At 52.5% G+C, this 139,765-nt stretch overlaps 6 protein-coding genes across 17 annotated transcripts; 3 read left to right on the top strand and 3 right to left on the bottom strand.

The window, feature by feature from the left end:
* Positions 1–5,917: 5,917 nt before the first annotated feature.
* On the bottom strand, positions 5,918–54,403 carry PCGF3 (polycomb group ring finger 3). Of its 3 annotated transcripts, XM_043447737.1 has the most exons (11): positions 54,201–54,396; positions 38,933–39,076; positions 38,451–38,599; positions 34,443–34,560; positions 33,511–33,607; positions 32,845–32,900; positions 27,963–28,073; positions 27,093–27,181; positions 19,411–19,548; positions 10,187–10,267; positions 5,918–9,756 (listed from the first exon to the last, which is right to left on the bottom strand). In XM_043447737.1, the coding sequence occupies exons 4-11, from the start codon at positions 34,549–34,551 to the stop codon at positions 9,709–9,711; spliced, it is 729 nt and encodes a 242-aa protein (XP_043303672.1). In that variant the 5' UTR covers positions 34,552–34,560; positions 38,451–38,599; positions 38,933–39,076; positions 54,201–54,396; the 3' UTR covers positions 5,918–9,708. The 3 variants fall into 3 exon arrangements, with proteins under 3 accessions (XP_043303672.1, XP_043303674.1, XP_043303673.1); XM_043447739.1 differs by lacking the exons at positions 5,918–9,756; positions 10,187–10,267; positions 19,411–19,548 and adding exons at positions 26,800–26,852; positions 26,921–26,962 and having other exon boundaries at positions 27,002–27,181; positions 54,201–54,403; XM_043447738.1 differs by lacking the exons at positions 5,918–9,756; positions 10,187–10,267; positions 19,411–19,548 and adding an exon at positions 26,865–26,962 and having other exon boundaries at positions 27,002–27,181; positions 54,201–54,403.
* Positions 54,404–77,363: 22,960 nt separating this feature from the next.
* Positions 77,364–85,609, top strand: SLC49A3 (solute carrier family 49 member 3). 6 transcript variants are annotated; one of them, XM_043448000.1, is made up of 11 exons: positions 77,364–77,567; positions 80,240–80,398; positions 80,579–80,588; positions 80,727–80,792; positions 80,941–81,017; positions 82,091–82,228; positions 82,362–82,478; positions 83,064–83,216; positions 83,483–83,640; positions 83,812–83,921; positions 84,447–85,609. In XM_043448000.1, exons 1-11 carry the CDS (start codon positions 77,430–77,432, stop codon positions 84,731–84,733), a joined length of 1,413 nt encoding a protein of 470 aa, XP_043303935.1. In that variant the 5' UTR covers positions 77,364–77,429; the 3' UTR covers positions 84,734–85,609. The 6 variants fall into 6 exon arrangements, with proteins under 6 accessions (XP_043303935.1, XP_043303932.1, XP_043303934.1 ...); XM_043447997.1 differs by having other exon boundaries at positions 77,366–77,567; positions 80,579–80,792; XM_043447998.1 differs by having other exon boundaries at positions 77,369–77,567; positions 80,579–80,792; positions 84,407–85,609.
* On the bottom strand, positions 85,352–88,017 carry MYL5 (myosin light chain 5). The gene is given in 7 exon segments (XM_043447979.1): positions 85,352–85,455; positions 85,458–85,500; positions 85,830–85,874; positions 86,367–86,449; positions 86,861–86,965; positions 87,776–87,809; positions 87,883–88,017. Coding segments are annotated over 7 exon segments (522 nt in total). The 3' UTR covers positions 85,352–85,378.
* ATP5ME (ATP synthase membrane subunit e) lies at positions 87,801–89,602 on the top strand. Of its 4 annotated transcripts, none has more exons than XM_043448003.1 (4): positions 87,801–88,321; positions 88,532–88,586; positions 88,983–89,081; positions 89,524–89,602. In XM_043448003.1, the coding sequence occupies exons 1-4, from the start codon at positions 88,016–88,018 to the stop codon at positions 89,547–89,549; spliced, it is 486 nt and encodes a 161-aa protein (XP_043303938.1). In that variant the 5' UTR covers positions 87,801–88,015; the 3' UTR covers positions 89,550–89,602. The 4 variants fall into 4 exon arrangements, with proteins under 4 accessions (XP_043303938.1, XP_043303940.1, XP_043303939.1 ...); XM_043448005.1 differs by having other exon boundaries at positions 87,838–88,213; XM_043448004.1 differs by having other exon boundaries at positions 87,843–88,225.
* A 1,606-nt stretch (positions 89,603–91,208) lies between these two features.
* PDE6B (phosphodiesterase 6B) lies at positions 91,209–120,150 on the bottom strand. Its single transcript, XM_043447995.1, has 22 exons — positions 119,641–120,150; positions 117,390–117,542; positions 117,055–117,144; positions 103,062–103,202; positions 102,899–102,973; positions 101,986–102,050; positions 101,129–101,195; positions 100,911–100,958; positions 100,047–100,196; positions 99,805–99,948; positions 99,426–99,491; positions 98,831–98,977; positions 97,431–97,538; positions 97,085–97,194; positions 96,882–96,969; positions 96,395–96,495; positions 96,054–96,161; positions 95,489–95,552; positions 95,105–95,179; positions 93,712–93,795; positions 92,437–92,584; positions 91,209–91,669 (listed from the first exon to the last, which is right to left on the bottom strand). The coding sequence occupies exons 1-22, from the start codon at positions 120,106–120,108 to the stop codon at positions 91,608–91,610; spliced, it is 2,562 nt and encodes an 853-aa protein (XP_043303930.1). The 5' UTR covers positions 120,109–120,150; the 3' UTR covers positions 91,209–91,607.
* An 11,553-nt stretch (positions 120,151–131,703) lies between these two features.
* On the top strand, positions 131,704–132,766 carry LOC122428189 (beclin-1-like). 2 transcript variants are annotated; one of them, XM_043448015.1, is made up of 2 exons: positions 131,704–132,042; positions 132,271–132,766. In XM_043448015.1, exons 1-2 carry the CDS (start codon positions 131,789–131,791, stop codon positions 132,764–132,766), a joined length of 750 nt encoding a protein of 249 aa, XP_043303950.1. In that variant the 5' UTR covers positions 131,704–131,788. The 2 variants fall into 2 exon arrangements, with proteins under 2 accessions (XP_043303950.1, XP_043303949.1); XM_043448014.1 differs by having other exon boundaries at positions 131,706–132,766.
* The last annotated feature ends 6,999 nt before the right edge of the window (positions 132,767–139,765 follow it).

Genomic DNA, 139,765 nt, shown 5'->3' on the forward strand with positions numbered 1-139,765 from the left:
AGTTACATCGGCCAGCAGAGCAGCCGCCTATGCAGCCCGTGTGTCCCAGGACACTGTGCTGGGCACTCTGGCCACCTCCCAACTGCCTGCATCTGCTGCTCTGCAGCCCTTTTTCCGGGTGACTCTGCTTCTGTGCACAGCCAGAAATGCGAGAGCTGACATACCAGCACTGCAGCGGGGCTGGTGGGCTACCCCAGCTCCTTCCCACCTGGAACCAGACAGGCAACTGCTGAGACAAGTGTGTCCCCAGCGTCCCAGGCCCCCCACAGGAGTGACCTTGTCACTCTCTTGTGCCAATGTCCTGCAGTCAAAATCCACCAGCAACTCCCCGCCGTGGAGTTACTGTATCTCTGGTCACGGGGAGAGAAAACACACGATGGGAACATGACATGCCTCTCGGTGAGCAGGGACTTCTAGGATTTGGGAGCAGTGGGAGACTGGGGTGGAAGATTTGAGGAAGCGGGCTTTGCTCTGGGTTGGATGCTGTCAGGAATTGGGGGTCTTTCTGTGATGAGGCTTCTCAACGCATCTCACCTGGAGGGGAGAGGGCTAGCGGGAGTGAACACTGTGCTCGGTAAACACAGCCAGGATGCGGATGCTGGGTCATTGTGGTAAAGTTTCTATTTTGTCTGCAAATTCTGGATGAGATTATTACATTCTCTAGTTTCTGTCTTGATATATCAGAGAGGCTCTGTCTGGCGACGAGTCAACGTGTCCTGTGAAATTGCTTCTGTTTGAAGGGGAACCCCTGTGCTGGAGATTGGGCCAGTGCCTGGGGGCGGGGCCGGCTCCTGGGGCTCAAGTCATGGCAGGGCGGTGGGATGAGGGGTGGCAAGAGGAGGGCAGGGGAGGGTGGAGCCGGCTCCTGGGGAGGGGTCCTCGCGGGGGTGGGGGACAGTCGGACTCCCGAGGGGGGAGGGGGGTGGAAGGCAGTGGAGGCATCTCCTGGACTTAAGAGCTCTCTTCCTCTTTCTCACTGGCTGTCTTCTATCCCCCGAATTTCATCTCTACCTGGACCTAGAGGTTCCCACACCTCCAAAAGAGGACTTGGATCCCAGCCTTTGTCTCTGGGGTGCTTTCTGGGGGAACTGTCCACACCAAAAGTGGACTGAGAAAGACCCTCAGGATGGGGTTGGAAGGGACGGCTTCAGTTCAATACAGTTGAGTCGCTCAGTCATGTCCGACTCTGCGACCACATGGGCTGCAGCACACCAGGCCTCCCTGTTCATCATCAACTCCCAGAGTTTAATTCAAACTCATGTCCAATGAGTTGATGATGCCACCCAACCATCTCATCCTCTGTCATCCCCTTCTCCTCCTGACCTCAGTCTTTCCCAGCATCAGGGTCTTTTCCAGTGAGTCAGTTCTTTGCATCAAGTGGCCAAAGTATTGGAGCTTCAGCATCAGTCCTTCCAATGAATATTCAGGACTAATTTCCTCTGGACTGACTGGTTTGATCTCCTTGCAGTCCACCGGACTCTCAAGAGTCTTCTCCAGCACCACAGTTCAGAAGCATCAATTCTTGTGGCGCTTAGCTTTCTTTATGGTCTAACTCTCACATCCATACATGACTACTGGAAAAGCCATAGTTTTGACTAGACGGACCTTTGTGGGCAAAGTAATGTCTCTGCTTTTTAATATGCTGTCTAGGTTGGTCATAGCTTTTCTTCCAAGGGGCAAGTGTCTTTTAATTTCATGGCTGCAGTCACCATTTGCAGTGATTTTGGAGCTGAAAAAAATAAAATCTGTCACTGTTTCCATTGTTTCCCCATCTAATTGCCATGAAGTGATGGGATTGGATGCCATGATCTTAGTTTTTTGAATGTTTAGTTTTAAACCAGCTTTTTCACTCTCCTCTTTCGTTTTTAATCAAGAGGCTCTTTAGTTCCTCTTCGCTTTCTGCCATAAGGTGGTGTCATCCACATATTTGAGGTTACTGACATTTGTCCTGGCAATCTTGATTCCAGCTTGTGCTTCATCCAGCCCTGGCATTTTGCATGATGTACTCTGCATATAAGTTAAATAGGCAAGGTGGACAATATACAGCCTTGACGTACTCCATTCCCAATTTGAAACCAGTCTGCTGTTCCATGTCTGGTTCTAACTATTGCTTCCTGACCTGCATACAGATTTCCTAAGAGGCAGGTGAAGTGGTCAGATATTTCCATCTTTTGGAGAATTTTCCAGTTTGCTGTGATCCACACAGTCAAAGGCTTTGGCATAGTCAATGAAGCAGAAGTAGATGTTCTTCTGGAATTCTCTTGCTTTTTCTATGATCCAATGGATGTTGGCAATTTGATCTCTGGTTTCCTCTGCCATTTCTAAATTCAGCTTGAACATCTTAAAGTTCTTGGTTCACGTACTGTTGAAGCCTGGCTTGGAGAATTTTGAACATTACTTTGCTTGTGTGTGAGATGACTGCAATTGTGCAGTAGTTTGAACATTCATTGGCAGTATCTTTGGGATTGGAATGAAAACAGACGGCTCACTGCTTTCTTAAAGTGAAAATATAGCCCAGCAATCCTGCTTTGTAGAGAAATCTTACATCCACATGGAAATCTGTATGTGAAGTTTGCAATCATCAAACACTGAAAATACAAAAGCCTTTCACCAGGTTAACTGGAAGACAAACTGTGGTTCATCCATGTCACAGGAAATATAAAATATGTGGCCAACCTGGCAGTATGTGGAGTCAAGGAAACCAGTCTCTAAAGTGATGTGTATAATTCTACCTACACGACATTTTTGAGATGGCAGTTATAATGATGGAGGTCAGTGGCTGCCAGGATTTACGGGGGGTGGTGAAAAAAAGGATTGGCCCCAGAAGGTCTTTGGGGTGATGGAGCCATTCTGTGTCCTGACTGTAGTGGTGGTTGCATGAATCTGTATGTGTTAAAAATTGAAAAGCAGAACAGGAAGGTTACTGAAAATTTTTAACTTAAAAAATAAAATGGAAATTACGTAGTCCAGCCTAAAATGTCCAGTAAGCTTTAAGAGAAGGAAATTTCTTGACTTAATAACTGGTGTTTATCAACTCCCCATAACAATCATGCTTAAATGGCGATGTTACAAATATCCCCACTCGAGTCCGGTTGCACAGCAGGTCTCTTCCCACTGATGTTCTTCTGGGTGAGGAGCAGTGGGTCTGTACGGTTCTGATGCTGTCGCCGGGGTGGGCATCAAGGACATCTACCAGTCACAGTCAGAACCAGCAGATTGGGCACAAACACCAGTGTTTTCTCTACCCCACAATACCAGGTGCTCCCACCTCCCTGAGAAAATACATGAAATAAAACCAAACTAGAAATGTGTGAGAACTGCATGAAGAAAACGTGGAAGAGCTTCTGCGAGACCCTGAAGGGAGTCTAAGCCCATGAACGTGGCATGTTGTGGGTGAAGAGCCAACACTGACACAACAGAGGTGCTTTCCACGCTGGATGACACGCCCTGTTATTCCGGTAGACCCCGGGGCCCCCCCAACCTGAGTATCGCTAAGGAAGTCCCTGAAATGAACCCTTGCAGGGGCCAACCAGGGTGCTGGGGGAGCAGGTGGACCAGACCAGCCACAGCTCCATGGGGAGCATTCAGCCCAACTTGGCTGCAATCTTGGGAAGGGGCAGGCTCTGTGCCCCTCCAGCTGCCTGGGTGTGGGGTCAGAGACAGACATGGGGCAGGAGGAGGTGAAGCTGTAACACCTGAGCCTCACGACCACGTAGGAACAGGAAGAGAAAGAAGTGTGGGTCCTGGGGCCCCTGCCTCTCAGGAGCCCTGGCTGTCCCAGGACCACACCTCTCTGCAGAGCCCCAGGGTCCCAGGATGCCCCTGCCCAAGCCTTGGGGTCCTACGACAGCAGACGATAAACCGGAGACTCACCGGAAGTGCTTCCCAGAAGCTGGAGTAACAGTTTCTCTGTGCTGCCCAAGATGTTGGTAGGGAAGCCATTTCCCACCAACAATATATTCTTATTTGATGCATTCTCAGACTTAGCCTATTTGTTATAAAGACCAGATCTCTCTATGCTTCCAAAGATTTGTGACTAAAAATATTCCTAAAGAAGTAACTTTGTATCATAGTACCCAAAACACACACACACAAAACCCACAGGATTCAATGTAATGTTCAAATGACTAATATTTTCACATCCCAATAAAATCCAGAGACAGGGAGGCTGCAAGGAGAGTCCCACGGACACATCAGCCTGTTGGTGGTGGAGACAGACAGGCCTCAAGGCTGGGGAAGCATCTCTCTGGCCACCCGCCACAACACACCCAAAGCCCCGGTGTGCGTCCGCCTGGAAGGAGGTGGTGGTGCGCCCTGCAGTGCTCCGGGGAACTGACCGAGCGGGAGGGCCTGCCCCCGGGGCCTATCCTCAGCTGCCCCGCCGGGGGGTTTATCCGTAGGAACCAAGAGTCAGAGGAGACACTTAACCTGGCCGGGCAGCAGGCGTGGCGAAGGCTCCTGGTGTGCCGCGCTCCTTTCCCGGCCAGCGCTCCGCCTCGCTCAGGATCGTGGCCATGGCGGGAATGGTGCTGATGGTGAAATCGGGACTTGGCTTCTCACTGGAGAAGTGAACCTCCTGCCAGAGCTCCAGGCTGAGCCGATCGTCTGACCCCCCCTTGAAGCGCATCCTCCCGGCTAGGGGGCCTGGCCAGTCCGCCTTCTCGCTCTTTCCCGGACTCGCCTTCCCCAGGCACTTGTGGCAGCTGGCTGTCCACGTAGAGCCCGACAAGCGGGACCTAATCGTGTGCCTAGCACCTCGGTGAACGTTTACATGTGGCTTTAGCATCTTGACACTCATGAGATGGGGTAAATGACTTACCAAAAATAAGTAGAATAGGTACAATTAATTTCTTAAGGCTAAATTTATCTTTAAAGTTTACTGATCTGCATGTATTAACTCATATATATGGAAGCTAGAAACAATGGCACAGATGAGCCCACCTGTACTGCAGACAAGAGAACAAACATTGGTGGAGGAGGGGCGAGGGGGACAGACCCGGAGACTGACACATACACACCGTGAGGTGTAAAACAGCTGGAGTGGGAAGCCGGTGTCGCACAGGGAGCTCAGCCCTGCGTTCCTGATGATGTGGGGGGTGGGGGCGGGGAAGGGTCAGGACGGAGGGGATGAATGTATAGTTACAGCTGATTCGCCAGGCTGTAAAGCGATTCCCTCCAATATAAAGTTTACTAATCTGAAACTCAAGGAGTGTAACTTTGGTCAATATACTCTCCCTTTTTTCAATTCTAGTTTTCTCAGATTTTCAAGGTTGCTGTAAATTACTTAACCTTTGGCAATTAAGTTTTGGGCATAGTACTTTTTCCCTTGAACTGTCTGTGATGGCCGATTTCATGTGTCAATCTGATGGGGCCCCAGTGCCCAAGCTAACATTATTCTAGTGTGCCTGTGAGGGTGTCCCAGGTGAGAGGAGCCTGAGAATGGGCAGCCTGCACCCTCCCAGGGGGATGGGCATCACTCAGCCCCCTCGAGGGCCTCCTCACGAGAAACGTGTGTGCACGTGTCCTGTAGGGCCTGTGCTCTGGGGAGCCCAGCTAACATGAGAAGACAGTGCCAATCTGCTGGCGGTCTGCCGGTGACAGGAACCAGAGGTTTTCTTTAACACAGCTCCCCGGGCACACACAGCTCCAAGCCAAAGACAGTTCCCTCTCCAGGCAAACAGACAAGCGTGGGCTCCCAGAGTCCCCATCAAACCTCTGGCGCCAAACACCAGACCAGCTCCAAGGTCACAGCCACAAATGCCATGTCGGGCAGAGGGTCCAGGCTGGGTGGGTGGGCCTGGCGGGGTATGTGTGCGTCCTCATAGATACACAGGGCACTGGATCACCCTAACAGGGCACCTATCTTACACTTTTACAAACATCTTAGGTAACAAACATCCAGCTTCAGAGAACTAGGTAGGTTTTCCTTTTGCTTTTATTACAAGCATATAATATCAATTGGCAAAACACTGAATACAAGCTTCACTATCATAAAATCAAAACATTTAAGCAATATTCCAAAAAAGATTTTTAGATTAAAATTTAGCCACCAATAGTACAAAAAAATTACACACCAACACAAAGCATAAAAAATGTAAACTTCAAACCAAACAGTCAGAAACATGTGTCTGTGCGTCACCTCCACAACCCCCACAGCCCCCAAGCTCCACGTGGGACGCTAGGGCAGCAAGGGCTCTCGCCCCCGGACGCTACATCTTTCAGGAAAATTGGTTTTCTTGCACCTGACGAAGCTGTTGGAATAGACATTTACAAGAATGCTACACATGTGCTCAGGGACACGTAATATTTCAGGCCCCTCAGATGTGCCCTAGACGTGGAGACTCGTGAGCTGATAAGACGGCAGCTCCCCGGCAGGGGCAGCAGCTCAGCGATGACTCCGGTGTCGTCTGAATCGTTTCTTAACAACTTACCCCAACCTATTTAAACACCAAGGCAAGAAACACACTGGTTTATCACGTGAAGGTCACACGTGATGCGCTGGAGTGTAAATGATTTCCTGAGGGAATAGAGAAACTGAGCTTTTCGTGATTTATCTGCACTAAATGTATTTTCAGTGTTCTGAGAGCACATCAAATATTCACGTACAAAGAAGAAATCAGTTGGCTTGTTCCTAGAATATTCAATCCAATGACACATTTCAAAATCACTGTAAAATACATCCTGTGGGCTTTGAGGAAAAAGCAAATAAATTTCTAAAGACTTCTAATATGACGAGGGGGCGTAGAGGCCGCACGCCCTGCAGGGCTCTGGAGCCCGGGAAGTAGCACCGTCACAGCTGTGGTCAGTGCGGGGCGTGTCCTGGGCCGCCAGCATGCGGGGCCCAAGGCATGAGGCCAGTCTTGGCCACGCGGTCCCTGACTCTCACTGATGGCAGACACCCCCACGCAGGCCCCCACACACTCCTGACAAGAGCATTCTCATGAGGACCACGATGGAGAAGAAGAATCAGAGCTGAGCATACACGTGCGGAGGGCCCCCCTGCACCCCCTTCAAGTCAGCAGAACAGACGCTGCAGACAACTCAACGTAACTCTAGTGAACACACGCTGGAGCCTGCCGCACAGATGCACAAACCGCGCTTCATCCACGAGAAACAACACACACAAATTAAAACTACTCAAAGTAAAAAGAAGAAGCTTGCAAAACACCTCACAATTTTCATTTTATATGCCTGTAAATAAAGCTGGACCACTGAAAACAAACAATTGGATGGGAAAATATGATAAAAGGCTTAAAATAGAATAAATAATTTTATAAAGTTAAGTTTTCTTCTTTTTCACCCCCCAAATCTTAAATTCAATATTATATATTCTATCTGAATCTTCTATTTTTATGACGCCTGTGTCTAGTGAGACCCTGCCCTGCTGACAAGCTCGCTACTGCTTGCTGACTGACAGCGTTTGCTTTACCAGCATCAACAGTTGTGAAAACTACTTCACAGTAACTCCATCTGTTTAAAAAAAAAAAAAGGTGACAGGATCCAATCACTAGCTGATCCCGGCTTTCATGTTGGAAAAGATGGGTCTCCCTTTGATGTTAAGCAGATGTGCGAGGACAGGGCAGGCTTCCCTCCACTGAAAGGCCCCCAGTGCCGGCCCTTAAGGCTGCATCGGACCAGAGGTGGCAGGACCGGGCTCTCCTGCAGTGAAGACAGTCTGCACGGGGACATCTTAGAAAAATAGGTACTTCTGCTGCTGAGGTTTCATCAGGGCCACACGCTACACACGCAGGACCAGGGGTGGTCGGGGCCCAGGGGGACGGTGGCACCAGCTCGCCCGCCTCCACCTCTGTGTATTAAGTACATCAACTTAGCACCGTGGCAAATTCAAGTGATTGCAAAGACAGCCGCAAGGTTACAGATACACACTATGAGATCACACAGTCAGGCTCCTGTTAGTCTGACCCCGAATTAATGGTATTTGAATTTTGACGCTCATACTGTTTAATCCTTCCTTACCTTGACCACACAGAATACCTAAATTCTAATCTTATACTTCAACTGCATTGAGAACACATGGTTTTACAGAACGTTTCAGCAGAAATGTGTATTTGAGGTAGACAGGTAATATTTACTCATACACATCTACTCATTAAACCCTTGAATAGGAACTCTTAAAAAACCAATTTGGATGAAAAATGAGCTTAGGTAACTAATAATTCAAACAGTCCTGGGAGTAATGGGCTTAAATAAAGAGGTGAACTTTGACCAATTCCTAGGGAAAAACTTGGTTTTATGTTTCTGAAAGGCCTTATATTAAAATCACTTGGACTGAGTTAATTTGTTTTACTTATCACTAAGGAGCTGCTTCTGACATTTATGCATATGAAACAGGAAGTAAAAGAAAATAAACAAACTTGAATGTCAGTGAGCCTGACCACTACTTCCAAAGCAAGTTCAAGAAAAATGCTAGTCACCAAGGTGAAGTTCTTCACGGAAAACCCAGCTCTCAGGAGACCATCAAGACTACCTACCGAATGAGGCGGCCCCAGGACCCCAGGGCGCAGAGGTGGCGGCGGGGAAGAGCCCGAAGCTCAGGCAAAAGCCACCGGACGCGGACATGCACGGGGACAGACACACAGCCAGGACGAGCTCGCACCCAGGAAGGGCCCTCGCCTCACTCCTGCCTCCAGACATTCCAAACTACGATCTTGAAAGAACAAAGATGGATGTGCTGGCAAAGAGTTTATTCTCGAATTCCACAAAAATACGAACATTTGGGAGGAGAAAGGTTAACAGAGGGTGTGCTGCCTTTGCTGGGTTTTAGGTCCTAAGTAACTGAGGACAGCAGCTTCCAACGCACAGGACCCCGCTGGCCCCGCCGTCTGCTCCGGGAGAGGGGGGTGGGCAGGGCAGACGTGCCCGCCGCTGAAGGTGGACCCGGCGGGCCCTGGGGTCTGCACGCCTGGGGCTTCAGTGGAGACACACCCCCGGGCGCCAGTCCCACCCCCACAACCACCATCGATTCCTTCAGCAAAACGAAAAAGGGAAAGAATCAGCATGAAGTTAACCGGCGGCACTGAGCAACTTGTGCCCTGTTTAATAAAAGCGAGTTTTGAGAAGAACTGTTCTGAGAACCAGTGTTGACTGGCCCAGTCCGCTCTGCTGAGCCGCTGCGCTGGTGCTGGGGTGCGGCACCCTGCCCTGGGCTCTGGGTCCCCCGGGGGTCAGAGCCCCCCTGCCTTCACATTCCCTAACGTGGAAAATGAAACACCATGGTTAACTCACGATACTCATGGAAACCTCTTTTGGTTGCTTTTAAATTAAATTTTTATATATCTTCTAAGTCTTCAGGAAGCTAAAGGCAACATAAATATCGTCATTCACCATGAAAAGACATTTTTTTCAATAACTTAGGAAGGATTCAATAAACGTACAAGTATTTGGGGGCTATCGTGAAACCTAATTCATAAACTGAACGGAAGTGACTGAGATTTCCAAGACCTGGAAAGCAAGCAAAGGTCACATGTTGGAATGAAGGCCGCCGCCTCACTGTCCTCACGCTGGTCCCCGTGCGTCACATCTGCAACCCTGTGCCGAGCGTCTCATCACGTGCGATTCTCTCTCATACAAAAGTGATAAATACTCTCTGTTCGAGGTCCAGTCCACACGGCGCCCGGGGCAGCACCTGAGTGCCGTGGCCCCGCCTGGCACGTGCCCTCGGGCGCCTGGGTGCCGTCTCCGCTGTGCTCACAGCAGGTCCATCTTGGGTCTGTAGTGCAACAGGAGGGGTGCCTTCTGCAAGACAAGGGGTGGGGTGGGGGCCGGGACCCCCCCGGGGGTCAGCTGCGGAGGGAGCCCCCGCCTGCTCCTGCCCCCACCTGCCCCTGTCTGGTCCCCGCTCGCCCTCGGACCCCGGCCCCAGCCAGCGGTCGGCCAGCCTGTCTCCCCTGCTCTCAGGCAGACCCTGGGGGTCATGCCTGTCTGTTTCCTGCTCCAGAGAGGGACCATGGCTTGAAGGGTGCCTTCCGATTGCAGTGGCCCCTCCCTCCCCAGGATGTCAGTCACCTTGATCAAGAGGGATGAGACAAGTGGGGGCCTGGGGACCGCAATACCCATGGCCACTCTGGGGCTGATGACTTCAGAGCGACTGCACTGCTGACAGTCCCATGGTGGGCTGTTACTCCTAGGCTCTGAAATAAACCACACACAACCACAGCAGTCTCACCTTGAATCTCCACCTCGTGACGACGACAAATTTGAGTGTATGGTCCTTGCCAAGGATCTCCTCGTTGCATAAAATGTCCAGCTGCCAGGAGAACAAGACCTCAGTCAGCGGGGCCTAGGGCTTGGCGCTCAGAGCACGGGGCCTCTGGTCCAGGCAGTCACGCCCGTCAGCGGAGAGCCACCTGCCTTCCTTCTGGGGCAGCACCAGCGGGAAACAGCACTCAGAAGGCCCTTCCCTGCCCCACCCGAGGGTGGACAGCACTCAGGGCCTCTGTCTACACAGGACAAGGCAGCAGCCCTGTCGTGGGACGGCAGCCTCCAGGCAACTCTCACCAAAAAGCACCCTGTGCCCCAGCATCAGTCCATCTTGGCCAGGTTTGTCCCTCTCACCTCAGTGGAAAAAAGGTTACGGGCTCCACAGACAATTCTTCCCTTTTTTTAAAAAAGACTTTTTAGAGCAGTTTTAGGTTCACAGGAAAATTTAGCAGAAGATACAGAGTCCTCATGTATCTCTTGGCCCCACCCCACAGCCTCCCCCCTGCCATCAGCACCCCTGATGTAAACATGTTACACCTGATGAACCTCCATCAACACATCCTCACCTCCCATAGCCACAGCCTCCCCCAGGCTCAGGACCGATGCTGTGCCTTCTGGGAGCCTGGACAGACACACAGTGACTAGTGTCCTCCAGGACAGTGTCACTCAGAGCAGGCTCACGGCCCTGGGACTCCGCGGGGGGCCTGTCCCTCTCGCCCTCTGCCCCTGGCAACTGCGGCTCCTAGCGCCGTCTCCACGGGTTTTTCCAGATGTCACAGGCTCGGATCGCAGCGTGCAGGCTTTCTGGATTGGCTTCTTTCACTGTCATACGCACTGGAGGTTCCTCCACGTCTCTCATGCCCTGTCAGCTCTTTTCTCTTGGCTGAGTGATGTTCCACTGTCTGGATGGACCACAGTTTACTTATTCACTCACCTTCTGAAGGATGCCTTGGCTTCCAAGTTTTGGCAACTGTGACTAAGCTGCTATAAACATCTGTGTATAAGTTTTCTTGTGGACCTAAGTTTTCAACTCCTTTGGGTAAGTACCGAGGGGCTTGATTGCTGAATTGTACGTATGGTAAGAGCTGTTTTGTGAGAAACCACTGAACTGTCTTCCTAAGTGGCTGCACCGTTTTGCATTTCCACTGGCAGTGATAAGTTTCTGTTGCTCCATGTCCTGGCCAGCATGTGGTGGTGTTGGGGTCCTGGATTTTGGACATTCTGTAGGTGTGGAGTGGGATCTCATTGTTTTAATTTGCATTTACCTGATGACAAATGTTGTTGACCTAGATGGTCTTTTTATTATTATTTTTTTTGGCAGTGCCATGCAGCTTGCAGGATTATAGTTCCCTGACCAGGTATTGAACCCAGGCCACTGCAGTGAACGCACCGAGTCTTAACCACTGGGCCACCAGGAATTCCCAGATGGTCTTTTGAACTTCTCTCTCCAGGCAGGGGAGGAAGGGTCCTGACGTGTGCCTCCTGCGTCTGCCATGGAGACAGCACAACTGTGGGTCAGGACAGAGAATGCCAGGAGTGCGATCCTTGGAGTTCTGTCTGGGAGCCCGCAGGCTCAGGCCCTCTGGAGGCACCAGGGCTCCCTGGCCCGGGGCAGTGTCCTTCCCACCCTGCTTCCATCCTCAGGTGGCCCCAAGCTCCCTCTACTTTCTCCTCTGTACGCATCAATAGTTCGTTCTTATTTACCATTAAAATGACTGGGGTAAGATGCACGTAAAATTTACCAGCTTAGCCATTTTCAAGTGCGTAGCTCAGTGGTGTTAACCACCTCCATGATGTGCAGCTGCCACCGTGCCCACCCACGGACTCTGCGTGTGTGAACCTGTAACTCTGCCCGCTTAGTCAATAACCGCCCGTCCCCTCCCCAGCACCAGCAACTCCTATTCTACTTTCTGTCTTTATGATTCCGATGCCTCTGGGGACCTAGTATAAGTGGAATCGGACAGTATTTGTCCTTTTGTGATTGGCTTACTTCATTTAGCATAGTCTCCTCAAGATTCATCTATGTTGTAGCAGGTGTTAGAATTTCCTTCCTGTTTAAGGCAGAATATTCCATCGTATGGACGGACCACATTTTGCTTATCCATCACCCACTGATGGATGCTTCCACCTTCTGCCCACTGTCAATAACACTGCTACAAGCATGGGGGTACAAATATTTCCCCGGGATCCTGTTTTCAATTCTTTTGGGTATTACCCAGAAGTGGAATTGTTAGATCTCATGGTAGTTCTGTTTAATTTTTTGAGAAATCCTCATACTGTTTTCCAGAGTGGCTGTACCATTTTATATCCCATCAACAGTGCACAAGTGTTCCAATTTCTCCACATCCTCACCACCACTTGTTTCTTATTTTTTGCAGTAGTTATCCTACTGGATATGAGGTAGGTCTCATCACAGTTCTGGCTTGCATTTCCCCCGTGATTAGTGATGTTGATTATGTTTTCATGTGCTTATTGGCATATGTACATCTTTGGAGAAATGTCTACTCAAGTCCTGTGCTCATTTTGTAATTGAGTTTTTTTGTGCTCTATTTTAGAAATAGTCTATCTATTCTGGATAGTAATTCCTTGTCAGATATATGATTTATAAATACTTCCTTCCATTCCATACAATTTCTTTCTTTTTTTTTTTCAATTCAACGAGGTCCAAATTGTCTAATTTTTCTTTTGTTACCCATTCCTTGGGTATTCTATACAAGCAATCATTGCCAAATCCAATGCCAAGTTTTTGTCCTATGTTTTCTTTTAAGAGTTTTATTGTTTCAGGTTTTACATTTATGTCCCTGATACACTTTGAGTTGATTTTTGTATGCTGTGTTAGGTAAGGGTCAAACTTCATTCTTTTGTACGTGGCTATCCAGTTTCCTCAGCACCATTTGTTGAAACGACTGTCCTTTCCTCATTAGAGGGCCTTGGAACCTTGTCAGTTGACCACATATGTGAGGATTTATTCTATTCTCTATTCTGCTCCATTAGTCTGTCTCTCTCAATGCCAACACCACAATTTTGGTTAGTGTATCTCACTAGTACGTTGGGAAACTTTGAGTCCTCCAGTTTTGTTCCTTTTCAAGGTTGTTTTGGCTATTTGGGTTCTTTGAGAGTCCATAAAAAAATTAGGATGCATTTTTTTATTTCTGCAAGAAATATCTTTGGGATTTTGATAGGAATTGTTATTGAATCTGTAGTTCATTTGGGTAATACTGACATTTTAAACAATATTAAGTCTTCTAATCCATGAATGTGGTACACGTTTCCACTTGCTTCTCTCATTTTTCAGCACTTTCTATAGTTTTCACTGTACAAGTCGCTCACTTCCTTAGTTAACGTAATTCCTCAGTACTTCGTTTTTGGGAATTGCTTTTATTGGGCTACAGCCGCTTTACAGGGTGTGTGAGTCGCTACTGTACGTATATGCCCTCCTTCCCATTTGTGTCACCAGAGCAGTGAGTGGAGCCCTTGGAGCCACACAGGACATCCTCATTACCTTCTTACTTTACACGCAGCATCCACCGTGCACATGTCAACCTCGATCTCCCAACTAATGCCACTCCCCAGCTTTCCTCTCTTGATGTCCATGTTTGTTCTCCATGTCTGTGTCTCTATTTCTGCTTTGCACATAACATCAGCTACACCATTTTTTTACATTACACACATATGTGTTAATATATTTGTTTTCTCTGACACTTCACTTTGTATGACAGTCTTTAAGTCTATCCACATCTCTACAAATGACCTAATTTTATTTCTTTTTATGGCTGAGTATATTATTCTTTCTGATGCTATTATAAATGTATTTAGTTTTATAATTTGCTTTTCAGCTTGTTCATTGCTCATGTACAAAAATGTATCTGATTTCTCTGCTCACTTCACATTTTGCTACCTTGCGGTTAGTTCTGACAGGGTCTTTCTGCGAAATTTTTAGAGTTTTCTACATATTCTTCTTCCTCACTCTTCAGTTCAGTCGCTCAGCTGTGTATGACTCTTTGTGACCCCATGGACTGCAGCACGCCAGGCTTCCCTGTCCCAACTTCTGGAGCTTACTCAAACTCATGTCCATCGAGCCGGTGATGCCATCCAACCATCTCATCCTATGTGTCCCCTTCTCCTCCTGCCTTCAATCTTTCCCAGCATCAGAGTCTTTTCAAATGAGTCAGTTCTTCACATCAGGTGGCCAAAGTATTGGAGTTTCAGCTTCACCATTAGTCCTTCCAATGAATATTCAGGACTGATTTCCTTCTGGATGGACTGGTTGGATCTCCTTGCAGTCCAAGGGACTCTCAAGAGTCTTCTCCAACACCACAGTTCAAAAGCATCAATTCTTCATCACTAAGCTTTCTTTACAGTCCAACTCTCACATCCGTACATGACTACTGGAAAAATCACAGCTTTGACTAGACAGACCTTTGTGGGTGAAGTAATGTCTCTGCTTTTTAATATGCTGTCTAGGTTGGTCATAGCTTTTCTTCCAAGGAGCAAGCGTCTTTTAATTTCATGGCTGCAATCACCATCTGCAGTGATTTGGGAGCCCAAGAAACTAAAGTCTCTCACTGTGTCCACTTTTCTCCCCATCTATTTGCCATGAAGTGATGGGACCAGATGCCATGATCTTAGTTTTCTGAATGTTGAGTTTTAAGCCAACTTTTTCACTCTCGTCTTTCACCTTCATCAAGAGGCTCTTTAGAAAAAAAAAAAAAAGAGGCTCTTTAGTTCTTCTTCACTTTCTGCCATAAAGGTGGTGTCATCTTCGTATCTCAGGTTACTAACGTTTCTCCCAGCAATCCTGATTCCAGCTTGTGCTTCATTCAGCCCAGCGTTTGTCATGATGTACTCTGCATATAAGTTAAATAAGCAGGGTGACAATATACAGCCTTGATGTACTTCTTTCCCAATGTGGAACCAGTCCTTTGTTCCATGCCCGGTTCTAATTGTTGCTTCTTGACCTGCATGCAGATTTCTCAGGAGGCAGGTAAAGTGGTCTGGTATTCCCATCTCTTGAAGAATTTTCCACATTTTGTTGTGATCTACACAGTCAAAGGCTTTGGTATAGTCAACAAAGCAGATTTTTTTTTTTCTTCTGAAATTCTCTTGCTTTTTCGATGATCCAACAGACGTTGGCAATTTGAACTCTGTCTGGTTCCTCTGCCTTTTCTAAATCCAGCTTGACCATCTGGAAGTTCATGGATCATGTACTGTTGAAGCCTGGCTTGGACAATTTTGAGCATTACTTTGCTAGCCTGTGAGATGAGTACAATTGTGCGGTAGTTTGAGCATTCTTTGGCATTGCCTTTCTTTGGGATTGGAATGAAAACTGACCTTCTCCAGTCCTGTGCCCACTGCTGAGTTTTCCAGATTTGCTGGCATATTGAGTGCCGCGTTCACAGCAAATCTTTTAGGACTTGAAATAGTTCAACTGGAATTCCATCATCTCCACTAGCTTTGCTCATAGTGGTGCTTCCTAAGGCCCACTTGACTTTGCATTCCAGGATGTCTGGCTCTAGGTGAGTGATCACACCATCGTGGTTATCTGGGTCATGAAGATCTTTTTTGTATAGTTCTTTTGTGTATTCTTGCCACCTCCCTTTAGTATCTTCTGCTTATGTTAGGTCCATACCATTTCTGTCCTTTATTGTGCCTATCTTTGCATGATGTTCCCTTGGTATCTCTAATTTTCTTGAAGAGATCTCTAGTCTTTCCCATTCTATTGTTTTCCTCTATTTCTTTGCATTGATCACTGAGAAAGGCTTTCTTATCTCTCCTTGCTATTCTTGGGAACTCTGCATTCAGATGGGTATATCTTTTCTTTTCTTCTTTGCCTTTAGCCTCTCTTCTTTTCATAGCTATTTGTAAGGCCTCCTCAGACAGCCATTTTGCCTTTTGCATTCCTTTTTTGGGGATGATCTCAACCACTGACTCCTGTACAATTTCACAAACCTCCATCCATAGTTCTTCAGGCACTCTATCAAATCTAATCCCTTGAAACCCACTTAGGTATGGTGTATAAATCCTTTTAATATGTTGAATTCTGTTTATTACTATTTTGTTGAGAATTTTTTGCATCAATGTTAACAAGGGATATTGTGCAGTTTTCTTGTAGTGTCTTTATCTGGCTTTCTCAGGGTTATGCTGATCTCATGAAATGAGTTAGAAAGTGGTTCTCCTCTTCAGTCTTTTAGAAAAGTTTGAGAAGGATTGAAATTAGCTTTTTAAAGGCTTGGTAGAATTCAGGGAAGCCATCAGGTCCAGGATTTTTTTTTGTTGCAAGATTTTCTGATTGGTGATTCAATCTCCTTTACCAGTTACAGGTCTATTCAAATCTCCTATCTCTTTGTGACTGTCGTGGTAGGCCTTGTGTTTCTAGGTATTTGTCCACTTCATCTAGGTCATCCAATCTGCTGGCACACAACTGCTCAGAGTGCTCTCTGAAAATCTATATCTGAAGAAACAGAAGTGATGTCCCTACTTCCATGTCAGATTATATAACTTAAGTCCTCTTTCTTAGCCCCTCTAGCTCAAAGTTTGTCAATACTGTTGATCTTTTTGAAAAACTGCTGATCTTCTCTATTGTTTTTCTATTTTCTATTTTGTTTATTTCTGCTCTAATCTGTATTATTCTTTTCTTCCTGCTAGCTTTGGGTTTAGCTTAGTCTTTTTCTAGATCCTTAAGTTGTAAACTGAGTTTGCTGATTTGAGATCTTCCTTGTTTTGAGATCTTTCCTTGTTTACAGCTATAAACCTCCCCCTTAGTACTGTTTTCACTGCATCATTAGTTTTGGTATGTTGGATTTTTGTTTTTATTTGTCTCTAAGTATTTTCTAATCACTCTTTGATTTCTCCTTTGATCCACTGGTTGCTTAATTTCCACAATTTTGTGAATTTTCCAGTTTTCCTTTGGTTATTTATTTCTAACCTCATGCAGCTGTGGTATGAGAAGATACTTTGTATAACATCCTTGAAAATCTACTGAGATTTTCTGCTCTTCTAAGGACACCAGTCACTGGATTTACAGCCCACCACAATAATCCAGGAGGTCTCTTCACTCCAACATTCTTCGCATGTCTACAAAAACCTTTTTTCAAATAAAGATGTATTCAGATGTTCTCAGGATTACAAAGTGAATGTATATTTTTTGCAGGGTCACCACTTAACCTACAACAGTCTGCCTTCTGACCCCATAAAACCCACATCCACCCCGCATGCATTTTTTTAGCTCAAAGAGACTCAAGCCACTCTAGCATCAACTCCAGAACCCCAAATCTCAACTTCACATCATCAGTTCAAACTCTCAGAGCTTATTTTCTAAATCACAGGAATCAGCTATGGGTGAGACTCTGAGTATGATGCATCCCGAGGAAAAATTCCTCTCCAACTGCGGATCTGTTTTGGGGGGTGGGGGTGGGGGTGGGCAAGAATGCCACTCCCTTCTCCAGGGATCGAACCCATGTCTCCCGCACTGTAGGTAGGATGCTTTACCGCCTGAGCTAACAGGGAAGCCTCCAACTGCGGATCTGTGAAACTAGAAAACACATTATTTGCTTCCAAAATCCAAGTGTGGGACAGGATAGGTATTCTTAGTCCAAAAGGGAGCTATATTAGAAGGCATAAAGACATCACTGGTCTCCATACCATTTGAAATCCAGTATGGAAGTTCCATTTGATCTCAAGATCTGAGAACACATCACTGTGGGTCAAGGTTCTGCTCTCTTGGGCCCGTGTTGGCCTCACCCTCTGGGGTGGCTCACCTTGGCAGCTGAGCAGCTCTTACCAGCCTATTTCCTGCTGGTAGAATTTTGGAAGTCTGATAGCCTTCTCTCATTTCTTCCTGTCTCTGTCCCCTTCAGCCCAAGCTGGTGGTGGTTCTGCCACATTCTTAAAAACACTGTGGGTCTCCCAGGTATGTCCCAGATCCAGGCCACTGACATGAAAATCCTCTGTGGCTCTCTCTCGGATAACTCCTCTCTACTCCTCCCATGAGACAGCCGAGCCACCGTGAGTCAAACAACTAAACCCTTTAGCAAAAGGTTGAACAGCTACACACTTGGCCTTCTCTCTAGAGTGTTTTTCTAACAGTCAAATTCCTAATATTACCATCTTTTTACAATCTGGATAGGCTGTAGGTTCCTTTTTGTTTGGCAGTTCATTCTTGAATTCATCCCTCTCCTCTAACATTTTATTATAGAAGAAACCAGACCAGCTTCTGGGGGCTCCAGGCATCCCTTGGCTTGTGGTCACATCACCCCAATCTTGTCTCCATCTTCACACCGTGTTCTCCTCTTTGTGTGTCTCATAGTTCCCTCTCCCTCACATTTGTACGGGCACATGTCATTGGATTTAGGGTCAATGCAGGATTATTTCAGCTAAAGACTCTTAACTTCATCACATCTGGAAAGATCTTTTTTCCAAAAAGGTCATGATTACAGGCTGTGGGGTTGGGGTGTGGGCACAGCTCCGTGGGGGGCTATGTCCAACCCATTCTTTTCTGACATACATCTCAGAAGCTGGCCTCCTCTCTCTGTCCTCACTGGCCCACTCTCCTGGGGCTTCTGCCAGACTCCCCCCAACTGGCCTCTCCTGCTTCCTTTTCCGAACCCCAACACCACTTTCCTCGCAGCCTGAGGGCTGTTTTCATCATGAGTCCCTGGCTTTACATCCCACAGGGCCTTCTCCTGACGCTTCTGCACGGCCAGCTCCTGCAGACAAGCCACGCGTGAGCAGAAGCGAATGCCCTCAGGAGGGCGTCCGAGACCCCTAGCGAGTGTGCTTGCTCTCCCTCTGGGACCGCTCTGCTCTGCACAGGTTTTATTTTAGTCTCAGCATTCATCAGAACTTGGAAGTATCTTCTCTGTCTACCCACCCATTCTATCCATCCCCATCTATCTGTTTGTGAAATTAAAGACCAGAATCTCTCCTGCGGCGAAAATCTGTAACGTATCTCACTGCCATCCCATTGGCATCGCCTCTTCTCTTAGCATTGGCCTCCATGTTCATGGGTTCTGGGCCTCCACTGCCTTCATCACTATTTACTATCACACTAACTGGGAGTACTCAACACATAAGACTTTTTTTTTCTGATTGAAAATCTCCAAACAAAATTGTAAAAAGCAAACAAATCCAAAGAACTTCAGAAGTATCACTTCTACAAATAAGAAGTGACTCATTACAGTTTCTGTTTACCTCGTTGAAAGACGAGAGGTTAAGTTTTTTGGCAATGAACTTCTTCAGATGCAGGACTGTGGCCTGGGCTGAGCAGCGGATCCATTTTCGCTTCAAGCCCCGCAGTTTGCTGCTGTTGCATTCCAGACAGATGCTTACCTGCGAGAGAAAGGGCTCAGCTGGGGAGGTGCACCGAAGCTCGCCACGGGGCTGCTCCCCGGAGGCTTTCCTAGCCATCTACCGATCCTGTTAAACCTAAAACTGCAGACGTTTTGGAAATCATAAATCTGTTTTGACCTAAACGCACTATCTTAAAATCTGTTTATTTTTACCATTTTGTGAAAAACAATCTAACTATTAATTCTGTTTTATTAATACAGTTCTTTAAAGTAAACCCGAGAATTATTTATTTATTGTGGCAGTACATGCTAGCCTCAGAGTTAAACCGGCAAAGGTGGAAATCCTGTTGTAAAAGCTTCTAGCTGGCAGGACATACACGCGTCGCCACAGAGGCCAAGTGTTCCGCAGGAATGACAAGAAAAGACATCACATAGCAGCCACCACGGCCCCCACACCCAGGAAGGGCCACCAAAGGGCACATCACGCTCGGCCAGCTCACTAGAGGGCGGAGGACTCAGCAAAGACATCACACGTGGCGGCACCATGGACCCCTCATCCAGAGAGGGTCACCAGGAGGCAGCATGCGTCGCCAGCTCACTAGAGGGCAGAGGACTCTGAGCAAAAGCACCAAGTCTCAAGTTCACGGTTAGGGTCAGAGTACTCAGCGTGTGACAAGGAACTTCAAGACAACAAACTAAGTAAAGCGACTCCAGATGGCAGACGCAGCAGAGGGACAGCCTGGCCACGCTGCACTGCTGAGCTGGCCCCACCTGAGACGCCTCGCCTCACTCAGGGGCGAGCCTTTCTCCAGGAATGGTTAGGGTGTGCCAAAACTCAGACAAGAGAAGAATCATTAATGACTGAAGTATATGTGTCTAAAATTACTAGATATGAAAGAAGGAATTAAAAGTATAACTATGAATATAACTACGAATAAAGAACAGGCAGGTATCTTTTGAATAAAAGATATTCAAATATAACTTCTAAAAATAAAAAACATTCATTCAAATTAAAAACTCAATGGCTGGTCAAACCACAGATTAGTCTCAGCTGAACGCAGATCAATTTTCTGAAAGATCAATGTGAACAAATTCCCCAAAAGAAGTATAGACACTGAGGTATCAATTAAAATAAGAAAACAAAGGAAAGGTAAGACACATGAAGACAGACCAGAGTCTGAAAATCACAAGAGGCCAGAAGAAAAAGAGAAAATAAAGGCAAAAGGATGCCCCCAAATGATGCAAGACATTAAGTCCTCAATGCCAGGAAGCAAAAGAATCTGAAACAAAGGAAATCAGAGGAAATCTGCACCCAGACATTAAGGACCCCTCCGAGCACCGGGGACCTAGGCCCAGGGGGCCGGGTGGGTCTGCACGAGGGGCTGGTGCTCAGGAGCTGAGCCCAGTCACGGGGCTTCCCACCGTGTCGCCAGAAAGGAAGAACCAAACTATCATTCAGAGAGGAAGTGGAATGATGTCACCAGCACACGAAGACAGAACACAAGTACAAGAAACGAGAAGCAGCAGCTCAGGAAGAAAGAGCCCGAAGCAGACGGACTAGCTGGGGTTAAGGAGGCGCCCGGGCAGCAGGAGAGCCCTGCTGCTGTTTAGGGGAGACAAGCGGAAGAAGCCACAGGCCCCCAGCAGCAGGAGCAGGAGGCCATGGGCTGGGCCGTCAGAGCTGCAGAGCACTCTGGAAAGCCCAGTCTGTGCAAGCACGGGAGTGACCACGAAGTGCACCCTACGAGGGGGACTCGGGACAGCGACACACACCCCTCTCACCGCACACTGCCCTCGGGACCGGGTAAGTGCATTACCTATCTGTGTTTCTGACCACACTGTCCCACATGCAGGACCTTATTTCCCAGACCAGGGGTTGAACCTGGGGCCCCTGCAGGGGAGTCTCAGCCACTGAACCATCAGGAAGTACTCAAATGTATTACTTATTTAAAAGCACTGGGTTAAAAGCATGTTTGTAATTTTTTAACGATTTCGTTGCAGTATAATTTACATATATGTTTTAAGTATACAATTCAGTAAGTTTTAGTCAACTTAGAGTTGTGCAACCACCACGCCACACAGTCTGAGGTCAGACCCATCACCTCATAAAGACCCTCGCAGTTTCGGTGGTCAATCCGCCCCACCCGGGCAGCCACCCTTGGCCTGCGTCTGTGGACCAGCCTCTCCTGGACAGTCTACAGATGGGATCATACAATGGAGTCTTCCCATCTGACTTCTTTCACACAGTCAAGTGCGGAGACTCAAGTGCACGGCAGCACCTCGCACTTCTCCACCTTCCTGCCGACACCTGTCACCATCTTTCTGATTACAGCCATCTTGTGAGTGTAAAATGCTATTTCATTATGGTTTTAATTTGCATTTTCCTAATGACTGATGATGTTGAACACATTTTTCATGTGACTATTAGTGAAAGTTGCTCAGTCAAATCTGACTCTTTGAGACCCCATGGTCTGTAGCCTGCCAGGCTCCTCTGTCCATGGAATCCTCCAGGCCTGAATACTGGAGTGGGTAGCCCTTCCCTTCTCCAGGGTATCTTTCTAGGTCTCCTGCACTGCAGGTAGATTCTTTACCAGCTGAGCTACCAGGGAATGTGACTATTAAACATTTGTAATTCTTCTTTGATAAAATGTCTGCCGATTTGTTAATTGGATTGTTCATCTTCTTATTGAGTTAAGAGTTACATATATCCTAGATAAAAGTCCTTTTCAGAAATGTCATTTGCTAATATTTTCTCCCAGTCTGTGGTCTTTTAAATTTTTCCCAGTAGTGTCTTTTGAAGAGTAGCAATTCCCTTTGGCTGCGCCATGTGGCTTGAGGAATCTCAGCTCCCTGACCAGCGGCTGAGCCGTGCCTCAAAGGGGAAGCACAGAATCTCAGCCACTGGACCACCAGGGCGTCCCAAGAGCAGTATTTCTTCATTTGATGAATTTTCTTACATCAGTTTTCTTTCCTGAGTTGTGTTCTTGGTTTTGAATCTGAGAACTACAAGCCTAACCCAAGATGCTAAGGAGTTTCCCTCATGTTTTCCTGAAAAGTTTCCAGGTTTGAGCCCTTACATTTTGAGTTAACTTGGGCTTCCCTGATAGCTCAGTTGGTAAAGAATCCACCTGCAATGCAGGAGACCTGGGTTCAATCTCTGGGTTGGGAAGATCCCGTGGAGAAGGAGAAGGCTACCCACTCCAGTATTCTGGCCTGGAGAATTCCACAGACTGTATAGTCCGTGGGGTCGCAAAGAGCTGGGTGCAACTGAGCGACTTTCACTTTCACTTTCCATGTGGTGAGAGGCAAGGGCATTGAGTGAATCTTCTGCACGTGGGTGTCCAGCTGTCCCAGCACCATCCAAGACACTGTTCTTTCCTCAGGAAGGGCCATGGCACCTGTGCTGGAATCAAATAACCTTGAATCTAAGGGCTTATTTCCACACTCCACAATGATTAAAAAATCTACCTTAACAACTGCAACACAATGTCTTGATTACTGCAGCCTTGTTTGTAAGATTTGATGTTCAAAATTTCCAATGCATATATTAAAGAATGTTCAACTCAAGAAAGTAGAGAAGGAACAAAAGGGAACACAGAGCAGAAAGAAGGAATGATTAACAGAAAAGAATGTGGCTCCATCTCTGGCAAGAATGACCAAAAAAGCAGGAGACACCAGTGGGATACTAGGAAGAGCAATAGAGAAATAACCAGACACTTGGCAAAGTCCAAAGACAGACAAAAGAATTCTGTGAAAACCTAAGTCCAAGTAGAAACTTTCCTAGAAAAAATATAACTTACCAAATAATCTAAAAAAGGAACAAAAGATTTGAGAAGGATTAAAATCATTAAGGAAATTTAATGTATAGTTTAAAATCTTCCGACCCATCTTCAAAAAAATTAACTAAGATCTGATGGCTTCATGGGAAGTTTAAACAAAATATTCAATAAAATGGATGTTCTCAATCTTATACAAACTTTCCTAGAAAATGAAAATGGGAGAGAGAGACTATCTCCAGCTCTGAGACTTCTCCCCTTGATACCAAAGCTAAACAGATACACACAGTTCCTGTGAAATGATTACATCAGAACATGCAACACACACCCATGAACACAGCAAGAATCCTCGTGAAGGAAGCAAGGGCCGCCCGAGGAGCTAGAGGTGGACGGGCAACCAAACAGATCACAGACCCCGGAGTCTGGCACAAACAGTGCGTGGAGATGTGCCAGGAAGACCAAGGCCAGCACCCAGGAGTCTGTGAGGGCTGGAATAGTCGGAACACCAGTCAGAAACCAGTGGGATCCTTGTTCCGAGGCCTGAGCCGTGCATGCGCCCAGGACACACCGCAGGGCCCACCGTGGCACCACGTCACATGGCCCCCGTGCGAAGTGGCCGCGTGACACACCTCAAAAACAAGCTCAGAAGTCAATTTTAACTGAGAAAAGGCACCTGTTCTGTAGCGTCTATGGTCTGTGGCTACATCATAAACATGAAGACTCAGGACCCAGGTCGGTAGAGCCCAGCAGGTCCCCCAGGTTTTTGGGTGCGTCCCAGGCCAAGCTCCAGGCACCTGCACCACCACCTGCCCAAGGCCCTGCCGCCCAGTCCCCGCCCACCCTTGGCTCCAGCCTGGCCGCCCTGCCCCCAGCCTTCCCTCCCTGTAGGCCCTGTCCCGCCCCTGCTCCTCACACCTGGGGGCCCCAGCAGGCCCCTGTCTCGGGCCACGGCCACCCCCGCTCTGCCTTCCTTGGGGCCAACAACAGAACAGCACGCGAGGCGCAGACTGGCGTGGACGTGTGGCCTCAAAGGGGCGCAGTGGGGCCTGTGCCCCCATTCCCGGGACAGCCTGCTGGCTCCTCTGAGAGCAACCAATCACACAGACACCTCTTTGGCATGTTTGTGATAAAAAAGGCAAAATTTAGTAACAATAAAGATAAACGCTGAAGGTTTAAAACTGACAGAACAGGGGTTAACAAGATGGCCCACCCTGCACCTGAAGAGGCTGGGCCAGCAGCCTGACCCAGGCTCCAGCGAGACTTCCAAGTCCAACAGGACGTAGAAAGGCGGAGACATGGGCCCCAGGGAGGTGTCCTGCACCCCAGTGTTTGTTCTTCTCTCTGTTCACTGAGACACATTGGAGCACCCTCCCACACTTCAGAGATGTTTCTCTTCCTGTGGCACCCGGGGAAAGTTTTCAACAACACAGAAGCATATAAACTGGAAAATTAAGGTTCCGCTATTCTATCCTTACAACCACACTATGCTAATCATGTCTGTAATAAATGTCAGTGTGCATATATACACATATATTTCACTTCTTAAATATATATATGTATGTGTGTTTAGTTGCTCAGTAGTGTCCAACTCTTTTGCAACCCTATAGAGTGCAGCCCACCAGGCTCCTTTGTCCATGGGATTTCCCAGGCAAGACTACTGGAGTGGGTTGCCATTTCCTTTTCCAGGGGATCTTCCCAACCCAGGGATCAAACCCACGTCTAGTGCATCTCCTGCACTGCAGACAGGTTCTTTACCACTGAGCTGCCATATGTCAGAATATATACATAGGCAGACTTTGCTTTATTGCACTTCACAGATACTGTGTTTTTTATGAATTGAATGTTTGTGGTAGATGATGGCTAGCACTGTTTGGCAATAAAGTATCTTTTAATTAAGGAATGTATCTTTTTTTCTTTCCCCTCTGAGGGCTTCCCTGGTGGCTCTGTGGTCAAGAATCTGCCTGCAATGCAGGAGATGCATGAGATGTGGGTTCGATCTCTGGGTTGGGAAGATCCCCTGGAGAAGGAAACGGCAACTCACTGCAGTATTCTTGCCTGGGAGATCCTATGGACAGAGGAGCCTGGAGGGTTACAGTTCATGGGGTTGCAAAAGACTTGGGAACAACTTAGCAACTAAATAATGTTGTTTTTTAGATATAACAAAACCTCACACTTGATAGACCACAATATAGTGGAAGCATAGCTTTTATATGCACTGGGAAATAAAAAAACTCATGATTTGTTTTATTACAATGATCTGGAACTGAATCTCAGTGTCTCCTAAGGAGCCTATATGTATAAATGTGTGTGCATGGATATGTTACACATATATTCTGCTACAGCCAAGACCCTAAGTTCTCATGGCTATTGCCGACTTTCTCCTCTCTCAGATGAGCTTCAGAAGCAGTTGGTTACATTCCTATTTATAAAATTGATTACAGTCACAACCACTGAGATTAATTTCAGAAGAACTCGAATCCTAAGGTCAACCTTCCATCCAGGAACACCCAATTATGCAATTTTCTCTGTGTTCTTCCAGAAGGTTCTGGTATCTTTGTTTTGGTCTCTCACATTTATTGCTAGGCTGCCTTAAAGTTCTTACTAATTTTCTGAACAAAGCCACCCACCCTCTGACTCTGACATGCTGGTCCTACCACTGGAAAAGGGGTCTCAGCACCTCGAGGAGCTGAGTCACATGCGTGTGCCCCAAGAGTCATAGCACGCCCAGCTCGCGTTCCTATCTCCCGATTGTTGGGTCCAGGGCCTCCCAAATCATGCTGAGTGACAGCCAAGGGCGGACATTTTCTTATTCTGACGCTGATGAGACAACTGTTCCATCAGGGAGTGTGAGGACCACTGGAGCTTCCAAGTCAAGGCACGCTAAGAGAAGCCCGCAGACGGGGAGGTGCCAGACGGGGAGGTGTGACACCTCCGCGTTCTCAGCAGCATCGCCGTGAGGGCCCAGTGATCCTCCCCTGATCCCTGACAGTGAGTGCCACCAAGAGCGGGCTCTGTCCTGGTTATTTTCACTGCAGTTTGCACGGAAGACGCCGTCCCCTCACTCCCCGCTGAAGGCACCCGCTTTAACCTTTCCGTTCCTAAAGCACTCTGCAGTGGGTAGGGGTCACTCGGGCAATTAGCCACAGAAGGGGAGCTCCTGGCCGTCCAGCGGTTGCCAGGAGGTGCTCTCACTGCTGAGGGCGCAGGTTCAGCCCCTGGAAACTAAGATCCCACAAGCTGTGCAGCCAAAAGGAGGAGGAGGAGAAAGGGGAGGAGAGGAGGGGTCAGGAGAGACTCAGAGAGCCGCCGGTGGGTGCACGACTGTCTCTGCTGTGCCCTCCTCCCGGTTCGTCTCTGTGAGGGGACAGCCCCCTGAGGCCAGGCTGCGCGCCCACCTGCTCCCTTCCTCCCGGCCCTTCCTGTCAGGGGAGAGCCTGCTGGCTTCTTTCCTCCCGGCCCTTCCAGTCAAGGGAGAACCCCCAGAGGCTGGGCCGCGCGCCCACCTTCTCCCTTTCTCCCGGCCCTTCCTGTCAGGGGAGACACCCCCAAGGCCGGGCCGCATGCCCACCTGCTCCCTTTCTCCTGGCCCTTCCAGTTAAGGGAGACCCCCCCCCCGAGGCCGGGCCATGTGCCCACCTGCTCCCTTCCTCCTGGCCCTTCCTATCAGGGGAGAGCCTGCTGGCTCCTTTTCTCCCGGCCCTTCCAGTCAAGGGAGACCCCCCTGAGGCCGGGCCGCGCGCCCACCTGCTCCCTTTCTCCCGGCCCTTCCTGTCAGGGGAGACCCCCCGAGGCCGGGCCACGCGCCCACCTGCTCGTCGCTCCGGTGGTAATCACCGTCTTCCTCCTGTTTCTCCTCTGCTGCCTCTTTGTTCGAACTGTCGTCCGCTTTGGTTTCTCCTTTTAGCAAAAACAAAAGACTGCATCATGATATCCAAAGTGTTAAACCGTTATTTTTCCCCCACAGAACACTCAAATGCTATGAAATCCCACGGTGACAGGAGTTCACACGCCTAAGAGTCGGAGGAGCGCTGGTCGACAGGGCCTCAGTCGCGAGGCTGCAGTGGGGGTGGGTCCCGGGCGGGCTGCCGTCCGCCGCGCACAACCAGGTGTCACGCCTCAACTCTGCCCAACAGCACGGCTCCCAGAGCTCACGCTGGTCCCACACGGCTTTAAAAGTCAGGCCTCCAGCTCGGGAAAGACGGGGTTCCTGGCTCCCAGGCCCCGAGCCGGCAGGCATGCAGCCCCTGCTCCTCTGAGCCAGCAGCCAAGGCCTCCCCTTCCCAGACGCTCAGAGATGCACAGAACAGACCAGAGTGCTTAGGAACCTGTGTGGCCCATGGAGTCAAAGGTTTGAATATACTGTTACAATACATACAGATTCAAAGCACCACTAATTTTCCATCAAAGCCAAAGAGAAGTTGGCCTTTCCGTAAGAAAACAGGCAAATTGGGAGAAGAGCCCTGGGAGGCCCATCGTGCACACGTGGTCCCTGCATACCCCACCTCCAGGCAGCTCTGGGGCCCCTGCAGGTACCCCCCATGGCCCTCCATGTAAGCCCTGGGACTGGGACCCCGCTCCTCAGCGCCCCCCGGTCCTGTCAGCTCCACAGGGATGCTGACGCCCACCACTCCCGTTGGGAACCTGCAGGGGCTCGTGCAGGTGAGACGCAGCCACTCACCATTTCGGTGGGGGTCCAGGTGCTGTTTTGCAGAACACGTCTCCCCCTTGATGTCTCCAGGCACTTCTAGGCCTAACTTGTGGTAGAATTCCCTCTGCTTTCTCATTTCCGCTATGAAAAATTAACATGTAATCCTTAATCTTAGGCAGGCGATGGATTATATTAAAATTCTGCACATGAATATTATCACATGAAAAAAAGGGCAGGTTTGGATGAAAAGGTCTGAAGGCTGCTACCCATGAGAAATGAACAACTTTGGACCGTGCCCTCTGGAATTTCAGGGCAGCTGCCAGCTGTGTGACTTGGGCCGTGTGCCAGGGTGCGGCCTGGGCCCCGCTGAGTGTAGGTGTCACTGGCTCCCCCAGGACAGGCCTCCAGGTGAGCCTGGCAGAAGGGTGCTCGCGGTGTCCACGGCTGGGAACCGCGGCTCGTCAGTCCTGGGGGCTGGAGCCGCCCACCACAGGGGAGGGGTCTCTACTGGACGGAGGGGACGGAGTTGGGCAGCAAGCAGCCTCCAGCCCGGCCGTCGGGCTCAGACACGAGTGGGGCCAGGCCGGGAGGCAAGAGGACAGCTGTCCAGGCTGGGTCCTCGCACGCCCCTGGGAAGGGCCGACTCTGTGACACAGGCGGCTACTGAGGAGTGGCTCATACCCAGGTAACGAAGCGGCGGCCACTGCTCAGGGCCACGCGGCAGGGCACAAAGGAAACCTAACCCAGACCAGAAACCTTAAGACACACTGTGGGAAAGACCTATGCGCAGGTGACCCACTACACAGCGCCCTTCCTACATACCAGGAGCTCTGTGAGGGCCAGGAAATGCCCTGGTCACGTCCTAGACTCAGGCAGATGCTGCAAAATACCCGACTGTGCAGGAAAAAATGAATGCATGAGGCAGCGGGCTAAGAAGGAAGGAGGGAGGCCTCTCAGAACTGACTGACGCGCGAGTCCAGCGCAGAGCTGGGGGGCGCTGGAACCAAACACGCAAAACCCAATTTGCGCCACATTTTGCTAATACTCACAATATTTCAAACTTTTTCATTGTTATTATATTTCTTATGGTATCTGTGATCAGGGAACTTTGATGGTATTATTTTAATTGTTTTTTTTTCATTCTGTGTTTTTAACTAAGAGATATACACTACTTTTTAGCCATAATGCTATTATACACTCAGTAGCCCACAGTATAATGTGAACATAACTTTCATAGGCACTGGGAAACCAAAAGATTGATGTGATTCACCCTGTTGCAACACTTGCTTTATCACGACGGTCTGAAGCTGAACCTGCGGTATTTCTGAGGTCTGCCTGTACCTAGTTTTAATTCCTATTTCTTTGATTTTTACCTATCAAAATGAAAAAGAACTGAAAATAACAATACTCGATGTCAGATACACACAGGTACGGAAACGTCAATTGGGATAACTTTTCAGGAAGGTTGTCGTTCAGTAGCTAACCTGTGTCCAACTGTTTATGACTCCATGGACTGCAGCACGCCAGGCTTCCCTGTCCTTCACTACCTTCTGGAGTTTGCTCAAACTCATGTCTATTGAGTCAGTGATGCCATCCAACCATCTCATCCTCTGTTGCCCCCTTCTCCTCCTGCCCTCAATGTTTCCCAGAATCAAGGTGACTTCAAAAACTGCTACTAGTGTATCCCAAGGAAATAATCAGGTAAGTACCTAAGGAGATAAAGCCTTATTTCCAACACTGAAGTATCAGAAACAACCTGCATGCTTAGCACCAGGCAATAGGGGCGGGCCATTCAGAAGTGTGCCTCCCTGCCAGCCTCATCCTGTCCAGCAGACATGTCCAGACAGGAGCACAGAGCCTCACAACTCCGGTCAACAGCACACGTGAGACACCACCACCCACTCCCAACCGTGGGTGCACAAGAGAAATCTAACCTAACTGCTGTGCTGGGACACAGTGGTGACAGACATAGGGACACATGCTGGGGTAGACTCAGGGACACACGCTGGTGACACGCAGGGACACACGCGGTGACACGCGCTGGTGACACGCTGGGACACATGCTGACACTCAGGGACACAAGCTGGTGACACGCAGGGACACACGCAGTGACACGCGCTGGTGACATGCTGGGACACACTCTGGTGACACTCAGGGACACATGCTGGTGACACGCAGGGACACATGCTGACACTCAGGGACACAAACTGGTGACATGCAGGGACACACACTGGTGACACATGTTGGGACAGACTCAGGGACACACGCTGGTGACACGCTGGGACACACGCTGGTGACACGCTGGGACACATGCTGACACTCAGGGACACAAGCTGATGACACGCAGTGACACGCACTGGTGACACGCTGGTGACACGCAGGGACACATGCTGGTGACATGCAGGGACACAAGCTGGTGACATGCTGGGACACATGCTGACACTCAGGGACACAAGCTGGTGACATGCAGGGACACATGCAGTGACACGCGCTGGTGACACGCAGGGACACAAGCTGGTGACACGCTGGGACACAAGCTGGTGACATGCTGGGACACATGCTGACACTCAGGGACACAAGCTGGTGACACTCAGGGACACAAGCTGGTGACACGCTGGGACACAAGCTGGTGACATGCTGGGACACATACTGACACTCAGGGACACAAGCTGGTGACACTCAGGGACACACGCAGTGACACGCGCTGGTGACACGTAGGGACACAAGCTGGTGACATGCTGGGACACATGCTGACACTCAGGGACACAAGCTGGTGACATGCAGGGACACACGCAGTGACGCGCTAGTGACACGCGCTGGTGACACGCAGGGACACAAGCTGGCGACATGCTGGGACACAAGCTGGTGACACGCTGGGACACATGCTGACACTCAGGGACACAAGCTGGTGACACGCAGGGACACACGCAGTGACATGCGCTGGTGACACGCAGGGACACAAGCTGGTGACACACTGGGACACAGGCTGACACTCAGGGACACAAGCTGGTGACATGCAGGGACACACACTGGTGACACACGGGACAGACTCAGGGACACATGCTGGTGACATGCAGGGACACACGCTGGTGACACGCTGGGACACATGTTGACACTCAGGGACACACGCTGGGTCACCGGGACTCATGAGCTGCGGCTCTGCGGGACCACACCCATGAAGTCCTGTGGACTGTCCCACCTGGGAGGGGCCAGAATCGCACGGGGCCTCTCCATCTCAGCCGCACACGGGAACGTGAGGACCGAGGGCCTGGGCTTAGCCAAACTGTGAGAGACAGGACGGCCCCACCCACGAGCCAACATGGAGTTGGCATCACGCTCTCAGTTTACAGAGGTGCTGAACTCCCTGTTTCAAGAAGAAGCCTCTTTGGGGAAACAAATGGCAACATCTCTGGCTGAAACAGGGACGGGGACCAAGCTGACAGCTCTGGACTCTAGGCCAGAGGCACACCGGGTGCTTTATGAAATCTTAGCATGTTTAAGACACCCTAGAATAATTTTTAACACTATCAGTATTTTATTTTCGTGTATTCTTTGCCTTTCCCCAGCACTAGAAAAGAAAGTGTTAGTTGCTCAGTCATGTCCGACTCTTTCTGATTTTATGGACTGCAGCCGCCAGGCTCCTCTGTCCATGGGCTTCTCCAGGCAAGAATACTGGAGTGGGTGGCCATTCCCTTCTCCAGGGGATCAGAACCAGATCTCCCGCACTGCAGGTAGATTCCTTACCATCTGAGCCACCATGGAAGTAGAAAACCCTTCTTCAACTATTGAAAGATGACAGTTTCTACATATAGTTACTTAGAAAATTTAAATTCTTCTTCAGTGAAAGAAGACTTTAACAGTATTACTCCCTAAGTTGTATCTTAAAAGTCACATGTGACATCTACTGAGCTAATGGAATAAGCCTGTTCTTTAAATCACAACCTTCTGAAACACAATGGTGAGAGAACACTCCCAAATGAACTGCTGCCTCTTATCTTGGAAAGAAAGCTGCACCTAGGTTTCATCAGCTGGCACCGCCCCACCATCCAGCACCCACTCTGGATGGATCACCCTTCACCAAGGACAAGACAGTCTCAGGGCTCAGGACTGCGGAGAGAATGGCCATTCCCACTCTCCACTCTGAATGGGTCACCCGTCACCAAGGACAAGACAGTCTCAGGGCTCAGGACCGCAGAGAGAACAGCCATTCCCACTCTCCACTCTGAATGGATCACCCTTCACCAAGGACAAGACAGTCTCAGGGCTCAGGACTGTGGAGAGAATGGCCATTTCCACTCTCCACTCTGAATGGATCACCCTTCACCAAGGACAAGACGGTCTCAGGGCTCAGAACTGCGGAGAGAACGGCCATTCCCACTCTCCACTCTGAATGGATCACCCTTCACCAAGGACAAGACAGTCTCAGGGCTCAGGACTGCAGAGAGGACGGCCATTCCCACTCTCCACTCTGAATGGGTCACCCGTCACCAAGGACAAGATAGTCTCAGGGCTCAGAACTGCGGAGAGAACGGCCATTCCCACTCTCAGGATACTTGTACCACATAGTATTTCTGCTCAAGTCTCTTAAGATCGACTTAAAGCTTGTATTTAAAGTTTAAATCCGGTTAAACTTGGCCGACACAGGGTTCCTGGCTCCACCTCCAGGCAGCATGAGCAGGAGGCCCCCCCTGCTCTGCCCCCGGGGCCTGGCCAGGGCTGCACACGTGCCGGGCACCGGGGTCCCCAGAACACAGAGAGACGCGTGAGCGAAGGCGGACGAGACCAGCGCGCAGACGGCAGGGAGCCCAGGGCAGGGCCAAGCGAGATGTCCAAAGCCAGGACCCCTGAACGAAAAGGCCCTTGGAGGCCCTGCTGAGGACACAGAGGTCCAGGGGGAGGTTCTGACACTTACCCTCTTGGAGGCCTGGGACCAATTTGTAAACAATATCCTGCATGGTTCTGTCATGACTGGCAAAAGAACAGAACAGGTAGGTTAGCCAAAAATGTCAATCCTCTAATTCTCAAACCTTTTCTATGTAACAATAACAAACTCCACAATCACAAACTGGAATTTTAGTTGAATTTTGCTTCTAGTTTGTACTTATAAAAGTGTCTGGGCCAGCAAGAGTGACACAGGAGCTGAGTTGACACGTCAGAGTGTGGACGCCAGATGCTGGTGAACACTCAGAGAAGGACACAGGCAAGACCCCTTGGCGACCAGTGCCCCCCGCCAGCTGGGCTTCTCAAGTCCTGCAGGCGTCAGGCAGTCTTGGGCTGTGCCAGACCAGAGGGGGTTTCTCAAACGTCCCTGACCAGGACCTGCGCAAGGAGCACCTCTCATGTCTGGACACTCATGTTGATGTGAACATGTAGACCACACACACACACACGCATCCACGCACACAACAGAGCCGGCCTCCAGTACACGACATCCTCTGTATTTCCTACTCCCTGACCCCTCGCCTTCTCCTAAAGCTCTGTGGAGCCACAAGGACAGGATGGGGGCGGAACGAGCCCGACACGCCTCCTGCAGACAGGAGCCCCCCTTCGGCAGGGCCCCCCGCCCCGAGGTGCTCACCCGATGTACTGCAGGGGGTGGCTCTGGTGGATGACGATCCTGCATGTGGGGCAGGTGTTGTTCTCCTCCAGGTACTTCACCAGGCAGCTGCGGCAGACTGCGGGGGGGCGCGTCAGTGGCAGTCAGGGGTGCTCCTCCCACTGGCCCCCCACCCCGGGCCCCCAGGGACAGGCCCGTCGCCTGGGCCCACCTCCCATGGAGGACACAGACTGGAGGAGGAAGGCGCCCTCACGTCCATCACGGGGCGCCCGTCACAGCAGTAAACAGGTAAATTCTACATTAGCCTAAGAAAGCACCAGAACTTCTCTGCACGACCAAATGGGATAAGATTCAGTGAATGTACCATAAAATACTGCCAACTGATATCTAAAATACAATTACCTTTAAAATAAAATTTCTATCAAAACTGGCAAGCATCTTCTGAAGTGAGAAATACAAGATCAAAGATCCTCACTGTCAAAGGATTCGCTTAACCTTAGGAAGTGCCCGGGTCAGCCCCCCAGGATCCAGCCTGCTGGTGAAGGCTGGGGGGGATGCGGTGTTTGAAGGAGGAAGACACCCACGTTCAGCACCAGCTGCAAGCTAAAGCCTGCAACAGGCCAGTGGCCGTGGTGGGCAGGGAGCACGAAGTTTAAGGAATTCATTTGCAAATGGCAAAAACACTTCGGGCCACTAAAAACCAATATTCTGTCACACCACATGTAATGCTTTAGCTGTTACATACAAATAACTAAGCTTTTCTTGCATTTATTTAGCTTTCTCAAATGATACCTCTTATACTGAAATTACCCCCAGTGTTTTAACTTCAGATAACTTTTCTCATTTATCTTCAGGATCTCCTTTATTTCTGCTGCTGGGTCTTGCTCTGTGTGTGAGTAAATGCTCTGGGGAAAAAAGCCCAAGTGTTAGAGGATGGAACACTCTGCACGCACATGTGTGCAGACACTCAGTCACCGTGGTTGCATCGATGAGGTATCCACTACACAGGCGGCAGGTGATGTGGGCGTTTATGTCCCAGAGTTTAATCTTTCTGGTCAACATCTTTGGCTTCTGCAAGAGAAAAAAGCATATTAACCAAAGTATGATGTAATCTGATGTTTCATCAAAGGTTCAAGTTCAACATAAATCCAGCTCCAGTGTGGCCAGGAGGAGCTTAGCATGAGGAGGGCTGAGGCCAGGTCCTACCCCCACTCCCACCAGGTCAGGTCCCCCCATTCCCACCAGGTCAGGTCCACCTGCTCCCACCAGGTCAGGTTCCGCCCCCCGGCTCCCACCAGGTCAGGTGCCCCTGCTCCCACCAGGTCAGGTCCCTCCATTCCCTCCAGGCCAGGTCCCCCTGCTCCCACCAGGTCAGGTCCCCCTGTTCCCACCAGGTGGGGTCCCCCCGCTCCCACCAGGTCAGATCCCCCTGCTCCTACCAGGCCAGGTCCGCACCCTGAGACCCCGCTTCCACCATGAGGCAGGCAGTCACCCCCCGTGGACCAGGTCACCCGCCCCGCGGCAGCACCAGGCTGCACGCACACTGCTGCTCCTTCCAGGCCCCCCTCCTGCTCCTCCTGCTCAGAACCCACGAGGTCGGCTGGTGAGGCAGCGCAAGGCAGGGGAGTTTTCTGGAGCTGCGGGAGGGGAGGCGAGGGAGCCGGCAGGCCGTGCTGGGCAGGACAGGGTCCGTCTAGAGCTCTGGCTCCTCTGATAAGATGACACGGGTGAGCAGTAGGGGATCGCATCCCCAGGAAGCACAGCGCACAACAGCATCCTAAGTCCGAATGTCTGTCCCTGTGCCCGGAGCGTGGACGCACCGCCTCTGCCCCAGAGCTGCCCTCCAGAGCTGCGGCGGCTCTGACTGGCTCCCCTCCCAGACCAACGGCTCACAAGGGCAGGGTCTGTCGTCATCGCCCTAACAGAAGGCTGCGCAGGAGAAACAGCCCCGAAGAGGCTACATCCTCCCCAAAACCTGTGAGTCACCTCATGGAGCAAAAGGCTCCTGAGACAGGATCCCCACTGGAGTCCCCGGGTGACCGTGTTGCCACAGGGCCCTTCTGGGGCGCAAGAGGCTCGGAGGAGATATGGGAGAAGCCGCCTGCAGGCTGTGAGCAGGAAGGGGCTTCCCGGAGAGGGAAGCTCTGAGACGAGCAGCGCCGCCTGCACCTGGACCGCAGCCCTGGACGCCTGGCCGGCAGCACCGGCCAGTGAGGCCCTGAGACTTCACTTGGCCACCAGCTTCCGGGACACTCGCTGTGGCTTGAGCAGGAGACGCCTCTGGATGGTACACCGCGCAGGGTACAAGGAGCTTCCACGACCAGGATCACTGACAACTCTGCCCAGAGGCAGAAACGCCCCGGGAGATGGAGGCCAAGGCCCAGGAGGCCCACGGCACACTGGGCACTGGGCTGGACGGCGAGGCCTCACCCGCGGACACAGCGCACGAGGCTCCCGGCTCCTGCGCAGACGTTCCCGGCTCAGCGCTGTCTGAAGACAGGCAGAGGGAAGGAGAGGGCCGGGTGGGCAGATGAGGCCGCACCGGACCCCGGGGAGGCCCGGACCCGAGACTAAACCGTCACCTTACACCAAAGCCCAGAAGCAACCATCAGGACAGACTGAGGCACCCAGCACGGTGCCGGGCGCAGTCCCCCTGGACACGCGAGGGCCACTGCACCAGCAACAATGCCCCGCGACTGTCACAGAAAGTAGGACGGGAGGCTCGCAGGCGAGAGCCAGCAGGGGGTCCCCACTAGACAGCCCTCTCCCGCAGCCCCGAGCTGTCAGGAGAGATGAGGGTCATTCCCACAGGGGCTCCACGGGCCCCGGGAAGCAAACCTAAGTCTACGGGGCCAGGCTCTCGGTGTCACGGTCACCAGGTGCTGTGCGGAGCCTGCCTGACCACTCGGACCTGCTGAGGCCGGCTCCATGAAGAAGGGCCTGTGCGCCCCGTGGAGCCGAAGAAATGGGCGGTAACGGAAGGGGGAGGAACCCAAGTCGTCACCCAGTGAAGCGGAGACGGGATGAGAACTCCACTGGATGCCAGGGCCTGAGGTGCTGTCTACCACCTGTCCAACTGAGCCTAGCACCGTGCCCTTGACTCACTGTGTACTGTTCACACGCCTGACAGGCTCACACTTGCCACCAGCCCAACAGCCAGGCCAAAACCGGCTCCAAATCACACACACCAGGATCAAGATCAGTGTGAACTCATCTTTAGTGGCAGCAGGCAAACAGATACAATGTGTGCATGAGTGTGGACACGCCCACTCACTCTACAGATGTCTGTGCACATGAGTGTGGACACACCTACTCTACAGATATGTGTGCACGTGTGGACACGCCCACTCTACAGATGTGTGTGCACGAGTGTGGGCACGCCCACTTTACAGATACGTGTGGACACGCCCACTCTACAGATGTGTGTGCACATGACTATGGGCACGCCCACTCTACAGATACGTGTGGACACGCCCACTCTACAGATGTGTGTGCACATGACTATGGGCACGCCCACTCTACAGATATGTGTGCACGTGTGGACATGCCCACTCTACAGATGTGTGTGCACATGAGTGTGGGCACGCCCACTTTACAGATGTGTGTGCATGTGTAGACACGCCCACTCTACAGATGTGTGTGCACATGCGGACATGCCCACTCTACAGATATGTGTGCACATGCGGACATGCCCACTCTACAGATGTGTGTGCACGCCCACTCTACAGATGTGTGTACGCGTGTGGACATGCCCACTCTACAGATGTGTGTGCACATCAGTGTGGGCACGCCCACTTTACAGATGTGTGTGCACGTGTGGACACGCCCACTCTACAAATGTGTGTTCACGAGTGTGGGCACGCCCACTCTACAGATATGTGTGCACGTGTGGACGCACCCACTCTACAGATGTGTGTGCACGAGTGTGGGCACGCCCACTTTACAGATATGTGTACACGTGTGGACACGCCCACTCTACAGATGTGTGTGCATGAGTGTGGGCACGCCCACTTTACAGATGTGTGTGCACGTGTGGACACGCCCACTCTACAGATGTGTGTGCACATGAGTGTGGGCACGCCCACTCTACAGATGTGCGCACAAGTGTGGACATGCCCACTCTACAGATATGTGTACACGAGTACGGACATGCCCACTCGCCCTCAGCTCCGCCCCCGGGAGTGACCGCTCTGGGCAGCCCTGGGCTGAGGGTGCACACTGCCTCTGCCGCAGGAGCCAGCACCGCTGGACGTGCAGCTGGCCCTGGCCGGGCAAGGACCTGGCGGACCTCTGTGCTTAGAGCTGGGACAGCAACCATCACTGCTGGTGGTCAGCAGAGTAACACAGGAGCCTATGAGGCCACATGGACAGACAGGCAAGGAAGGGGTGCCCTTCCCCACAGAACGTGAGCTGGTAAACAGAAGGCAGGCTGGCAGCGAAGGTCACCACCCAAGGACAACTGCAGGGACGCGGACTCAGGAAGCCTCGGTGGGGATCAGCGGGGGAAGACTTCACCGAGGACGCGAAGGTGCATGAAGTCTCCAGACACTCAGCAGCCTTTGAGGAGGGCAGGACCCTCGGGAAGAAAGCCCTGTGTGTCGCCAACGGCGTGACGGGTGACACCCAGGCAAGGACCCCACTGCAGGGGTGCCTCTTGGCATCAGGTCTGACGGGCCCCTACCAAAGCCTGAGCCCCACGGGGGCCCGGCCTCCAGTTCTGCCCACGTGGGCCTCCACGCCAATCAGGCGCGTGACCAGCCACTCTCACAAGGGGCCAACGCCCACTGTTGCCCCACCTCGGCCAGGACCTGGGCACCCGCGGTCGCCCCAGCTCAGCTGCGACCCAGGGGCCTGCAGCACTGGACGGGTACCCCTGGACCACAGGCGGGTGGCGCGTGGGGCGGCCCCGGAGGCGCCACTGACGGTCAGGACGGCGGCCTGTGCGGGAAGCCTGTGCCCACCTCCTTGAGGCCGTCGTCCCTCCTGCTGCCTCTGCATCGGACGCCGCTGCCTATGGGTTCACCACGCTCACGCCTTGTCCACCGTGCCCTCCGTGCTCTGGCTCCTCACGTCTGCGCCTTCCTTGCGTCTCTCGCGGTGTTTCCATTTTCTAGCACAGAAATGGCACCTGCTGTTCAAGGTCACGTCACTTATGTGACATACACAGCACCGCAGTTACGTTTCTGCTAGAAGCTGTGAAGAGCCCCACGTAGCAAACAGCAGAACGGAGTCGATCAGAAACATCAGAAAAAACTGGAATGTGTGTCAGTAACTGTGCTTGAACCTGCTCTGGAGCTGTCAGAGATGAAATTTTAAAGGAGCTACAAAGCACTGACTTTTTCTATGGCTACAACAGAGTCAAAATGAGACAAAGTGTAATTTAAGGTAAGCTTAATCACCTCACACGCACTGAAAGCAGCAGCTCAAGCTCACACTGCATTACCTGTGGACAGAGCCAAGTCCTCTGCTACATTTTGAAGCCTGTGGAGACACAGGGATGGGGCATCACCCACACGTGCTGTTCCACGGAGCCCGGCCCCCAGACAGGCGGCTTCAGCTGCTCAGGTCAACAGGTCTCTCCCTTTACCTGCTCAGAACAACAAAAACAAAAGCAAGCTTGGTTGACAGTAAAGCACCCACAGCAACCACAGAGACACGGGCAGGCCCCCACAGGAGCCTGGTGGCTCGAGGCCCAGGGGCTGGGGGTGGTAGGGAGGTAGGCTGGGTGCTGCCCCCCATGCCCAGGGGCCCAGAGAAGCTCCCGGGAAGGCGGTGGGCTTTGGGTGACCTGGCGGGAGGCTGGGAGAGCAGCCATGTGACTCCTGGGCTGCTTTCACAGTTCCCGCCCTGGAAGGTGTCCCCAGGGCGGCTCACCCGGGGAAGCCACACGAGGACACCCGCAGGCTCCGCACGGGTTCTGGGCCACTGCAGGGGACAGACACGCCAACGGGCATGTGTGTGTGCAGACGGTGGCGCCAGGGCCGTGGCCAGCAAGCACAGTGCGGGGCTGGGGTGAGCGGCAGCAGAGAAGCGGTGACCAGGCCCCTGTAGGACTTGGCCACCGTCAGGGAGATGGAGCTGAAGGGCCTGGAGCTGGAGTCATTCCCGGAGCTCCGGCGGGGTGTGGGGGGCACCTGCACTCAGTGTCGCTTAGATGCGGCCAGTGACATAGGCACAGATGTTGCACGTGCGATCTCAGACGTCAGTGAGCAAGGGACACAGATCCCCAGGGCCAATGTTCTCGAGGAGAAGACTGACAACAAGTGATAAGCGCCATGAGCAGGCACGCCGTCCGTTCAGACACTGCAGGTGACAGACAGGACAAACCAGAGCAAGGGAGGAGGTAGGGAGAGCAGAGGGTCCAGAACACCTCCCTGAAGTCACAGCTGAGCAACATTAGAATGTCAGGAATAACTTTGTGCCAACAGAGTTGAAAACTCCTAAGGAATTTGACAAATTGCTTGAAAACAGCTCACCAGAACTGAGGTGAATGGAAACAGAATCGAGAGTTCTGGACCCCTAAGGACACTGAGCCAGGCGGGTTCCACCAAACCTGCGTGCTGCACCCCGCCCCAGACAGACCCGCCCAAGCACACAGGTAGTGGTGTTCCTGACTGGGGCTGAGGCTGCACAGCTCAGGCCAGGGGGACCCGGGGGACACGGACCACCCACAGCTGCAGCACTGCCTGCGGAGCGCACAGGAGGGGCTCTGTGCAGGAAACAAATGTCGTTTATGACAAAAACTAAAAGGAGAGAGATGCTAAGATCTCCCCAGAGACACACTCTCAGCAAGTTAAGAGCAGAAGGAACTTCCCCACCTGAACAAAGCTCTCCATCTAAGAGACACTAACACTTCCATCCACTGGAAGGTTTATGCCTGACTGCAGAGCTCTCTTCCCAGCAGGCGCCTGTGGGGAGCAGCTGTGGCCGTGTATCTCCTGGACGCAGCCGGCAACCAGAGGTCTGCGCCTGGGGGACGCATGACGGGACAGGTGCTCCAAGACAGCAAGTGCACCATGAAACTGGGCACTTCAGCGCATGTAAACACCTCCCTGAAAAGCACACTTTGCCAAAAGCCCGCCCAACACAAGCACCACTCCTGGCGGTGAGAATTCTCCCTTTCACCAGGCATCTCCAGGCAAGTATCCCCGAACAGCCGATTCCAGGCTGACGGAGGCCAGATGTGTGAGGCACGACGCAAGGCTGAGAGGACACACCCGCCCCGCCTGGCCGTCACCAGCCCTGCGTCCTGCCAGGCGGCTCCGCTGCTGGGCACTGCACCCCCCACTCTCCCCTTGGCCTTGGCCAAGCCTTGGCCCCCGGGGTCACGGGCACAGATGTGGGGGACGGGCCCCTGCCCTGACCCCGTCTTGCTGACACCTCCTGAGTCTAATGTGTCACGGTGTCCTGAGTGGCAGATGCAACGCCATATATGTGTACACAAGATCTTTACTTTTCAAAAATGAAACCAAATGATAATGCAACACTTCAGACAATCAGTTGACCCTCCTTGAGACAGAGGCCGGCAGCGCCATCCTCTGGCCCCGCGCCCCCTGACACCAGTGCCGGCCGCTGGGCTGTCCCGCACGGAGCGCACGGCCGGAGCACTGATTCCTACCCCTCCCAGGCCGATGGCTGAGACTCGGCGGGGAGAGGCCAGTGAGGACGGCCATGGCCAGCGCCTGGGAGCCTGGCTGGTGACAGTGTCCACTGGTGACTTACACTTCCCTGAAAGCTCAGCGGGGTCCACGCCAAGACCCATGTCCTTGGGAGCTGAGGGCCCGCCAAGCAGGAGCCTCCCTGAGAGCCCTGTGGGTCCTGGGCTCCTGGGCGACAGCTCTTCCCATCGCTGAGCGCGTTCACCCTGACTCCTCGGGAAGAGGACTCTGGATGCAGCGCCCAGTCCCCCAAGGCTCATTCTGTCTGCCGCTTCCTTCGTGGATTCTGCTGTGACCTTCGGCTGAAATAACCCACAGCCCTGAGCGTGAGGAGTCCATCCTGTGCCTGCACACCTGGGGCCACCCCTCAGCCTCTCAATGCCCCGGGCCTGCCGGGCCTCCATGTGTCTGCCCAGACAAGCCTGTCTAGGCCGGAGACAGTGAGCGAGGCCTGGCCGCCCCGGGCCCGACCCTGCTGTGGCCCCGGGACACAGTGGCACCTCCACCCCCTTCCCCGGTCCAGGCTGATCCAGGCCCCACCCTCCTGCTTCCCAAGGGCTCTGATGGTCCCAGCAAGCCCTTCTCATCTGGAACCTTCCACACCTCCCTCCTAACAGAACCTGCCTCCACAGGATCCCCCCTACCCCATGACTCAGTCACCCCCCCACCCAGCCTTCTGTCCTCAACTCCACCAAGTCCCGGTGACAAGGACATCACCAGCCCTCCAAGATATAAGGCTGCCGCCCACCTGCAGCCCAGCCGACCCCTCCATGCGGCCCCTGCCACCGGGGAAGCAGTAGGGGCCACACACCGGCCTCAGCCCTGGACGCTGCAGAAGGGACAGGCCACATGCCCCACACCTCTCAGGGTCACTCGTTCCTGCATGAAAAGGCCCTTCTGTCCCAGCATCTCGGACCACTGCCCTGTCCAGACTCCTGTCCACCCATCTGCAACACCCCCGATGCCACAGCCCTCTTAAGGGGTACTTCCCCACACGATACCCTTGCGTGACACACACATTTATCCCCTTTCCTCCTCCAGGGAAATACACCAGGCTTGTTGCGCTGGATAAAAGTAGTAAACACACTCACTAATCACAACCTGGAATCCTTCACTGAATGTAGTTAAGGAAAAAGCCCTCAGTCTCAACCCCCAACACTCACTGCTGCTCGCCATGTGCTGGTCACTTCCACCATCCTCACTTCCGCCTGACACTGCAGACACACACCCTCATCCTCACTTCCGCCTGACACTGCAGACACACACCCTCATCCTCACTTCCGCCCGACACTGCAGACACACACCCTCATCCTCACTTCCGCCCGACACTGCAGACACACACCCTTATCCTCACTTCCGCCCGACACTGCAGACACACACCCTCATCCTCACTTCTGCCTGACACTGCAAACATACAGCCTCATCCTCACTTCCGCCCGACACTGCAAACACACGCCCCACCCTCACTTCCGCCTGACACTGCAGACACACACCCTCATCCTCACTTCCGCCTGACACTGCAGACACACACCCTCATCCTCACTTCCGCCTGACACTGCAGACACACACCCTCATCCCCACTTCCGCCTGACACTGCCAGACACCACACCCCACCCTCACTCCCGCCTGACACTGCAGACAAGCACCACCAAGGCACCCCACTCACTCCCGCCTGACACTGCAGCCACCCCCCACACACCACTGCAGACACACGCCTATCCTCACTTCCCGCTGACTGCAGACACACACCTCATCCTCACTTTCCGCTGCCTGCAACACACCCCACCCTCACTCCCACCCGACACTGCAGACACACACCCTCCTCACTCCCGCCTGACACTGCAGACACACATCCCACCTTCACTTCCGCCTGACACTGCAGACACACACCCTCATCCTCACTTCCGCCTGACACTGCAGACACACAGCCTCATCCTCACTTCCGCCTGACACTGCACACACCCTCATCCTCACTTCCGCCTGACACTGCAGACACACACCCTCATCCTCACTTCCGCCTGACACTGCAGACACACACCCTCATCCTCACTTCCGCCTGACACTGCAGACACACACCCTCATCCTCACTTCCGCCTGACACTGCAGACACACACCCCACCCTCACTTCCACCTGACACTGCAAACACACACCCTCATCCTCACTTCCGCCTGACACTGCAGACACACACCCTCATCCTCACTTCTGCCTGACACTGCAAACATACAGCCTCATCCTCACTTCCGCCTAACACTACAAACACACACCCCACCCTCACTTCCACCTAACACTGCAGACACACACCCTCATCCTCACTTCTGCCTGACACTGCAAACATACAGCCTCATCCTCACTTCCGCCTAACACTACAAACACACACCCCACCCTCACTTCCACCTGACACTGCAAACACACACCCTCATCCTCACTTCCTCCTGACAGTGCAGACACACACCCCCATCCTCACTTCCGCCTAACACTGCAAACACACACCCCACCCTCACTTCCACCTGACACTGCAGAGACACACCCTCATCCTCACTTCCACCAACAATGCAAACACACACCTTCATCCTCACTTCTGCCTGACACTGCAAACACACACCCTCATCCTCACTTCCGCCTGACACTGCAAATACATACACCCTCATCCTCACTTCCACCGACACTGCAAACACACACACCCTCATCCACACTTACACACATCCTCAGACCCTCAGTTACAAACTGTGAGGATGCCTTCCAACACCAGTCACAGAGAACCACAGCCTCCCGAGAACCAGGCACAGTCCGGGCTCTCTGACTGTGGCTGTGGCTAGGTGTGACCAGGTGTTCCCACAGCTCCTCCTGGAGGCTCTGGCCACAGCCAGTCCCTGCTCCCTGCCCTCATGATCCTCAAGAAAGAACCACCTCCCCGTACAAGCCCACCCCGGTCATGCTTCCTTCTATCAACATATCTTATGAGAACCTTTCTGTTTTCGATTTATTTGGGGGTTAGTGCCGCTAAGCTATATTTTCCGAGGAAACAGGTCATCAAATTTATTGTCACAGAATTGCTCAGAGTAGCCTGAAAACGTATTAAACAGCTTCACTGGGGGATGTCTGACAAGTGACACATGCTTTAAAGGGCTCCCAGGGCCCCGATTCTGGACGCTGTGTAGACAGGGCCAGGCAGCCTCCTGAGACTCGCCGAGCAGCCACGTGGACGGGCAGCTCACCCCTTCTGTTCTGAGTGGTGCCCACCCTGACTCTCAGCCCCTTTGCCTGTAGACTCAGGGCTGCGGGAACGAGGGTGCCGTGAAGAGTGGTGGCCACGGCTCTGTGTGGATGGCCCGCTGGGGAAACACCCACTGAGGAGGTCACCTGTGTCCGCCTGCCCTGTCCGAGCCTCTGTTGCCCTGGGGGCCATTCTTCTGCCCCTTCAGTTCATCCTCACCCCAACACCAGAGCCCCCACCAGTCTCTGTGTCCACGGGCCTGCCCTGGACGTCACTGTGGCTCCCGGACAGACGGCGGAGCCACCAGGACAGCCCCCAGCCATCTGTACCACCAATTCTTTCTCCACAGACACGTCTGACAACTTCAGAAAAGCAAACCCGAGACCCCTGAAAAACTAATCGCAGAAGCCCGACTGCAGACAGCCGAGCCCTCCCCCACGCTCCCCGTCCACGTCAGCTCCTCCATCCATGCTGGGGCCTATCCGTGTCCACTCAGCCCACATCAACTCTTCCATCCGCGTCCACTCAAACCCACCTCAGCTCCGTCCCCCATGGCCTCGCCCACCTCTCGGCTCTGTACATGCCTGGCAATCCATCCTCAAGGGGCCATCAGAGACCAGCAAGACTCTGGGACAGGCCACCCAAGCTCGAGCCTGAGCCCATTCGCCGTCTTGTCCCCTGCTGCCAGCTTCTCAGGGTCTGTGCCCCGCGACCCCACAGGGGTGAGTCCCTCACCACCGTGCACCACGTCCAGCAGGGAGCCCGCCCCAGAGCCGGTGTCCAGTCAGCCGGAGATACTCCTGACGTCCTCGAGAAACTCCAGGAAACCTATCCGTTTATTTTCATGCAGAGCTGACGAAGTGCAGACCCTGCTCTCTGCACACGCCCTCTTCTCCTGACCAGCCACGCCAAGTGGAGTCCCACACTCAGCTCCCGCCCAGCTCCCGCCCCTCCGCCTGGGGGAGCTGGCCAGGCTGCCCGCAGCCAGAGGCCCCGGCCGTGCCTGGGAAGAGCTCTGCGCTCTGCTGGGCCCCCCAGGGCCTTCTCTGCGCGGCTGGTCTGTCCACGCCGGCCCCGGTGACCTCGCTCACACACCTGCCGGGCGTCTGCCCTGTTCTGCTCACCAGGCAAGCACGTGTTGGGTCACGGGACCCAAGCGCTGTCTGGCGGCAGCAAGGTGTCTGCAGGAGCCCTGGAGGACGGGCGGCCTGGGGCTGTGCACTCAGTGGCCCTGCTCGCCCAGGTCGTCCACGCCGGCTGCGCCCCCCTCAGTGCGGCTCATGGGACCTCCAGGGTGAAGTCCTGCGAAGCTCAGGGTGCTCCACAGTCCCCATGGGCCCCTGCTGTTCTAGGACACTCCACGTGCAGTCCCGCCTGGGGGCCTTGCAGGACTGTACTCTTAGCCGGAATATTCCCGCTCTGGGTCCCACTTGCTGGCTCACTCCCAGCAGGTCTTGTCTCAAGCGTCCCCTCCCCAGTGAGCTCTTTGAGACAATCCTAAGGTCCACACCCACGTGAACGACTCTGAGCCTTCCCCCTCCAACCCTTAACTGACAACTTTGTTATTACTCGCACCTAGATTATACTGTCAGGCATGTGACTGGGAACGCTGAAAATTCAACAGACCGGCTATATGACAAAATTGAGAAAATCTGTCCGAAGGGTATAAAAGATGGGAAAAAGAAGAAATGCCACGTCCAACCAACAGGTGCTCCAGAAAAGGGAAACAGACAAGACGCTCTGACAGTCTGGAGCCGGGCTGGGAGCACACACATTCCTGGGTCATCCGCGCACTCATTCATAGGCAACACTTAATAATCTGGAGAAAATGATTTGCATGTCTCCCCAGTTGGGAGATTTGCATGTCGTCCCCTCAGACGACAAGGGCCCTGGTGCCGCCCACATCCATGCAGGTCTCCAAACCTGAAGACATCAGGGCGCGAGGGAGAGTCCTGAAGGTTCTGGGGCAGGAGGAGCCTGGAGGAGGGATCGCCTGCACCAGCCTCCTCACCTGCAGCGCCTGACTCCAAGGAGTCCAAGGAAAGACACCTGGGACATAGGATTCTACATCCAGCCAGACAACTGACCCAGCAGACTGGCAGAGGCCTCAGGAAACGTGCTCAGACACCCATTCACAGGACGCCCTGAAGCATGTCATGAGCCAGCAGGCGCTCGCGTGTCAGCACAGGTGCAGGGAGCGCTGGGGCGCTGGCAGGCCGGCCGCTCTGGCTGACCGAGGAAGGACGTGCGGAGAGACGTCCCCACTCTGACCTGGGCGGGGGGTGCCGGGCAGACAGGGGCAGGGGCCCCACAAGCCCAGCATGAGGCCTCCAGCCGGGACCAGGCATGGGGACAGAGGACCAAGGAGGGCGCAGGGCGTAGGCCGGACCCTTGAGAACGTGGGCCAGGAGAGGGACAGCAGGCAAAGTGAGGCAGGAGGGAAGTCCAGCCAGAGAGCAGACTTGACTCACAGTCTCATCTACTTCCCACTAAGGTCCAAGCTTCGGAGAAGCGCAGAAAACACAGAGAAAGGGCTGAGGGACACCAAGATTCCGCTGGCAGGCAGCTGGCTGCAAACCCTGCTCAGGAGCAGACATGTGACCCCTCCACCAAAAACACCAGCTCAGGCAGAACCAGGGAGCCGGGCTGGGCTCCCCACGGGGTCTCAGAACTGTGCCTCAACACGACTCCTTGTCACCCCCACCCACGTCTGAGTTACAACAGCCGGCCAGCCTGCCCGTGGTTGCTGGGAAGCCACAGGGAGGACACCGCCTCACTCGGTTCGCAGGTGCCCCTGGTGGGTCACACCAGACAGGGGACTCAGGGGCTGAGACCTTGGGAGCCTTGGAAGGGAGGGGAAGGGGGGTTTGCATCTGGGGAGTATGAATTTTGGGGGGCCAGAGGGAAGACTATGAAAGGCAGAATTCTGAGATGGTCACAAGATCCTGGGCCCTACCGGACACACACCTCTGCTCTAATTATCCCACCTACTGCTGTAAAGGGGTTTTTGAAGATGTAATTAAGGTCTCAAATCAGCTGACCTTACAACAGGGCAAGTATCCAGCAGCCTGACCAAACCGCACGGTCTTTCAGAGCCGAGTTTTCTCAGCTAGTGGCAGAAGAGCAGGCTACAGCAGAACACAACATGCTGAGGGCCCTTGGCCCTCAGGCAAAGGACTGCGGGGCCTCGGGGCCAGGGTGGGCCCGCCGGTGAGTCCCTGACAAGGGCCACGCTCGGCCCACACACCGACCTCGGCCCGGGGCCCTGGGCAGCAGAGTCAGCCACGTGCTGCCGGACTTCTGACCCGTGGAGCCGTGACACGTAAGTGGGTGCCCTTTCAAGCCACTAAGTTTGTGGCAATTCATTTTCCAGCAATAGAAAACGAGACAATAGGGTTTGGAGAAATGAAAGTTGCTAGCTTCTAAAAGAAAGGGCGAGTTTCCCAAACACGTGAAAAACAAAGTAGCCACCACTTCTGGAAATACTCTCATTTGGCACCTATTCTCCCAGCTCCAGAGACAAGAATCAGGTTAATAAACAAGTGGAAGAGGCAAAAACCCCTTGGTATGGACTGAACTGGGCCCCTCAAGCTCACGTGTTAAAGCCCCAACCCCGTTTCCACACACGGGGCCTCTGCGAGGCTGACTCATGAGTTGGGGCTGACGGGTGAGCACCCTGCCGGGAAGGAGCCAGCCTGCTGCCAGCCTACCTGTGAGGGCGAGAAGGCCCGTCCAGGCCAGGAACCAAGCCCACTGGCACCCTGAGCTTGGGCCTCAGCCTCCCCGGACCGCCCTGTCTGTGGGGTGTCGTCCCGGCAGCAGTGTGGAGACCCCGTCTCCCAGCTCCTCCTCAGGGCAGCTGCTGCGAAGCAGGGAAGACGACTGCCTCCCGCAGTTCCCGTCTCCAGGGTACGGAGGAAGTTATTCCACCCAGAGGAAACGCTACTCTAAAGCAGAACTGGTATTTCCCCTGACAATTTCAAAAACTTTCTACCCACTAAACCTTTCATAAAGTCTGCTAAGAGCAACACAGCTGACCCGAGTGGGACTCGCCATCGTGCGCCTGTGAGGATGACAGAACGGCCCCGGACATCTCTGTCAGACACAGACAGGGAGGCTGAGGCAGCCCCCCGGGCAAGAGCAGGTGCCGCTCCCAGGACAGAGCTTGGCTCCTCTGGGCTCCCTGACCGCCTCTGCTCCCCGGAGCCTCGGCCCAGTGCCCGGGGCACAGGAGTGACAGCAGTGCCGAGTGCGGGACGCACAGCCTGCCAGCACAGCAGCCTCCGTGAGGCATCTCTCAGCCCAGGAGGGGCCCAGCCCCGCTCTGCCCTCGGGGTAAACAGGGGACACACACAAAGGTGGACGGCACCCTGAGTGAGGAATCAGAAACACTCACAAGTGACGGGTGGCCTGGAGAAGTCTGTGCTGTGGGGAGCCCGAGAGGGGGGGAGAACCCCAGGGCCACGCGGGGAGTCACCTGCCCCCCAGACGGGAACACTCAGGAAGCCCTTCCTGAGCACCCAGGGAGAGCTGAGAGCGGGCAGCAAACGAGCCAGTTCGTGGAGCGAGCGTCCACTTCTCAGTGTGACCACGGCGCTGCGTTATGCGGAGACCATCTTCTTACCAGCCTCATGTGCTGTGAATCACCTAAGGAACGAGGCAGATGGTCTGCAGCTACTTCAGATGATTCAACAATAACTGTGTGTTTAGGGAAACCAATAAGCATGTGTGGCGAAACACACGTAATCACTGGGCCTCGGGTTCGGGCAGCAGGGTGCTGGGCTTAGTCGCTCAATCATGTCTGACTCTCTGCGACCCCACGGACTGCAGCCCGCCAGGCTCCTCTGTCCACGGGGTTCTCCAGGCCAGAAACACTGGAGTGGGTTGCCATGCCCTCCTTCAGGGGATCTTCCCAACCCAGGGATCGAACCCAGGTCTCCTGCATTGCAGGCGGATTCTTTGCCGTCTGAGCCATCGGACGATTCAACAATAAATGTGTGTTCAGAGAAACGGATAAGCAAATGTGGCAAAACACACATAATTGTTGAGTCTAGGGTTAGGGTAGAAGGGTGCTCACTGTCTAATTCGTTTTTTCTCCACTGTGTTTTTTTTTTTCCTCAGAAACTTTGGTAAAAAACTAAAAGGGGCTTTGCTGGTGGCTCAGTGGTAAAGAATCTACCTGCCACCGCAGGAGAGATGGGTTTGATCCTTGATCCAGGAGGATTCCACACGCCCTGGAGCAACTAAGCCTGTGTGCCACAACTGCTGCGCCTGTGCTCTAGAGATGACGCTCCACAACGAGAGGTCCCCGCACTGAGAAGCCCGCGCCCCATGACGGGAGAGCAGCCCCCGCGCCCCACGACGGGAGAGGGGCCCTCAATCTCCACTATTAGAGAGCGGCCCCCACTCACAACCAGAGAACAGCCTGCGCAGCAGCAAAGACCCAGTGCAGCCATAGGTAAATAAGTAATTTTTTTTTTTTAAAGTAAAACTAAATCACTTAAAAGCAGAAGAGGCTGACCCTTCTCGGTCCCTCACCACCTGTGACTGCGCCCCGTGCCTGCGTGTCCTCACCAGGCAGCCACGGGCGAGCAGGTCGTCCTGGGTGATCCACGGAAGGCGTTAATGCATACAACAGCTCCAGAACAGGGCCGTAGAAGGGAGCAGGTCAGCTTTTAGCTAGCTGAGCACCTTCTACGCGCCAGGCCCTGCTGAGAATCAGCAAACATAGCAGCTGACAAGACCCCCTAACCAAACCCGCTGGGCCGCCACGAGATGCACAGAGGACCCACAAGTTGGCCAGGAACTTCACGGAGGTCTGTGGACACCTTCCTACTCTTTGCTTTTTCGTGTCAAACACCTGGAATTTGCTGTTGTGTGGCAAAGTCCAGCAAATATTGATGCGTTTGAAAAAAAAAAAATCCTGTTAACCTCCACTCTCTAAATTCACCTAAGCATTAGAAGTTCTCTTCAAAAAAATAAAATAAGCCTAATAACTAGTTTTTGAAGACAGTCTAGTTACTTTTAAAATACCTCACTTTAAAATACCAGTGAAAAACTATCAACTTGCAGAACTGAAGAACAGTTCCATTTTTTGAAGCATAATAAATTGTGCAGCATTTTTGCAACAGCAACAGCAAGTATCAGAAAGGTAGTAAGAAACTGTCCTCAAACCTCAACACAGTGCAATAGAAAAGAAAATTAACTTTCAACTTCAAATTCGATTCTGACCATTAACCAAATAAAACTATGAAATAACAAATCCTGTCATTCAGTAAATTAAACAGTAATAGTATAGGCTAACACAAACTTTGTTTATAACCCAAATAAGTAAGTGTAACCACTGGAAAGGACCCTGCTTCACCCCCAGCAAGGTGGAAACCTAGCGGGTCCGGAGAGCAGGGTGGCAGGAGAGGACGCCCCCTCCACGTGGTGACCAGTCACGGGCAGTGGGCCCCGCGTGGGTGCCCTTCACAGCCTTCACAGTCCTGCAGCACTGCCCCGGCACCAGGAAGTCAAGGTACCAGGGTCCAGGCACCCAGGAGGGGAGGTGTGAGCTGAGAACCAGGCCCCAGCACACAGGTTCCTGGAGCACTCTTCCCTTCGAGGGTCAAATATGCAAAACATCTTGGACCTCACACTTCAAAAATGTCTTAGAAACATCAGTTTATAATTCCCAGAGCAAAATAACTGGCAGGAATCAAAGTTCTAGAAACAACTAAAATCACTGCACTTGCAGCTTCAAACAACTCTACATCTCTGACACACATACCTACAATTTAACTGTGTGTGGGGTGGGGGCTTATGGTCTGCTGCAAGTGTTCTAGGCTAACTCCTAAACATCTTTCCTACTTGTAACTTCTCTCCCATCATGCGCAAGCTCCAGCATCACTCCATCAGCACAGTGGTGACATCAGAGCAACCTGTGTAACTCAAGAGACAGCTGAGCTGCTGCACCCTCGGGCTGACCTCACTGCTCTGCGCAGTCCTGTTCATTCACCCTGCAGGGCACTTCTCAGGAGCCAACATCTAATGGAGGCCAGGCATTAGGATGGCCTGGCTGCCCCCAGCCCCTCCCAGGAATCACCTGTGGTGTTCCTCCTGCTCAAGCATGGGCAGGGCCTGGTAACTGGGTTCTAACAAAGAACATGGCAAAAGGGATGGGATATCCCAGCCAATATCAGGTCATGAACACTGTGGCCTGCTCACTCTCCCATTCAGTCACTGGCTCCCTAGAGCTGCCCTACGGATGTCTCCAGCAAGCAGCCTGGAAGCAGATGCCCCCAGCTGAGCCTACAGACAGATACCACAGCCCCAGTCAGCACCCTGTCTGCAGCCTTGTGAGACTCTTGAGGCTGGGGACACAGCTAAGCTGTGCCTAGACTCCTGACCTCAGACTGAGATAACTGATGTGGTTTTAAGGCACACTACATTTTGGGGTAACCTGCAGGACAATAATATATAAATAATATAACCATCCAGCGCTATCATACCTTCAAAAATCCAAAAATGAGAAAATAAAGAGCCTAATCAAACTTGAATGCCCAGTTTCACAAGTCTTTTCCAAAACTTCAAAGAAAATTAAGTTTCTTAAAAAGTAAAGTGTATGTTTAAACAAACGAACAAAATCAGAAGCAAGTACTGAGCAAGAAGGTCCCAAGCATGGTTATGTCTGACAAATAAAAGTTTCTAGGCTGGACTATTCATGGACTCCATTTAAGATTAGGTCCTATGAAATGTTACACTGAAAATTCAAAGGGAGTTTCTCCTAAGTAACCAAGAAGAGAAGTTATGGCACAAAATGAAACAGTGAACTGATCATTCAAGCGTCTCCCTTGGGTTTTAGACTCACGCCCCATCCTAACACAGGGCAACGTCTCTAAATGTTCTCCTGCCTTTTGTCCATACAGTGAACGCACTGCACGCTGGTCCCACGCCAGGCAGACAGTGCCCACCTGGGCAGCCTCATGTACTGGACACTCTGGAGCCTTTCCCCAGCCCAAAGGCAGCACGTCTCCATCCCTACTTTCAAAGTAAAGGACACTGTGGGCAAGATCCGGGTGAGGTCAGATGGTAATGTTTTGGAGAAGCAGAGCCCCCACCCCAGGGTCTCTTCCTGGATTGGAAAAGGTGCCTGATGGCTCACCTGAGAAACACTGGACCAATGGCCCCCAAACCCTTCCCGCAACCCACATGGCCATTTGGATCCCATCCCTCCTGGAAATTCCTGGACACGGAAAACACCTCCAGCCCTAGAGAATGGGGCCCTTTTGGTGACATCACCGGAGGGCGGGGAGGGTAGAAGTGATCGAAGGTGCCTGACACTGACCACAGAGTCCAGGTAAGGAAATGACAGCCCTGGAGCAGAGACTGGGAGAACAGGGTAGGCGACAGCTTCCTGGGTCTAGGGAGGGGCACCCTGCTGGCTCGGGGCACGGAGCCAGTGTGGAGTAGGGGCTCCATCAGTCTCAACCCACTCTAACCCCAGGGACCAGTCCAGGCAGCAACTGCTGAAGGTCAGAAGGTTTGTAGGGCCCAGGTGCTCAGGGGCCTCACAGAGAGGGCTGGTTTGCACCTGTGGGGCTTATATGCCCAGGATCCCTGATGCTCCAGACCTTTATATAGCAGGTGAGGTCCAGCTGAGTGAGCTGAGTGGATTCCGGGCACTCTGGAAACTGCCCCAGGGCCCAGGCCCCTGGGGGTCCAACCTGGGGTCCCAGCACTCCTCAGAGACCACCCTTGAGGCCTGGGTGCTTCTCAGTGACTCATTCAAGAGTCGCAGCCTTCCTGGGGGCCTGTCTCCAAGTTTCAGCTCTCATCACAGTCCCGGTCCTGTCTGAGACCCAGCCTTCTTCAGGACTGCCCAGCGTCCAACTCTCCTTCACGACCTACCTGGGTCATCCCTGCAGCCTGTCACAAGACAGAGCCCTCCACGTGGCACAGCCCCAGGGTCCGGGCTCCTGGGAAGGACGGGCTGTCCCCGGGTCCCAGAAGTGCTCACAGGACAGTTTCGAAATCCTGGCCCTACTGGAGACCAGTCCTGGGGTCTCAGTCCTCTCTAGTGGGTTTACTCAAGCCCTGATCTTTCCATGGGCCAGTCCTGGGGTCCAGACCGCCCCCAGGTGACCCATCCTATTTTAGTATATGTGCTGCCGAAGCGAGCACTAGGTGACCCATCCTAAGGTCCATGGCTCCTCAGTGACTTGTCCCAGTCCCAACTGTTCCTAAGTCCTGGCCATCCTCGGTGACCTGTCTCGGGGTCCAGCTGATTCTTATTGAGTCTTAAGGTCCCAGCCCTCCTCCATGACCCACATCGGGGTTGGGCTCTCTTAGGAGATCTGTCTTGACGTCCAGTACTTCCTAGTCTTTTCTCAGTGGGTCCTAAGGTCCAGTCCTCCCTGATGACCCATCCTGGGGTTAGACCCTCTGCAGTGGCCCGTCCGGTCCTCCCTGGTCCCTCTCCGGTGACCCGTCCTGGGGTCTGGTCCTCCCTGGCCCCTCTGCGGTGGCCCGTCCAGGAGTCCGGTCCTCCCTGGTCCCTCCCCGGTGACCTGTTCAGGGGTCTGGTCCCCCTCAGTGGCCGGTCCTGGGATCCAGTCATCCACGGTCGCTCCCCGAAGACCCGTCCCGAGGTCGGGCCCTGCCCTAGGTCCGGCCCCCGTGGGTCCGGCCCGGGCCTGGGCCTACCGAGCAGAGACGGGGCGCCGCAGGCCGGGCCGACGAGGGTGCAGGGGCTCGGGCCGGGGTTCGGAGCCTTCCGGGCCCGGACACGGGCCGAGGCCGCGGCCTGTGGAGCGGGCGCCACGGGCCAGGCCAGGCGGGGCGCGGACTCACTGACCTGCCGTCTCAGCTGCGGGCGAGCTGGGCGCACGCGGGGGCAGCGCGGGCAGGGGGAGGGGGCGCCGCTCCCTCCGGGTCCCCCCCAAGAGCCGGAGAAAAAAACCCGTCCGGAGTTTAAAACAAAGAGGCGGAAATGCCCGAGCGGAGCCGACCGCAGAGTCGGGGGCGCCGCGCCTGGAGCATGCGCGTTGCGCGGCCCGGCTCCCACCCGGCGGCCGGGGCAGGGGCGGGGCCTGGAGGGGGCGGTCCGAGGGCGGGGACAGGGCGGAGCCAGAGGGCGCAGGCGCGTCCGGGCTGGGGAGGCTCTGGGGCCTGAAGAGGAGAGGGTTGCCGGCCGCGGAACCCAGGACGGGGGCGTGGTGAGAGGTTGTGGGTGGGGACGGAGGGCGGGTTCAGAGGGAGCCTCGGGGCCGGGCTCCAGGCAGAGACCAAGCCGGGTGCGTGGGACACTCCAGAGGCTGGGGAGGCGGGGCCAGAGATGGGGCGGGGCCTTGAGGGGCGTGGGGGCGGGGCCTGGGAGGGCCGGTGAGGGGCGTGGCGGGGCGGGGCCGGGGCCGGGGGCGGGGCCGGGCCGAGGGCGGGGCGGGGCCGGCGGGCGCAGCGCGGGGCGGAGGCGCGGCTTACGGAACCCCGGGTCCTGCAGGCAGCTGGCGTTAGGACCCCGCCCCCAGACCTGGGGTTTCCTCCGAGGGAGGCAGTCTCGTCCTGGCATTCTTGTTTTCTTGGGAATCAGCTTCAGGCAGGAACGGGGGCGCCGCGGACAGACAGAAACCCTGCTGCCTCTGGGCAAGGCTAACCCCGCCACCCGTCCATGGGTCCGCCTTTCTGCAGGCCCTGCCCTGGAGCTGTAAAGCAGTGATCATGACGTCCGCGCCCTCGTGGGGTCCACACTGCAGTGGGGGGAGAAAATCACAAAGGACAGCGGAAATGTGGTGTCCTGTGGGAAACAGGCCGATTGGGGCAGGCAGCGGATGTCCGGAGATGGTTACCTTAGAGTGAACCGGCACGTAAGGGTCGTGAGGAGCAGTGAGCCCTGCAAGTAACCGGTTGGGGGCGGCTAGCACGTGGAGAGTCCAGCCAACCTCAGGCCCCGGGGTGGGAGGAAGTGTGAAGAATGCTTTCCAGAGACCAGGCGAAAGCTAGAGGACACAGAGGTTGGAGATCAGGTCAGATGGAGAGATTCCTGGAGTGTCTGAGCAGACGGCTCTCTACCTGGGGTTGGCCTCCCGCTGCCCTATGTCTGTGGGGGCGGGGCTGGGGCGAGAGGCAGAGCAAGGGAGAGCCAGGGCGCTGCACCAGGTGGGGAGCTGTAGGGCTGCTGGGGTAGCTGGCATGAGAGGAGGCAGGGATGGACAGCTGCTGACCATCTCGGGAAAGTGATGTCACCTGACCCCCAACTGGGACTGCCCTGAGGCTGGGGGCTACGGGAGTGCAGCCGGAGCTTGCAGCGTCTGGAGATGATGAGATGGTTAAGGGAGTGAGTGAGGCTGAGGGGCCAAGCCCCCTGCAGCCCTCCCAGTGGAGATACTAGGGAGTCCAGGAGGAGCCAGTGAGAAAGAACCCTTGTAGGGGGTCTGGCAGACTGAGGAGGAGGCCCCCACAAGTGAGTGTTGTGATTTGGTTGGTGACGGGATGAGGGTGGTGAGGCAGCTCTGCGGCCATGGCCAGTGCAGTGTGGGCACATTGTTGGGTAAAGCATTGCTTAACGGAAGAGGGCAAAGAAAGACAAATTTTCAAGGCTATAGACTGAAGCCACGAATGGAGTTCGGGTGCCAGAAGGAAAAGACAGTTTACTGCCTCAGTGGTGGTGACTGGGTACAAGGGGACAGTGACCACGCTGCAGGAGGAGAAAACCATTTACTACCTTGGTGGCGGTGATTGGGTACAAGGGTGGAGAGACCACCCTGTGTGTGCAGAAGACAGCGTACCACCTCAGTGGTGACTGGTACAAGGGGACAGTGACCACGAAGTGTGAGGAGAAGGGAGTTTACTACCTCAGTGGTGGTGGCTGGGTAGAAGAGGAGAGTGACCATTCTGCATGAGGAGAAGACAGTTTACTTCCTCCGTGGTGGTGACTGGATAGAAGGGGAGAGTGACCACGAAGTGTGAGGAGGAGACAGTTTACTACCTTAGTGTTAGTGACTGGATACAAGGGAAATGTGACCATGCTGTGTGGAGAAGACAATGTGGTACCTCAGTGGTGGTGGCTGGGTACGAGGGGATCAGGACTCAGTGCATGAGAAGACAGTGTGGTACCTCAGTGGTGGTGACTGGATACGAGGGCAGAGTGACATGCTCTATGAACCCCAGTCCCCACCTAGGACTGGGGACTAGATGTGGGGGCATTTGGCAGCGCTTCACATGGGGGTGGTCCACACCCTGCCCCAATGCATGGTCTATTCTAGATGCTTCTGTTTTCCAAGAAATGGGAGTTCAGTTGACCCAGGTTGGAAGAGGAGGCCCAGGGGACAGCAGACTGGGGTCAGCCCTGGACTTAGGGGAGGTGACTCCAACAAGTCATCTGACAGCCCTCTGACACTGTGGTCACCTGTCTGCAAGTCAGGGAGGGCCAGTAACAGGCGTGTGAGGCACAGCAACAGTTCCAAATTTGTTCCAGGCCTGGGGTGTCTTGCTGAGGGTGCAGACCAGGCCTCTGGACTGCCCACCTGTTCTCCAGGGTAGCCTCCTTGATGGCAACAGCCCAGACCTTGACCTGACCCCTGGGCTCCAGTGCCTAGCTGCCCAGCCACATCTCTGCTGCAATATCTGAGAAGCTCAGGCTCTGAAGGCAGAAGGGCCACTCCTGACCTTCCCACAGCCCCATCGCAGGTGGGCTTCTTCCTGCCACCCCTACATGTGTCAGCGGACCCCTCAGAATCTGCTGCAGCTCCCCCACTCCACCCTGTTCCAAGGCCATCGACTTTGCCAGTTGGTGTATCACCTCAGGACTGGCCTTCTGCTTCTTTCTTTGGGACCCAAATCTAGTCTCAACATGAAATGGTAACTCTCATAACACATATAGCTGCAGAATGTCCCTCCTCTGCCCCAAACAGGGGCCTCACTCAGAGCCAAAGCACAAGAGCAGAGGTCACGGGGCCTGAGGACACCTAGAGTGATGGACCTGTGTGTTGTGTTGATGGTGGTGATAAGCTCCTGAGTGTGCACATAGGTCACAGCTCACTGATGTGTGTGGGTCACACTGTGTGGTTATACCTCAACAGAGCAGAATAGAAAGAAGGAACCAGAAGTCAGGACACAAGCAGAGAGAAGAGACCCCCATTCCACCTCGCCCATGTCTCCTCTTTCCCCAGAGGTGAGCGGTCCTCTCTCCTCTGCCTCCCAGCCACCCCCAGAGACACCCATTCTCCACACCCACCCGGGCACCCCCCTGCCCGCTCCCCTCCTTTTGAATGTCCTCTTCTTCCCTGATGGACCATTCCAGTGAGGCCATCTGTCTGAACAACAGGACAGAATGACATGGGCTCTCTTGACGTGTGCTTCTCTGCTTATCTTTGTAACATGACTCCTCAGGAGAGCTGTCTACGCTGGCCCACCCAATTTCCCTTCCTGTTTGGTCTCTTAACCCTGCAGGCTTCTGCCCTCCACCAGAAAAACACTCTGGCCCAGGTCACCCCAGGTTCTGTGAGCTGCGTCTGCCATCACCTCTGACCCGCCATGCTGCTCTCTGCTCCTGGAAGCTCAGCCCCTCGGCTGGCTGTCCCATGTTCTGCCCTCTAACTGGCACCTTCTCGGACCCTGGCCATCCTCGTCTCCTCTCTCTGCGGCCACACCGGTCAGTGCTTTCACTCTGCCCCGTGCTCTTGAGCTCTGTCCCGATGCGAGTGACCCTCCTGGGCTTGTGTGCCACCATGTCCCTCGGTGACTGCAGGTGGCGAGTTTCCCCATCTTGGCCAGCAGGGCTCCATCCTTTCTGCTACTGGCACACAAGCATCTGGGCTCATACCTGACTCCTCCGGTGCTGTTTCCCCACATCTGGCTCATAAGGAGGTCCTCTCAGCTGTGTCTGCACATGTGCCTGATGCAGCCGTGGCTCTCAGCCTCCGCAGCTCCTGGTCTGGGCCTACCTGTCCTGTCTAGGTGGCTGCCATACCCCACCACCCCTAGTCTTTCCTGGACAGAGCAGCCAACGAGCTGACCCTCAGCGTCTAGGTCAGAGTGCACCAGGCATCCCCTCAGCCGCAATCACTGCTCCAGTTCCCAGAGGTCCTGCCTCGGGCCTGGGTCCTGCCTTGACTCTGGCCTGGCCTCCTTGGCCCTCCGGGACATGCTGGGCCCTCACACCTCAAGGCCATGGCTGAGCTGCTCCCAGGCCTGAGTGGCACTCTGGCCAACCACAGGGCTCCTCCTGCCCTCAGACCTGTGCTCAGATATCTCCTGAGGCCTCTCTTGACCAATCTGGCAACAGAAACACAGCACTTGACAACTTATCTTGTTGGCAAGACTCTCCTCTCAGATATTGTTGGTGGCAACAAAGAGGGGATTGACAATATTCAGCACAATGATGTGGGCATCATCCTTTGGCTGAGAGTCCCCAGGTAGGAAAACACCCTAAAGATACACGGTGTGTGTACACGCTTAGTCACTTGGGTGGTGTCCGACTCTTTGTAACGCTATGGACTTATACCCGCCAGGCTTCTCTGTCCTTGGGGTTTCCCAGGCAAAAATACTGGAGTGGGTTTCCCTGTCCTTCTTTAGGGAACCTTCCCGATTCAGAGATTGAATCTGTGTCTCCTGCATTGCAGTGGGATTCTTTACCCACTGAGCCACCTGGGAAGTCCCAAAGATACAAAGTACAAAGGATCTAACAGGGCTGCTAACTGCAATATAATTTATAACAGAAAAGCTGGAACAGTCCATAGGTATGTATCCAAGTATTTAATAAACCACTGACCCTCTACACAGGGGTTCTTGCATCTGTAATAAGGGTGCAGACACCTGTGCATGCTATCACGGGGTTGCCTCCAGGATGGTGTCCAGGGCACAGCATTAAGGTGGCCAAGCAGGAGGAAAGGGTACCCAGACTGTGGGGGTTACTGCATGTTCCACGTATTTGTCTGGGCTAGAAATCTGTGAAGATGGTGGCAGCAACGGGACTTCAATCTCCCTGGACTCCTCATAAAACACAGGGAGGTGCAGCAGCCCAGCAACAGTCAGGTGGCCAACACTGACCCCAAGGCTCTATGACAAGCAGGTAGAGACAACCTCCTGCCTTGATTCCTGAGGTCAGCATGTGTGTGGATGGACTGAGTTCACCCTCCCACCAAAGACAACTAAAAACTGGGCCACACCAGGCAGTGCAGGCCGTGACCCGAGAAATGGACAAATGGGTCAAGCCACGGTTCGGAGGCCAGGGTGCCGAGGCTGTGGGGAGGGCACAGGAGAGGAGGGCCTTGCAGAGGGGTGCTCCAGAGCTGGGTGGAGAGCCTGAGTCCTGGGCTGAGCCCTGATAGGGATGTACATGGAGGAAGCTGTCTGGGGATGCACAGAAGCTCTGAGAGGTACCGAGACAGATGTTCTGGGAGGTCATGACAGGGGAGCATGTCCCACCAGCCCAGGAGCCCTTGTGAGCCAGGCCCCAGGCCAGATGACCCAACCCTCAGCAGGAGGGCAGCCCCCGCCAGCCTACGGTGGAGATGCGTGGAGGGAACAACAGGGTGTCCAGAGTCTGACCTTGCCTAGGACAAAGCACAGGCAGGAAGCACTCCACAAGAACAGTGTCTTGGGTCGGGTCCAGCAGACTTGCCAGCAAGCAGAGGAGAATGCCAGTCACCGGGGCCGATGTACAGCTACTGCCAATGCCAGAACCAGAAAACAGACACTACAGTGGATTTTATACCCTAACCACATGTTCAAAGGCAGGGAGGTGGCTGGGCACTCGGGCATGGATCAGGAAATGAAGAGGGCCAGAAAGCAAAGGCGTGGCCCAGACCCCTGTGGACAGGAGCCAGGAGCCACATGTGGGCCACTGAGCATCGAAAAGAATAACAGCAGCAACGGGTTACGATACCCAAACCACGAATACATGATGCTACTTAAAAACCCAGAGCGGTGGTAGTGTAGGGCCCTGAGGAACCAACTCATAATTTTCAAACCTGATGGATGATGGGAGAAAATCAGTTATCTTCCTGGCCTTGCATACAAACTGCATCTCAAGGTAACCAAACACCTGATGAGGGATCAGTTTTCTTTGTGAATATCCCAGCTGATAAGTGAAGAAGTACAGAGTTAAAATACTATCACTTCCCAGCCCTAATGGGAATGCCTCCACAAACTATCATACAACTGCATTCATTTCACATGCTAGCAAAGTAATGCTCAAGAGCCTTTAAGACTGGCTTCAACAGTACATGAACTGAGAACTTCTAGATGTAAAAGCTGGATTTATAAAAGGCAGAGGAACCAGCAATCAAATTGCCAAAATCTGTTATATCACAGAAAAAGCAAGGGAATTCCAGAAAAATATCTACTTCTGCTTCGTTGACCATGTCGTGCCGTGCTAAGCTGCTTCAGTCGTGTGCAGCCCTGTGGACTGCAGCCCGCCAGGCTCCTCTGTCCGTGGGATTTTCCAGGCAAGAATACTAGAGTGGATTGCCATTCCCTTCTCCAGGGGATCTTCCTGACCCAGGGATCGAACCGGTGTGTTTTAACGTCTAACCTGCAATACAGGAGACAGAGATTCTATCTCTGAGTCGAGAAGATTCCCTGGCGAAGGATAGGGAAACCCACTCCAGTATTTTTGCCTGGGAAACCCCATGGAGAGAGAAGCCTGGCGGGCTACAGTCCATAGGGTCACAAAGTTATGACCAATCTAGACAGCATATTAACAAGCAGAGACATTACTTTGCCAACAAAGGTCCGTCTAGTCAAGGCTATGGTTTTTCCAGTAGTCATGTATGGTTGTGAGAGTTAGACCATAAAGAAAGCTGAGCACCAAAGAATTGATACTTTTGCACTGCGGTGTTGGAGAAGACTCTTGAGAGCCCCTTGGACTGCAAGGAGAGCCAACAAGCCCATTCTAAAGGAGATCAGTCCTGAATATTCATTGCAAGGACTGATGCTAAAGCTGAAGCTCCAATACTTTGGCCACCTGATGTGAAGAACTGACTCATTGGACATGACTCTGATGCTGGGAAAGATTGAAGGAGGGAGGAGAAGGGGAAGGCAGAGGATGAGATGATTAGATAGCATCACATTCGATGGACATGAGGTTGAGCAAGCTCTGGGAGTTGGTGATGGGCAGGAAATCCTGGCGTGCTACAGTCTGTGTGGTCACAGAGTCGGACATGACTGAGTGACTGAACTGAACTGAAGACAGTCAAAGGTTTTGGGCTTCCCAGGTGGCACTAGTGGTAAAGAAGCCACCACCCAATGCTGTTCAGTTCAGTTCAGTCGCTCAGTCATGTCCGACTCTTTGTGACCCCATGGACTGCAGCACGCCGGGCCTCCCTGTCCATCACCAACTCCCGGAGTTCACCTAAACTCATGTCCGTTGAGTCGGTGATGCCATCCAACCATCTCATTCTCTGTCATCCCCTTCTCCTCCTGCCCTCAATCTTTCCCAGCATCAGGGTCTTTTACAATGAGTCAACTCTTCAAATCAGGTGGCCAAACTATGGGAGCTTCAGCTTCAGCATCAGTCCTTCCAATGAGTATTCAGGACTGATTTCCTTTAGGATTGACTGGTTTGATCTCCTTGCAGTCCAAGGGGCTCTCAAGAGTCTTTTAGAACCACAGTTCATAAGCATCAATTCTTCGGTGCTCAGCTTTCTTTATAGTGCAACTCTCGCATCCGTACATGACTACTAGAAAAACCATAGCCTTGACTAGATGGACCTTTGTTGACAAAGTAATGTCTCTGCTTTTTAATATGCAGAGGACTGATGGAAGCTGGAAGGACTGATGCTGAAGCTGAAGCACCAATACTTTGGCCACATTATGCGAAGAACTGACTCATTGGAAAAAAACCCTGATGCTGGAAAAGATTGAGGACAGGAGGAGAAGGGGACGACAGAGGATGAGATAGTTGAATGGCATCATTGACTCAATGGACATGAGTTTGAGCAAACTCCAGGAGATAATGAAGGACAGGGAAGCCTGGTGTGCTGCAGTCCATGGGGTCACAAAGAGTCTGATATGACTTAGTGATTGAACAACAATAGCAGTGGGAATGCCAACCTAAAAGAGAGGTGGCCAGACATCTGTGCCTCCTGATCAAAGGCAGTGCCACCTAAAAAACCCAACCTTAATCCAACTGCAACAGGTGTTCTGTGCCTCACCCCACGCCCATGTGCCCACTGCTGACCACCCCCGTGGGCACCCTCAAGTGTGCAGCACAATCTGTCCAGTCTCTGTCCCAGGGCATCTCCAGCAAGGGGGAAGAGGAGCCCCTGTGATCTCCTGAGAGGGAGCCAGATCCCCAGTGGTGGGGCGTCAGTGGGGCTACACCTTTGGGAGCCAAAGTTTGAAATGGGCAAAAGACCTGAACAAACACTTCACCAAATGACTTACCAATGGCAAACAAGCATGTGAAAAGATAGACCACATCATACGTCATCAGGGAAATGCAAACCAAAACAACATTCTGGTACCACTGCATACCTAATAGACCGGCCAAAACCCAGAACACCGACGACACCAAATGCTGGTGAGTACACGGACTACCAGGAACTCTCATCACTGCTGGTGGGAATGCAAAATGTTGCAGTCATGTTGGAACATATTGTGACAATTTCTTATAAAATAAAGATTTTCTTACCATTAGATTCAATAGTCATGCTCCTTGGTATTTACCCAAAGGAGCTGAAAATTGCACAGAAATATTTATAGCAGCTTTAATGATAGTTGCCCAAACTGGAAGCAAGCAAAATGTCCTCAGTAAATGGATAAACTGTGGTCCATCCAGACAATGAAATATTACTCAGCATTAAAAAGAAATGAGTTATCAAGCCATAAAAAGAAATGCAGATTCTTCACTCTCTGAGCCACCCTGAAAAGACATGGAGAAACCTTAAATGTGTATCTCTAAGTAAAAGATGCCAGTGGTAAAGGCTACATACTATATGATTAAAACTTTATTACATTCTGGAAAAGGCAAAACTGTGGAGATAAAGAAAGGATGAGAGGTTGCCAGGGGTCTGGGTGGGGAGGGGCAAGCAGGTGGAGCACAGATGGCTTTCAGGGCAGTGAGGCAGCTCTGTGTGAGACTGTGATGGTGGACACACGTCATCACGCATTTGTCAGACCCACAGAATGTAAGCTGTGTCAACTACGAACTTTATGTAGTATCGATACATACCAGTACACACCAGTGTATCGATATTGGTTCAGCAATTATAACAAACATACCGATGTTAATAATAGGGGACGTAATGTGTGGGGGCTGGAAGACAGGGGACATGTGGGAACTCTGTATTTTGTGACCAGTTTTTCTGCAAACCTAAGTCTGCTCTAAAAAGTATAGTGTGTTAATTAAAAACAAATTACTAATCAATGTAATGAAAGAGTATGATACTTATATTCTGAAAACTAGGAAACACTTTTGAAGGAAATTGAAGAAGACCTGAACGAATGGGGAGACATCTGTGTTCAGGGATCAGAGACAAAGTTGTTAAGATGTGAATGTTCTCACAGCTAATCTACAACCTATATCAAAACCCAGATGACTTCCTCACGGATATTGATAATGTGATCCTAAAATGCATGTGGAAATTGACAAGACCCAGAATAGCCAAAACAATCTTGAAAAAGAAGAACAAAGTTGTAGTACTCCCATTTCCTGATTTCAAAATTTACTACGAAGCTACAGTAATCAAGACAGTTAGTACTGGCGTAAGGACAGAAATCCAGATCAATGGACTAGAACTGAGAGTACAAAAATGAGCCCTCACATTTATGATCAACTGGTTTTCAAAAAGGATGCCAAGACAAGTTAATGGAGAAAGCATAGTCTTTTTAAGAAATGGCTCTGGGAAAACTGAATATTCACATGCAAAAGAATGAAATTGGACTGCTACTGCATATGTATATAAAAAAAATCAACTCAAAGGCACCAAAGGCCTAAATGCGAGAGTTCAAACTTTTAGACTCTTAGAAGAAAGCATGGGTATAAATCCTGGATGAGGCAATGGTTTCTTAGACAGGATACAGGCACAAACAACACAAGGAAGAATGGATAAGTTGAATATCATCAAAATGAAAGACATGTGTATTTCAAAGGACACCATCAGGAAAGTGAAGAGAAACTCAAAATTTTGCAAATCATAATCTGATCAGAGATTTGTACCTAGAACACATAAACAATATGTAAGAGGACTTCCCTGGTGGTACAGTGGATAAGACTCTGCCTGCCAGTGCAGGGGACACAGGTAGATACTGGTCTGGGAAGATCCCACATGCCATAGGGAACTAATCCCGTACGCAATAACCATTGAGTCAACCTGCCGCAACTATTAAAGCCCATAAGCTCACGTGTTTCCTTCCTGTGCTCTGCAACAAGAAAAGCCACCCCAATGAGAAGCCCACATACTGCAATGAAGAGTAGGCCCTGCTCCCTGCAGCTATAGAAAGCCTGCACATAGCAACAAAGACCCGGCACAACCAAAAATAAATAAATAAATAACAAAAAATCTTCCTCAAAAAAAGAATATGTAAGAATACAAACAATGCATAAACACTTATAACTCAACAATAAAAAGACAGACACTCAATTAAAAAATGAACAAATTATCTGAACAGATATTTCTCTAAAGAAGAGACACAATTGGCCAATAAGCACATGCGAAGATGCTCAACATCATTAGCCCAAAGGGAAACGCAAACCGAAACCACAGACCACCTCTCACCTGCTGCAATGGCTGAGTCAGAGGAACAGGCAAGGGACCAACCTGGTGGTCTGGTGGTTAAGACTCCATGCTTCCAATGTAGGAAGGGGAGGGGTTCTATCCCTAGTCAGGGAACTAAGATCCCACATGCTGTGTGGTGAGGCCAAAAAGAGAAAGACAGGCAAAACAAGTGTTGCCAAGGATGTAAAGAAATTGGAATCCTCAGGCACTGTTGATGGGAAAGTAAAATGGTGCAGCCACTTTGAAAACAGTCTTGCACTTCCTCAAAAAAAATTAAACGTGAAGTTAACTGCATATGACCCAGCAGTTCCACATTTAGGAACAGACCCAAGAGAAATGAAAACAAATGTCCGCCCCAAACTGGCATATAAGTGTCTATTATTGATAAAAGTCTCAAGGTGGAAACAGTCCAATTTCATCACCTGATGAATTGATAATGTGGTAAATCCATATAATGAATGAAATACTATTTGACAATAAAAAGAAAGGAAGAACTAACATGCAGAAACATAGATGAACCTCGAAAACATTACTCTCAATGAACAGGGCAGTCACAAAAGACACTTGTTTTTGGTGTTTAGTTGCTAAGTCCTGTCCAACTCTTTGTGATCCCATGGACTGCAGCACGCCAGGCTTCCCTGTCCTCCATCATCTCCTGGAGTTCACTCAAACTCATGTCCATTGAGTTGACTCATATCCAACCATCTCTTCCTCTGTTGTCCCCTTCTCCTGTCTTCAATCTTTCCCAGCATCAGGGTCTTTTCCAATGAGTCAGTTCTTTGCATCAGGTGGCCAAAGTATTGGAGCTTTGACTTCAGCATCAGTCCTTCCAATGAGTATTCAGGGTTGATTTCCTTTAGGATGGACTGGTTGGATCTCCTTACAGTCCGAGAGACCTTAAGAGTCTTCTCAGCACTACAGTTCAAAAGCATCAATTCTTTGGCACTCAACCTTCTTTATGGTCCAGCTCTTACATCTATACATGACTACTGGAAAAAAATAGCTTTGACTATACGGACCTTTGTCAGCAAAGTGTTGTCGCTGCTTTTTAATATGCTCTCTAGGTTGGTCATAGCTTTCCTTCCAAGAAGCAAGCGTCCTTTAATTTTGTGGCTACAATCACCATCCACAGTCATTTTTGGAGACAAAGGAAATAAAATCTATCACTGTCTCCACTTTTCCTTCATCTATTTGCCATGAAGCAATGGGACCAGAAGCCATGATCTTAGTTCTTTCAATGTTGAGTTATAAGCCAGCTTTTTCACTCTCCTCTTTCACCCTCATCAAGAGGCTCTTTAGTTCCTCCTCACTTTCTGCCATAAGGGTGGTGTCATCTGCATATCTGAGGTTGTTGACATTTCTCCTGGAAATCTGGATTCCAGTTTGTGATTCATCCAGCCTGGGGTATTTCACATGATGTACTCTGCATGTAATTTAAATAAGCAGGGTGACAATATTCAGCCTTGTCATACTCCCTTCCTGATTTTGAACCAGTCAGTTGTTCCATGTCTGGTTCTAACTGTTGCTTCTTGACCTAAATACAGGTTTCTCAGAAGGCAGGCAAGGTGGTCTGGTACTCCCATCTCTTTCAGAATTTTCTACAGTTTGTTGTGATAGACACAGTCAAAGGCTTTAGCACAATCAATGAAGCAGAAATAGATGTTTTTTCTGGAAGTCCCTTGCTTTCTCTATGATCCAACAAACATTGGCAATTTGATCTCTGGTTCCTCTGACTTTCCTAAATCCAGCTTGTATATCTGGAAGTTCTTAGTTCAAGTACTGCTGAAGCCTGGCTTGAGAGATTTGGGGCATAACCTTGCTAGCATGTGAAATAAGCACACTTGGGCAGTAGTTTGAACATCCTTTGGCATTGCCCTTCTTTGGGATTGGAATGAAAACCAACCTTTTCCAGCCCTGTGGCCACTACTGAGTTTTCCAAATTTGTTGACATACTGCATGCAGCACTTTTTTGCATGCAGCACTTTAACAGCGTCATCTTTTCGAATTTGAAATAACTCAGCTGGAGTTTCATCGCCTCCTCTAGCTCTGCTTATAGTAATGCTTGCTAAGGCGCACTTGTCTTCATTCACAGGACGTCTGGCGCTAGATGAGTGACCACAACATCGTGGTTATCCAGGTCATTAAGACTTTTCTTGTATAGTTCTTCTGTGTACTCTTGCCATCTCTTCTTAATCTTTTCTGCTTCTGTTAGGTCCTTACCATTTCTGTCCTTTACTGTGCCCACCCTTGCTTGGAATGTTCCCTTGATATCTCCAATTTTCTTGAATAACTCTCTAGTCTTTCCCATTCTATTATTTTCCTCTATTTCTTTGCATTCTTCATTTAAGAAGGTCTTCTTATGTCTCCTTGCTATTTTCTGGAACTCTGCATTCAGTTGGGTGTATCTTTCCCTTTCCCCCTTATTTTCACTTCTCTTCTTTAGATCTAATCCCTTGAGTCTATTCATCACCTCCACCATATAATCATAAGGGATTTGATTTAGGTCATACCTGAATGGCCTAGTGGTTCTCCCTACTTTCTTCAATTTAAGTCTGAGTTTTGCAATAAGGAGTTCGTGATCTGAGCCACAGTCAGCTCTAGGTCCTGTTTCTGCTGACTGTATAGAGCTTCTCCGTGTTCAGCTGCAAAAAAATATAATCAGTCTGATTTCAGTATTGACCATCTGGTGATGTCTGTGTGAGGGTTGTCTCTTGTGTTGTTGGAAGGTGTTTGCTATGACCAGTGCGTTCTCTTGACAAAACTCTGTTAACCTTTGCCCTGCTTTGTTCTGTACTCCAAGGATAAACTTGCCTGTTACTCCAGGTATCTCTTGACTTCCTACTATTTGCATTTCAATTCCCTATGATGAAAAAGACATCTTTTTTTGGTGTTAATTCTAGAAGGTGTTGTAGTGCTTCATAGAAGTGGTCAAATTCAGCTTCTTTGGCATTAGTGGTTTGGTGTAGACTTGGATTACTGTAATGTTGAATGGTTTGCCTTGGAAATGAATTGAGATCATTCTGCCATTTTTGATGTTGCACCAACTACTGCATTTCAGACTCTTTTGTTGACTATGAAGTGAAGTGAAGAAGAACTAAAGACCCTCTTGATGAAAGTGAAAGAAGAGAGTGAAAAAGTTGGCTTAAAGTTCAACATTCAGAAAACTAAGATCATGGAATCTGGTCCCATCACTCCATGGCAAATAGATGGGGAAACAGTGGAAACAGACTTTATTTTTGGGGGCTCCAAAATCACTGCAGATGGTGACTGCAGCCATGAAATTAAAAGATGCTTACTCCTGGGAAGGAAAGTTATGACCAAACTAGACAGCATATTAAAAAGCAGAGGCATTACTTTGCCAACAAAGGTCCATCTAGTCAAGGCTATAGTTTTTCCAGTGGTCATGTATGGATGTGAGAGTTGCACTATAAAGAAAGCTGAGCACAGAAGAATTGATGCTTTTGAACTGTGGTGTTGGAGAAGACTCTTGAGAGTCCCTTGGACTGCAAGGAGATCCAACCAGTCCATCCTAAAGGAGATCAGTCCTGGGTGTTCATTGGAGGGACTGATGTTGAAGCTGAAACTCCAATACTTTGGCCACCTGATGTGAAGATCTGACTCATTTGAAAAGACCCTGATGCTGGGAAAGATTGAGGGAAGGAGGAGAAGGGGATGACAGAGGATGAGATTGTTGGGTGGCATCACCAACTCAATGGACATGAGTTTGGGTGGACTCTGGGCATTGCTGATGGACAGGGAGGTCTGGCGTGCTGTGGTTCATGGTTCATGGGGTCGCAAAGAGTCGGACACGACTGAGCGACTGAACTGAGCTGAACTGTTGATTATGAGGACTACTTCATTTCTTCTAAGGGATACTTGCCCACAGTAGTTGATATAATGGTCATCTGAATTAAATTAGCCTATTCCCACCCATTTTAGTTAACGGATTCCTAAGATGTTGGTGTTCACTTTTGCCTTTTCCTGCTTGACCACGTCCAATTTACCTTGACTGATGGACCTAACATTCCATGTTCCTATGCAATATTGTTCTTTACAGCATTGGACTGTACTTTCACTACCAGACACATCCACAACTGAACATCATTTCCACTTTGGCCCAACTTCTTCATTCTTTCTGGTACTATATACACACAAAAGACAGAACCCATCTCACACCTCACATACCTTAGTAGCTGCTAACCATGCAGCCTTACATAACACACCGTGCACACACGCTGGATGCCATCTCATACCAGACGCACTGAATAGGTGGGCATCTGGCCTATCTTACCTGCTTCCCTCTCCCCCGCCCTCTCTCTCTGCCCGCTCCAACATGATACGACCACACCATGCACACACAAAAAGTTGCCCATCTTGTACAGACACATACAAAAGTGAGAAAACGAGCTCCTGTTTTTTCAACAGGCTGAATGGTTCTGGGAAGCACAGGTCGGGGGCCCCAGGGTCCTCTGTGGGAAGGGCTGGCAAGCTGGGTCCCAGAGACTTTTGCCAGGACTTTGGGGTGTATGTGACCCTGTGCTGACCTCCCCCAGCTACACTGGAGAGAGACCGGGGGCAGACCGTGGGCCCTGAGGGCTTCTTACTGGGCAGTCAGAGCCTTTCTGCATTTAAGTAAATAAGCTCATGTTCCAGGGCAATTTTGTCAAAAGTTCTCAGCAGACAGACCCCTGCTCAGCCTCCCACACGGAAGTCACTGTCCTTTTGAGGAGCTGGAGAATCCGGATTCTGATTTGCTTACTCAGTCCCTGCCAGGGTGGTACCTAGGTGTGTGGTGTTAGGGTGTGTGTGCAGCAGGGGCTCAGACTCCAGGAGAGGGGACGCTGTGCTTCAGGACCAGATGGTCTGGTGGGTCCTGCCCCATTGGTGAACTCATGGGCCCCCTTGGAGAACCTGCCAGGCAGGCTAGGTCCTGGAGATGCAGGGGCTGCTATGGGGGACACAGGGAGAAAATACACCCACCCCCACCCAGTCTTCTCGGTCACAGCCACCTGCTGGCCCCATCGCCTCCAGGGCTTTGGGTGTGGACAGACTGGTTCTTGCCCTCCTATAGCTGGCAGTCTCCTGAGGGGAGAAGATAAAAACCAAGTAAACCCCAAACAAACAAGATGGGGCAACTCATGGGCAACTCATCGTGTAACACAAGATCTCTTCCCTGATATTATTACGCTGCCTTTGCTCTAGTCTTGGCAGAGACCCCCTTCAGTTGCCTAATTATGAGCAAGAGACAGTTTAAGAAAGACATGCTGGCCTGGAGAAGCTTCAGTGAATGGTTGTGTGGGATGCTGATAGGAGTCTGTCTTTGATTCAGAAAAGAAACGGAAATTCAGTTTTGGTCATAATTCTGTGTGTTGAATGTTATTTTAAATAAGCGTTTCTAGATAATTTTCAGAAGCAGCATGAAAGGTGGGTTTGTGTGGAGATCAAAGGGTGCGTACTTCCGAGACGTGATGGCTCCAGAGCTGTGTACCGGGATTCCAGGCACAGAGAGACACGCGTGTGCGTGCTGGTGAAGCATGAGTCACACCTGGACAGCAGAGGTGCTTGCCCTAAGAAACTTGTCCAGAATTTAAACAAACTCTCTCATTAAATGTGAGTAGAAAAAGTCTTTGTTTCCAAATGAATGTACTTTCCACATTATGTAAGTTTTTAAAAGTTAAGCTTCTTATTTTGAGGTACTTTATTCAAATGCAGTTGTGAGAAATAACACCAAGATTCCTTGTACACTTTGCCCAGTCTCCCCCCAATCTAAGTTCTTGCAAAACATGGATGTCCACAATTAAGCCATAACACAGATGTGAATACAATCCATGAGCTTTTTATCCAGTTTCATTCGCATTCATTATGTGTGTGTACCTGACATGAGCGTACCCATCCCACAGTCAATATACACATGTACTTTTATGTCTTTTGTCCATATTCTAACTGCAATTTTTTTTTCTGTTGAGTTTTGAGGCCTCTTTGTATATTCTAGATACCAGTCCTTTGTTGGGTACATGGCTTGCAAATATTTTCTCCTCGTCTATGTCTGCAAAACTACCTTGGATGGGAATTGCATTAAGCCTACAGATCAATCTGAAAACATTTGACATATTTACTAGGCTGAGTCCTCTGATCCATGAACATAGTATATACCTCCATTTTTTCAGGTCTTCATTGGTTACTTTCCTTACTGTTGCATAATTTTTAGCATACAGATTCTCTGTACACTTTGCTAAGCTTACACCCAAGTATTTACTTTTCTTTGATGTAACTGTGGCGAGCGGCAGCTGAGTGGTCCTGGAGCAGCGAGTGGCCAAGGGGAGATACCCCACGTCCAAGGTCAGGAACAGCGGCTGTGAGGAGATACCCCACATCCAAGGTCAGGAGCGGTGGCCGTGAGGAGATACCCCATGTCCAAGGTCAGGGGCAGCAGCTGTGAGGAGCTACCCCACATCCAAGGTAAGAGAAACCCCAGTAAGACAGCAGGCGCTGAGAGAGGGGGTCAGAGGGCAGACAGACTGAAACCACAATCACAGAAAGCCAGCCAATCTGATCACACGGACCACAGCCTTGTCTAACTCAATGAAACTAAGCCATGCTGTGTAGGGCTACCCAAGACAGACGGGTTATGGTGGGAAGTTCTCACAAATTATGGTCCACTGGAGAAGGGAATGGCAAACCACTTCAGTATTCTTGCCTTGAGAACCCCATGAACACTATGAAAAAGCAAAAAGATAGGACACTGAAAGATGAATTCCCCAGGTCTGTAGGTGCCCAATATGCTACTGGAGATCAGTGGAGAAGTAACTCCAGAAAGAATGAAGGGATGGAGCCAAAGTAAAAACAACACCTAGTTGTGGATGGGACTGGAGATAGAAGCAAGGTCCGATTCTGTAAAGAGCAATGTTGCATAGGAACCTGGAATGTTAGGTCCATGAATCAAGGCAAATTGGAAGTGGTTAAACAGGAGATGGCAAGAGTGAATGTTGACATTCTAGGAATCAGCGAACTGTGGACTGGAATGGGTGAATTTAACTCAGATGACCATTATACATACTACTGTGGGCAAGAATCCCTTAGAAAAAATGGAGTAACCATCATAGTCAACAAAAGAGCCTGAAATGCAGTACTTGGATGCAATCTCATAAACAACAGAATGATCTCTGTTTGTTTCCAAGGCAAACCATTCAGTATCACAGTAATCCAAGTCTATGCCCCGACCAGTAATGCTGAAGAAGCTGAAGTTGAACAGTTCTACAAAGACCTGTACAAGACCTTTTAGAACTAACACCCAAAAAAGATGTGCTTTTCATTATAGGGGACTGGAATGAAAAAGTAGGAAGTCGAGAAACACCTGGAGTAACAGGCAAATTTGGCCTTGGAGTACAGAATGAAGCAGGGCAAAGGCTAATAGAGTTTTGCCAAGAGAACGCACTGGTCATAGCAAACACCCTCTTCCAACAACACAGGAGAAGACTACACATGGACATCACCAGATGGCCAACACTGAAATGAGACTGATTATATTCTTTGCAGCCAAAGATGGAGAAGCTCTATACAGTCAGCAAAAACAAGACCAGGAGCTGACTGTGGCTCAGATAATGAACTTCTTATGGCCAAATTCAGACTTAAATTGAAGAAAGTGGGGAAAACCACTAGACCATTCAGGTATGACCTAAATCAAATCCTTTACGATTATACAGTGGAAGTGAGAAATAGATTTAAGGGGCTAGATCTGATAGACAGAGTGCCTGATGAACTATGGACAGAGGTTCATGACATTGTACAGGAGGCAGGGATCAAGACTATCCCCAAGAAAAAGACATGCAAAAAAGCAAAATGGCTGTCTGAGGAAGCCTTGCTACAAAAAGAAGAGCAGCGAAAAGCAAAGGAGATAAGGAAAGATATACCCATTTGAATGCAGAGTTCCAAAGAATAGCAGGGAGAGATAAGAAAGCCTTCCTCAGTGATCAGTGCAAAGAAATAGAGGAAAATAACAGAATGGGAAAGACTAGAGATCTCTTCAAGAAAATTAGAAATACCAAGAGAACATTTCATGCACAGATTCGTTCAATAAAGGACAGAAATGGTATGGCCCTAACAGAAGCAGAAGATATTAAGAAGAGGTGGCAAGAATACACAGAAGAACTGTACAAAAAAAGATCTTCATGACACAGATAATCACGATGGTATGATCCCTCACCTAGAACCAGACATCCTGGAATGTGAAGTCAAGTGGGCCTTAGGAAGCATCCCTATGAACAAAGCTAGTGGAGGTGATGGAATTCCAGTTGAGGTATTTCAAATCCTAAAAGATGATGCTGTTAAAGTGCTGCACTCAGTATGCCAGCAAATTTGGAAAACTCAGCAGAGGCCATGGGACTGGAAAAGGTCAGTTTTCATTCTAATCCCAAAGAAAGGCAATGCCAAAAAATGCTCAAACTACCACACAATTGCACTCATCTCACACGCTAGCAAAGTAATGCTCAAAATTCTCCAAGCCAGGCTTCAGCAATATGTGAATCGTGAACTTCCAGATGTTCAAGCTGGTTTTAGAAAAGGCAGAGGAACCAGAGATCAAAGTGCCAACATCTGCTGGATCATCGAGAAAGCAAAAGCATTCCAGAAAAACATCTATTTCTGCTTTATTGACTATGCCAAAGCCTTTGACTGTGTGGATCACAATAAATTGTGGAAAATTCTGAAAGAGATGGGAATACCAAACCACCTGACCTGCCTCTTGAGAAACCTGCATGCAGGTCAGGAAGCAACAGTTAGAACTGGACATGGAACAATAGACTGGCTCCAAATAGGAAAAGGAGTATGTCAAGGTTGTATGTTGTCACCCTGCTTATTTAATGTCTATGCAGAGTACATCATGCAAAATGCTGGGCTGGATGAAGCACAAGCTGGAATCAAGATTGCTGGGAGAAATATCAATAACCTCAGATATGCAGATGACACCACCCTTATGGCAGAAAGTGAAGAACTAAAGAGCCTCTTGATGAAAGTGAAAGAGGAGAGTGAAAAAGCTGGCTTACAGCACAACATTCAGAAAACTAAGATCATGGCATCCAATCCCATCACTTCATGGAAAATAGATGGGGAAACAGTGGAAACAGTGGCTGACTTTATTTTCTTGGGCTCCAAAATCACTGCAGATGGTGACTGCAGCCATGAAATTAAAAGATGCTTACTCCTGGGAAGGAAAGCTATGACCAACCTAGACAGCATATTAAAAAGCAGAGGCATTACTTTGCCAACAAAGGTCCATCTAGTCAAGGCTGTGGTTTTTCCAGTAGTCATGTATGGTTGTGAGAGTTAGACCATAAAGAAAGCTGAACGCCAAAGCATTAATGCTTTTTAACTGTGGTGTTGGAGAAGACTCTTTAGAGCCCCTTGGACTGCAAGGAGATCCAACCAGTCCATCCTAAAGGTGATCAGTCCTGGGTGTTCATTGGAGGGACTGATGTTGAAGCTGAAACTCCAATACTTTGGCCACCTGATTCAAAGATCTGACTCATTTGAAAAGACCCTGATGCTGGAAAGGATTGAAGGCAGGAGGAGAAGGGGACGACAGAGAATGAGATGGTTGGATGGCATCACGGACTCAATGGACATGAGTTTGAGCAAACCCTGGGAGCTGGTGATGTACAGGGAGGCCTGGCGTGCTGCAATCCATGGTGTTCCAAAGAGTTGGACACTATTGAATGATTAAACTGACCTGATGTAACTGTAAAGCATGTGTCTTTAATTTTGGTTTCCACATGCTTAAAGTAGATGTATAGAAAGGTGATTGATGGTTCTGTGCTGCCTACTCCACCAGAGCCCTCTGGAGAGGGAGGAAAGCCCTGCGGCAGAGCAGGGGGTCGAGAGGAGGCGAGGAGGGAGAGTGCAAGCCAGCCTGCAGGGGGCCTCAGGAGGAGGACTGCGGGGAGTCAGGAGAGGTGTGGCCCTCAGGGGAGGAAGGAAGCTGGACAGGAGACTGCCCACCCACAGGAGAGCTCTTGTGGGAGAGAGGAGGTGGCCCTTCTCTCCTTCCGGCCTTCAGTTCAGTTCAGTTGCTCAGTTGTGTCTGACTCTCTGCGACCCCATGGGCTGCATCACACCAGGCCTCCCTGTCCGTCACCAACTCTCGGAACTTGCTCAAAGTCATGTCCATTGAGTCCGTGATGCCATCCAAGCATCTCATCCTCTGTTGTCCCCTTCTCCTCCTGCCTCCAATCTTTCCCAGCATCAGGGTCTTTTCAAATGAGTCAGCTCTTCACATCAGGTGGCCAAAGTATTGGCACTTCAGCTTCAGCACCAGTCCTTCCAATGAATATTCAGGGCTGATTTCTTTTAAGATTGACTTGTTTTATCTCCTTGCAGTCCAAGGGACTCTCAAGAGTCTCCTCCAACACCACAGTTTGAAAGCTTCAATTTTTCGGCACTCAGCCTTCTTCATGGTCCAACTCTCACATCCATACATGACTACTGGAAAAACTATAGCTTTGACTAAACAGACATTTGTCAGCAAAGCGATGTCTCTGCTTTATAATATGCTGCCTAGGTTGGTAATAGCTTTTCTTTCAAGGAGCAACTGTCTTTAAATTTCAGGGCATTCACCATCTGTAGTGATTTTTGGAGTCCAAGAAAATAAAGTCTGTCACTGTTTCCGTTGTTTCACCATCTATTTGCCATGAAGTAATGGGACTGGATGCTAGAATCTTAGTTTCTCAAAGGTTGAGTTTTAAGCCAGCCTTTTCACTCTCCTCTTTCACCTTCATCAAGAGGCTCTTTAGCTCTTCACTTTCTGCCATTAGGTGGTGTCATCTGCATATCTGAGGTTTTTGATATTTCACCCAGCAATCTTGATTCCAGCTTGTGTTTCATCTAGCCTGGCACTTTTTTTTTTTTTTTTTTTTTTTAGCCTGGCATTTTACATGATGTACTCTGCATAGAAGTTAAATAAGCAGAGTGTCAATATACAGCCTTGACATACTCCTTTCCCAATTGAACAATCAATTGTTCCATGTCCAGTTCTAACTGTTGCTTTTTGACCCGAATACATGTTTCTCAGAAGGCAGGTAAGGTGGTGTAGTATTCCCACCTCTTTAAGACTTTTCTACAGTTTGATCTACACAGTCAAAGGCTTTGGCGCATTCAATGAAGCAGAAATAGATGTTTTTCTGGAATTCCCTTGCTTTTTCTATGATCCAATGGATGTTGGCAATTCGAGCTCTGGTTTCTTTACCTTTTCTAAATCCAGCTTGAACATCTGGAAGTTAATGGTTCACGTACTGTTGAAACCCATCTTGAAGGATTTTGAGCATTACCTTGCTAGCATGTGAAAAGAGTGCAATTGTTCAGTACTTTCAACATTCTTTGGCATTGCCTTTCTTTGGGATTGGACTGAAAACTGACCTTTTCCAGTCCTGTGGCCACTGCTGAGTTTTCCAAATTTGCTGGCATACTGAGTGCAGCACTTTAACAGCATCATCTTTTAGGATTTGAAGTAGCTGAGCTGGAATTCCATCACCTCCAATAGCTTTGTTTATAGTAATGCTTCCTAAGGCCCACTTGACCTCACACTCCAGGATGCCTGGCTCTTACGTGGGTAATCATACCATCATGTATATCCAGATCATTAAGACTTTTTGAATAGTTCCTCTGTGTATATTTGCCACTTCTCTGCATCCGTTAGGTTCTTACCGTTTTTGTCCTTTATTTGTCCATCTTTGCTTGAAATGTTCCCTTGGGATCCCTGTGTAAAGTCCACAGAAATTTATGTCTGATGTCTTCTCAGCTGCAAACTGCAGATTCCCAGGTAGGGGGAGGTCACCTGCTCCTCCCTGGCCCACGATCCCGTGCTCTGGCACAGCCCTTTCCCTGGGTGGGAGGACAGGCTAGTCTCCACCTCCCCCTTTGCCGGCATCGTCTCTGCCCGTCCTCCCTCAGTTTTGCTTCTCTGCAGGGCTGACTTGAGTGGAGTCAAGAGCATCTAGTGGAGTCTACAGCATTGATTGGAGGCGCTTTGCAAACTGACTCCAGCCTCCTCCTCCAGGCTGGCCTCCAGATGTTACTTGTTTGGACCTTAGGAAATTGGTGGGTGGGGGTGGCGGAGGGGTTCTTTCCACAGCCCCTTTCAGTAAGTGCGGCCTTTCTGCCAGGCAGTGACTTCCCGGAGCCTCTCCTGACCCACGTGCATGAGCGCATCCATCGCAAGAACCTCACAGAGGCTCTGCGAGGGCATTTTGGTCCTCTTTCTGCCTGACCAGTGGTAACCCCTGCCTGTGGGGCGGGTTCTGATCCGACCCCACCTCCGAGGGCGGTCCTGGCCCATCAGCGCTGCTCCAAAAGTCGGCGGCCCGGGTGTGGCGGCAATGGCGGGGCCGGCGGGGGACTGGCCAGAGGCTGCCGCGGCGACCTCGGCCCGGAGCGTGCTGGGGGGCTACCGCACCTACGCCCGCCGGTGGGTCTTCCTGCTGGTGATCAGCCTGCTCAGCTACTCCAACGCCACGGTAGGGGCTGGGCCGGGGCCGGACGGGCGGGGCAGGGCTGCGGGACAGGCCGGAACCCTGCCGACGTCCGGTGCGCGCCGGGCGCCGCGTCCCGGCGGAGAATAGGCCGCTGAGAACCCGCTCGGCCAGTCCCGGGACGCAGCCCTCCCGTCTCGCGACGGCAGAACCGCGGGGAAGGGCCGCCCGCGAGGCAGCCAGGGACCTCAGCGCGGGCCGGGGGCGGAGAGCCTCTTCCTTGACCGAGGCTGCGCAGGGAGAGCGGGTCTCCTGTCTGTCCTGGCAGGGCCTGAGCCCAGGTCCTGAGACCCACAGGATGCCTCTCCTGCCTCCGAAAGACTCACTGTTTACAGCCACGGAGGACTCCTCCCGAGGTCTCCCCTCTCTGCCAAGCGCACACCCACTGCAGCCTGGGCACCCGCTCTGCCCCCCTACCTGCCTCTCTTCCCTGGGTACCTGCCTCTCTTCCCTGGGTCCCTGCCGCCCTCCGCGGGTTTCTGGCTCACTTCCAAGGCCCCTCACCAGAGGCCTTTCTTGCCTGCCCACCCAGTCCCTTTCTTCACAGCCACCCAGCTGGGGTCGGCAGTGACCCTTCAGCTGTTCTAGAACCGACCCCACTGCTGGCAGGGACAGTGCTCATCATCACAGCTCCTGAAACTAGAGAAGCCCCCGCGAGAACCGGGTCTGCCGGTTCTGGGGCCCCAACTCTCCCAACCTGCTGCTCCCCCAGACTCGCTCCTTGAGGGCCCAGGCCCTCTGCCGGCCCAGCACGCACCACGACTCAGCCAGCAGACCTTTCTCTGCTCCTCCAGCCCCGGGCTGTGCCGTCCTGCGTGCCTTGGACCGCATGCTCTTCCCAGCCCGAGGCTAGTGGCTGCCTGCTCGGGGCCCCCGGGTCTCCTCCTGTAGGCTGCCTGAAAGAACGCTGTTCGGCCTCACGCTGGACCTCAGGGAGCGGGCCGGCGGGGGGCGGCCATGGTCGTGAAGCGCAAAGCGGCGGCGGGTAGCGGCCCGAAGCTCAGAGAGGCCGAGTGGGGAGGGAGGTCAGGTGCAGAGACTGTGACGAGGAGGGGCTGGCAGGTGAGGGCAGCCCTGGAAGGTACCACCTTGGAGAGGTTCTTGGGCGACAGCCCCTCTTGGACGTCACTGCAAACTTTTTGGGACCTCTTTCCTCCTCTTCTTGCTGGCCAGCCCTGTGCTGGGACAAGTGGCATCCCCAGCCTGGTTCGTTTTTCTCTGCAGCAGTTGCCGGTCTGCGTCTGAACACTGTGAAGCCAGGACTGGGTTTCGGTGCAGTGATTTGAGAATGCAGAGCGGGGGTCTCTCTCAGCCCCCTCCAGCTGCTTCAGTGTCTGGGGGTGGATGTTGGAGCACGAGGCTGTGCCCCTGCACTTGTCTCGTCCACAAGTCGTCATGGAGCAGACAGGAATCACACCAGGACTTGTCACGGTTCCCGTGGGGTCACGGCAGGGAGCTCGGGTCCAGAGATGCACCCTCGCTTACTCCTCCTGCGGCCAGATGCGCAGGGCCCTCGGTCCCGGGCGGGGTGGGCAGTGTGAAGGGCACGTGGGCGGCACTTGCAATGAGGCCTCAGTGGCCCTGGAGTGGTCTGGGTGAGGGCCAGCGTGGGGGACAGCCACCCACGTTCTCAAAGGACGCACAGGGCCTCCCGGCAGGCTGGGAACACGTGGAGGAAGTCCACGCCATGGGCACACAATCACCCCCACGTTGCTGTGTGCATTTCAGACCTGTCTCTGCCCCGCTGGCCACAGGTTCTGGGGAGGATGGAGGGGCGAGGCTAGAGAAGGTGGGCTGCGCCTAGAAGGTGTGGCAGCCAGAGCTAGGCTTTCTCGCCGCTGGATCAGCTGGGCAGGAAGCAAGTGGCCTGCACCAAGCTCTTCCTGAACCTAGAAGCTCTGTCCTGAAAAAAGGGAAAAGGCAACTGTTGCTCAAGGTTGCTGTCATGTGGGGCTCTGTGGTCAGAGCTCTGTTCGGGTTAGGAAGGCTAGATCCTGCGGCATGGGGGCAGGGTGTGAGGCCTGGGTGAGCTCCCGCCTTGCTGTGTCTTCTCAGAGGTGGAGTCCGCAGGCTTTGATCTGTAACACCTTCATTTCTGGACCAAGCCAGGACGCCTCCCCACTCCCTCCTGCAGTAAGCTCTGGTGCACCTGGGTTCCCTCCACGGGCACTGAGTGTCCACAGAGTGGCCCCCCACAACATGCTCCTCGGCCTGTCCTGTCCGGGCAAACTACACGTCCACGTGACAGGGGGCCGGGGGACCCTCTCCCACCCCCCAGTGCTCCAGCTTTGGCCAGCACCCAGTCTAGGCGCCCTCCACCCCGGCAAGGTGGCCATCTCTCATCTGCTGTCAGCCCCAGGCCTTCTCCTTGGAGGGTCGGTCCTGGGGGCCTCACTGTCCTGCAGAGTCCAGCCAGGTTGTCGCCTCCATCTGCCCCAGGACCATGTCTGCAAGGATGGTTCTGGTCCTCTGCCCCAACATGCTGTCTGAACCCCCAGCTGGTGCCTCCCCTCTGGTGTGACCAAGTGAAGACCCCAGCCCTGACGGGACCCCTGGACCCTTTCTTTCCCTCAGACCAGCTGGCCGCGCCCAGGGCAGCCGGCAGCCACAGTGTCTGAGGTGCCCGCCCCGGGCTGACTCCAGCCTGTGTCTCGCAGCTGTGGCTCAGCTTCGCGCCCGTGGCTGACACGATCGCTCGGCACTTCCTCCTCTCCACTGAGCAGATCAACTGGCTATCACTGGTCTACCTCGTGGTGTCCATCCCGTCCGGTGTGGTGGCCGTCTGGGTTCTGGACTCTGTTGGACTCCGCTGGGCGGTGAGTCCGACCGCACACCAGGGCCTGCTCTGGGACGGGTGGGTCCCCGAGCGCGGGATCAAGAGCCACCCCCTCCTCCCAAGACCCGAGTCCTCAGGCAGAGCCCCTGGGTGGCGAGTGGGGGCTGGGGCGCTGGGGGCGTCCCGGCTGGTTGCAGCTCTTCTGACCCCACCCTTGCAGACCACCTTAGGTGCGTTCCTGAACTTCTCGGGGAGCGTGATCCGCTCCATACCCTGCATGGCCATCGGCACCCAGGACCCGTTTGTCCTCCTCTTGGGTGGGCAGAGCCTCTGCGCCCTGGCCCAGACCCTGGTCATCTTCTCTCCAGCCAAGCTGGCCGCCTTGTGGTTCCCTGAGCACCAGCGAGCCACAGCCAACATGATCGGCACCATGTGTGAGTCTCGGCGAGGCCGGCGTCCCCTCTGCTAAGTGTGTGGCCTGGCGCCTCTGTGTGCTCCCCAGTCTGGGGGGGGGCCAGGGCTCCTCTGTGGATGGGGGCCCAGCCTGCCTTCCTGAGCTGACACATGTCCCTGTCCATTTAGCGAATCCCCTGGGTATTCTGGTGGCCAACCTGGTGTCTCCCATCCTTGTGAAGACAGAGGAGGACATCCCCTTGATGGTGAGGGAGCTCACAGGTGCATGTGTGTGTGCACCTCTGTGTATGGTGTATAGTGTGTGGCTGTGCTTGAGTGGCTGTGTGTTTGCATGTGTGTGTGTGCATGTTTGTGGGCTGTGTGTGCTAGTGCGTGTGTGCACGTGTGCAGGAGTGGTGGGCTCGTGCACCCACACCATCCATGTGTGTGCACTTGCACCTTCTCTGGACACAGGGCTGAGTGCACCCCATGTACGTGGGGCTTCCTCCATTTCAAGTACTGGGTGCCTTCCGAGTGTCAGGGACAACCCCGGGCACTGGGATGCTGGGTGTTTTTCTTGGAGGGGAGAGAGCACCAGGGCGGCGAGAGGCTGGCTGCAGCAGGATGAGGCATTGAGGGTGGGGGGGGGTGGGGAGGAGGATGAGGGACCAGAGAGAAAGGCGCTGCGGTGGAGGGGAGACTGAGGGGTGTGTCTGCTGAGCAAGGGGAGGGTGGAGGGAAGCATCAGTCCAGGTGGCAGGCGGTTGGCTTGATGTGATGGACACCCTGGGGGATCCGAAGGGGGAGTGATTCCATCTGGTCCAGAACGGCTCGGGGAGCGAAAGGTGTGCCTGGAGTGTCCAGGGAGAGAACCTAGGCTTTGATCCAGCTGGGGAGTGGGGTGCACGGAGGAGTGAGGGGCTTCCAGCTGGGTGAAAGTTGGGGTCACTCACAGAGGTGGGAGAGGGGGTCCAGGTGACAGCTGGATAGAGCTCCCAGAGACAGTCGAGCCGTCATTGGAGTCACCCTTGGGTGAAATTTTGAAAGCCAGGCTTCTGAATACAGCAAAGCAGAGGCGGCCCTGAACGGGCCCTGGGCTTGCTGGTGTCCACCTGGAACGACAGGCGGGGGCAGGCAGTGAGGAGGCAGCAGCTTGTCTGGAGCCCGGGGAGCAGGCTTGAAGAGCCCATGTGCATGTGTGTGCATCCATGGGGACCTGTGTGCATGTACTCATGCCCGTGTGCATGCATCCACGAGGACCTGTGTGCGTGCACTCACGCCCGTGTGCGTGCATCCACGGGGACCTGTGTGCGTGCACTCATGCACACCCTCCCCACAGCTAGGCACCTACATCCTCCCTGCCGGCCTTGCCTTCCTGCTGGCCACTGCATGCCTCTGGGAGAGCGTGCCCCCCACCCCGCCCTCTGTGGGGGCTGCCCAGTCCACCTCGCTGTCGTTCCTAGCCGGGCTGAAGCTGGTCAGTGCCCCACGTGCTGTGGGCCCTGGGGGCAGGGGGGTGGGGAGGGCAGAAGGACGGGGAGGGGCAGGCCGCCCCTGGAGCCCCTGCCTGTGCTGCTGAGGCTCTAGACTGAGCGACCCCTCCCCTTTAGCTCACAAGGAACAAGGCCTACATCATTCTGGCCGTGTGCTTCGGGGGCGGCATTGGCATCTTCTCCAGCTTCTCGGCCCTCCTGGAGCAGGTCCTCTGCGTGAACGGCTACTCCAGCGTGAGTGCTGGCCCCGAGCTGGGGGCCCCCTGCCCAGACACAGCCTTGGGGGCCTGTTGACCTGCTGGTGGCTGTGGAGTGGCCCACGAGCTCCCCAAATGCTGTCTCCACACCTGGATGGGGTGACCTCCTGTTAGGGTGCTCTTGAGATGCTGTATGAATCTGTGTCTGCAGACAGTGGGTGGCAGCTGTGGGCCGGGGTGCTGGCAGAGGCCCTCCGCCAGGCCTGTGGGTCCTTCTGGCATCGGACTGGCAGCATCTCTGCTGTGCCTGCTGTGGTCTGGCTTCAGCACTGGGTTCAGGCCCCGAGTGCTCCCAGTTTCTCAGAGGTGACAGGCACCGAGGGCGTCTGCGGAAGCCAGGCCCTTTCTCTAGGACTGGTCCAGTTCCTGGGTGGAGCTGAGACAAGCACGTGGCACATCCAGGGAGGACACCTCCCGCCTCCAAGCGTTCCACGCAGTCCTGCCTGGGTCTCCGGCGCTGCTCGGTGACCCTGCCATGGGCTTCCTGGTGGTGGTGTACACAGTAAGGATGAGTGCCACCTCCTGGGTTCAGATGATGGACAAGGTGCCCCCTACCCTCCAGGAATTTGCGGGCCTCTGTGGGGTTTTCTTCATCACGTTTGGAGTCTTGGGGGCAGTGGCTCTGGGCCTGTACGTGGACAGGACCAAGCACCTCACCGAGGCCATCAAGATCGGCCTCTGCCTGACGTCTCTGGCCTGCGTGGCCTTTGCTGTGGTAAGAGTCCTCTTGAGCTGAGACCACCTTGCAGAGGATGAGAATGGGGTCCCCCAGGGGTGGGGAAGCTGCTAGGTTGGCCATAACAGACACCAGACCCACTCAGACCCAGGCGTCGCCGCCGGGGTGTCCCTGTAGTGGTGTGAGTGCTGTGGCTTCTCCAGCCCTGGCACTGCCCTGCCCCCGACAGGGCCTGGCAGGGCCTGGGGTCCAGGCTGGAGCACTTCTGACTCCGGCCCTGCTGATCTGTGCGGCTCGCTGCCCAGGTGTCCCAGCTTCAGGGACAGACCATTGCACTGGCTGCCATCTGCTCGCTGCTGGGGTTCTTCGGCTTCTCGGTGGCGCCCGTTGCCATGGAGCTGGCGGTCGAGTGCTCCTTCCCCGTGGGTGAGGGCGCAGCCGCAGGACTGGTCTTCGTGCTGGGGTGAGTGCCCATTCCCATGACTTTCCTAGGGACCCAGGGACCCAGGGACCCTCCCCTTGCCCCATCCCCACAACCAGACGCACTGCGGGTGACCTGAATGCCTACTGTGTGCTGCCCTCAGGGTGCCCGGGGCAGTGCTGGGGTGGGGCTGAGGGCTTCATGGCTGTGCAGGCAGGCCGAGGGCGTTCTCATCATGGTGCTGCTGACCTCCCTGACCGTGCGCCACGCGGAGCCGTCTGTCTCCACCTGCCGGGATGGCCAGGGCCCACTGGACTGGAAGGGTAAGGGCACAGACCAGGAGGTTGACCCCACCCAGCCCTGGAGTCTCCCTTCCACCGGCCTCTTTCTCTTGGCAACCTCTGCCATCCTGGCAGGGTGTCCTTTGGGGGGTGAGGTGGGTTGGGGCGGACCCGAGGGCAGCAGGCAGAACCTGGAGCGCAGCCTGGTGGGAGCAGCGCCCCCACCTGTGACCCCATGTGTGAGCGGTTTTGAAGTGAGATCAGAGACAGGAGAGACAAAGTAAGAGACGCAGAGAAAGACAGAGATGGAGACAGAAAGCCAGAGAGACAGGAGTGGGATCGTGTTGCACACCCACGTCCTCAGACCTGGTGGGGTGACCTTGGGGCTCACGGCCCCTGGTTCTGCGAATCTGCCTCTTGGGGCTGGGCGGGGATCTATGCCCGAGGTTGCTCTGGGGTCCCCTGCACCTGGGTGAGTGCCCAGGCACTTGGGGCACCTCAGGCAGAGCTGGGCCGTGTCTCCCCAGTGCCCATGCTGCTGATGGCCGGCCTCTGCGTCCTCTTCAGCTGCCTCCTGGTGCTCCTCTTCCACACCCCGTACCGGCGCCTGCAGGCCGAGGCTGACGCCAGCCCCTCCATTCAGGAGGACGAACGCCCAGCAACTGCAGCAACCCTGGACCACGTGCCCTACCTGGCAGCCACGCCCTGAGGCTCCACCGCAGCACCCTGGCCCCCAGCAGCCCCTTCCTGAAACTGGTGCTCCTGGCCCTGCATCCTTACTCTTGGGAACCCTCCAAGACGTCTCAGGGGCCAGGCAGAGGGCCAGAGGCTGGAGAGCAGTTGGCATGAGATAAAGAGGACCTGGGGATGTGAAGGGGAGGCAGGGACGTGGGCTCTGGTCCCTCTGACTGGACCTGTCACGACTGAGGCTGGGATGACGCTGGCATCCTGGGGGACCCAGGGTCGTGGCTGCGGGGCCCAGAGGATTCTCTGTGGCTGTAGCAAGAAAAGCTTCTGCTGTGCAGACAGGCCACTGACCAGGGGTACCCCAGCGGCCAGACCAGGCCCAGGGTGGCTGCTGCAGGGGCTGGCCTGGCACCAGGGGCCCAGGGTGAGGGGGAACCGAGTGGGTGTGGGATTCCGAGGGCCCCAGTTTGGCTGGGTGTGGAGTGGACAGGTGTGAGGAAGGCCTTCCTCGAAGGAGCCCACACCAGAGCCACCTCTGCTGACCACTGAGTGTCCAGCCCTCCAGCCTGGTGCCAGCATAGATGGGCAGAGCAGGTGGGGCCAGGCTGGGCAGGAGGCAGAGGGTGGGCCCCAGGCAGACACTGCTACTCCCTGAAGACCCTCCTGCCCCCAGGGGGTTACCCCCACCCCAGACCTTCTTCACCCCATGGACACTCCCACCCCTGGAGGACACCTCCGCCCAACAGAGACACTGTGGGTTCTGCCTACTGTTTGTGGGCAGAAGGTTTGTGGGTTTACGTTTATTCAACTGGTCACAGTCCCGTGGGGCGGAGGTGCCCCTTACTCCTCTCCCCATGAGTGAGCACATGGCCCAGCACCTTGTAGTCAGATTGCCTGTGGCATTGCTGGTGGAGAACTGGAACATCTGGTCGACCTGCGAGTTTGGTGGGGGCGGGGGGGTCAGGCCCAGGCTGGGGTGGAAGGAGTGGGAGGGTCCCCAAGGCTGCAGCCAGCAGGTGAATTACAGGAACTGGACTCCAGGCTCTGTCTTGTTTCTGTGAGTGGGGCGAAGGAAGCTGGGGGAGACCCTGCAGGGCAAGGGGTGGGGCTGGGGCTGGCATCCCCCTTCCTGGACACTGGGCGTCCCACCCTCCAAATGCTGCAGCTTTTAGGGGCTGAGGCACATCCCCCCAGAGCCCCGAGGGCTATGCTTGGGCCTTACAGAGGGCCTTGGGGAAGGACGTAGGGCGCCAGGGGCCAAACCTCTTCAGCAGTCATGTTGTTGGCCTGGGACACGAGCTGCCCCGCCTGCTGCTGAGGACAGCAGGGAGCGGCCACATTAGGCTGTTCTGGGAAAGGCACTGACCCTGAACTGGAGGGGTGGCCCCAGGGGAGCCCTGTGATGGGTCCTCATGGGGGGCAGGGCTGCCCCCTTCAATCCCACCCGCTCACAGGGCAGCCACCTCTTGGGAGCCTGGCCCTGCGTGAGTCCTGGGCACTAGGGGGGACCACAGGGAGCCATCCCTGACTCCCACATCCCTGGGGCAACAGCCTGGCACACTGACTAGTCCTGTTATGAGACTGAAGGAGCCCAGAGGGGCTAAAAACTCAGCGATGGTCTGAATGGCAGTGACCGCTGGCCCCATGTGGGTATGGCTGACCCTGCCCTGGGTTACCATGAGGGACTCAGGATCCCGGGCAGGCTGATCAAGACCTGAAAGCTGGGACAGGTGGGGTGGAGGCTGGGGGTGGGCCTGGCTTCCTCCCGCCCTGGTGGTGCCTCGGTGCGCAGGGTCACGCTCACGAGTCCTTGTTGGCGCTGCCCTTGCCAGCAGGGTCCAGCATCTTGAATGCGCTGAGGACAGTCTCCTCAGTGTCCATGCCTGCCCACAGGAGGCCTTGAACCTTGGGCGTCTCAGGCGCTAGTCCTGCCCCCTTGCCACCTAGGGCTCCACGTCCTCACCCACTCGATGGTCTCAGTGGCCTTCCCACTCTGAGCACCTGAGAGACCTTCAGCTCCCACCCCAGGGTACTGTTCTTGGTACTGGTCCTGCCAGGCCCAGAGGTGGGCGACTTCTCAGTGAAGGACAGAGGCCCCCACCAGCCGGTGGAAGAGAGGTTGGCCTGGGCTGGGGGCCAACAGGGCCCCCAGATGTGGGTCCCGGAATGCCAGGTCCTGGAGATTTTCAAGAGGTCTGCAAATCTGGGTTTTATGTGAGATGTGCAGATGTTAGGAGGAGTCAAGTAAGTGCACACAGAGTGCTTGGCAGACCTGAAGCTGGCCTGATACTCACCACTCAGCTTCTCCCCAAACACGTTCAGGAACATGGTGAAGTTGATGGGCCCCGAGGCCTCCTTGAACGTGGCATCCAGCTTGTCATCCTTGACTTTGATCTTGTCTGTTGCAGGAATGGGGGGTGGGGGTGGGGGTCATGGGGCAGGAGTATCAGCTGCCCTGGTGGCCTTGTGGTTGGTACAGGCGCTGTGGGGCTGCCCCCCTCCGTCATTCTCCAGGTGTCCCCAACCCTCATTGCCATGAGAACTGTGTGTAAGCACAGCAGGTTCAGTTGGGAAACTGGCCACCACTGCCCACCTCTGGGCAGCCTCTCTGCACACCTGGGCTGGGTCAGCTGTGTCTTCCCTAGGGCTGACCACAGAGCTGAGGGACAGAATACCCCACCAGCGTGACCCCCACCTCCCTGGCAGAAGGCAGCAGAAGTGAGGGTGAGGGCCTCTCTGACGTGAACCTTTAAACTTGGGGCTGCAAGGTCCTGGAGACCCAGGGAGCAGGCTCTGCTAGGCTGGCCTTCTCAGGAGGACCTGTGCCCCTTTTGCCAGGGAGGCTCCAGGGGTGAGGAAACCTTAGCTCCGCTGGGAATGGGGCCGGTGGTGGGCGGAGGGGCACCCACGGCCGTGCCGCCCCAGGAAGGGGCTCGGGCCACATGGTCGACCTGCTCTGAGTCCAGAGGGGCCGGACATGGCCACCACCTCCGCTGGGAGCCAGCCTGCACTCAGGCTACACTTTGTACCCGGACCCCGGATTCCCTGCCCAAGCCTCGAGCCCCTTCCTGGGCCGTCCCCGGGGCTGGTCTGGGGGGACCGCGGCCCGGACAGGCCTGGGTGTGGCTGCGGCCGCACTGGAGCCGCGGGCGGGGCGGGACAGGCAGGAGGGAGAGCGCTCGGTTTTGCACTTTGTACAGTGGACTCACACTTTTCAAATATTTGTACCCGAGGTGTCTGGGCCTCGATTTGTGCTCAACCTGGTTCGAAAACGTCAGGGGACAGGAAAGTTGCACCCGCTGCGGGGAACACGAACTCGCTGCCGGCCACTGCACACGCGGAATCCGCCGCGCGCCGCGCCTGATGACGTCACCCGGGCGGGCGCGCGCGCCGTTCGCCCTCCGGCCGCCAGGGGTCGGCACTCGGCGTCCTCGAGCTGTGGACGGCGCATGCGCATGCCCGGCCGCGCCTCTGTGTCTGCGTTTCCGCGGTGTTTAGGGCCTTGCGGCGGCCTCTTTGGTCCGAATTGTGCTTCCGGCGCGAGGGTCACGGACAAGATGGTTCCGCCGGTGCAGGTCTCTCCGCTCATCAAGGTGAACCAGGCTCCGCAGCCGCCGCCGCTGATCGGCCCTGCGTGGGCAAAGCGCGTGAGCGTCTCGGTGGGGCTCGAGGCCCCGGCCCGGCGCCCCCGACTCTCAGCACCCCCTGCCCTGACCCGGAGGCTGCGACCCCCCCATCGGGCCCCGACGCCGCGGGTGTGATCCCCCTCCCCCCACCCCTCTCTCAGCGCCCGGGACCCTCGCCCTGACCCCGACCCTGTGGGCTGAGACTCCCCCATCGGGCCCCGAAGCCGCGGGTGTGACCCCCACCCCCCTCCCCTCTCTCAGCGCCCCGGACCCTGCCCCTGTGGGCTGAGACCCCCAGGCCCGGTCCCCCCTGCCTCCCCTGACCGCTTTTCCCCACAGCTCGGCCGTTACTCCGCCCTGTTCCTCGGCATGGCCTACGGCGCCAAGCGCTACAGTGAGTGTCCGCGGGCGTCTGCGGCCCCCCGGCCGGGGCGGGAGAGGGGCGGGGCGGCGCGGGAGGCCCCTGACCTGAGACCCGAGAGGGCCGGACCCCCGCGCGCGGCCGGTTGGAGGTTGGCCGGGCAGCCCCTTGCAACACAGAGGACTGAGTGCGGGGCGGCTGGGTGCCTGGAGTGGCCGCGGGCGTCCTGTAGCTGCCCTCTGGGTCGGGCTCTCCGTTAGGAGGTGGGTATCAGGCCTTTACCTACATCCAGGTAAAGGAGAGTGGGAATCAGGCGCCCCTGGCACTCACGGTGTACCTGAGGATGGCTTTGCCTATGAACTGAATTCCTTTTAGAGCTTCAGTGAAAACGTTCACTGGACACCCCCGCCCCCGCCTGTCCTTTGACAGATTACCTGAAACCCCGGGCAGAAGAGGAGAGGAGGCTCGCAGCCGAGGAGAAGAAGAAGCGGGATGAGCAGAAGCGCATCGAGCGGGAGCTGGCGGAAGGTGCTCACGCGGCTGGCTCTCCTAGATTTGTCCCCCGCCCCGCGTTGGGTTTTCAGAAACAGCTGCTGCTTCATACGGAGAAGAAAGGCCGCCTTCTCCGTTTCCACTGGCCCCTGGGCCATCCTTTGCGGGGTGGGCTGGGGGTGGGGAAGGAGAGCCCTTGTGGGGCGTGGGTGCTAACCTGCCTTTAGTGAGGCTCGGCCCCTGGGCCTTAGAGGTGGACTCTCTCTCTCACCATTAGAGGCCAGCAACCAGAGCCAGGCTCCACCCTCCCTGACTGCGGGGCAGGTCCTAGTGAGGACCCGCGGGTCAAGGAAGGCTGAGGACAGAGTGGAAACAGAGCATAGCCAGGCTGCATGAGAAGAGACGCTGGATGGTTTAACCCCCAAAATCCATGGCCTATGTGCCTGTGTAATGGTGTGTTTTCCTTCTAACTTTCCAGCCCAAGAGGATACCATATTGAAGTGAGCCTGCCCTTCTCCGGAGCAGTATGGATGAATAAAGTTTTCTGTGCTCTGTCAGTCTCTGACTTTCCTTTATTGTCCCCAGTAGTTTGGTTTCTGGACTCAGGCTCAGTTGTATGCCAACCTTGTCAGATTATGTGCAGTGTGAATGGAGAGGGATTCCAGAAAAACTATCAATGATTCAGTGATTGGTACATAAACAGGGCGGAACACAGAGAAACTTCATCGCTTGCTCTGGGGGCTGGGGGGTGGGAATGAGGAGGGAGCCCTTAAGGATGCAGTTTGTAACAGAGGCGCAGCTCACCCAAGCATCATGGGTGCTGCTGAGCTTCTCCCCTCAGCCCTGGCTCAGACCCTTGGACAGGCAGGAAAGGGAGGGGTGGGGGTGTCCTGATGCCCTTAGTGGTATAACTTGGATTTCTTTTCTCCTTTTGCACATTCTCCTCTTGACCCCAGGTAGGGGATGTGGCCTCCTGAGGACTTGGCTGGGGTGCAGCTAGCTTTTCAGTGGGCTTGGGCCTTTGTGCCTGAACAGACAGCAGACTCTGCCCCTGCTGGCTATGCCTCTTCAAGCCCAGTGCATGCATGCCACGTTGCTTCAGTCGTGTCCAACTCTGTGCGACCCTATGGACTGCAGCCTGCCAGGCTTCTCTGTCCATGGGATTCTCCAGGAAAAGAACACCAGAGTGTTTGAACTTTGAACTTTTTTAAGGTTTGTGTTTTTATGAACTAAAGCCAACAATGAATGATCTGATGAAACCAGAGTGGGTTGCCGTGCCCTCCCCCAAGGGATCTTCCTGACCCAGGGAATGACCCCTTGTCTCTTACTTCTTCTGCATTGGCAGGAGAGTTCTTTACCACTGACGCCACCTGGAAAGCCCACAAATGTTATATATTTAATATGTGTGCATGAGGCCTGGTGTCAAAAGTTGCTATTATAGCTTTGTGCCTGGAGTGGACTTACTAGGCTTCGAGCCCCAGTTCATTTGTTTTCCCTGTTCTCAGTAAAGGGGAGGCTGGGGTGCATGTCCCCTAGGAGTTCCTGAGGGTGGTGGGTGGCTGGCACTGGGTCCCTCTGGGAACTGGGGGGGACCCCAGTCACCCGCTCTTGTCCTCAGGTGTCACTGTGAGCTGAAGGTTGTGTGGGGGCCCTTGCGTCCCCTGCCCGCTGCTGCCGGGAGCTGTGGGAGAAAGCGGCATCTGAACCAGCCTTAACCCAAGTGACCTTGCAGCACTAGCACTGGCCGTGGCTGTAGCCAAGAGGAATTTCCAGTGTCTGGAAACAATTGCTTTGAAGCTAACATTACAAGTTAAAGTCCTTTATTTCTATCAGATATTTAGCACCCATTTCAAGTGTGAGTCGTGTGTTCTGTCTGGGTCTGACTTGGCTTTTCTTCCCGGCTCAGAACCATTTGGTCCTTGGAGGTGTGTGGTTGCTTCCATGAAGGAAACCTCAGGGGTGCAGGAGGACTTGGGCAGGCCACAGGTGCGGATCCCTCAGCAAGGTTCAAAGCAGCTCCCTGGGCAGCGTTTATTAACAGATTATTTCTGCACAGATCACTTAGCTCTGATCACTGGTCTCACAGCCTGGACCTTTCTGGCAGGATTTCTGGTTGGTCACAAATGAATGTCCTCCACCACATAAAAAAGAGCAGCATGTTTTCTTTTGATTTTATTCTAAATTTCTATTCATATATTTGTTCCTAAACCAGATGGGAATTGGTGTCTATGTATCTATTTCTCCACCCTTATACACATAAATACATGTGCAGTTGTGAATACATTCACCCAGTGCTTTCAGACACACAGTTCACAGACCCTTTTTGAAGATCTCATGGTGGTATGATTATGTATCCAAAAGTTGGATGAGGGTAAGGTAGGCTACACTGTTCAGATCATTCATTGTTGGCTTTAGTTCATAAAAACACAAACCTTAAAAAAGTTCAAAGTATCCAAAATGGTCTTCAGTCATTTTCTCAGGCTCCCTAACCTCTTGTACCAGTGGTTAGAGGTGGAGTCCCAGGGTGGGGGTGGGGTGTGGGGCAGGGGCCCGCCGGCCACCTCAGAGGATGCGGCAGGTAGAAGACCGGGGTGCTGGGCCGCCGTTGCAGATTTCTGTGCCCGCTGCAAGAGAAGACAGACGGTGAGCGAGGACCACAAGTGGCCCAGCGCCTCCACTCGCCCTGCAGGGGGAAGGGCAGGGCAGGGGCTGGTCTGCCTAAGCCGATTAGCCCAGCCGATCCTAATTTAGTTCCTGATGACGCTCCAGCAGTGGCCTCGCAGCTGGCTGGTTTCTATGGGTTCTCTTCCCTGCGGACATTTCAGAGAATGGTGATGACAGTCGCAGAGCACAAACAAGGCTCGGGGATTCTGATTTGGGGGACACTGGCTGGTCACAGTGAAGCCGTGCTCCCACAGTGCTGGGGGTGGGGTGGGGAGGTGACCAAGCTCTGCACCTGGGACGGGAACACCACGCGTGCTGACCCCTAGCTTGCTTCTTAGGTTCTATGGGTCTGCTGTTTGAGCTCTGAGGCTGGCGTGGGAGGGTAGATAGTTTATGAGCTACTTAAGAGGGAACTGCTGATTGATGGGAACAGAGGAGCTGTTAAGAGTTGGCTTTCCTCCCCTTTATAAAGGTGACTTCCCTCCAGAATCCCTGAGTCGGACCCCGAGCAGGCCCTTTCAGACCGGGCTCATCAGCTGCACTGAGTCAGCCAGCCCGTTCCTAGGGGATGGGCCTCCATCTGGCGGGGTGGCTGTCTGTGCAGCCCGGAGTCCGGGTACACTGACCACAGGGCTGCCTTGTCCAGACAAGTGTCCCCTCACACCCGCCCCCTGCAGGCCAGGGCCAGGCCGCGTGGCCTTGGTTGAGGCTGGAGTGGAGCCCAGACCTTTCTTGGCCGTCGTCTCCTCTTTCTTCTGGTCCTCCAGGGCCTTCACCTTGGCTTCGTACTCATCGGCCAAAGCCTTCCACTCCTTCCTGTTGTTCTGCAGCCGGTCAAACATGGGCAGGATCTCCTCGTGGAAGCGGGAGAACTCCTGGAAAGGAAACAAGTCAGACCACACCCCCAGCGTCTCCTGGGCAGGATGGGCCGGAGGTGGGGTGGTTAGAGAGGCCACATCCCCAGCAAAGACCTAACAAGGGAGAAAGCCTTGTGGTTTGTTTCCTTGAGGTTGGAACAGGAGCTGCGGGGTGAGGTCCTGAAGAATCGAGTAGAAAACATCCAAGCAGAAAGGACATTCCCTAGCAGGGGGCTGAGAAGGCCGGGCAGACATGCGGGTCCCGGGGCCCCTTCACCCTCACTCATACATCGCATGTCACCTTCCTGGGGCCCCTTCACCCTCACTCATGCATGGCATGTCACACAGAGCACATGCTCACACTGAACACCTGGACACACAGGCTGTGCGGGTAGATGGAGGCAGGGATGGCCTGGGAGGGAGGGCCTGGTGGGCCCCGGTGGTGACAACCAAAGGACCAGCACATGTGTCCTGGCACTCACAGACCCCAGCCCCTGGTGGAGGCAGAAAAGGGAGCTGGTGCTTCAGTAAAGGGAAGCACAAGGCCTCGGGGGCGGAGGTGGGGAGTGGGACAAGCCAGTCAGAACCCAACACCCTTCTTGGAGTATGGGGTCTGCCCCCGAGACTGCAGCAAACAGTCGTGGCAGCTGACCTTCCAGAGGGCTCTGCCCCCACCCCTTGGTCAGTCCCCAGAGCCGAGGTCCAGCAGCTGCCCCAGGTCCTTGGCTTGCATCCCACTACCCCCAGCTCTGCCCAGGTGTTTGCGGGGTCGGGCGTGCCCAGGTGGCGGCTAGACCACCCCCGTCTTCCCAGGGCTCAGACCCTGAATGGATGCACCACACATACCCTGCAGTTGGTGCCTTGACAGCATTGTGTGGGCCCTGCATGGGGGTGCCTTTAGATGGGGTTTGGGAAGGGATGTTTGGGGTGTGACGTCAGGGTGTGCAGGAGGACGTTCTGGGAGGGAGAGATTGGGGTGGGAAATTTCATGATCCTTCTGAGGAAATGACAGGGAGGGGATCCCCTTGGGGTGAGACTGATGATTTTGAGTTTAAGTGCAGATTTGAGGGGGGAGGAGCCCCACAGCAGGCACCGCCTCACCCCTCCCCTGCAAGCCCAGCCAGGCCCTGGGCTGTCCTGCTCACCTTGTACACGAACGTGCACACGAAGTCGATGAAGCCGACCTGCAGCTTGGGGAGCTCGGCTGCCTTGTTCCGGTCCATCATTGGCTTAAGGAGGAGCAGGGACACCCTCACTCATACATCACATGCCTCCCTGAGCCCCAGGACTCAGCCCCACCCCCACCTGATGAACCTGTCCATGTAGGGCTTACCTTAGAAGGGAAACCCGGGACCCAACACTCCCCTCCAAGACACTGCGCCATTCTGGGGAGCTGCCCTAGGTGGCGCTGGGCCCCTGACCCGCCAGCCCCGGTGTGGAGCCTGGAGCCAAGTTCCTCTGGCTCCCCCATGAGCTATCCATGGTCCTGACCCAAGACCTGACCCACAACTCCTAAGGGGCAAAGCCCAGATATTCTGAAGGAACTGATTTAGTGTCCAGCCTCTGGACAGCCCCTCTGAGCTGCCTCCTGGCAGTCTCTTCCTCACAGCTGCCCACTGTCTGGAGCTCAGCGTGCTGCAGTGAGTCATGCAGGACCCTAGTGTCCTAGCCTGGGGAGACAGACAGGCTGCCTGTCCTCCCACCAAGATTCGGGGTTGGTCAGGGCACCCTTTCCTGTAGTCTGCACCTGGCCCCGGGCCTTCGCAGCCCCGTGCTCAAAGAGCTCTTCAGAGGCTGGAGTTGGCCTGTGAGACCAAACCTTCCTCTGTCTCTTCTGCTCATTGTTGGGCAGTGCTTGTGTCCTTGTCCCCATGCAGGTGCCAGTTCAGTCTAGCAACAGATTCCTGATCCCCACATTGCTGACCCAAAGATCCTGGCATCCTGTGGGCCTGTGGGCAGATGGAGCTCCAGGTACACCAAGTCTGCCTCCCTCTCTCACCTCCACTCCTGTGAGGTCTGGTGACTGTGGGCACAGGTCCAAGCCCCCGTGTCCTTCCAGTAGTGGGCAGTCCTGCTCTGCACACCACCCCAGCCCTGCCGCACACTCCCCACCTCGGCTACTCCCTCCACAGCTACAGCCACATCCAGGTGAGCCCTGGACTCTGGCCACCACTCCCCCGCCCAGCACTCTCCCCGTGGGCCAGGCCTGCCCCACCCTGAGCCTCCCTGGAGCAGCTCGCAGCCACATAGGGGCTCACTGCAGAGCTGCCTGGGCCCATGGGGGCTCTCGACCAGGAGCCGCAGCCTGGCTCCGCGGCTTCAGCAACAGCTGTCCACCTCTGCAGGGCATCACCTCTTTACCCAATCCCTGTATTTCCACAACTTTACCCAGATCCAGGCTCATGTCACATGACCCCACAAAGTGAGAGTTAGGCCCCAGGATTCCAGAACCCCTGGGGGTCCCCAGTCTGCACCCAGCCAGGCCTGAGGCTCCCAAGGACCGAGACAGCTGTTGAGGATACTGGAAGCGACACTCACAATGGGCTGCTGATCCAGAACTGTCCTCTCCAAGTCCCCTTGTTCCCAGAACTCAGCTGCCACCAGCAGAGCGACCTGAAAGGCACACAGAAGGCAAGCACCCGGTGGATTCAGCGCTTGGTCAGATATTGTCCTGAGATCCTGCCAGGATGGCCAGGGCCCTCGGCCTTCTGTGCCCCAGACTGGTGGCCCTACTACTGAGGCTACATTGCTGTGGTACCCAGGAGCCTCTTCCAGCGTGGCAGCTCTGGCTGGGCCCCAGAGCTGGGCAGCCACGCTCGCCTCACCTTGCAGACAAGTGGGGCTATTTCCCTACCCCAGGCCCCACTTAGATGCAACCCCATGCAGACTGGCAAGATGTCTGGGGACCCATGTGACTCTGACCTTGCTCTGAACTTCCCAGGGCTTGGTGATGGCAGACAGGTCACACGCCGTCATCATCATGGCCCTGTGGGCAGATGGAGTTCCAGGTATGCCCAGCCTGGCCTCCCTCCTTGCCCTCCACCCCTGCAAGGCCTGGTGTCCCTGGGGGCACAGATCCAAGCACCAGTGTCCTTCCAGTAGTGGATGTCCTACCCTGCACACCACTCCAGCCCTCCCCTGTCACCCCAGGCCGCCAGGGATGAAAGCCAGCAAGTGTTTCTTGGGGGCCAGTGATTTACACATATCTCCTCATTGGGCCACTGGGACAGGCCTGGGGCTGGACTAGTTCTGAATCTCCACTTTGCAGATGAAGGAATGGAGGCTCATAACGTGAGCAAATTATTTAATTGTGGACTCGGCCTGTCTGATCCCAAATCCTGCAGCCTCCCCGGAAATGAGAGCAGCTGGGGTGGGGGCATGGACGCTGTCCAGAAGTGAGCTGCCCAGGCTCTGGGCTCCTAGTCTGGCCCATGGAGCTTTGCAGGAGGCACTGCAATCGAGGGGTGAAGCCGCCTGTTCTGCTCACATGACGATCTCCTTCCTTGTGGTCTCCAGGGACAGGTATTCCACCCAGCTCTTCCTGTCCTCGTAGTTCTTGGACTCATCCACAATTTTCTGGAACATCGTCCTCTTCCTGAACCCGAAGGACAAAGTGAGGGAGTCGACCCCTCCCTGCCACCCACGCAGGACCCTGCCAACTTGTCCTCCTTGGCCTGAGCTCCACCCACCCTCCAAGAGAGGAACCGAGGCCGGAGTCCAGGCCTGGGGTCCGGAGGTGGGGCACGTGTCTGGGGCCCCAGGTGCCCCTCTGCCGGCTCCTTCCCAACAGGGCCCTGGGGCGCCAGCGGGGCGGGGGGCGGCACCCACTTGAAGTAGAGCGCCAGGTCCGTGGCGATGATGGCGATGTCCATGAGGTGGATCACGTGCTCGTGCTGCCGCCGGTTCAGGTTCTGGTAGATGTTCAGGGTCTGCCGGCGGGGGGCGCTCCCGTCACAGCCGCGCCCACTTCTGTGCCTGTCCCCACCTCCCTCCTGGAGGCTGCCCATCTGTCCCTCCCCGTGTCGCTGGCCATGTTCTACCCAAGGGTCATTGGCCCCAGACGCTGGTGGCCCCATATTGCACTGGGGGGGCGTCTAACAGCCCACCTCCCCTCAACACCTGGGATATGAGCCCCCGCCCCCAGGGGGCATTTCCAAACTGGAACCACCAGACAGTCCCATCGCCCCCTCGCTTCTCATCAGCCCTGCCTCCCTTCTCAGCCCAGAGCATGTGGCGTGGTCGCTGGCAGTGGAGGAGGGGTGCGGGCACAGGTCAGCTGGCCTGCAACTAGGGAGAGTGAGGGGAGGACACGGACCTCCTCGGAGAGAAGGAACTTCCCGAACTCCAGGTGGTGTCGTTCCAAAATCGAGGAGCCGTGGAGCTTGGCTAAAGGGTTCTGGGACCTGTCACAGAGGTTTGGCTAAGAACAAGCAGTGGGCAGAGGCCCCAGGGCAGCCCGTGTGCCCAGCACCCCAGGGAAGGGGCAGCACCCTCAGAGGCCCCAGGACGCGCGCCTACTTCATCTGGTACAGGTTGTTGGTGCCCCGATGGTCAATGTCGTGGCACAGGCCTGCGGTCACCATGGCAAAGGCCTCCAGGTCTGTGTAGTAGCTCTTCAGCTTGCCCGTCTGCAGAGACAGGCGCCCAGATTCCTCCTGCCCACCTCCCTTCCTGCCCTGCCTGGCCCCCTGGGAGCTCAGCTGAGCCAGCAGCCCCTCCCCAGCTCGCGTGCCCGCACCGCTTCCCCCCTTGAAGGCCCCGCCTTCAGGCTCCCTGCCCCGGGCGCCGCTGTGGGGGGCAGGCGGCTCCTCCCAGCTCCGATCAGACAGGGTGCCCTCTCCCCACCCCTACCCCGTCCACGCACCATGAGCAGCGTGAACATGGTCTGGGCCACGTTGAAGCCGTGGCGCCAGTTGTGGTAGGTGATTCTCCTGTAGCCCTTGCTCACGGAGAACAGGAACCGCACCAGGACCTGCGGGAGGTGAGACACGGGGTCCAGGCACCGCAGTGCCCAGTTCCAGCGACGCATTTCCAGCTGACGGCAGTGCGAAAGGCTCACGTCCCTCCCCGCCCCGCGGCCCTCCTGTCCACGGGCCTCCAACCGCCTTCCTGGAGGCACCTCGGGGTGGACGAGGGGTGGACCGGGGCAGGGGGGCGCAGGATGGGTGGAAGGGGTGCGGATGGGGGCGGGGCGGAGGAGGGGCACGGAAGAGGGGCGGGCAGTGGGCGCGCGGGGGGCGGGCCGGGAGTGGATGAGGGGGGACAAGGGGGCGGACGCGGGGCGAAGAGGGGCCGACGGGGGGTGTGCGGATGGGGGTGGCAGGGAGCCAGAAGAGCGGAGCTGAGGCCGAGAACAGCTCCAGTGTCCACAGGATGCCTGGGGCCTCCATCCTGTTGCCAAACCTCGGGTCGGGAAAGGATCCCAGGCGAGGGGCCTGGAATGTTTTAGAAGAAAATGTCCATTTCAGCCATGGGCATCTGAGTGGGGCAGGATGTGTGGGCACCGGGCACAGTGGTGGAGAAAGAGGTGGTTGCTGAAGGTCCAGAGGTTGAGGGGCAGCAGGAGGGTGAGCCTTCCTCTGAAGGGCAGTTGCATTTGGATGATAGAACACGGGCTCAACGGAGCTTCTTACTGCTTCCACAGCGTTTTTAGGGCCAGAAATTATTTGGAATTCCTGCATTCTGTTAGTATTTTCTGTAATGTATTTCTTTTGTGTTTTCCCTTAGTTTTTTGGGCAGCGTCTTAGAAAATGCCAGACTGCTGCGCTTGTCTGGACCGTAATGTAAGATGTTCTCTGACTTGACTTAGGGAAGCAGATGCTCCCTAAATGTGGATGCAGGCAGAAGCCAGAAAGCCACAGGGAAGCAGCAGAGCTGGGAAGGTGGACCCTGCTCCCAGGGACCAGCCCCAAGGGGCCCGCTGTGCTCACACCTACAGGGCACCGTGTGCTTTCTGCGCAGGTGCTGGGCTGCTTCTGCTGGGCCCCCTGCTCCTGACACCAGACCCCCGCTGCTGCCCAGTGATGTGTGATCAGACTGCCTGCAGCACAGGCAGTATCACAGACTGTGTATCACACTCTCCTTCCGTCCGTCCATCCAGTGATGTAGTCTCCACACACTTGCTGTGTGTATTTTGCTGGCCTGCACTGTCCATTCTGCGTGGACATGGCTTGCCCCCAGACTTCCTGTGGGAACTGGGATCCCGACCATCTCTCTCTGACCTCCTGGGAGAGCTGGAACCTTGGATCACAAATGAGCCCTCACCTCCTGGGGGATCTGGAACTTTCGAACCACACCCAGCTCATAGTACATCTGGATACCGCATTTGACCAGCTCCAGCTCCGTGCACTCCAGGTCCGAGAAGTGGAACTCATAGATGTCAAACTTGGCGGGCCCTGGCAGGACTTCCTTCTGTGGGAGGGACAGTGGGGCTGAGGGGCAGGCCCGCCGGAGCCCTGCCTGCTCCTTGGCTTCTCTCAGGATCCTCTGTCCAGCCTCAGATACGCCAGGTGTCTCTTAACTTTGGCCTGCAGCCTGAGGCACTCTCAGCCCCTCCTGGTTCACCCCTTTCCTCTCCCCTTCTCCCACAGGTGGCCCAGCAGCAAGAATTTGCCTGCTGGGCAAGTGAAGTTGTGAGGGAGATGCGAAGATACACACATGCGTGGGCACACGCCGAGATCAACAAGGACATGTGAATACACAGGCACGTGGGAGGATACACAGACACACAGGATCACAGGGACAGGCGTGTTCAGCACAAACGCCACAGGACCACCCTCTGCCACCTAGGGGGGGTGGTATCTCCCCTTGCTCAGGGCTCCTCGCCGCCCCCCCACCCTGGGCAGGGCCGGACTCTGACCAGGATTTTCCCCAGCTCGTCCTCCTCGCAGTCGGCGGGCTCCTTCCCGAGGCGTTCTCTTGTTGGCTGGGAGAGAAGATGTATGAGACGGTGACGGTGTCAGCTGCCCCCCTCATGGCTGTGGGACAGGGTGACCCCTCGGGGAGCCCCAGCCGGAGCCTCTGGCCTCAGAGACCGTGGCGGTGGCCTCGGGTCGGCTCTTGTTCCCTCCGCACCAGTCCCAGCTCTCCACCTGGACGATGGTGGTTGAGCCCTCACACAGCACGACCGGAAGGGCTGGGATCTCTGCTTGGGGCGTGCGGCCGGGCAGGGAGCCCCCGGCGGTGCAGCATGTGCAGGTCTAGGCCACACCCCGCCCCCGTGGGCGCGCCGGACGCACCAGGATCAGCTGGATCTCCTCCCTGTCGCACCGCACGTGGTACAACACCATGTCCTGGGCGATGTCCTTGCGGTTCTCCAGCTTGTTCATCTTGTCGTAGGTGTCAGTGTTCAGCGCCGACCACCCCAGGAACTGCGTGAGGGACTGCAGGCGCACATCACCTCATGGGCGCCTCGGGGCACCCCCGGGGCGGGCTCCCAGGCCTGGGCCCCACCACCCAGGGGCCGCCTCTGGAACCCCACCTCCATCAGGACTTCATCCTGCTCGTCGAAGGGCTTCCCGTCCTTCCTGTTGTAAAATGTTGCGACCCCCACGATCTCCTCCTTCTTGTTGACGATGGGCATGGAGAGGACGTTCTTGACGACCCACCCAGAGTCATCCAGAGGCCCCGCCTGCGGCGAGAGGTGTCCAGAGCTGACCGCTGCCCTGGGTCCGACCCTGGCCTGTGCCTGCTTGTCACCCAGGGAGCATGAACATCGCTTCTTCTGCCCTCAAAGGGCAGAGGCTGGGTCCCTGCTTCCGTCTGTTGGCCCACCATGCCTGCGAGCTGGCGGTGACCTCTTCCTGGAAGAGGCGGAAGATGTCCACCAGGACGCCTCACCGCTCGAGTGCTGTAGTCACATCGGTTCCCGCTCTTGGAGCCCCCCCACTTCCCCCCTCCCCTGCCGCTTGACCGGATGCTCTGCTGCCAAGTTCCCAATAATTGCTGAACAAGGGGCCTGGCATTCCCCCAGGCCCCACAGACAGCGTGGTGGGTCCCCGTTCACATTCCACTCATGGTTAGCCAGTGAAATATGGACCCTGGCCAGTTCCTGGAGGAGGCCCTGAAAGATAAAGCCCAGTTCCACAGTCCACATGACCTGGGCCTCCTTCGGGAAAGAGCCCACCCTGCTCGTGTGTCCCCAGACAGAGCAGACGTGAACCCTTGCCACTGCAACCACCCAACCAGCCGACCTGAGTGCACAGAACACGCTTTGCTGGTGTTAGCCTGTGAGATCTGAGGTTGTTTCTTAAGCAGCAAAAATGAATTCAGTTCATCACTTCTGAATCACAACATCTTTTTTCCTAAAGTACGGTACACATTCCATTAATGAATAGACAGATACCTGAAAATTGAACATTTCATCGGCAGGGGCATTCATAATGTTACAGATCTGAAAAAGGATCAGAAATACAATTTCACTTGAAGTGGCCAAATATAGAGTATGATTCTAAAATAGACTGTCCAATCTGATGAGCTTCTGTGTAGGCAAAGCTGGGGCACACAGGCCTGTGGGGAGGACTGGGGTGCCATGGGTCAGGTGCAGGGCTCTGGGGGACTCACAAAGCCACTTTCTGCCACGTAGGTTGGAAGGCCGCTGGCAAGGGCCCAGTGGTCGGCCGGGGGCGAGCTGTGGGGAGAGAAGCAGGGGATGGATGGGCAGGCGCTCGGGCGTGTGTGTGCCGATTCCCTTCCCCGGGCGCCAGGTGGGTGTGGGAAGCAGGCAAAGACTTGAAGAAGGGGAGGGCAGGCCAGGGCTGGGTCTGGGGACACCTGAGCTGCGTTGTGCCTCCTTCTCTGCCCGTGAGGAGGACCCCGCCCTGCAGGAAGCCCCCCGTCTTCCTGGGAGCCACAGGCATCCCCCCCGCAGGCTTGGCTCTGGGTCCTGCTCCCTGCGTGAGCCCCGCGGGGCAGGGTCCTAATGGGGTTCTGGGGCTTGTGCAGCTGTGTCGCTGTGGGGCTGGAAGTGACCAGCTGCCACCCCTGGTCTCTCCAGGCTGCCCTCACCTCCACTGGCTCTGCTGCCCGCTGGGCTGGTCCCTCCCGTCCCACCCTCCGCCCCCAGCTGTGCAGTGTTGTGCCTCCCTGGAGACTCCGCCTGTGGGCTGACCGGGTGAGCCAAGATGAGACCCTAAGGGCCTCAAAGGCCAGTCACTGCTGACAGGACCATGCGGACAGTCCCGCTGAGCCTTGAGTCCACAGCAATGTTCGTGGGACGTCAGGCCTCCTCGTGACCCCAGGCATTTCCTCCCAGACTATTGAGTCAGCCTCCCTCCGCACTCTGTCCTGCCTCACCCCACAGCGCTGGGAGCGTCGACGTGCGTGGGGGTGAGCTGGGGCCTCGGACTCCGCCGTGATGGGCCCTCAGCCCCGTCCAGCCTGGGCCCTCTGGTAACACTTCTCAGAACCCTGACACTTACGGGATGACCTTGATGTCTTCCTTGCCGTGGAGGATGTAGTCGATGACTTTGTAGAAGAGGATTTCCTGAGAAGCAGACCGCAGCAGGCATGAGGGGCTCCCCAATGGGAACCCCACCACACACACCACACCCACACACACGACACACCACATGAGCCCACATACTGACACGCAGGCACACACGTGAACTGCACACACACGTGGACCAGCACTGTCTGACCTGGGACACAAGTCTTTCTTCCCTCCAGCCATGTCCCCCCCACACACTGGCCTCTATCCGTCACACAAGTGCGTGCAGCTGAGCCAGGCCTGTGTGTCTCTCTCTCTCTCACACACACACACACCTGTCCCTCCCATATAACTGGGACAAGTTGTGGTCACAGCCAGCCTTTCTGCAGAGATTCCCACATGTACTTGGCACACAGAACCCTTGGAGTTCCTGAGACAGCCTGTTGTCGCCCCACTTGACAGGAGGGGAAATTGAGTCACAGCTCTGATGTGTGACCCCGGCTGGATGCACAGCGTGTGGCTGAGGTATCTGCACACGTCCCTACCCCGCTCGCACCCCCACGCAGCCCCGCTTGGGCAGATGTTAGAGCGATCTAAGAACAGGGCAGCAGGTCTGCTCAGCCAGAGCAGATGTTGGTCAGTAAACCAGGCTGACAGCCCTCGTCATGACCAGGCCTGGCCCTTGGCCCCAGAGCGCTGCAGGGGGCTGGTGCTGGGGAGACGTCCTCAGGGGCCTGCCCTCTAGAGCGGTCAGAGAGCCAGGCAGCCCTCCACCCTGTCCTTGCCTCGCCACAGCCTCCTGAGCCTTCCCTCCCACCCGGTCAGCTGGGGCAACCCTTCCCCTCAGGGAAGCTGGGCCAGGAAACCGGGTGCAGGGCAGGCCTGTGCCCCTGCCTGCGACTTACTCGGCCGTCAGGTGTGCGGGGGCCTGAGTACGCCTGGGCCTCTCCCATCAGCACGGGCCACACGTCAAAGAATTCCTGGAAGAGAAGAGAAGGGAGCCGGGCATCGAGTCAGCGGCAGAGCAGGACGAGGCGGGCCGGGGGCCTGAGGGTGCTCGGGCCTCACCTTCTCCTTGGTCATGTCCAGGAGGCCCACCGAGTACCGGTCACAGTTCAGATAGGCCCGAACAGTGTAGAAGGCCTTGTGAAACTGCCTCTCGATGTCTGTCAGCTCCTCAAACACCTTGTTGGCCGACCACAGCAGCACCTGGGGGAGTGGCACAGTGTTGGGTCCGTGGCCACACCCACCCCCGTCTGCACAGCAACACCTGGGTGAGGGCTGTCACACCTGAGACACGCACTTCCACACGTGCACACGGAGCCCGGGACACAGACAATGGTGCCCCGGGGACAAGGACAATGATGCCCCAGGGACGTGGACAGTGGCGCCTCTCCCGGCATCTCTGCAGGGTGCCAGCACCCGAGGTTTGGTCTAGCATGTGGCCCTTGGCTCCCTGCCTCAGGGTCTCCGGAAGCTTTCCCACAGGTAAGTTCTCCAGGCTTTGGCCACATCCCTGCCACTCACTCCTTGGTGCTGGCCTCAGGCTGTGGTGGTGAGTGAATAAGTGAAAATTTAGATCAATTGCCATGACCTTGAAAGGCAGAGATCTGACCAGTCAGCCCTCCACAACTAGCCTGTGAGAAGCTGGGGCTTGAGAACATGAATTTGTTGTTTTCTGGACGTCAGGTGCTTTCGTGGTCTCTGCAAAGCACGTTGAGATCGAGAATGCCCTGACGCGCTCCAGGAGGGCCTGGCCAGACCCTGCCTGGGACATTAACCCCCGGCCGGGCCTGGCTGCTGTGCAGGGTCAGCCTCTCCCCTGACCTCCTCAGCCACGGCCCCGGGCCAGCCCCTCTAGGCCCCACTCCTTCACACACAGTCACCGCCTCCCTGCCTTCTGACCTGTAAGGAGGGCGGCCTGGTGCCCGGTCCCTCCTCCTCCACCGTGAGGAGCCAGCCTCCTTGCCTGGCTCCCTCCCTGCCACTTTGTGAGTGTGTGTGGCAGTGTGTGCATCTGAGAGTGAGTGTGTGCGTGTCAGTCCCCTGTGCCTCTACCCTCAGAGACCTGCTGAACTCCTTGGTACCAGTCCTGGTGGGAGCAGAACCCATGTCACAGATGTTGGAGCGGGGCGGTCAGGTGCCCAGGTATGTCATGGACAGCTGAGCTTGGGGGTGGGGGGTGTCTGGGCTGAAAGCCTAATTTTTGAGTCATCTGAGTACTTCAGTTCCCAAACCTGTCCTCTTGGAGAGGGACGGAGTGAGGAGGAAAGGACTCGGGTGTCACAGCACAGCCTCTAGGGGAGACCTCCCTGCAACTCCACCTTGCCCCTCCAGTGCCACAGTCGGACCAAGGGCCAGTCCCCATGCTGGACGCTGCTCTGAAGCAGGTTCTATCATGGCCCCAAGGAAATGGGTGCTCAGCGGGTCAGGCAGTGTGTCCACGGTGGTCTGAAGCCAGGTGTGAGGCCCACCCCAGGCCTCTGCCTTCCCCTTCTTCCTGTTTCTCTCTGACTTGAGTCTGGGGTACCGTCTGATGGGATGAGGGCATCTTAGGGGGCACCTGTAGCCATTGCCATACCAGGTTTTAGAGCATTCCAGCCCCCAGGAAGGTCCTCAGCTCCCAACCAACACCCTCATCCCTCCTAGAACTGCTGACCGCTGAGTGTTTTAGAACTTCGTCTAAATGGATTCATGCAGCACCTGTCCCACGCCCGCCCCCCTCTGCCTGTCCCACATCTGTCTGGAGCGGCTCTTCCCAGACCAGTCTGCCCTCCCCGCTCTGTGGGCCCTTGGACTGCTTGTCTGGACTGCTGTGAACTGTGCTGTCTTGGGGGCGCCCCTGGAGCCCCTTCTCTGTCTGAGTGACCAGGAGCCTGTGGTCGGCAGGAGCTGCAGTGTAGCCCTTCACAGATTCATTATGGGTGTTCTTTGACGCTCCAAGATGAAATCTGGGAGGGGCCACCTGGTGACCCTGGAAGTGAGGGGCATCCAGTTGCATTTGGGGACAGATAATGCAGAGGCCTGCACCACCACTGGAATGGGGAGGCTGGCCTGTGAGGCCTAAGCTTATGCTCATACTATGGGGGGGATTTCAGGCTGCCTGGAGGGCAGGGGGCAGATGGGAAAGGTGACCCAGAGGCCCTGGGCAACTTGAGCTCCCAAGGCCCTTATTTAGGGGCAAATTCTTGAATCTTAAAGAATTTTGAGAATCAGTTGTTAAACAAAGCCATTATTCAAGTTAAATAATTAACTTAAAAATTAAGAAAATTAGGGAATTCCCTAGCTGTCCAGTGGTTGGGACTCCACACTGTCAATGCTGAGGGTTTGGGTTTGATCCCTGGTCAGGGAACTAAGATCCCACAAGCCACATGGTCAAAGAACGGAAAGAAAGAAAAAGGAAGAAATTACATTAAGGCAAAAATAATAAATATGCAAATACATTGTTTCCCCGTCATTTTACTATAGGTGACTGTTATTCTTATGCTTATGGTTTCTGATAGTGGAAAGAAGGTTCACCCTATGATACATCTTCTCCCAGTCGTGTGTCAAGTGACATCAGAGTGGGCGCTGCAGTGACAAAAATTGGCCTGCACTGCCCAGGGGGGCGAGCTCACCCCTCCTTGCTGCCTCCACTCACATGTCCTGACTTCCAAACTCTTCCACGTGTTCACAGATCAGGAATACAAGATAGCTTTGAGCCTGGGTGCTCTTTATGTAGCCTTGTGAATTGGGATGCCTCCCACCTCATCCTGGGAGCAGCAGTGCACATGCTCTGCTTTCATACCAGCCAACGGGTCGTGGACAAAAGCATGGCCTGGGCGGCGTGGAGCCAAAGTTCTGTACACCAGGGGCCTCTCATCCAGCTGGTGCTGCAACATGGGCAGTGGGAATCGCAGCTACAACTGGCCAGTCAGCCTCACACAGCAGATCTGAGAGAAATTCCAACATTCCAGGGCCAAGTCTATGATTTCTTTGTTGTTTCTCTGGCCTCTGACTTAAGTGGCCAAGACACCTTCTAAAAGGGGTTGACAGGAGCCCCTGAGGTGGAGTCCATGGGGAGAGTGATCAGGGCTGATTGGCGGTGGTTCTTGACTGGGGAAGGGGCCTAGGACCCTGGAGAATTGCTAAGGTCTATGCGAGGGAGAGGTGGGCACTGTGCATAGAAGTGCTTTAATTTGCACTTGGGGCTCCCCTACAGCGTGAGGAAGGAGTGGGCACCAGACTGAACTGCAGGCAATGTGGGAGCCAGGCTTTGTTCATTTCAGTCTTTTCTTTTCAAAAAGAGCTGTGAGATAGAGCTGTGAAGTAGAGTTCTTTAAAATGCTGTTCAGAGTGTAAGGTCTCAGAATTGGCTTTCTACTGGGGTTAGGTGACATCTGAGTGGAAATCAAAGTGTTTAATTGAGACATGAATGCCCACTGTTGGAAGTCCCCTTTATAACTCCCACATCTGTACATGCATGTGGTCTGAAGAGCTGGAAACAACGGGTCTCTGGATGGTCGTGTTTCCTAAGTGTCAGGGATTCATTTGCTGGAATGATATTTACTGCCTGCGTTAGGACTGGTACAACTGGACGATAGAACAGACAAAAATCCTTGACTCTTAGATTCATTTTCTACTGTGGGGAGTGCAGGCTAGAACATAAACAAACAAAGCAACCAGATGGTTCATCACAGGGAGATGAGCAAATTCAGGGGGTCCAGCAGGTGGAGGTAGGTTGGGGGAATGCAGGGCTAGAGTGAGGAGGTGCTCAGGTCAGGGGAGATCTGTCTACAAAGGAGCCATGGGATGTATAGGGCAGTGTTCTTGGCAGAGGGACCAGCAAGTCCATAAGCCCCTGAGAGGAGCATGGCTGGGGCAGGATGGTGGAGTAGGGAGAGGTGGGCAGGGGCTGCAGGAGAGGCCCTGAGGGCCCCCCAGTGATAGAGCTTAAGTTTTCAAAGTGTGGCTCTGACTGAGTTGAGTTGGGGTGGCTAATGAGAGAGGCAGAAGGAGCGGGACTGTGAGACAGTATGCTGGAAGAGGAGCTGAAAAGTGAGGATATCCAGAGCAAGGGCTAGGGGCTCAGAACATGGCAGGCAGAGAATTAGAAACCTGGCTTCTCCTGAGATCCAACTTTCCTGGAAGGAACACAGCCCCCTGGGTGAGATCTGCTGGGGGAAGGTGTGTGTGGTGGGGCAGAGTCCGGAAGATGCCCCCAGACTTGCCTCCCAGGCCCACACCTGGGGTGTGTGGGGTGGGTTTGCATCTTGGCCTCAGGCCACTTCTTGAAGCTGCAGATAAGAAGTTGGGGAAATGTCCTCACAGCAGTTAGGTTAAGGGGCCTGACTGAGAGGAAGCTGAGAGAAAGGCAGCCTCAAAGCCAGGGTAGGATGAAAGCCACTCAGAACCCCTCCCAGGGGGACGGCGAGGCCTCACCAAAGGCAAAAGCGCACACAGCGAGCATATGGGAAGAAATAAGGGCTGGAATTTAATGAAATACTTGAATACTACCATCCAGGAGGTTCAACACACACCAAATGGGATGAATTCAAAGACACCCAGGTTATAATCAAGCTGTCGAAAGATGGAGAGACTCTTGAAAACAGTGAGAGAAGAGACTCATCACATACAGGGGATCCTCACTAAGTTTATCAGCAGATTTCTCATCTGCTCTCATTTCAGCACAAAATCTGCTGAAACTTTGGGGACCAGAAGGCAGTGACCTGGTGTATGGTGGTTTAGTTGCTAAGTCGTGTCCGACTCTTGCAACCCTGTGGACTGTAGCCTGCCAGTCTCCTCTGTCCACGGGATTCTCCAGGCAACTCCACTCCACTGGAGTGGGTTGCCATTTCCTTCTCCAGGGGATCTTCCCATCCCAGGAATTGAGCCTGGGTCTCCTGCATTGCAGGCAGATTCTTTACTGATTGAGCTGGTCTTCCCAACCCAGGGATCAAACCCAGCTCTCCCATGTTGCAGGTGAATTCTTTACCAACTGGGCCACCAGGGAAGCCCAATCTGGTGTATTCAAAGTGCTAAAATTAAACAACAACAACAACAAAACAAAAAACCTGTCAATCGAGAATCTTGTATCTGGGAAAACTGCCCTTTAAGAGTGAGGGAGAAATTAAGACATCTCCAGAAAAACAAAAGTTGAGGGAATAAATGACCACTACAATTGCCCAGCAAGAAATGCCCTCCGGGTAAAATGAAAGGACCTCAGAACCAGAGTTATTATAACAATGAAAACTAAAATATTGCTGAAATAAATTAAAGAAGACATAAATAGTTAGCAAGACATTCTTTGCTTATGAAGTAGAAGACTTAATGTTGTTACAATGTCAATACTATCCAAAGTAACCTACAGGTTCAATGTAATCCCTATCAAAATCTCAATGGTGCTTTTGCAGAAGTATAAAAACACATTCTGGAGTTCATATAGCAACTCAAGAGAATCTTAAATAGTTAAAACAATCTTGAGAAAGACTAAAGCTGGAGGACTCATATTGCCTGATTTCAAAACATAGTACAATCCAACATTAATCAAAACATGATACTAACATAAAGACAGACATATAGACCAATGGAATAGCTTACAGAGTCCAAAAATAAACCCTGGCATATGTGGTCAAATTATTTTTGACAAAAAAAGCTAAGATCATTCAATGGGTAAAGAGTAGTCTTTTCAACAAATGGTGCCAGGAAAACTGGATATCCACAAGCAAAATGATGAAGTTGGACCCTTACCTCACATCATAAGCAAAAATAAACTCAAAACAGATCAAGACCTAAATGTAAGATCTAAAACTATGAACTTAGAAGAAAACACAGGAAAAAAGCTTCCTGACATTGGATTTGGCAATGACTGCTTCAGTTCAGTCACCTAGTTGTGTCCGACTCTTTGCGACCCCATGAACCACGGCACGCCAGGCCTCCCTGTCCATCACCAACTCCTGGAGTCCGCCTAAACCCTTGTCCATTGAGTTGGTGATGCCATCCAACCATCTCATTCTCTGTTGTCACCTCCTTCTCCTGCCCTCAATCTTTCCCAGCATCAGGATCTTTTCAAATGAGTCAACTCTTTGCATCAGGTGGCCAAAGTATTGGAGTTTCAGCTTCAACATCAGTCCTTCCAATGAACACCCAGGACTCATCTCCTTTAGGATGGACTGGTTGGATATCTTAGCAGTCCAAGGGACTCTCAAGAGTCTTCTTGCTTATATCTGATTGCTTAGATGTAACATTATGACTGACAACAAAAGAAAAAATAGACAAACTGGACTTTCTGAAAATTAAAAACTTTTGTGCATCGAAAGACACCATTAACAGAGTCAAAAGGGAGGGAGAAAATATCTCCACAATGGGAGAAAATATTTACAAATCACACATCTGTTAAGAGATTAATACAAAGATTATGCAGAGAACTACTAAAATTCAACAACAAAAGCAAACAACCAGATTAAAAAATGGGCAAAGAAGTTGAATAGACATTTCTCACAAAGAAGAAATACAAATGGCCAATAAACATGAAAAGATGATCAATATCAGTAATCATTAGGGGAATGCAAATCATAACTACAATCGAAACTAACACCCGTTAGGATGACTACTGTTAAAACCGAAACAAAAAATGAGTATTGGCAAGGAAGTAGAGAAATTGGGACCCTTTTGCACTGTTGGTGGGAATGCAAAATGGCACAGACACTTTGGAAAACAATATGGAGGTTTTTTAAAAAAATTATACAGAATTACCATATCATCCAACATTTCCACTTCTGGTCATACACTCAAAAGAGTTGAAAGCTGGATTTCAAAGAGATATCTGTGCACCCATGTTCACAGCAGCATTATTCATAATAGCTAAAATGTTGGAGCAACAAAAGTGTCCATCAACAGATGAACAGAGAAGCAAAAATATGGTATATACATACAATGGTATACTATTCAGCCTTAAAAAGGAATAAAACTCTGAACATGCTCTGACATGGATGAACCTTGAGGACATTATGCTCTGTGCAATAAGCCAGTCACAAAGAGACAAATACTATAGGATCCCACTTATATGAGCTAAAATCACAGAAACAGAGAATAGAATGTGGTTTCCAGGGGCTGCGATGGGGGATCTGGGGAGTTGGTGTTTAAAGAGGATACAGTTCCAATTTGGGAGTCTGTACAGAGTTCTGAAGATGGATGGTGGTGGTGGTTGCCTGATGTGAATGTGCTTAATACCACTGAACAGTAGGTTAAAAATGATTTAAGACAGTCACACACACAGCCTGCAGCCCGCACCCCAAATTTTATCTTCCTTTTCTGGGGACTGGTGATAACCATTCTGTTAGGCCTCCTGTTTGGCCCCTGTTTCATCTCTGACAGGGTCCAATAGTTTCAGACTAAATTGCTGTTACTATAAGAATGCAGCATACAGAATTCTGATACATAATTCAGATACAGATACAGATTTCAGATACAGAAACCTGTATACAGATACAGAATACCTCGTCAAGTTAGAACAGGTAGAGAGAGACTTCTGCTCTGCTAGGCAGGACTATGTCCACACACAGCAGGAAGTAGTTACAGAAGGAAGAGACCTCCACCCCAGTTCCCGAAAAGTATCTTGAGTATGCAGTCCCTCAGGGGGGAGTTGCTGGGGAAGCACAAACCGCCCACCCTAGCCAGGCACCACAGTCTCCGTGTGCATGAGTTATTTTATGACAGGAGGTCCTGGTAGTGAACACAGAACTAATAAGCCACCAACTAGAAGAGTTTGGGAAAGGTCAAAAAGAGACACCATGCGTCTGACCACCTGTCAGAACCCTTCCCTCTGGCATTCATCTTGGCTGAGCAATGCGTGCACCACCAGGAAGAACTCTAAGTCACAATGGTTGGCCAAAGACAACCTGGAAACTGATCCCGTCCCCAAGACTGAGAGCCACGTGGTGGGGCGGTCCTCCTGGTTTCCCTTACCCTGCTGCTCTCTGTGCTCTTTCCCAGCAAATTCTCTTGCTTTGTCAGGAAAAAAGCGTAACAAACTGGCCCCATGCTGTCTTTACACGTTAAGTCCAGACATTCTAGAAGAGCATGAAATTACTATGAGCATCCTCTCTATTACCAAAACCAGTAGTGTGATTGTAAAGAAATAAACATAATGTAATCCATTGTCATTCAAAAAAAACAAAACAAACGAACAAACGAAATATGATTGAGGTAGTAATTTTTTTTGTTATATGTATTTTATCACAAGGAAAATAACTGGGAAAAAAGTAAAGGAATGGAAAAATATATTCCATGCTAACACCAAACAAAAGAAAGCTGAGAGAGCTATGTTAAGTTTATACAAAGCAGAAGAAAAGATTTTTCTTCTTCAGAAGAAAAATTATCAGGAGTAAAGAGGGACATTACATAATGATAAAGCAGTTGTTTCTCCAAGGAGACGTTAATCCTTAATGTGTATACACCTAACAGCAGAGCATCAGATTGCATAAAGTAAAAACTAATGGAACTGCAAGACACATAGATAAGTTCACTATTATAGTTGGAGACTTCAGTGTTCTTCTTTCAGTTGATTGATAGATCCTGCAGGCAGAAACTCAGTAAGAACATAGTTGAACTAAACAGCAATGGCTGCAATGAATATCTGTAGACAACTTCATCCAACAACAGCAGAACACACATTTTTCTCAAGGTCACATGGGACATTCACCAATACAGACCATATTCTGGGTCACAAAACATGTCTTAACACATTTAAAAGAATTAAAAATCATAAGAATACATTGTCATACCACAGGGCAATAAACTAGAAATCATTAACAGAAAGATAGTTGGAAAATTCCAAAATAGATTAAGCAATACACTTCTAATTAATATATGGATCAAAGAAGTCTCAAGAGAAATTTACAAAGATTTTAAACCAAATGAAAATACAACTTAACAAAGTTTGTGGGATACCATGAAAGCAGGGCTTGGAGTGAAATTTATATCATTGATTGCATGTATTAGGAAAGAAGAACAGTCTAAAATCAATAATTTAATCCTAGGAAACTAGGAAAAAAGATTATTTTAAGCCTAAAGCAAGCAGAAGGAAATGACTAATAAGTAACAAATATTAAAAACAACTGTAAGCCCCCAAATTTGATAATCTAGATTAAATAATTTAGATTAAATGAATGTTTCAATGCTTTGAAAGACACAAACTACAAACACCAACACAAGGATAAACAGAATAATCTGAATAGACCTAAAAGTGTTAAAGACATTGGGTCAATAATTAATAATCTTCCAAAAGAAAGCATCAGTCTCTGATAGTTTCACTGGTGAATTGTACAAAACATTTAGGGATGAAATTATGCCAATTCACAGCAATCTTTTCCTGAATATAGAAGCAGAAGGAAAACCTCTAAACCTATTCTTTGAGGCCAGCATTACCCTAATATCCAAACCAGATAAAGACATTGCAAGAAAGAAATCTATAGGCCAAAATCTCTCATGAACATAGCTACAAAAATTCTTAATAAAATATTAGTGAAACCAACTCAATAGCACATAAAAATAATTATGCTCCACAACTGAGTGACAGCATACCTCCCAGGTATGCAAAGCTGGTCCAGCATTTGAAAATCAATTAATGTAACCCACCATATTATTGGGCAAAAGAGGAAAACATTAACATGAGCCTATCAATTGATGGAGAAAAGTATTGACAAAATCCAACTCTCATTCAGAATAAAATCTCTAAGCCAAGTGTAAATAGAGGGGAACTTTGTCAACTAGAAAAAATTCTACAAAAACCCTTAGTGAATGTCATATCTGATGGTGAGAAAGTGGTTCTTTCCCTAACATCAGGAGCAAGTCAAGGATGGCCATGTTACCACTCACGGCAGCATCGTTCTGAAAGTCCTAGCAGGTGCGCTAAGACAGAGAAAGAACAATGGAGAGAGATGGGGAAGGAAGGAGTAAAACTGTCTTTGCTTGCAGATGACATACATTATCATTCATGGGAAAATACCAAGGGATCAGTTTTTAAAACCTCCTGGAACTAATTATTGTCTTAAGGTTATAAGATAACAAAGTTGACATGTAATGAAAGTCGGTTGCTTCCCTTTATACGAGCAGTGAAGAGCTGGCATTTGAAATTAAAAACACAATACTACTTACATTAGCATGCTGCTGCTGCTACTGCTAAGTCGCTTCAGTCATGTCTGACTCTGTGCGACCCCGCAGACGGCAGCCCACCAGGCTCCCCCGTCCCTGGGATTCTCCAGGCAAGAACACTGGAGTGGGTTGCCATTTCCTTCTCCAATGCATGAAAGTGAAAAGTGAAAGTGAAGTCGCTCTATCGTGTCTGATTCGTAGCGACCCCATGGACTACACCCTACCAGGCTCCTCCATCCATGGGATTTTCCATGCAAGAGTACTGGAGTATAGTGCCATTGCCTTCTCCGTACAATAGCATAAAATTAAGTAATTAGGTACAAAGTAACTCAATATCCATATGCAAAGTGCTGAATCCATATGCAAAATTGACAAAACTCTGAAGAAATCGAGGACAATCTAAATAAACAGATATTCTCCATTCATGAACTGGAAACTCCTTATTGTTAAGACGCCAATTCTTCTCAACCTAATGTGCAGATCTAATCTAGAACCAGTTAAAATGTCAGCGAGCTGTTTTGTGCATATGGACAAACTGATTTTAAAATTTATATGGAAAGGCAAAAACCACAAAATAGCCAGCACAATACTGCAGGAAAAAAAAAGTTGCAAGAGTTGATATTCCCATCTTCAAGACTATGAAGCTATAGTATTGGCGAAAAACAGGAACATAGATCAATGGAACTGAATAGAAAGCCCAGAAATAGATGCACACAAATCAGTCAACTGCAGCTGGACAAACAAACCAAGAAATTCAGTGGGAAAAGGCTGGTCTTTTCACTGACTGCTGCTGGAATAATTGGATATCATATGCAAAAAATTGTGTGTAGACACAAACCTTACACCTTTCTTGAGATTAACCCATAGACCTAAGTGTAAAATGCAAAGTATAAAACTGCTAGAAGGTGACATAGGACAAAACCTAGATGACTTTGGGTTTGCTGAGGAGTTTTAAGATGTAACACTCAACTGCAATCCATCCTAGTAAATTTATTTAATATATTATGTTTATTAATACAATCAATTATATTATAATAATTATATTTAAATTAATATTATGATTAATATTAACATTTTATCAGATATATTATACTTAATATATCAATTTATATTAAATAAATTTATTAAAATTAAAAACTTATGTTTTCAGACTCATGGACAGTGGTTACCAAGGGGAAGGGGGTTGCAGAGGGCTGGAGTGTGAGTTTGGGGTTAGCAGATGTAAGTCACTATATATAGGGTGGATAAACAGCAAGGTCCTACTGTATAGCACAGGGAACTATAGTCAATACCCTATGATAAACTATAATGGGAAAGAATATTTGAAAAAGAATGTATATATATATATATAAGTGAATCACTTGGTTAGATAGCAGAAATTAACATAACATTGTAAATCAACTATACTTCAATTTAAAAAAAGAGAATATAAAACTTTTTTCCAAATATACTAGTAAGAGAATGAAAAGACAAGCTATACCACTGGAGAAAATATTTGCAAAATACATATCTGATAAAGGACTTAAAACCCAATGTTACAAAAAACTCTTGAAACTAAACAGTAAGAAAAAAACAATCTGATTTCAAATGGGCAAAAGATTTGAACAGACACCTCACCAAAGAGTAGAAATGCAGTTGACAAATAAGTACATGAAAAGATGTCCAAAGTCACTTGTCATTAGAGCTGTGAATTAAAGCAACAGTAAGAATGACCAAAATCTAAAACACTGACAGAGATGCAGACAGAGCTGCAGGGGTTTTCGTTCACTGTTGGTGGGGATGTAAAACAGGACAGCCACTTTGGGACAGTGGCTCATGAAGTTAAACACAATTATATACCATATTACCCAGCAATCACACTGTTTGGTATTTACTCGATCAAATTAAAAACTCATGCCCACACAAAAACCTGTCTACAAATGTTCATAGCAGTTTTATTCATAATTGCCCCAAACTGGAAGCAATCAAGATGTCCTTCCATGGCTGAATAGGTAAATAAATTGTGATGCATCCAGTCTTTGGTATAGTATTCAACAATGAAAAGAACTGGGCTACCGAGCCATGAAAAGACATGCAGGAACCCTAAATGCATATTACTAAGTGAAAGAAGCCAGTCCTGAAATGCTCCATACTCTTTGATTCCAAGTATATGACAGTCAGCAAAAGGCAAAACTATGGAGACAGTGAAAATATCAGTTGTCAGGGCTTTGGTGGAGGTGGGGGTTTTTAGGGTGTTGAAATGATTCTTTATGACACTGTAACGGTAGATACATACCATGATGCATTTGTCAAGATCTATAAAAAGCTACAGCACAAAGAATGAACTGCAATATTTGCAAATAAAAAATCATTTCATTCCAGGAAAGATTGGAAATCCTTTCAATTCCTGGAAAGATTCCAGGAAAGAATGCAGACTGTGACAAGAGAATGCAAGAGACCTCCTAATGGAAGGGGATAGGGAGAGGCATTGCCCTCAGCATTTTGGAAATGATGGCATCTGCAAAGAGCAAAGACAGAGGAGTGCACACACTCTGGGCTCTGGTGATGAACTTGCTTCTTGTGGATCACAGGTTACAGTTTTGACCCTGCCATACACGTGCTCCGAAACTGGACAACGACCAAGCCAACAGCAGAAGACGGGAGCCAGGGACATCCCTGTGCACTGGAGGGAGGAGGTCAGGATGACACACGAGGTGGGACTGGAGACATCAACAGGAACTCGGGCCTAGCTTAGTGTAGACGCGGATGGCTACCCGCAGAAACCGTTTCAGCTGTGCACACGCACCCACGTCTCTGTGCTCTGCCGACTGAGGGCCTGGAAGCCAGAGCACGCCAGGCCAAGGTCACACCTGGTGCTCTGGATGTTGTTTCTAACACTATCTCCAACAAAAGGGGCCAGTCCCCTTGGGGAATGGGTAATTTCAGGACTGGGCACGAAAATACAAAGGAGACAGGAGCATTTTGTAGAGAGTAAGGAAGTTACGTGGGAAGCACTAAGGATGCACAGAAGCCCGAATCGAAAAACCCACCACACGCCCACAGACTGAACAAAAGCCACCCAGAGTGATGGGGTCGGTGGACATGTCAGAGGGCACAGGAGCCACTGAGAAAATGAACTGAACAATATAATCAGTTTAGTCATGCTGGGTTACACCTTAAAGCATAAAGAATACCCCTGTGTCCAGACTAATGGACAAATAATAACAGAAAGAAGGAAGTAGCATAATAATCTCTGGTGCAGCCCCGTCCCCACTGCATGGAGACCGGCGTCCACCCAGAGGCTCTTCTAAGAGCACTTTGCAGCTCTCAGTGGGCTCTCCCGGCCCCACGCCCAGCCTTGCTCTCAGCCCCACACTGCAGTCCAGCACTGTTGGCCTCAGGCCCTGCCAGGCCCCCTCTCACTCCCCCTTCCTACCCCGAGCGTCCCCCCACCTCCCCGTCTGCACAGAGGACCATGGGCCAAACCCCATGGGCTGAGGCCCCTGGGCCTCCTCGCTCAGGGACAAAGAAGTCTCCAGTCCTGGAGGCAATTTCTCTCCTGTGTGGCAGGGGCAGAGTCCACTTACAGGCTTGGCTGACGAGTGCTGGGACTCTCTGACCCTGCTGTACATTCACGATCCACCCCTGCTCCTTCTAGAGAAGGCTGGAGGCGGCTTCTAAGGCGGAGCGGTGATGCCGAGTTTGCGGGTGGTCACAGCCCTGGGCCTGAGGGCAAGGCCCCCGGCCTCCCACAGGGTCCTGGCCTCCCTGCCTGCAGCTCCACACATTCACAGCTCTGACCCACAAGCACAAAGCCCTGGGTCCTCTCCCTCAAGGTACCCAGGTGCCCATGGCACCACATGCCTCTGTCCTGAGAGATGCCTGGGCACACACAGGCACCCCGGAGGGCGGGCGTGGAGCTGGCCCGGCTGGCAGCGCGTGAGGTTACCTGGCCACGTCGAGTCTCGCAGTTGTGCAGGTAGCTCAAGTGGTAGATCTTCAAGTTTAATGTCCCGAAGTTCAGATATTTCAGGAAAACCTGAAACAGAGGTTGTGACAGCAGCAGTTAAAAACCCCGGCTTTCAGATGCATGCCCAGGTGTGTGTTTGCGGAGGAGATGCCCAGCGGTGGAGAGTGGGGACCACACACACCGCACCGACCTCGCCCCTGGGCTGACTGGCAGCAGACAAGCAGGTGAGCCCCCGGGGCCACATGAGGAGAGCGGCCACGCAGACACTGCCCCCAGGTATAGGCGTGCATGCCGGAGGGTCCCCTGACACTCACGTCTTCATCTTCACTTGTGAAACATGGGCCATCCAGCTTGTTCACAGCCATGATCACAGCCACGACATCTTTGCCGTTCATGATGGGTGTGGCCAGGATGTTCCTCGTCACATAGTCGGTCAGTTCATCCGCAAAGGAGCTGAAGTGGGGGCACTACGAGACGAGAGGAAAGAAGGGAGAGGCCATCGCTCTGTGGACCCAGAGTCCTGGTCCCCCCTGTCCCTGGGGGTCACGGCTAAGCTGCCCAGGCCAGTGCTAAGACCCAGGGGGCCATGCCCTGGATATCAGGAGCCTGGGAAGCACATGCAGACATGGCCAATGGCCTGTGCTTGGGGTTCCAGCTTGGCTCAGTCCTTATCACCCCATCTCAGAGCCAACGACCCCCAGCTCTTGAACTGCAGACTGCAGAGCTTGGCTATGAGCAGGCCTAGTGCCTCCACATCTGCTTCCATCTGGCTAACTGGCCTTCCAGATGCCTCTTGAGTCTGTCTAGTCCATGCGTCTGCAAGCCCCTCCTGGTCTGGGCTGTAGTCTCCTCCTGCCCTCAGCCACCCTGAGCCCGCTCCCACACTTAGGACCTGTCTGCCAGCCCCATGGACCTCCTGGGCCCTGCTCCAGCAGGCATCTGCTCCACGGGGTTTCTTGCCCCCACAAAGAGACCTCTGTCCTTGCCTGGCCCCCAGAGCAGGTTCCCTCAGTCTTGGAGTTGCTTTTCAGGGCCTCTCCCTGGTCAGGGGCCGGTTGAAGGAAACAGCTCATCTGAGCTTTGTTCTGGTCCAGTTGCCCTTTGCATCCTGGACCTCACGCCCAGAAACACCTGCCCGCCTGTCCCCTTTCCAAGGATTGGCATCCACACACCAGCCCAGAAAGGGGAACTGGGCCTTATCGCCCTGTCCCTCAGACCCAGCCAGGCCCTGGGACTTCTTTAAAGTGCCCCCAACTCTGTGCCTGCTGCTCAGGCCCTGTCGTCGGTCAGTCACCGCAGCATCCCTGGGCCCGCCTGCCTCCTGGTCCACCCGTGCTCTGCGTGGCTTGCCCAGTCCTGCCCACCTCCCTCGTCCAGGCCATCCAGTTTCCTGGGAGTTTCCCCACACAGCAGCTGCCCCCCACGACATAGTCTAGATGCCTCAGTGATGCGGGTTCAGAGACTCTGGCATTGCCGGGCACCACCACTCTCCCCTGTGTTCAACCTCTGCCCGCTGTCTCCCCCTGAGCCCTCGGTTCTCAGCAGCCACCTGGTGGCACCCCCACTGGCCATTTGGGCCAGAGCCTCAGAACCAACAGCACAGGTGTGGGTCGGGGGGTGGGGGTGGAGGCTCACAGAGGGGAGAGGCGAGATGAAGCGGGAGGAGGGGGAGGGGGGGCGGGGGGCTCCCGGTGCAGCCCCCCAACTCCTGCAGGATGTTTTCCTGGTAATTTACGCTCTGGACCTTCTGATTCATGGGTGACCCATTTCCTAAAAAGGAAGTGAAATGAAGCTAATCCCAGAGATTAGCATATTCAGGTCGCTGGACCAAGGCTTGTTTGAGGAGATAAGTTTAAGAGGATTGCAGTCTGGAGCCAGGGGCCTGGGGGTCCGTCCACAAGTTTGTTTTTGTCTTGAGGGATGAGGGGTTGTGGCTGCTGCGGCAGCGGCCTGTCCCTGTGGGTGCCTCCCTCTGGACCCTTCGCATCAAGGGAGGGGGCAGAGCCACTCCCAGGCGAGACCTGTGACCCTCCCAAGGTGGTGGGGAGGACAGAAGAGGCGGCCAGCCCTTCCTGTGCCCACCATGGGCCCCTCCCCACACGCTTCGCAGGTGTCCACCCCAGTCCCGTCCCTTGTCCTCTGGGCGCCCTGGGCCAGCTTCTTTTTTTAAATTTTTTTTCTTGCCGGGACACTTTTGGATCTCCTCCCCCACCAGGGACTGAATCCCAGGCCACAGCAGAGAAAGTGCAGAGTTCTAACCACTAGGCCAGCAGGGAACCTGGACCAATTTCTGAACCGCCAAGCTTGCCCACCCCGGCAGGTGGTGCAATCTCTGACGAGGCTGCGAGCTCAGGGTTCCGGGGTCCAGCAGCCTCGCCTTCCTGGGTCTCCGCACCGGTCCCTACCCAGAGCTCTTCCTGCCTGAACCCTGCCCAGGGAGTCATGCCTCAAGGGGCGGCAGGCGTCCCCCCTGCCCCCTCAGGCCTCCCCCGGCAACTCTGAGCTAGCTCTGCTCCGCTCGCTGCCTCCTAAAACCTGAACACCCCCAGGGCCTACGAATCCCACCTCCATCACGTCCTGGATGTTCACCATCTTCTTGGTCTGCGCCACATGGCCCACGACCCCGATGTCCAGCGGGAAGACGATCTCGGAGTCGGGAGGCACCAGGCAGTCCTCCAGGACGCTGTCGGGCTGCACGCTGAAGAGGCGGGTGGCGAGCTCGGCCACGCCGTTGCGCTGGCGGTACATGAAGAGGCTGCAGCGGTCGGCATGCAGGATGGAGCAGAGGCGCCGCAGGATCTTAAAGACCACGCGCTCCATGTTCACGCTCTCCTGCATGTCCTGCACTAGCTCGAACAGGGCCGCGCTCTCCTCCACCTGGCACAGCTCTCGGAAGCTGGCACAGCCCTCGGGGCACCCGTCCTCACAGGCGCGAGCCGCATCCTCCGGGCTCAGCTTCTTCCCAAAGTACTGGTCCGCGAAGCCGGGGTTCTGGTCCAGGAACCTGTGCACCTGCTCCTCACTGAGGCTCATGGTGTCCAGACACCCGTCCGAGAGCAGCACCCGCCCCTGCGCACAGGGCCCTCCAGCAAACACTGTCATCAGCAAAGCCTGTCTTAGTGATGATTACCACACCAGCTGACCCACCCACGCCTGCCCTCCCTCCCCTGGGGCCCGGACTGCCTGCTTCCTGGGAACATCAGACCCCCTAGGCTGGGGGCTGCAGGGTAATAGCTCAGGGCCTTCCGCCTGTGGCAGGGGTCCTGGCATGGAGACAGGCCCTTCCACCCACCCCCAGGGAGAGGTGATGGCACAAATGCCACGAGGGGCCACCCAAGGATCGGGGATGGTCTGGCAGCAGCCCCAGGTCTCCTGGGCCCCCAGACCTGGGCTCAGGTGTGCTAGGCAGCGGGGCAGAGCTCTGCTCGGGGGGTGGGGTAGACCCCCAAATGTGCTGCCCACCCTGGGGAGGGAAGCAGGGAGTGGGGAGGAGGGGTGGAGGAGGGGCCCCAGGAGGGGCTCTGCACTGCCTCTCCTTCTCTTCGCACCGAGGAGGGGGCTATTCTCTGTCAAGAGCCCGCATCTCTAGTTAGGAGTGGTCTCCACGAGCGCCCACCACACTCCTCTCTTCTCGGCCCAGCCCCCACTTGTTGGCACCCTCACTCAGGCTGCCAGGCCCTCTGCTCACACAGAGCCCAGGGTGGCTCTGCCAGCGCCACCCGGTGTTACAGACGGGATCATGCCTGTGTGTCTGGGCCTCACACAGGGACCCGTGGGCCCAGACAGCAGCGGGGGCCTCCGGCTGAGTGCTGTGCCACTCTCCCTCCTCGAGGTCTGATCCCAACCTCCCTGCGAGCTGGGATGAGATGAAAAAGCTTGGGTTACAACTGGAGGACTCACCCCAGGTCTGCCTGACTCTCCAGTTGTAAGAGTTCCCTTCACTTCCCTTCACACAAGAAACCATGTACAGATACGTGCACATGCATGTGAGTGCATATGCTGGGTGTGCACGAGGATGCATGCATGTGAGTGGGCACGTGTGCTCAGGGACTGCAGCACGGTCACGGGTAGGAGCTCTGCCCACCGTGGGACCAGCGTGCACATCACTCAGCAGAGTCGGGGGGGCTGGCGTTCTGGGCTCACCTTCTGCAGCAGCCAGAAGGGTGCTGAGCACCCTGGCCAGAGGTGGAAGCGGAGCGGTTTAGCTGGAGACCGAGTCACGGAAAGCCGGGAGAAGGGCTTCAGGTTTCCTTGTCTTTCTCATGTTGCCATGTCTATGTTGTTATCATGCTCATAACTAGGAGGCAGGGCTGTGTGTGCTGAGCTGGTGGAAATGTGTGGACGTGACATGCATGTGTGGGCATACACATGTGCACATGCGTGTGGGAGTGTGGCGCCAGCACCTTTGCGGTTGTACAAGCTTGCTCAGCACCAATCTCCATTCGGGGGGGCCTTCCGTGTGGGCCCTGGGCGGGTGCCCGGCAGCTGCACCAGCCACAAAGGCCCAGCTGGCTGAGCTCAGGGCGCCGGCCTGGAGCCACGCTGCCCGCCTCCGCTTCTTCATGCAGCAGAGGCCTTTCAGGGCTGCACTGAGGGCCCCGCTCTCCCAAATTAGGGAGTGTGGCTGTGGCCGGGGGGCAGTGAGAGGTGGGGCGGGGGCACAGTTGCCGTGGGCCAGAGCTGCAGAGCTCGGACTGGGGCCCAGGCTGAGGGTCACCTCGCTCTAAATCCAGCTCCGGGCAGCTTCCAGGGCCCCCTCCCACCACAAGCTGGAGTTCAGCCCATGCTGGACGGGAGGGCCGTGCCCACAACGAGGTGACCGTCTGGCCAAATGGCCCAGAGGAGCCAGATTTCTGGGGGTGCGTGTCCCAGGCCCTGTGCTCACCCCGCCGGGGGCCACCTTACCTGTTTCTGCTTTTCCTCTCTCCGCCTCTGCAGGGCTGAGGAAAGAAGGAGTGATTCTCCCTTGTGTGGGGCAGAGGGCCTGGCCCTGGGCTCGGGGCACTGCTGCTGGAGGGTCTTGGGGAGTCCTGGGGCAGAGCACACACGTGAGACCCCTGGTGGCAGCGGGTGGGCGTGAAGGGGGCCCACAGTGACTTGCTGGTGGGTTTTGCTGCCCCCTGAAGTGCTCGTAGGTATGGGAGCTGAGGCATTAGTGCCCTGAGGAGCCCTGGGCACATGGTGTAAGCGCCTGGCCACCTCACCTGCAGGGGGGCTCCTCCCCCCTCACTTCTCAATGCACCCACTGGTGGGTCCCAGGCTCTTGAGCAGCCCCAGGGGTGGACTCGATGCAATTAGATGTTCCATTTAGGGGTGCGTTTAAGGTGTGCAGAGAGGTGTGTCTGAGAGGCTCCTGTGGGGTGCACCTGTGAGATTCACCTTTGAGATGCACCTGTGCGGCGCACACGTGTTGCTGTTCAGTCGCTCACTTGTGTCCGACTCTGTGACCCCATGGACTGCAGCACGCCAGGCTTCCCTGTCCTTCACCATCTCCTGGAGCTTGCTCAAACTCATGTCCATTGAGTCCGTGATGCCATCCAACCATCTCATCTTCCGTCGTGCCTTTCTCCTCCTGCCTTCAATCTTTCCCAGCATTAGGGTCTTTTCCAGTGAGTCGGCTCTTCACATCAGGTGGCCAAAGTACTGGAGTTTCAGCTTCACCATCAGTCCTTACAATGAACACCCAGGACTGATCTCCTTTAGGATGGACTGGTTGGATCTCCTTGCAGTCCAAGGGACTCTCGAGAATCTTCTCCAACACCACAGTTCAAAAGCATCAATTCTTTGGTGCTCAGCCTTCTTTATGGTCCAGCTCTCACATTCATACATGACTACTGGAAAAACCGTAGCTTTGACTAGATGGACCTTTGTCAGCAAGGTGATGTCTCTGCTTTTTAATATGCTGTCTAGGTTGGTTATGGTTTTTCTTCCCAGGAGCAAGCGTCTTTTAATTTCATGCTGCAGTCACCATCTGCAGTGATTTTGGAGCCCCCAAAAATAAAGTCCCTCACTGTTTCCCTTGTTTCCCCATCTATTTTCTATGAAGTGATGGGACTGGATGCCATGATCTTCATTTTTTTTGTTATTGTTCAAGGGTTCATCAGGCACAGCAGGTAACTTCTCCACAGGTGAACTTGGAAGGTGTTTGAGGAGATGTGGGATTGCCACTTCACCAGGTTCCTGCTAATTTTACCTCATCATAGTGTGGGATTTTATCAGCAAGTCCGCCCCAGGAGCTGTATAGCTATTACATGGAGAGAGTTCTAGGTCCTTGTCCCAAACTGTGGAGAGGATGCAATTTCGTAAGGAACAAGTGCCCTGAAATTAAAATGAACCAGGCAAGAGGATGGAAAGGGTGAGGAAATCAGAGTTCACATTCCGAAATATCATTTACTCTGTGGTACAGAAAATGGACACAGCCTTTAGGACCTTGTCCTTCCACAAGGCATGTCACTGGAGGGATGAGGGGCAGGTGGAAATGTGGGAGGCAGAGGGAAGCTTCAGCGGCTCAGACCCAGGCCGGGGTGGGCGTGCACCCCTGCCCGCACCCACTGTCTGACACCAGGGCAGACTCTGGCCAGCGAGCCTCTTGCTGTGTTGCTCTGGGTGAGAAATGGAACCAGGAGGCGTGGGGCTCGGGCGTGGTGCACAGGGACAGCTTGAGGGGCAGGGCAGGCAGGGACATGGAGAGAGCAGAGGTCCCCCTTGGGGGCCTGGAGGGAGTGGGTGCGGGGCTGGAAGAGTGGGTGGGGTGAGGGAGCCGCTCTGAGTCTGTGCTGGTCTGGGCAGTGGTGTCAGAAGCTGAAACCTCTTCCCTCTCTGCTGCCATAATCTTCAGAGTAGCATAGACTTGGGTCTTGATGTGCTAGAGCCTGCAGCGTGGAGTGGGGACCTACACCCTTCCGGGGGTGCAGCTGGCGGGCAGCAGCATGAGCCACGTGGTACACAGAGGGCAGACACAGCAGCAGGAGGCAGGACGTGCTTCCTCCAAAGACGGTCGGGACACCCTGGGCCCCACCCTGCAGAGTCTGCAGAGCCCCCAGGGAGACTAAGGATGACTGCGGTCCCTTATGAGCCCACCCCCAGTGGCAGGGGCAGTGGTGGTGCCCATGGAGAGGCTGAGTCTCCGGGTGGGCCAGAGGCTGGCCTTCCAGCCTCAGTCACCTACCAGCTGACCATGGCTGCAATGTGACTGCAGGCAAGACTGGCAGAAGTACCCAGCTCAGCCCAGCCCGAATGACTGACCCACAGACCATGAGACACGAAGCTGTTTAAGCCTCTAAGATCTGGGGCATCTGGTCCTGTCCTGCGTGGCTGATTCACTGAGTAGAGCCCAGGGCAAGCACCTCACAGGAGAGACGCAGTCCTGGGGTAGCAGGCTGGGCAGAGAGCACGCCCTGGTTCACCAGGAGCCAGAGACGCAGCTGGCTGGGCAGTAGGTGCAACCACTCGGCCCCGGGCCCTGGCACAGCCGAGGAAGGGGGACGTGGTCATGGCCTTCCCTCCAACCTCCCCTCCCCACTGGCTACAGTTTGCCCCACGGGGTGTGGGTGCCCCAGCCCGCAGGGGTGTCCCGGCCTGCAGGGGCAGCCACTCAGAAACTCGGGTGGCCTGCCGCCCGCCGGGGTGGCGAAAGTGGCAGGAGAAGCGGCCAAGGGGGACTGTGCCCACCCCCAGCTCCAGGTGGGTGGTCAGGGGGCTGAGGTGGACCGGAGGCAGGGCCTGGGGCACAACCCCGGGGCCACAGCAGGGTCTGAGGCAGTGTTCCCGTGGGTCAACACTGAACAGGAGGCAGCTCTCCAACTGACATTGAGCGTGTGAGAACTGACACTGTTGGAGAGCCAGCAACACCGAGAATCACGCCACCACCTCCCTGGAGGGGCTGGTGGGTCCAGCAGAGACGCAGCTGCACTCGCTAGAGCCATACTGTGCCAGGAGCTTTGCCCTCCCTCCGGACTGCCTTCTCTCTGCACACATGTCCAAGCCAGCGATTCTGTACTCGGACCCAGGGCACGGGTCATTTCTGGCCTGCTGTTACTTTTTAGGGGCTGCACAGAATTCCATTTTGTGGCGCTTCCCTGACTTACTTAGTCTCCTGTTCATGGACACTTAGGATGTTTCTGTTTGGGTTTTGAGGGGAGGTAAACGCTGCAGACGGTGATTGCAGCCATGAAATTAAAAGATGCTTGCTCCTGGGAAGAAAAGCTATGACCAACCTAGACAGCATATTAAAAAGCTGAGACATTACTTTGCCAACAAAGGTCCATCAAGTCAAAGCTATGGTTTTTCCAGTAGTCACGTATGGACGTGAGAGTTGGACCATAAAGAAAGCTTAGTGCCAAAGAATTGATGCTTCTGAACTGTGGTGTTGGAGAAGACTCTTGAGAGTCCCTTGGACTGCAAGGAGATCCAACCAGTCCATCCTAAAGGAAATCAGTCCTGAATATTCATTGGAAAGACTGATGGTGAAGCTGAAAATTCAACACTTTGACCACCTGATGTGAAGAACTGACTCATTGGAGAAGACCCTGATGCTGGGAAAAATCAAGGGTGGGAGGAGAAGGGACAACAGAGGATGAGATGGTTGGATGGCATCACCAACTCTATGGGCATGAGTTTGAGTAAGCTCTGGAAGGGACAGGGAACCCTGGCGTGCTGTAGTCCGTGGGGTCACAGAGTTGGACACGACCGAGTGACTGAACTGAATTGACTGAAACGCTGCCTGTTCTCCACCCCAGTCCTGGAACAGCAGAGAGTTGGTATGGAGGGAATGTCACCTTTGCTGCCAGCCCTCCAGAGAAGGTGTGACTTTGGGTAGTGCCAGGTGGCCTTGCTAACACTGCCTGCCTCCCTGGCCAGAGCTGGGAGCAACCCACACTCACCCAGGCCGTTACCTACATGGATCCAGGGGCAGAGGGCAGAAGAGATGGAATCCTTCAAGCTTACAGAATTTTAACAGCTTTGCTTAACTCAATCAGAAAAGGACCTGTGGCTATGACTGCAACCAAGTAGCATTCCACCTCCATGGGGTGGGTTGAGGGGTTCACAGGAGAGCTTCGGGGGGCAGGGAAGTAGGACCAGGCATCCCCCTGGTACCATAGGGCTTGGTCTTTTTTAAAACTGCAAAGAAGCCCCCAGTGGATCAACATCTGCCTTTTGTTTTTTTAGCCTGGAATCTGTGAAAGGGAATCTATTTGGAAATAGTCTTCACAGTGGTAGTCGCTCAGTTGTGTCTGACTCTTTGTGACCCCATGAACTGCAGCCTGCCAGGCTCCTCTGTCCATAGAATTCTCCAGGCGAGAATACTGGAATGCGTTGCCATTTCCTCCTCCAGGGGATCTTCCCGACTTCGGGATTGAACCTGGGTCTCTTGCATTGGCAGCAAATTCTTTACCGTCTGAGTCATCAGCGAAGCCCTCTACAGTCTTTGCAGATGTAACCCAGTTAAGATGAGCTCTACTGGATTCAGTTCAGTTCAGTTCAGTCGCTCAGTCGTGTCTGACTCTTTGTGACCCCATGGACTGCAGCACGCCAGGCCTCCCTGTCCATCACCAACTCCTGGAGTCCACTCAGACTCATGTCCATCAAGTCAGTGATGCCATCCAACCATCTCATCCTCTGCCATCTGCTTCTCCTCCCACCCTTGATTTTTCCCAGCATCAGGATCTTTTCAAATGAGTCAGCTCTTTGCATCAGGTGGCCAAAGTACTGGAGTTTCAGCTTCACCATCAGTCCTTCCAATGAATATTCAGGACTGATTTCCTTTAGGATGGACCGGTTGGATCTCCTTGCAGTCCAAGGGATGCTCAAGAGTCTTCTCCAACACCACAGTTCAGAAGCATCAATTCTTTGGCACTAAGCTTTCTTTATGGTCCAACTCTCACGTCCATACGTGACTACTGGAAAAACCATAGCTTTGACTTGATGGACCTTTGTTGGCAAAGTAATGTCTCAGCTTTTTAATATGCTGTCTAGGTTGGTCATAGCTCTTCTTCCAAGGAGCAAGCATTTTTTAATGTCATGGCTGCAGTCACCATCTGAAGCAATTTTGGAGCCCAGAAAAATAAAGTCAGACACTGTTTCCCTATCTATTTGCCATGAAGTGATGGGACCGAATGCCATGATCTTAGTTTTCTGAATGCTGAGCTTTAAGCCAACTTTTTCTCTCTTGTCCTTCACTTTCATCAAGAGGCTCTTTAATTCCTCTTCACTTTCTGCCATAAGGGTGGTGTCATCTGCATATCTGAGGTTATTGATATTTCTACCGGCAATCTTGATTCCAGCTTGTGCTTTGTCCAGCCCAGCGTTTCTCATGATGTACTCTGCGTAGAAGTTAAATAAGAAGGGTGAGAATATACAGCCTTGATGTACTCCTTTTCTACTGGATTAGGTGTCGTCTTTATAAGAAAAGGTACAGAGGAGGACATTCATGGATGGAGACAGAGGCTGGGTGATTTATCTACAAACAAAGAGACACCGAGGACTGCCAACCACCACCAGGGGTTGGAGAGAGTCCTGGAATGGATTCCCCTGAGGGGACCAGCTCTGAGGCCTAGACTTCTAGCCTCCAGAACTGAGAGATAATAAACTGTTGAAGCCTCTACTTTGTGTACTGGGTGAGGGCAGCCCTACAAGGCGAATGCAGGTAGTGAGCCATGTGCGGCCGTGAGCTATAGTTTGCTGGTCTAAACCAGCCACAGCCTCGTCCTAGGGCCAGAGGCTGGCAGGGATCAGCTTGGAGCCACTGACAGCTGCCACTGAGGAGGGGGAGGCAGCCAGGCCACGCCGGCCAGTCACGACTCCCTCCTCCTGGGCGTGCACAGTGGCTGCCCAGACCTGGCTGTCCTGGGAAAGGCAAGCGTGAGGGCAGGGTCAAGGCCAAAGGAGGGAAGAGCCGAGAATGTGAAGGGAACCTGGAGTCCACCCTCCTCAACAGGCATTGGTTCAGTCCTTTGAGCAGCTTTTCTGAACCTGTAGGGGATGTTCAACTATTATTGTATGAACCAGGGCTCCCCAGAGAAACAGACCAGTAGGTTCTGGGGCCTGAGTGTGACTCTCAGAGTGGGGCCCACCGTGGGAAGTGTCTGCATGAACAGGGAACAAGCTGAAAGGGTGGGCCCTAACTTCAGAGGGGATGTGAGACTGACTGAGACAGAAAACTCAGGCGATGACCACAGACGCAAGGGCCAAGAGGACACTGAAAAGTCCTGTGACCAAATATTCTGGTTCAAAGGATTTGTCTGCCCAGAAGAAACTGGGACTACAAGGTAGATAACAAGTATGGAGTTGGGATAAAATACCACTGCCCAGCGGGGGTCATAAAGCAGTGGCTGATGGGCTGGTAAGAGGATTAAACTTCATCAGCTCCATCCCTGCAATTGACCTCAGGCAACTGACCTGTGGCTTTGGCTAATGGGATGTGGGAGTGATACCAGGGTGCTTGGCTTTCCCCTATCAACAGAGCCCAGACAAGAAGTTCAGTCAAGGCTTTACTGGGGTCCCTGCTGCAGCAGAGGGGAGTGAAGACAAACAAGTTCTCAAGAAAAAGAAATGCAAAAAAGCAAAATGGCTGTCTGAGGGGGCCTTACAAATAGCTGAGAAAAGAAGAGACGCTAAAGACAAAGGAGAAAAGGAAAGATAAACCCATCTGAATGCAGAGTTCCAAAGAATACCAAGGGGACATAAGAAAGCTTTCCTAAGTGATCAATGAAAAGAAATAGAGGAAAACAATAGAAAGGGAAAGACTAGAGATCTCTTTGGGAAAATTAGAGATAATGTACCAAGGGAACATTTTATGCAAAGATGGGCACAATAAAGGACAGAAATGGTATGGACCTGACAGAAGCAGAAGATATTAAGAAGAGGTGGCAGGAATACACAGAAGAACTATACAAAAAAGATTTTAATGACCCAGATAACCATGATGGTATGATCACTCACCTAGAGCCAGACATTCTGGAGTCTGAAGTCAAGTGGGCCTTAGGAAGCATTACTATGAACAAAGCTAGTGGAGGTGATGGAATTCCAGTTGAGCTATTTTAAATTCTGAAAGATAATGCTGTTAAAGTGCTGCACTAAAAGGCCAGCAAATTTGGAAAACTCAGCAGTGGCCACAGGACTGGAAAAGGTCAGTTTTCATTCCAAGCCCAAAGAAAGGCAATACCAGAGAATGCTCAAACTACCACACAATTGCACTCATCTCAAATCTTAGCAAAGTAATGATCAAAATTCTCCGAGTGAGGCTTCAACAGTACATGAACTGAGAACTTCCAGATGTTCAAGTTGGATTTAGAAAAGGCAGAAGAACCAGAGTTCAAATTGCCAACATCCATTGGATCATCCAAAAAGCAAGAGAGTTCCAGAAAAACTTCTACTTCTGCTTTATTGACTATGCCAAAGTTTTTGACTGTGTGGATCATAACAAACTGGAAAATTCTTAAAGAGATGGGAATACCAGACCACATTACCTACCTCTTGAAAAATCTGTATGCAGGTCAAGAGCAACAGTTAAAACCGGACATGGAACAACAGACTTGTTCCAAATTGGGAAAAGAGTATGTCAAGGCTGTATATTGTCACCCTTCTATGCAGAATACATCATGTGAAATGCCGAGCTGGATGAAGTAGAAACTGGAATCAAGACTGCCGGGAGAAATATCAATAACCTCAGATATGCAGATGACACCACCCTTATGGCAGAGAGTGAGGAGGAATTAAAGAGCCTCTTGATGAAAGTGAAAGAGGAGAGTGAAAAATCTGGCTTAAAACTCAACATTCAGAAAACTAAGATCATGGCATTCGGTCCCATCACTTCATGGCAAATAGATGGGGAAACAGCGGAAACAGTGTCTGACTTTATTTTTCTGGGCTCCAAAATCGCTGCAGATGGTGACTGCAGCCATGAAATTAAAAGATGCTTGCTCCTTGGAAGAAAAGCTATGACCAACCTAGATAGAATATTAAAAAGCAGAGACATCACTTTGTTGACAAACATCCGTCTAGTCAAAGTTGTGGTTTTTCCAGTAGTCATGTATGGATGTGAGAGTTGGACCACAAAAAAGGCTGAGCACCAAAGAATTGATGCTTTTGAACTGTGGTGTTGGAGAAGACTCTTGAGAGTCCCTTGGACAGCAAGGAGATCCAACCAGTCCATCCTAAAGGAAATCAGTCCTGAATTTCATTGGAAGGACTGATGGTGAAGCTGAAGCTCTACTACTCTGGCCACGTGATGCAAAGAACTGACTCATTGGGAAAGACCCTGATGCTGGGAAAGATTGAGGGCAGGAGGAGAAGGGGGCGACAGAGGATGAGATGGTTGGATGGCATCACCGACCCGATGGACCTGAGTTTGAGCAAGCTCCAGGAGTTGGTGATGGACAGAAAAGCCTGACGTGCTGCAGTCCATGGGGTTGCAAAGAGTTGAACACCACTGAGGATCTGAAACTGACTGATGCAGCTCACTTTCTCCCTGGGGAAAGTTCCCTGGTGAGCTTGTTCCTTATATGGGGTGAGGGTAGGGGTGTGTCCAGGGGTTGGGCCGGCCGGTGGTTGAGGTGATTTGCCCTTTGGTGATGTTGAATGCAGGGGGCATCTGTACTCTGCTTTTGCTCTTGACCCCCTGATTTTGCTTCTGGCTCTTCAGAAGTGGCAGTTGGATTTTTTTTTTTTTTTTGGTCTTTTGGCAACTTTTGTTCAGAATTTGGCTCAATTGTGCAGGTATGTGGTTATTTTTGGCCCTATGTATTTTTTTTTTTGCATTTTGTTTCTGGAGGAGAGGTGTGTCCAGGTGCAAGTATGGCAGCAAAGGGGCCCAGGTCCCAGCCTGTCTCAGGAGGAAGCAAGAAAGGCCCTTCTAAACAGCCATGGGCTCCACTGCCTTTTATCCCTCTTTGCTGAACACATCACATCCCCAAAGGGGCTATTTGGGTCCTAGAATGAAGAAGACAGACCTGTGACTGTGAAGTATGAGTGAGGGATACGTTGACTGTTGTAAGCCACACTCATCTGAATCTGATTACTACTGCAGCACAACACAGGAAGTTAACTTCTTTTTTAACCACAGATCAGAGTTGGGTTAATCTTGTTCCCCAGTTTATGATACATTATCACCATTGGTCCAAGTCCCTCTTGTATTTTATCTTATCCACATGTCCTATTTATCCACCTATCTACCCACCCACCACCCATCTGCTCCCCCAGCTCCTGTCTTCCAGTTTGAGTACTATCTTCTAGTATCTTCCATCAGGTAGCACCTTAAAAAGTTATGGTGGGCATATAAAGAAAAAGTGAATTTTTTTCTTTTATGAATTCAAGTTCAAATTAAGGGAATCAATTCACTCATTGTTGATGTAAGCCACTAAGCAATGCTTAAAGGGAAATTAATGCATTAAAAGATTGTATAAGAAAACAAGAAAGGTTTCAAATCAGAACTAGAAAAAAAAGAGCAAGCTAAAGCCAAAGTAAGCAGAAAAAAGAGGGGAAAATAAAAGAGCAGAATCAATGAAATATAAAGCCAAAAATAAAGAAAAGAACTTAGAAAGTAGTTTCTGGAAATGACCAAAAACTGACAAACCTCTAGCCAAACTGATAAAGAAAGAAAATGCAGTGAAGGCTGGGTGATGGCAGTCTTGGAAGTCCTGCTCACAGACAGACCCGAGGCCGTGGTACCCCCGCGGTAGACCGGATCAGGGTGGCGGGCTCCAGGTCCCGAGGGATGCAGGGGTCTAAGACATCCAGCAGCACCATGCAGGTGAGCTTCGTGTGTCAGCGCTGCAGCCAGCCTCTGAAACTGGACACGAGCTTCAAGGTCCTGGACTGTGTCACCATCCAGGGGCTCACAGCTCCATTACTTGCCACAGCCCAGATGAAACCATCAGAGACCCAGGAGGAAGAGGCTAACTCAGGAGAGGAGCCATTTATTGAAACTCGCCAGGATGGTGTCTCTCACAGATTCATCCCCCCAGCTAGGATGATGTCCACAGAAAGTGCCAACAGCTTCACTCTGATTGGGGAGGCATCTGATGGTGACACCATGGAGAACCTCAGCCGAAGACTGAAGGTCACTGGGGACCTTTTTGACATCATGTCAGGCCAGACAGATGTGGATCACCCCCTGTGTGAGGAATGCACAGACACTCTCTTAGACCAGCTGGACACTCAGCTCAATGTCACTGAAAACGAGTGTCAGAACTACAAACGCTCTTTGGAGATCTTAGAGCAAATGAATGAAGATGACAGCGAACAGCTTGGGTTGGAGCTACGGGAGCTGCTATTAGAGGAGGAGAGGCTGATCCAAGAGCTGGAAGACGTGAAGAACTGGAAGATAGTGGTGGAAAATCTCAAGAAGGTCCAGGTTGAGGCTGAGAGATTGGATCAGGAGGAAGCTCAGTATCAAAGGGAATACAGTGAATTTAAAAGACAACAGCTAGAACTGGATGATGAGCTGAAGAGTGTAGAAAACAAGATGCGTTATGCCCAGATGCAGCTGGACAAGCTGAAGAAAACTAACGTCTTTAATGCAACCTTCTACATTTGGCATAGTGGACAGTTTGGTACAATCAATAACTTCAGACCGGGTCGGCTGCCCAGTGTTCCTGTGGAATGGAATGAGATTAATGCTGCTTGGGGCCAGACAGTATTGCTGCTCCATGCCCTGGGCAATAAGATGGGTCTGAAATTTCAGAGGTATTGACTTGTTCCCTATGGAAACCATTTGTATCTGGAGTCTCTGACAGACAGATCTAAGGTCAGTATTCCCCAGTGCTGAATGAACCTAAAGTAGGACCAAAGTGAGCAGAATGGAAGGCACAGTAAGAATGGAAGCAAAACTAGTATGCATGGTGGAAAAGCTGAAAACGGAGTAAAATCCCATGACACTGATGGGCAGGATGGATCCAACACTGCAAGCAAGAAAGTGTGATCACCTGATCCCTGGAGAAAAATGCTGACTTTGATGGTGTGGGGGATTTTCTTGGTGCAGAGCTCAAGCCTGCTCTCCAGTTTCAGGGAAGTTTTCCCTTATGCCCTTGAAAAGATACAGGAATGCTTTCTTTGATTAAATTTTGTAGGAGCCCAGAGACAGATGGGCACCTTACTTAAGAGAGTAAGCCTGAGCTGCTTCCATCACCGCAAAACAAAGCATTTCTTTTCTTCTGCCTCCCTACCCTCCCCATGAGTGAGGGGTGCCTAGGAAACAGTGAAGAGAACTGTCCCCCTCACTCACCCTCTGCTCCAGGCCTCTCACCTGTGTGGGTGTGTGTCCTGTCCCTGTGCTCCACAATGACAATGAGGCTCTTGGGACAGCCTTCTTGATATTGGGCTTTCAAGCAAATCCAAAATGCGCTACTGTTCCTCGCCAAGAGTTAATAGATAAAATGACGTGAATGGTCCCATGATCAAGTCCCTGCCCATTTGCCTGAACTGACCTAACTCAGATCTCAGTTACTAATGAGTTCTGCTGCTCTCACCTGCAGGACGGCTGTGGATAGAGGCAAACTGAAGACACAGAAGGCAGTGGTGGCCCCTGTTCCATCCAAACTCAGTTTAACTCCGAGGAACAGTGGACAGAAGCTCTCAGGTTCACGCTGATGAATCTTAAGTGGGGTCTTGCTTGGGTATTCTCACAGTTTTATAACAAATGACTGTCTTTTTTCCTTAGGAGTTCATTTGCCTTAAAGGCTTTCAATTTTGCTTTGTTTTCAAAAAAAGAAAGTGTTAAATTTGGCTACTATTAAACAGCATATGTTTACAATACCAAAAGAGAAAAAAAATCCACAAAAGCCACTTCATTTTAAAATATCATATAAGAGATAGTTTCCAGAACTACGACATGCTATGTATAGCATCTGGTCTTTGTCGTAGTTTTCACTCTTAACCTCATGCCTTCCTTTCCCTTTGTCTCCTCAAAACAAATAATTTAAGTTTGCTTTTTTTTTTTAAACTGAGTTGAATTGAGATTGATGTGTTTTCACTGGAGTTTGTCTCTCTCAGCTTCCTGCACTTAGAACATGAACTAGAAACTTTTGTCTCCACTGAGAGGACAAAAAGTGTGAGATGCACAGTTGGATAACATGAGAAAATGACACAGGCTTTGGTCACCATGTGATGTGATCAGAAGCTTGAAATTTAACACTTCTCACTTGGTTCCAGTACTGAATGCCTGGTCTGCTCTGTGTTAAGAGATATGAAATGGTGTTTAATACTGTTTAAGACCTTGTGGGGAGATTTAATGATTTGTAATAAAAGATCGACTGCAGTCTGATAACTGCCCAGAAAAAAAAATGCAGATTATCAATATTAGGAATGAAAGAGGGAATTTCACTACAGATCCTACAAACATTAAAAAAACTTAAAAAATTTTTTTAAACCTTTTACTCTTTCAGCTTTTTGAGATATATTTTACATACAATAAAAATCACAACTTTGAAGGGAATATTGTGGACAACTTTATGCCAACAAACCTGAAAATTTTATTGTAATAGGCAAAAGACACAAATTACTAATGCTTATTCAAGAAAATTATACAACCTGAATAGCCCTACAACTGCTTTTAAAAATTGAACTTAGAGTTAAAATCATCCCAGAAAGAAAACTTTAACCCCACATGGCTTCACAAGTGAATTCTACCAAACACTGAAGGAGGAAATAATACCAGTTCTACACAGATTCTTCAGAACAGAGAAGGTAAGGGAGTACTTCCCAACTCGTTTAGTGAAGTTAGCATCACTGTAACACTAGACAGGACAAAATATTACAAGGAAGCTAAAAATAATATCCCTCACTAGCCCAGCCACAAAAATCTTCAACAAAATAATAGCAAATTATGTGAGCCCAGTATGAAAAGGATGGAACCATTATGACTGCTGAGAAAGGCAGTCTTTTAACCTCTGCCTTGGCGGCATAAGATTGGGCCTCAGGAGCATCTCCTCACCAAGAAGTAAAGAGTTTCAGACTGTACTTTGCTTATTGCTTTGGAATATTTTTCCCTCTTTCAGGCTCACAGTATGTTCCTTTTTTCTGCTTAACAGTGTGTGCCACCGGCCCCTGACCAGCCCCATATCTGGTTCACGTTGTGGGGAGACGGGGTCCTCCTGCTGCGGCACAAGTGGTGTGCATGCTGCTCTGGGCCACATCTCAACTGCTGGGAAGGACCCGCTGGCCATGGGAGCTTCAACACTAGTGAAACTGTCATTTTGCACTGTCACGTCCCTGTGTGAGTAAAGCTTGTTCCATCCAGTGCTTGACTATTTTGTGTTTTCCCTGGTGATGTCTAGACCAAGATGTAGTGAGCAGAAGTATTTGTATTCCTGATAATAGGTACCAGATGCTACTTGCGTGAGAATAACCAAGTGAAATTTAGCTCAGGAATACAATGCATGTAATTTACCATACTAACAGGCTGAAAAGGAAAAACCACATAATAATCTCAGCAAATACAACGGCAGCAACAACAAAAACTTGAGAAAACTCGTCACTTGTTCGTGATTAAAAAACAACAACAACAACAACTCTCAGATAGCTAGAAATGGATTTCAACCCAGTGAAAACTTTCTCCTCAAAAGCTAGAGCATACATTATACTTAAGGATGAAAGATCAAAATGATTTCCCACTGAAATCAGGAACAATAGGGACTTTCCTGGCTGTCTAGTGATTAGCACCCCAAGCTGCCACTGGTCAGAGAACTAAGATCCCACATGACATGGTGCAGCTGAAAAAATCAGGAATAAGGCAAGGATTGTTACTCCTGTAACTTTTATTTGCTACTATGCATGAGGGTCTATCCCATACAATAAAGTAAGAAATAGAAATAAAAGGCATGCAGTTGGGGAAGAAAGCATTAAAATTGTTTCTACTTACCTGTGATATAATAGTTTATATAGAAAATGTTAAGAAATCTAAAAAATGGCTGCTAGCATAAGTCAATTTAGCAAGGTTGCAGGTTTAAAAGGCAACCTAAAAATCAAACATATCTCCATATCCTTGTAACAAACAATTGGACAACAAAAGTTTATTTAAAGTAATAATTAAAGAAGGATTAAATATATAAAATACTTAAAGGTAAATTTAACAAAATGTGTGCAAGTCCTTTATACTGAAAACTATAAAATATTGAGAGAAATTAATAAAGACCTAAGTAAATGTAGAGATAAACTGTGTTCATGGAGCAGAAGACTCAATATTGCTAACATATCAGTTATGCTCAAATTAATCTACAGGTTCGGTACGATTCCAATCAAAATCATATGGTCAACATTACTAAGAAGACCGCTGATAGCACCAAGGTTTGGTGAAGGGACAGCGTGTAGGGAAGTTTAATTCATAGCTCAGGGGAATGCAGGATGGTATAGCCACTGTGGAAGACAACTGGTCAGCTTCTTATAAAATTAAATATAAACTTAAGACAAAACCTAAAAATTCCACTCCAAGAAAAATTAAAACACACCTTCACAAAAGACTTGTGCATGAATGTTAATTCATAACAACTCCATATGGACAAACTAAAGTCCATCATTTTACGAATGATAAACAAATTTTGGTGGAATTTTTATTAACAATAAAAACAAAGCATTGTCAAGTGAAAGAAACCAAACATGAAAGACAATATACTTTATGACGGCAAGTATCTGAAATTTTATGCCAAAACTATAGCAAGAGAAAGCAGATGAGCAGTTCTGTAGGGCCTCGAGTGGAGCAGAGCATTGCTGAAAAGGGGGAACTTTGGGGGGTGTTTCGGAGAAGGCAATGGCACCCCACTCCAGTACTCTTGCCTGGAAAATCCCATGGATGGAGGAGCCTGGTAGGCTGCAGTCCATGGGGCCTTGAAGAGTCGGACATGACTGAGTGACTTCACTTTCACTTTTCACTTTTATGCATTGGAGAAGGAAATGGCAACCCACTCCAGTGTTCTTGCCTGGAGAATCCCAGGGATGGGGTCGCAGAGTCGGACACGACTGAAGTGACTTAGCAGGGGGGTGTTTGGACTATACCTGTATTGTGCTGTGGTGGTGACTCATACCAATGTGTACAGTTGTCTAAAGTCATTGAGTCAAACACTTAAAATCAGTGATTGTTATTGCACATAAATTGTATCTCAATAAAAATGGGCACAAAAAGCTAAGCATATATATTATATTACTCATGATCAAATAAAATCCACACTCAAGTGCATCAGTGCACAAGCATAAGAAAGTTCACAACAACTTTATTCATAATATCCCAAACTAGAAAGAATCAAATGCTCATCATCAGTAATGTGGATAAACTGTGGCACATTCACACAATGCTTAGTACCAGCTTTGACAGAGATAAACTATAGACACAACAACAGACATCAAGTTGGACGAAAGAAACAAGATGTGCAACAATCAGGCTCTATGATTCCACTTGTATAATTAAAAAAAAAAAGGGCAAACCCAAACTAAAGTGTTCAGGGATGTATACTTAGGTGATTAAAGTACAAATAAACACAAGGAAGCAGTTCAGTGAAGTCAGCAAGAACTTCGGGGAAGGGTGAGGTGAGCTGCATCCTTGAGTCTGCAGTGTTCTGTTTCCTGATTTGGTGGCAAGGACACAGATGCTCATTTATGTCATTAAACTGTTACATGCATGTCTTATGGGTTTTTCTGTGGCTCTATTATATTTTATAAGACAAAAACTTACAAAACAATAAGGTACATTCTGTGTCTCCAAGAATTCACAGGCTCTGATTTTGTGAGACTGAGTTCTTCAGATTAACCATCACCTGTGCAGAGATGGCTGTACTTATACATGAAGATCTATACTGATCATTCCCTAAAAAGCGGGGGCTTAGAATCAATAATGAAAGAAAAATTTGAGCAGTTAGCCAGTTAAAAAGATAAAGGATGAAATAGTGGAAGGTAAAATGAAAAACAAATTAGAAAAAATAATTAGAATCAGCCAAATTAATTAAAGTAAACACTGTAGGAAATTGGATTTTAAATGCTAATAAATATGTAAATATTAAAATGCAATTTAACGTTAATAGGGAAAACATTCTTCACTTGACACATGATTACTGCTATAATAAAAAAAACACATGATGTTTTAAAAACATTGTCCTCTCTGGTTCTCTGTTTTTAGAATGTGACAGTGACATGTCCCACACAGAGGCGCCACAAGGGTCCCTGTGAATTCGCTTGGCGTGTGGTAGGCTTTGTGATTCTTAAAATCACTCCTTGCCACCCAGCCCTCCCCATGTAGAGTCATTTCTCAAGAGGGTGCTACTTCTTTCTGGCATGAGCTCCCCGCCTCAGAGCTCACCACGGCCCTCAAGTTACCCCCTGGACCCCGCTGTGCCAGGGGCTGGGGGAGGGGGACAAGCTTCACAGGTGAGCCTGTTGGGGGCTGGGGGAGAGGACTCTGCCAGAAAGCAGGGGAGGGCTTCTCTGGTGGCTCAGTGGTAAAGAATCCACCTGCCAATGCAGGGGACATGGGTTTGAGTCCTGGTCTGGGAAGATCCTACACACCTCGGGACAACACAGCCCATGAGCCACAACTACCAAGCCTGAGCCTCAACTGTTGAAGCCCATGAGCCCTAGGGCCCATGCTCTGCAACCTGAAAACCATGACAGTGAGAAGCCCAAACACCACAACTAGAGAGCAGGCCCCACTTGCCACAACTGGAGAAAGCCCACGAGCCGCAACAAAGACCCAGCACAGCCATTTAAAAAAAAGCAGTGGAATTAACTTTCAAACTATGCACGGTTGCAGAGGTGAGAGTGGGGCGGTTACAGGGTCCCTGGGAGCTCTGTGTGGCAGGGACTGTAGACTGCTGTCCCCTCCTCCTGCAGACACAGAGGGGAGACAGACACACTCATCAAGATAGCTGACCATTGTCTGCGTTCCGGCGGAGCAGCCAAAAAAGAGATGGCCGGCCACCTGCCGGGTGCCAGGTGGTGGGGCGGGAGCCCGAGAGTGTGTTCGACAAGCACCGTGATGGGGCAGGACCCTCCACCTGCCCCGACCCCTACTTGTTTCCAGCCCCCAGCCCAGTCTTCTCACTGCAGTGCGTCTAGAACACCCCATGGTGCCCAGGCCTTTCTAAGTTCTCCTCACCCTCTGGACCAAGTCCGAACTTGCACAGCTCAAGGCCCTTCATGACAGGACACCTGCTGGTCACTCTGCCTGCAGGGCTCCACATGCTCTGCTTCTGGCTCCTGGCTAGAGTGCCTTCCCTCACTGCAGCAGGGAGATGGGTCCTCGCTGTCCTGCGGACCTGGTCTGTGTCACCTGGCTCTTTCTCCTTGTGAGCAAAACTGGACTGACATTAGATGCTGTCACAGGACAGAGCAACCCCAGGTTGGCGGCAGCCCACCCATTCATTCATCTGCTCACTTGTCCATTCCACACGGCCAGGACGGGGCCTGATGGGGAGTCCTGATGGGGAGGGGGTGGGGACAAGCTGGACATGGATCCTGCTTGCACTGAGCCTCCAATATGATCGGGAAGACACATTTAGACCACTGGGAGATCCTGCCTGTTATGGGAGACCTTTGGCCAAGAGCTGAGGGGCAGGGAGGCAGTGGGGTGCAGGGAGGTGGGGGTGTAGGGAGGAGGGGTGCAGGAAGGAGGGGGTGCAGGGGGGTGGGGACTAGGGAGGTGGGCAGAGTCTGGGTTTGGTGTGGAAAACCTCTGTGAGGATAGCAGAGCCACCTGCCTCAGGGTTCATTG

Source organism: Cervus canadensis, chromosome 26 (assembly GCF_019320065.1).
Source record: "Cervus canadensis isolate Bull #8, Minnesota chromosome 26, ASM1932006v1, whole genome shotgun sequence".
NCBI classification, from domain to species: Eukaryota; Metazoa; Chordata; class Mammalia; order Artiodactyla; family Cervidae; genus Cervus; species Cervus canadensis.

Bases quoted from the DNA above. Each gene is read 5' to 3' on its own strand.
- SLC49A3 (XM_043447997.1), top strand. From the start codon at position 77,430: ATGGCGGGGCCGGCGGGGGACTGGCCAGAGGCTGCCGCGGCGACCTCG. The intron at 82,229-82,361 runs GTCAGTGCCCCA...CCTCCCCTTTAG, and splicing joins TCCTAGCCGGGCTGAAGCTG to CTCACAAGGAACAAGGCCTA. The intron at 83,217-83,482 runs GTAAGAGTCCTC...CTCGCTGCCCAG, and splicing joins CCTGCGTGGCCTTTGCTGTG to GTGTCCCAGCTTCAGGGACA.
- ATP5ME (XM_043448003.1), top strand. From the start codon at position 88,016: ATGCGCATGCCCGGCCGCGCCTCTGTGTCTGCGTTTCCGCGGTGTTTA. The intron at 88,322-88,531 runs GTGTGATCCCCC...TTTTCCCCACAG, and splicing joins ATCGGGCCCCGACGCCGCGG to CTCGGCCGTTACTCCGCCCT. The intron at 88,587-88,982 runs GTGAGTGTCCGC...GTCCTTTGACAG, and splicing joins CTACGGCGCCAAGCGCTACA to ATTACCTGAAACCCCGGGCA.
- LOC122428189 (XM_043448014.1), top strand. From the start codon at position 131,789: ATGCAGGGGTCTAAGACATCCAGCAGCACCATGCAGGTGAGCTTCGTG.
- PCGF3 (XM_043447737.1), bottom strand. From the start codon at position 34,551: ATGTTGACCAGAAAGATTAAACTCTGGGACATAAACGCCCACATCACC. The intron at 27,182-27,962 runs GTGAGTGGCTGC...TTTTGCTAAAAG, and splicing joins CCTGGACCCCCACCGAAATG to GAGAAACCAAAGCGGACGAC. The intron at 19,549-27,092 runs GTGGGCGCGTGG...TTTCTCTCGCAG, and splicing joins ACCACCGGAGCGACGAGCAG to GTAAGCATCTGTCTGGAATG.
- PDE6B (XM_043447995.1), bottom strand. From the start codon at position 120,108: ATGAGCCTCAGTGAGGAGCAGGTGCACAGGTTCCTGGACCAGAACCCC. The intron at 97,195-97,430 runs GTGCGTGGACGG...CTGTCTCTGCAG, and splicing joins CCATGTTCACGCTGCTCATG to ACGGGCAAGCTGAAGAGCTA. The intron at 96,496-96,881 runs GTCCGTGTCCTC...CCCCGCCGGCAG, and splicing joins AGTTCCTTCTCTCCGAGGAG to ACCCTGAACATCTACCAGAA.